This window comes from Osmerus mordax, chromosome 4 (genome assembly GCF_038355195.1).
Source record: "Osmerus mordax isolate fOsmMor3 chromosome 4, fOsmMor3.pri, whole genome shotgun sequence".
NCBI classification, from domain to species: domain Eukaryota; kingdom Metazoa; phylum Chordata; class Actinopteri; order Osmeriformes; family Osmeridae; genus Osmerus; species Osmerus mordax.
Genome location: NC_090053.1, coordinates 16,068,028 through 16,211,881, shown reverse-complemented (window position 1 = coordinate 16,211,881; position 143,854 = coordinate 16,068,028). Strand labels below are relative to the sequence as shown.

Sequence of the window (143,854 nt, the reverse complement as noted above, 5' to 3'; positions counted from 1 at the left end):
TCAGCAAATAGGTCTGAGAGCCATTTACATACTCTGTGTGCCACTCCTCTTCACCTGGGGGGTTGCAGGGAGAAAGGTACTTTCACATGTGACACCAAGTGGGATGGAGGTCATGCAAGGATGGTTCTCTCTTATTAGGAACTCAACTGAAATAAAAAGTGTCTGCTAAACGAATAAAATGTCATGTAAAATACTCTATCGTGAGGTAGAATCATACTGACAATTAAATGCAATGAATGAATTCTACAGTACTGTATATTAGACGCTATACTTTTTTGTTGTTGTTGAGATTTGTATGGTATGGTTATGGTAAATATGGTGTTGGGATTTAGATATTGTATGTCTCACTTAAAAAATTGTTATTTTACTAAAACCTACAATGATTCTGATTAGAGTGTGACGTGGCCTTCATAGCTAGCTACATTGGAACTGAAGGAATGATACATGCTCCTGTAGATACTTTCTATACTGTACATATAATGGGTTAAGTATAGGTGTGAGAGAATCATACTGATAAAGCAGAGTTAGGTTTTCATCCTCTGAATACAAAACATCTTTAAGGCCGGTTGATGTGACATTTCTCTATGTTTTTCTGCAGAGGCGTGTGCCAGCTGTTTGAAGGACAAAGCCAGTGTTCTGGCCAAAATATCCTGGATGCTAAATCATTATTCCAATTACTGCCAAATTGTGTTCATCACATCAGGCCCAAAGGCCGTAGCAAATCCCGTCCTCCCTATCATTGTTTCTGTGCACCTGCACCAGCCAATTACAGAGTAGGAGTCTCTTGCCACCCGTGCATGTGTTGGAACTCGTTGATATGGAGGAGTGCTTACTGTTCTTTACTAGGTACTCTACATAAACGTCTTTCTCCAGGCCCCAGTATTCCCAACTGATCAGAGCCCCGTCCTCTCCCAGCGAGGAGTTAACATTCCCAAACGCTGGAGCAGTCGGAAGCGCTGAGCACACAGGAGAGAAAACAGCGATCAAGCTCTAACTCGAGGTCAGATCAACACCAACAATTAGTCAAACCCTTCTTGTGATTCTCTAGAATGATTCCCCCGTTATAATAACATGTGATTCTCTACACCTTCCTAAGACTCTTCAACAAAATACAATCCCTAGGTAGCTATACCATTACAACTGGAATCAGGAAACCTGTATAACAGCAGGCTATATCAGCGTAGATTGCACAAGGAGTGTATTTTAACGTGTGTCTCTTTACATATCTAGACTGTCATCCCTAGATAACACCCAAATGATGGAGAACCATTAACTCCTGCAGACAGATTGAAACGGGTACACAAACAAGAGGAACGAACATGTAGCTAAGGACATCCTCGGGTTAGCTTCTACAAGACACTAATCACAAGAGGGACTAGAGCACCTGTTCCCTTGTGGTGGTGTGGGTGGCGTGGAGGATGCCGTGCTATGGGGTGTGAGGGCTCAATGATCCCTGCAACAACATGGAGAGGAATAAGGAACACCACAAAAACACACACACACACACACACGCATACTTAATACACAAACACAGCAGCATCAACCCAAGGTAGAGGCAGGGAGTGAGGTGGTTACAGAACATACAGTAGTTCCATGAGCATGCTTGTGGCGCAAACAAACAATGCTCTGCATGGGGAAAGCGCCGGAAAACAGACAACTGACAATCACAGCGGGGTGAGAGGGGGAACTGTCAAGGACTGCATAACACACACATAAACAAACTCTTGCTTTGAAGAGTTTTATGGCTGTAGGACGAAAACCGCAAGACTTGAAACATCTCATCACATCTCTACTGTATCTTGTCATAATGCTTTCAAGCTCCCAGGGTGGGGTCTTTGAAATACGTATGGTCCTACTGGGCAGGAGGGGTGGATGCAAGGGCTTGGCCTTTCAAAGGGAAGGGAGTGCTGCTCTTTGAAGCCAAGTCTATATGAGGGAGCATGCATAGATTGGAGGGCTACTGCAGATACCTGGGCCCACATCTACTGCAGGCTGGTGAATTAGAGCTTAGAGAGAAATAGGAGGGAACAGGGTCAATACGCCAGGCTGATCCACATCTTCACTACTATGCACTGTCCCAGTCAAGGTAAAAGAGGATCACATGCTAGCCTACATAGTAGTGGATATAAACTGGAATACATATAATCTTATAGAACTCCTACTGATTAAACTGGACCATGTCATGCTTAGGCCAGTGCTCATCATAAACATTGACCAATCACAGTCTAAGATTCTGTGTGTCCACAAACTGACATAAGCCAGAGGTCCACTAGCTGTTATTTGAACACAACATACAAACAGAGCACTATGCCTGACAAACATGTTCAAGACAAAAATACATCTACTTTTTATCAGCCACAAAACCACTGTTATACTTTAGACATAATATATTTCATTAGTAATGTATATGACATTACACATGTACACAAACATGCACACAAACACTGCATGCATACAATTTGCACACATACGTATACACAGAATACACACAACATCTTGTATGACCCTGAGATTGGATACCACAATGATGTGTGGTCTGTGGACAGAAAACTAGCTCCCCTTCACCCTAGCCGTATCTCCAGTTACCAAGCTAACAGATTGAAGAACACTGTAAGTACACTGCTTTGCTAAATGTATACTCAGCTACAGCAGTCAGTCAGTTGATGAACACTTACCTTCGTCCATGATAGTGATGGCCTCCTCTGTAATGGCGGGGCCTGCCCCCCTGTTTGTTTTGGCATTGAAATAGAACTTGTAGCGTGTGCTGTACTTGAGGTTGAGCAGAGTGACCGAGGTCTCGTTGGGGGGCAGGGCCAGCTCCACCACTGGGCCCAGCTCATTGGAGTTATTGACTAGAGAGGAGGGGGCAGGGCGGGTTGGAGGAGTATAGCGAGATGGGACAGTTGGAGGGGAGGGGAAAGGGGACGGAGGGGGGCGGAGGGTTGGGGGGGGGAGCAATAAGGTGGGGGTGAGTGGGTAAAAGGGAGAGGTGAGGAGGAAAGGGTGCAGGTAAGGGTAAAGCCAAATGTGGCGGGTGGAGGGAATGGAGAGATGGGGGATTGAAAGATGGAGTGACACCAAATGATCTATTAGTGACATATTAAAATGGCTCACAACCATAGCCAAATGGGTGGAGGACTGTGATGCCGCTATCAACAATCCCCCCTCCAATACCCCAGCTACGTTTTTGATCATTTCCAGTCTATAAAACTGAAGTGAACACCTAACTCATCAACTAAACATAGACAAACATGACAGACTTAATTGGAGAAAAAAAACGTTACCCTCGAAAGTGAACTGCACATGGTCAAAGACTGAGAAACTGATGAGCCATCGTAGTGTTTTTAAAACCCTGACGTTCACTAGCTCATGTTGAGCTTATTGAATTAGCTAGCACCCTTCTCCCCGGTGGCTCACCTGTCTGGTATCTGAGAGTGTAGCCAGTGAGGTGCCCGTTACGGTTGTGGGGAGGGCCCCAGCTCAGAGTCAGGGAGTCCAGGTTGGGGTTGGTGATTCTCAGAAAAGACGGATGCCCTGGAACTGCACCAACGCGAAACAAAACAACATGTGACAGCTGGAACACTGTGATTTCATAACTCTTTCAGGCTGCACGTACCATGGACTTGTTGCTAATGCTAATGGATAAACATAGCAATGAAATCACTATAGAAGGGGTTATGTATGGGATTCCGTTCAGATGTATAGAGCATGAGTGGCGATCCGTACCTCCCTCTGGAGTCTCAAACTGCTGGCTGGTGCAGGCAGGTCCCTCTCCCCTGCTGTTGTAGGCCCTCACGTTGAAGGTGTAGAGGCTGAAGGGCTCCAGGCCAGGCAGCATGCCATGGCTCTTGTTCCCGCTGAAGAGAAGGACGTGTTGCTCCACGTGGTGCGAGTTGTGTTTGTGGAGGCTCTGTTCCTTCCAGTAGAACAGCTGTGACACACACACGCGCGTGCACACACACGGGAAATCAGCGGACAATAAAACAGACCAGTCCTAGGTTTTAGCCCAATGGAAGACCAAACATAGGTCCAGAGGGTTTTCCTATTTTGGTCTCAAGGGTGGGTAAAAAGGCCCATGTCATCTTTGAGACCTTGTAAGGAGGAGTGAGAGCCTTGTCACGTCATGGTGTGATGGAGGTGATGCACTGTACCTTGTATCCCTTCAGGCGTCCCCGTACAGATTTGGGAGGGACGTGTTCCCAGTGGATCTCGACCAGGGTGCTGTTCAAGACTATGAACTGGACGTTGTCTGGAGGCGACTCCGGCACTGCAGCATAGCAACACAGAAGACTTCATGTAGACAGAAGGGTTCAATGCTGGTTCAGATAGGAAATGTGACACATTTTCCCTTTTCACAAGGGTTTAGGGTGATTATACATGGTGACATGTGGGCATCTGTGAACCCCTCTCTGACATTGCTGGTAAAAATGGCTGCACAAATCAAATTTGATCCGATTTCATTATGGAAATGTTAAGGTCAATAGTAAATCTTAAAGGTAGAGACAACGAGGTCAAAGTTGACAAGATGGCGGCCATACTCACGGTCCTCTCCCGAGTAGCCAATAATAGTTGGGGGTTCAGGTCCAGGCCCGTGCTCGTTCAGAGCTTGAACCTTCACTTCGTAGGGGACAAAGGTGGGCGTCCCGGAGACCACAAACTTGGAGACATTAGCCACGGTCACTGAGCTCCACTGATTGTCCACCTCCTTCTGTCTCCACATGACCTTATACTGCAGGCCACGGCCGTTGGACTGAAGACCCGGCAATGGCTGGAGGTGGGAGGCAGAACATGTACAAACTTTAGGAGAATAATTATTTTGGGTCCATTACATGAAAACCACATCTCAGTTATGATGAACAAAAACGTGTAGACAAACTGTGAGACAAGAGCCGTTGGTTTCATCCCTCACCTTCCATGAGATGACAAGGTTGTCAAGTTCGGTTCCATGACCTTCCACTCCTGACGGGTTCTCGTCAGGCGCTAGATGAGACGGAGGAAAAAAAACAACGACATATTATGGGATGGGCCACATGAATAAACAGAATGCATACTACAGTATATGAAAGCCAGCAAACAGGCTCACAGGAAATCAGCAGAAGTGTCTCATCCTTCGTTTATTGATCCTAGACCCAACAGTAGCACACACACCTGCTGGCCGGGTCTTGTACATCCTGGAGGGGTAGCTAGGCTGGCTCAGTCCCACAGCGTTGAGGGCCAGGACTCTGAAGGTGTAGTGGACGTAGGGGGAGAGCTTCAGGTGGGCCGTGGTCCTGGTGCCTGGGACCTCTGTCATGTTATGCCAGTGGCCATGATGGTGGAGGGAATCCTCGTACTGGATGAGGAATTCTGGGTAAGAGAGAGGTTGGTAAAGTAGATGGTGAAGGGATGAAGGATAGAAGTTCGTTCACAGGTAAAAATTCACAGTTATATATTGACAACACAAATTTCAGTTTTTTTTTTCAAATTTCAATTTCGATGTTCTTTATTTATTATTAATTACAATTAACAGAGAAAACCAGAATGATGGATCATCCAAATAAAACATACATATTTCCTGTACCCATACAATCAAATTTGTAAAAAATGGCATATGGAACTGGGGAGAGCAAACATCACTAGCAAATACTCTTAAGCAGTGTCGACATCGTTAGCTCCCTCATCGTGATTAACTAGATTTAATGGTGTTGGTGTTATAATAGCTAGATTATCTTCTCATAATGATAATGATATCATAAGCATGTTAGGGTACTAAACATTACACATTCACTCATTTCAGCACAACCACCCACACACACACACTCACACACACACACATACTCACTCTGGATGGGGCTGTTGTATTCATTCCCAGGGATCCAGGTGAGCTGGACACTCCTGTCTCTCTGGTCAGTCAGCTCCAGGTCGGTCGGAGGGTCCGGATATTCTGAAGAAGAAGAACCAAGTTCAGAACCACAAAACTGCATCCACTGCTGTTGCTACACCATGCCACAAACTGTAGGGAACCAGTTGAGATCCCTTTAGAACATGTCAGCAAATTATGGACAAGAATAAAAAATGGATTCAAAAGGCTGTGCTCTCTGAGGGCAATGCTGCTAATAGCTGATATTTGGATCTCATCAGAACCATGATTATTTTGACATGCAACATGTCAAGTTTTGAATGCACATCAAAAATGTCCAAACTGGAATGATGTGTAAACAGATACCCAAGTGATCCTGCATGACACAGAAGCTTAGCAAAGCAGACACATAACACTGATGATGTGGTAGGGGTGCTTAGCCCCAATGACAAAGCAGCATGTGTGCTGGGTGCAAAAACGCACATGACGGAAAGGGAGAACTTCAGAGGAGCCCTGCTGTGAGGCAGGGGAGAAGGCAGCTTAACAAACACTGTCTGGATTCCAAGGCAGTTGTAATTACAGCACAGTCTGGGCCCACTCTCCTGAATCGGTGATGTATGGACTTGACACATGCAAAACAACATGCAGCCTCTAAATGTGGAAGTGATGTGCATGTTTAAAAGGAAAAGAAGGGAGGGAAAGCCTGAAATGCAAAACAAGCCAGTGGAAGATGGTGATTCAATATCAACCATCGATGGTCTTTCTGTCTGTCAGGATGGGAAACTGATGATGACCAAAAATAAACTCCAATGAGCAGATCTGCACATGGTCACAGCATGCTTGAGTGTGCAGACGAGACAGATACATTCTACACACACACACACGGAAGCCTAGAGGTGTGCTTGTGTGTGTGTGTGTGTTGTTTACCGTAGGCGATAGCTGGAGTGGGTGTGGCCTCTGCCAGGTAGGAGGGCAGGAGTGAGGTAGGTGAAGGTTAGCAGTTAGTCACACAACATTATAAACATACTGTCTCTGTTTTGGCACAGGTGCATTATATATTCTGTTGACATTTCAGAAGATATTGGATCAATTTTTCCATTTCTAAGCCTGAGAGAGTTGCAAAAAGTAATTCCAAAGGTCTTCACACCGCTGTAATATTGAGTAACAACATCAATAAGAGAGGACGCTTGAAGTGATAGCAGTGATATCTCTAAGGACACTTCGATGTTGTTCAGATTCACATTGTCATCCCGAGATTTATGAGAAAATGAACGTACCAACTACAGTGAGCTTCGCACTGGCAGAGTCCTGGTCCAGACTGGTGTTCATGATGCAGGTGTAGACGCCCTCGTCGCTCTCTGTCACTTTTGTTATAGTCAGGCTGTCATTGTCCACCACGAACCTGGAAGCCCACAGACACACACAGTCAGCATACTACAGTAGTGTACAGTAGGTATGTTCGACGGCCTCTGTGCTGAGATGTGAGAGTCAATACGGACCTCTCGTCATCGGGCAGTTCTCCATTGTCCTTCAGCCAGGTGACAGTGGGCAGGAGGGAGGGGTCGTGCTTCACCTTACACTCAAACACCACACTGTTACTCCTCTTCACGACCTTGTACTCCGGCTGCTTCAAGATCCGTGTGGGCTCTGGGAGACGAGAAGAAGTGTGTATACAGGGAATCTAAACTAGGTCTCTGCATTCTTTATGGTCCAATTCCTGGATTTACAGGAATTTGACAGGATTTACAGGTGCCTGAGAGTTGTATTAGTGTCACAGACACTTCACACTCTCGAAAGGCCTTACAAAATCATTTCCAGGGGCAAAACAAACAGTGTACTGCTGATGGAGGAACATAGAGTTCTCTCATTTACATATACATTTTGTCATTTATCAGACGCTCTTATCCAGAGCGACTTACAGTAAGTACAGGGAGGTGAAGTGCCTTGCCCAAGGACACAATGTAATTTTGCACTCAAACCAGCAACCTTCTGATTAATAGCCCGCTTCATCTGACCCTCTCTCACCTTTGACCTGCAGGTAGACATGGTTCACGGAGATCCCCAGGAAGTTACGGGCCACGCAAATGTATTTGCCACTGTTCTGCGCCTGAGCAACATGGATCTCCAGGGTCCCGTTGTCATGCAGGATGTAAGGGTCTCCATCCAGGGTGCTGGAGCGGGTATCCTTAAACCTGGAAGACAGGGGGAGAGTATAGCTCAGTGGTTAGAGTACTTTTTAAGTTTAAGTTCTCTCCATCAGGAAACTGGAAGAGTAAAACATTTGTTTAAAGTTAATACTTTATAAAACATTAACAACACATTATAAAACGTACAATACATTATTAAATAATTCCTAAGCTTATTATTAAACACTTTGTTAATCATTAATAAACATTGTTAAAAAATGATTTATTTTATTACTAATACAATTGATAAGGTGTTTGATAACTGCATTGCCATAATTTATAGACAGCTTGTTAAATAATTGCAAACCAGTAGTAAATAAACTGTCAATGGCACATTTCATTCATGTCTTTTTTTGTTCCTGACAGAAATGTACCATGTGATGTTTGGGATCGGCGAGCCGAACACCGAGCAGTCCAGTAAGGCAGGGTTGTTTCTGATGACCTGGTAGACCGTGTCGGCCGGGGTCAGGACTCTGGGCGGCTCAGCTGCAGTGACCACACACAACAAATGTCTGACTCATGACTATCAGCGCTGTACCTTATAATCCACTGAAATGTTTGTGCCTGTGAGTGGGATTTCAGCACGTATGCGCTTACACAGGACATTGACAAAGGCATTGGCCAGCAGGTAGCCATATTCATTGGAGGCGTTACACTGGTAGACAGCACTGGATCCAATCTGAACCTGTGTGAATATGATGGTGTCATCCTCCACTGTCCTGCTGGGGTCTCTGGGCGAGTCTGCCAGAAGACAAAGGATCAAATATAATAAAGGTTACAAGAATTGCAGTTACTGCTTAGATATGCAGTAGAACCTGGCTTGTGGGTATGAATACGACATCACCATCTCATCAAAGGATTCCCTCAACAGTAGCTACTGTACAGCGAGGGGACTCACTCTCAATAGAAACACCATTCATGGTCCAGGTGATTGTGGGTTTGGGCAGGCCATTGGCCCGGCAGGTAAGGACTCCAGTCTCTCTGGGAGCCAGAACCAGGTTTTTAGGGTGAGTGATCCAGTATGGAGCGGCTTGAGAGAGGTAGGGAGAGAAAACAGAAGGCAGGACGGTTGATTACTGTGCACTCTCTGCACGGATGTCAAATATTTAGAAATCAAGGAGGAAAGACAGAAAGAGAGAGGGAGATTGGGGGAGAGACAGAGAGAAAGAGAGGGAGAGGGAGAGAGAAACACAGCTGGTGAGCAGATGGCGCTGGTGAGACGTGATTGTCTTCCACAGACCTTTGACGGTGACGCGGATGGTGTGGTGGATGATGCCCAGGCTGTTGCGGGCCTTGCAGCGGTAGTCTCCAGCGTCTGATGTGGACACGTTCACGATACGCAGGGTCTTCTGGAAGTGCGGGAAGGAGGTGCGCTCAGCAGGGAGCTCCCCACTCACCTTACTCCATGAGATCTCTGGGGTAGGCCTGGGACATTAGAGGAGGAGCGAGGGGAAGAGAGAGAGAGAGAGAGAGAGAGAGAGAGAGAGAGAGAGAGAGAGAGAGAGAGAGAGAGAGAGAGAGAGAGAGAGAGAGAGAGACATACAGTCAGAGATGAGCCATAACCTTGTTAAATATGACCAGCAGCCTCTACATCTCTATCATCCATTATCACACAGCACATTAGTGATAATGTGTTCATGTTTTCCTGCTTACAGTCCTTCAGCGATGCACTCCATCTCCAGGACCTGTCCTCTTAGAACCAGCTTGGAACTGGTGGGACCGGAAGGGATGAGGAATGAGGGCTTCCTCTCCTCCGCTGGGCTGTCTTGGGTCGCAGGGCAACAAATGTAGGGTTAGTAAACACTGGAACATCCTTGTGTGCCAGCCAGTGTTGCCATGGACATCAGAGCCAAATACAGTGATCAAGCTCTGGCTTTGTTGAAGGCAGGCATGTCTGTTCCAGTGCAGTTCTAAAACATATTTGCTTCAGTACAGTTGACACCAGTGAGGATAACAAGTAACATGTTGATGGTACGGATTCAGAGTTCAAGAAAATGGTGGCTGGAGTGAAGGCAGTGGTGATTCAAGTATAGAGAATGTGAGTCCATGCAAGCTGAGGGAGTGGGTACACTCTGGTTAGCTTCTGTGTGGAGTCTTCGGGAACCTGGACACCACTTCACTACATGACATTATGTTCAGAGTGCCAGACAGAGAAAGAAATGATGGACTCATGAACAAAGAGACGATGAACTGGAAGGAAACTAAGGGTGGCGGAGAAGGAAAGGTGGTTTGAAAAGAGGATTGAGAGGAGGTAATTAGGTGGACTCGGGATAAAGAATAACAGATTGCAGTTTTGGCTGGTTGAGTTTTTAACGTTTTAAGGTTTGTTTCTGTTCATAGAAGTTTACGTATCTGTCAAATTCTTGATGACAAAGGATTTAACACTACCAATCTCAACTGACTGAGAAATGTCCTTTGTCAGTTAAGTCCTGTATTGCACAGGATATATTCCAACTGGCTTAGAGAAAAACATACTGCTGTCAATATCTTTATCTTGAAAGTGTGTTAATCTTCAGTTTATGTAGAAAGGTATGCAGGCTAGTTGGTCACAACATGTTATTCACTGGTTAAGTTGGGATCAAAGGGAGGGTCGTACGGTAGGGGGTTTAAGGGTTAATGTTAGAGGTCTCTGGGGAGGTACAGGTAGTCCAGAGAAGGTGCAATCACTAGGGGGTGCCAAAACTCACCACTAAAAATATCTGTGCCATTGTAAAAATCTGCCATTGTCTCATTGATTGCATCCACTGTAATACAACAGAAAATCAAACATGCCAAGTTGAAATCATCGAGTGATACACAAATGAAAGCAAGATCAAAAGTGATACAGCAACAAAACATGAATGTTCAAAATCAAACTGTGAGAACATAACACTGGTATGATTCATAGATATGGATTAGATGGTTATCAGGTCTTGTCTGGTCCATCCAGCACAGTGGCGTCATGTCCATGGTCCAGGGCATGAAGAGACCCTTTGTTGTATAGAGACTGTACAGTCCATACAAGCAGAAGCCTTACAAAAACAATACACTGAGGGACCATATAAATGCAGATACACAAATGATGTCTGACAATGTGCCTTTTCAGCATGGCCACTGCTGGCGTCCCCAAGGTTGCGATCACAGATATGAAACGTTTTCCCCTCCTACACAGTCTGGACACGTGTTCGAGGAACACAAGAGCGCATATTCTGTACACACACAAACACTCTTACATCTCCTGTGAACACACACACACACACAAATACTCTTACATATTCTGTAACACACACACAAACACTCTTACATATTCTGTATACACATACACACACACACAAACACTCTTACATATTCTGTATACACATACACACAAACACAAACACTCTTACATATTCTGTACACACACAATCACTCTTACATATTCTGTACACATACACACACACACACTGGTACACGCACACTTACGGTTGAGGACTTTGACGGTGATGGGTTGTTTCTGCTGGATGGTCTGGGTGTGGGGGAAGCGAGCGTAGCAGATGTAGTCACTCCTCGAGTCCTCTTTCAGGATGTTGGAGAAGTACAGGTCTCCGTTTAACGCCTGGGACACCCTGCTGCTCTGTGGGAGCCTCTGGAAGTCTGAGAGAGACAGAGAGTGGGGGGGGGGGAGGAGCGGGAGTGTGTTTGTGTGTGAGAGAGATATATAAAGAGAAAGAAATAGAGAGAAAAATAGAGAGAACGAGAGAGATGGAGCAATTAGCAAGTATGCAATCCCATACTTGTGTGTAAATACTCTGTTCAGGGGGTTCAGACTGCAGCTAACTGACAAACTAAACGAACTGCATCAAATGCTACCACCCAGACACACAGCAAACATAGACTCACTGTTGTCCATCCAGAATATAATGGGTGGGGGCAACCCTGCAGGGGGCCTGCAATGGAGCACCAGGGACACACCCTCCCGCACGACAATTGGCTCGTTTCTCTCTTTCGACCACAAGGGGGACTCTGGAGGGGAGAAGCAGTGCGCACAAAAGGCACACAAGTCATGAAGAAAACATGACCAAAAAACACATTTGGATGGTGGTGACAGGTAACAAGAGAGAGGGAGAGGTGGAGGAATGAATAGTATGGAAACTACGTGGCTGTAGTAAGCTACAGAAATAGAGATAAAAATGGAAAGATAGGGAGAGAGAGAGAGAGAGCGAGAGAGCAAGAGAGCGAGAGCGAGAGAGAGAGAGAGACAGAGACAGAGAGCGAGAGAGAGAGAGAAAGAGAGAGAGAGAGAGAGAGAGAGAGAGAGAGAGAGAGAGAGAGAGAGAGAGAGAGAGAGAGAGAGAGAGAGAGAGAGAGAGAGAGAGAGAGAGAGAGAGAGAGAGAGACTACGGAAAGCTAAGGAGAATCCAGGAACATGTTGCATGCTGTTTTCCTGTTGTGCAAGCTTTACCTTCCAGGAAGAGAGCTTTCAGGACAGTTAAAGCAACTTATTTGTCAAAGGAGGAAAGAGAAAATAAGTAAATCCTCACAAATGGTGTGAATAACAAAAAGGAGGAGAGAAAAATGAGACTAGGACAATGGAGAAATGATTCGGATTATATGAGAAATACTTGAAATGATGAAACATAGTCTACTAATTCAAGACAGAAAGGCCTGTGCTTCTTACTGGACTGGCGGACAATAATGTTGTTGGACACAGCGGTCCCATGGTCATTTCTGGCCGTGCACTGGTACACCCCCTCGTAGGATTCAGCCTTCTCCCCGCTGATGTCCACCACCAGGGTGCCAGAGTGGGGTTTCATGGTCACCTTGGGGTCCATATCAATGTCAAAGTGGGTCCCATTCCTGGTCCAAAAGAAGCTGTGAGAGAATGGCTGTTAGTGATGGTCTGCTGAGGCATGGTAGAGAGATAGTTCTAGGGCCCTATTTTAACGATCTGAAACGCAAGTATCAAAACGCAAAGCGCAAGTAACTTTGTGGGCGGGACTCCGGCGCTGTTGCTATTATACCGGTGGGATAAATTACTTTGCACCTGGCGCAAATCTAAAATGGGTTGGTCTGATGTAGCTACATTACTAATGAGTGTGGTTTGGGCGTAGCGTGCAATAAACCAATCAGAGCGTCATCTCACATTCCCTTTAAGAGCAGCCGCGCTTGTTCCATGGCGGATTGCTATTATAACGGCGGATTTGCCAAGCGCATGCCAGGAGCGGTTCACAGCCGAGGAGACCGACGTTCTCGTCAGGGCCATAAAAGATAGAGAAGTGACATTGTATGGGAAAGGCAGAGCAGTTTTCTCATTGCACTAAGTTGCCCACTCGTACTGCTCATTCAAATTCTTAGTCTTATTTTTATATATATTTTATTTTTTTAATTGTTAGATTTTTTTATTGTTTAGTTCTTAGAATTAGTTTAACCATTGTACTTTTTTACTTAATTTAAGACCCGTATATGTTTATTGTTTGCACCTTCCTGCCACGGTAAATTCTGTGTTTGTGTAACATACATGGCGAATAAACCGAATACAGATTCTGATTCTGATTGGGATGGGAGAAGAAATCCATCCAAATTATCTTTGGTTAAACAGGTGTGGGAGCAAATTGCCACAATTGTTACAAATCAGGTTCACATACATGGGCCTACAGATTTCTCATTAAAATCTTTTTAATCATTGACATGAAAGAAATGTAACACAGCCATACAATAAATCAAAACTATGTAACGTAGCTTCGCAGGAAGAAGACCCTGGCCGCAGTGCGCACGGGTCAAGCTTGCGCCCTTAAAATAGCATCTGAATAATGCGCCGTTGACTTTAGACTAAGTTTTTCCTGGTCTGTGGCGGAATTGTTTTTCGGAAACTGCAAAATAGCACCAGGGAATGTTTGCGCCGCTGTTGTGCCGAAATCTCACTCCCTGACAGAATTCCACTCCCCTATGTGTGTACGCACGCATTGCCTTCCTAGCGTAGGCTATTGCTATGTGTAGATTGGCGAACCGAGGCGATTTTTACGAGTAAACTGTTAAACCTTGGTTCCCTCGTCTAGGCTTTGAGAAAACTGTCAGTAGGATATTTTATTCATGTTTCATGGAAATATAAGTGATGTTGCGCTGCACTTGAGAGCCTATACGATTTGTATGTCGTGCTACATGTAAATCTGAATGATTGTTTCACGAAAATAGACGTGATGTTGAGCTGCACCTGAGAAACGACGTTGATGTTGTGCTACACTTTTCTATCATCGGAATGAGGTAATATGTGAATTATGTTGTAGTAGGCAGTGCGCATGTTCACGCGTAGGGGAGTGGAATTCTGTCAGGGAGTGAGATTTCCGCACAGCACCGTAACACGCCTCCTTTTTTCACTAAACCGCCCCCGGGGGCGCACGGTCATTCCCTAATTTACCGACGTGCGTCTGTGGAGGGAAAAGTCAGCTTTGCGTCGAGTTCAAACTAGGAATAATACTTGCGTCGTTGACAAAGTCAATTGCGCTGGGTGCAAGATAGATATGCATGTGTCTAATGTGTGTGTTTGTGCGTGCATGCATCCCACCTGGGATATGGCTTCCCCTTGGCATCACAGAGGATAACGATGTTCTCCCTCGGGTCGATGATGTAATCCTTGGGGGACTCATGAGTTATGGTTGGTGGCTGCGGCACTGGGGGGCGGGGGGGGGGGGGGCAGAGTTAATCATTGGCTTTCTGCATAACTCAGCTCTTTCCTACTGGCTGCAGACCACACAACCAGTCACAACATGACATGCGAGTACTGCACTGATAATGCTCAGGGAAAACTGCTGATGACCTAGCTCTACCTGGAGTTAGAACGCACAGACGTGAAAAGCATGCGGGACAGAATTCTCGTTCGTAATGGTCATCTGTCAGCGGCAGATCGGGATATCAATAAACACTATTTTCTTTTTTTATGGATTTGAAGAATCATGCGGTCTAACAGTTTGCACATTGTTGGAATACCTGCCACTGTTTCTCAACAAAACAATACACAACACAAGTCACAAACTAAATAATAACAGCATTGCATGCAAATCTTGCAAACACTCAAATCCACACAGATAAGTGCAAAACAAAAGAAAATTAAGCAAAGCAAAAATAAATATTTTGGGGGAAACCACAACAAAACAACAATGTGCTTAAACACTGTTGTCACACTGCACGCAGTCAGGCAGCTAGGTTGAACTTACATCCTTCCAGAACTTTTTTCCCACCAAGAATCAGCATAACATTTGTGACATAATAAAGAGAACCAGATATTAGTGGTTAAAAACATCTCTCTCTGTAATTCCTCTTCAGAACAAGATTATGGCAGACCATGCTTTTGGAAGTTCCAGGCCTTGATACAGCAAGCTCTCTCTGTGAATAATTCTAACCAATGACTCCCACAACATAGCTCTATTACCACATTTTGACCTCTGAGTCTAGATCTACAATCAATTATTAAGACACACAAGTGTTTTTTGTCCACCAGTTACGAAGTGGCAAACATGCTGAACATGCTGTTTTCATAGCACAACCGAGGCAACGGTAGAATAATTGAAAGATGTAGGCCTAAATGTATCTGAAAACTTAAAATGTATCCATATATATGTATTCAAATAAGTACATCACTTTGGATGTGAATGTAATAATATTAATAATGTAATATACTAATTTAGCTTTATTCAAAGCGATGTACAGAATGGATCTCAACCTGTTGATCTGCAGTCAAATGCTCTTCCACTAAGCTATACCCATCCCTATCCCCATTACATATCCCATCCTTATCCCACCATGATTCTGAATGTGAACGTGGATGTTGTTCTTACGATCCAGCGGGACCTCCAGGGAGCTGGCGAGGTGTCCCAGGCAGAGCACCAGGAGCATCGCGCACTTCCTCGTCCTCTCCATCATTGGTGTGTGGCACGCCGGCCCAGACACAGCAAAGTCCTGCTTCTCTCCTCAATGTACGAATGTCACAGACCCGTGCACATTCACAACTGTAGACAGATTAAAGGAAAGAGAGAGAGAGAGAGAGAGAGAGAGAGAGAGAGAGAGAGAAAGAAAGAAAGAAAGAAAGAAAGAAAGAAAGAAAGAAAGAAAGAAAGAAAGAAAGAAAGAAAGAAAAAAAGAAAGAAAGAGTGAGCGTGCCAGAGAGAGAGGGAGAGAGACAGTGAAAGAGAGAACAAAATAAGAGGTTAGCAAAAACAAAAATGGAACTAATCACGGTGAAACCAATACTACTAAACCATTGAGTATCCACTGATCCATCAGTCAGTTGCGTGCAGTGCTCCAGACCAGTCATGTCAGCTGGAGACTGAGTGGCGTAGAGATGCACCTCACAAAGCACTGGGATGCACTGCCGTGGATGAATGCCAGTCGCCTTGCGGTGGGGGTTGTCCAGCCGTGCTATCGTTTTGATGCAGTGCTCTGAGATAGGGAGCGACGTGGCCCGCATGGGCTCATTTAGCCCAGCTAATCACTGCCATGGCGACAGCACCATTAGGCCCCTGCCATATCGATCACATCAGCCATGGATGACATGTCAGTGGACACTAGTCTCTCCTCTCTATATTGGCTAGCAATATCTCTCTCATCTCTCCCCCCCCCTCTCTCTCTCTCTCTCTCTCTCTCTCTCTCTCTCTCTCTCGATTGACCGGCCAGCTGACTGACGGACTGAAAGGAGGTCACACACCAACAACACTAGAATAACGTGTACAGTAAGGTGCTGGCAGCGTCTAGTCGTTGTGTAACAGTGAAGGTCAGGTGTTATTGGACAGCTACATTGGTTTGACACTGCAGCTTTAAAATCAACCAATGGATAACAGGGCAGTTAAATACTTTGGTGAAACCCACACATACTAAAGTCCACTGATTATGTTTTTATTTCAATGGCTACAGCTAGTTGACTGTTACAGTAATTATTAGTTATTATGCAAGGCCTTCTGATTCTTCTGCTCACTGGGCTGTTCAGCCAATGAACCAGTGTTCATTTAGCTGTGAGGATGAACAGTGAAGAATGAATCTGAAATGAAGTGTATTGAGATGAAGGGCTTTGGTCGTTGCCAGGCAGTTTAAAACTGTCATTATTGCATTATCCAACCCAGCAACAGAGTGACAGAGTGCGAGAGAGAGAGTGAGAGAGAGAGAGAGAGAGAGAGAGAGAGAGAGAGAGAGAGCGGAAAGCAAATGAAGGAGAGAAAGACAGAAGAAAACGTGAATCCTGCGATCGAAGCCTGACAGCCACAACCAGACGTGTCCAACAGAATCAATCTAGCAGCGTTGACAGAAAAGGACGACAAAAGTCCAGGGCTCCGAAACAAGAGAACAAGCTACAGGATCACGAATCACAAAATAGCAAGAAAAATCGGTACTGTGTGTATACATGAGCAAACAACTCAATTTTCAACAAGATCACTACCCAGCCCTCATAAAGGGTCTTTTTTTCTAGTGAGGAACTGAAGTACAGTAGACTGCTTTCATCATGCTCTCCTTTCCATGCTACCTGAGGCCTCCGATGGCCCACTAATGCTATTAAAATGTCACGGCTGTCGTCTGTGCTGAGCAGTTTCTCTGTTATCTCCAACTTAATGATAGGATTTGCTTTTTAATGTTTATTACCCAATTAGGGCCAAAAAAGTGTGCCATTAAGACTTCCCTATTTCACTATGTTACTCCTGGCTTGCCTGAAGGAAATGGTGGTTTGTTTGTGTGTTTGTATGTGGTGGAGGGGAGGGGAGGTTGCCAAGTTTGGACCTGGGATTTAGACTGGGCAGGCTGGGGTTAGGTCTCCTTAGGGAGCTGATGTATGTGTTATTGCTACAGTGAGCAACCCCCGAGAGCCCCAGCCCTGTGGCAGAATGGGGGAGAGGAGGACTGGAGGGCTAATATTTGCCACCCCTAGATTGAACTACAACTCTCCAGGGAGACCCTGTATTAGTCGCCCGGGGCAGCCAATCAGGGGCCTATGCACGTCTGCAGACAGCCCTGGCTGAGGACTTGACACAAAAAGATCCATGGGGGCAATTTCATCAAGAACATTTTCAGATGACAGCCAGCCTTCTGGAGACAGCTACCGAGGCTCTAAATCATCTTACAGGTCCTACATACATACATACATACATACATACATACATACATACATACATACATACATACATACATACATACATACATACATACATACATACATACATACATACATACATACATACATACATACATACATACATACATACATACATACATACATACATACATACATACATACATACAGGTATGTAAATTACTGAGGTAATTTCTACAGTGAAACACTAAAGATAGGATGGCTCTATTTCCTTTAAAACCATGAAACGTACTGTGAATTTACTGCAGGGAAAGACAAAGAAGGAGAGCAGACCATGACAGTCAGAGAATAAATGTGTTAATTATCCAATTTTATGAGATATCCCAAAGCCCCAGGATTCTTATCTGAAAGGGAGCTGGTTCTCCATCCAGAATTCATTTTCCCAACTTAATGAGGTGTAGCGACTCTGCTCCAGCTGGTCAGTGTGTGTGTGTGTGTGTGTGTGTGTGTGTGTGTGTGTGTGTAATAATCCCTGCAAAGTGTGCTGCAGTGTGACTGATCTCTGATTCCAGCCCCCCCCCACCCCCCCACCCACCAACATTCCCACTAGGGGACCACTGGGTCACTGGGGAGGAACCACCTTTCATTGCCTGGAGCAACTTAGGTTTCCCCCACCAAAGCCCAATCAATCCCAACAGGATCAACACACAACCCCAAAAAAACAGAAGTAACAGAAGTATTTCTTCTTTCTTTAACCTTTTTTTGTCACATTTACTGCAGCTCCTAAAGCTAAAAGCTGGACTTTGTCAGACAAGAAATCCGAATCCACCCTTCCTCACACCCAAAAACATTCTCCTTGTCAAACCCAACATTTAGGATTAGGTTGTCACCCAGTCATCTGCCACAATGCTGCTCTCTCACGCAGTTTTCTTCCATCTCAGAGCCAGGGACGCCAGAGTCAATAAAGCTCTAACCAAGTTTTGGTGCTGACTGCTGAGCCCAAGGTAGACACTGCATTGTCTGGAGCATGCTGCCCAAACTCCTGACAGGGAGCTAGTAGGAAACAGACTCCTTTTAACTCAACACCACAGGCTTCCCAGGTCGCTCCTCCAGCCACTGTTTCCAACCGTTCTTTAAGCATCAAGAAAAACTGAAGAATATAACCAAAGCACAGAATAATGGATAGATAAAGCTTCTCTATCTGGCTGATAATTCGAAAGGGGACTATTCCATTACCAACACTAGCTGATTAGCATGGAAGCTAGTGACACTACAGGCATTGAGTGCTGTTATCCCAGTGTAAATCATTAATGTCAGCAGTTTGAGAGGTTAACAGTAATTACTGTCCACCACCACATAAGCCTGCCTTGTCCTCCGCACTCTTTCTTTCTCTTTCTCTTCATCTTTCCAGGAGGGAAACACTTGGGCCTTGTGTGACGGTTCAATTGAGCTGCCTGGTCGTTCATTCAGTCGGCCTCTTCAATTAGCCCATTGTCATGTTCCCACGGTCAGCCACTTCACTGGGCCCACCACTAATTGGTTTGGTGCACATGTCAGAGGGTCCGGCACATGCAGTGTACACACTGCCAGGGGGATGTGAGGGGTCAGCCCGGGGCGTGCCAACATCCCCCGCCACATATGGTGCCCGCAGGGAGGAAACAGGCAGCAGGGCAATGCGGACGCAGACTGAACGCAACCCAGGAAAATGAACCACAGGAATGAAAAATTATTAACCTACAGTACATCAACCTAGACTTACTCCAATATGAAAACCACAAAACTGTACATGCATTAAGCAAGTGAAATCTTTTTGTATATGATATGCCACACAGCCACTGTGTTGTTAGCAGCGACCTGGCGGCAGCACTGTGTAGCCCACTGTACCCAGAGGGAAAGACAAAAGCAGTGCAGCCTAATTAACTTCCATAATCACTGCTATTGAAGGCTTGCGCAATCAACAGTTTGCGAGGCACAGCGCGGCTGTAATGAAACAGCAGGAATCCCCCCAGTCGTTGATTGAATGTGAGAGAGTAATGAAGAGAATGGCTCCACGGTCACAGAGAGTAATCAGTGTGGTGATAGGAGGAAGGATACGGTCCGGTGTTCCTCCTACAGGTTTGAGTTGGTCATCCTGCTCCTCACTCGGATGCTCATTGGTGACTCCATGTCATGAAAGGAGGGAGCCGGGCACCCATCTCTCTGTCTTATTATAGTGCAGCTGGGGGGGCCGGGAAGGAGGTGGTGGTGGGGGTGGGTGTGGGGCGGCGGAGGGGAGGAGGGGGAAGGAGTTGGGGGCTAAGGGAAGGCCTTGCCTTGTCTCGGTACACCAAGACTAGACAGAGGGACAAGCCAGGCTTGCAGAGATACTTTGATTTTGATTTCAGCAAAATTATACAAATGCACAAAAATACAGTTGCATTAAATTGACCCAGTGCCAAAAACACAAGCTTTTTGACCAAGTACAAGGAGACATGACAAATGAGCAGCTAGATCATCACACAGGCCAGCTGTCCTCAATTGCCTTGATTTTATGAGCCATTTCAAAGCCCCATATGGTTGAGAGACATTAGATGGATATGAAATAAAATTGTATATTTGATGTTTTATGTTGAATTTCCAGCCAGCCCAAAAATTGGGATTATATTAGCTTGATAGTTTCTGGTGGGCCTCTTATCTGTGACCAAGTGCGTCACAATGGAATTCCAGGGAGTGGTTTCAGCATACGTTTCCCATAAGCCTCTCATTAGGTTTTATAATTGGGGGGAGGTAGGCTATGCAAATAATTGGTGTGGTTAACATATGAATTGAGGTCCTGTTGTTCAGGGAAGGCCGGTCCTGAAAACAGTGCTGTCCCCTTTCATCAGCACTGTACAAGGCTAGACAATAGGAGCCATCTTTTATTAATTCACCAACAACAAACATGTTATTAGTATCCTTGTTTCTGTTGTTGATGAATTGTCACTAAACAAAAGCTTTCAAACCGATGACACCAACTATAACACAACAGCATCGCTCTTTTGTCACAGAAGAATTTAGCAGCTTGTCACTTGTCTATGGTCTTTTCTACCAATTATGCATCCCAGCTCTATGCTAACACACACCATGTTGCTGGGTGCCACACCGTCTATAGATTGCCATTAGCACCTTTAGCTCCCAGGCTAACAGACAGCTAATGTAAAGTGTCCCACATCGTGTCCGGTCCATCCCTCCATAGAAACCGCACATTGACATTCGCTAAGCTTCCTCCCTCTCTCTGCATTCACATACAAAAAGCACCATCTCTTATTCACAATTCTCTCCCTCCATCCCTCCCTCTCGCCACACAAATGCTAATCCGCAGTGCCACATTAGAGAGGGCCTCTTTAGCATTCAGATGGGAGATGTGCGTTGGCGGCTGTGTGAAGCTACACAGGGACAGCGCTGCCTGTTCAATCTGAAAAGAACATGATAGCATTAGCTGTCATCCTTGGATCATTCTGTCTTAGGACAGCTCAATAGTGCAACATCCACATGTCTATGTCCTCACATTAATGATTCGAGCCTTGAGAGTCAGTCGAGGACCTGGGTAAGCACTTTAAATGTTACACATTCTTTGGAGGTCAACAGCTGCAAAATGTAATGTCTTTAGGTCATTTAACTGAATACAAATCATGTTGTATTATGAATATGTTTGATAACTATTTTTAAAAAGGACAATGCGAGAGCAAACCGATGCTCTATGTGAGATAATAGAATAACGGCAAAGAGTAGAATATCCACACTGTGGCCTAAATGTTTCACTTGTCTAGCATTTGACTCATGCTGCATCTCATTACTGGAAGATTAAGTTGAGGTACTTAAAAAAGCAAGTCATTAAAATGAGATCAAGGCTGAGCAACTTACTGTGAATCTGAACCTGACCATTTCTGATAGCTGTCCACACACTGTAATTGCCATTGGTGAGAGAGGGAAGTCACTGAGAGCAGAATGTATGTGTACTGTAGATGTTGTTCAGAGACAATGTGAAGGATTTCTATCTGATGGTAAACCATGCGTGTGGATCCAGAGAGGCATTGCGATAGAGGCCTGAGAGTAGACGGCTGGACACATGAGGTTTGTTGCTGAAGCCATTCTTATGCTGAGCAGTGACAGGTCATTATCACAAGCAAACATGGAGGAGAGGGGGAGGAATGCTTGCGGGGCAGACCCAGAGGACGCTTCCTCAATATATAAGAACTTCTTTGCAGTCCACAACAACACTGCACTTGAACACATGGCACACTTCAGGTAGGAAGATGTAATAATGTGAATAAACCTTCAACAGGGGAAGAGCTTATTGCAACTGTTAAGACTTAAAAGCAGAGCTTTCTGTTACTAGGCCCAACTTTGTCAACTTCATCAGTAAGATGTAATGTCACAGCGTGAATTTTATTATTATTATATATTTTTTGTTTGTTAAATAAAGTAAAGAGTAAAGTGAAAATTATATCTAAATTTAGCATAGAAGTAAATCTAAATTTAAAGAGAAAGATTTAATAAATAAAGATGAAGAATGGAATTTTACTTTCAAAGGGCGCTCTGTATCCATGGCAATCCGTGACTATTCTCCAATCTCCATGCCGACAAAGATGTCAACCTACTCATCAAACACAGACGTGGAAAAAAAGTATTTCTGGGAGAAAAACACAGAGAAAGAAAAGACACATACCCATTTGTCTTCTGGAGGAGACATTGGAGGGAGAGAGACTGTACAACTTGACATCTGCTTTCCACCAATCAAATCTCAGCCCCGGCAGTGCACAACAAAAGAGCAGTGATTAAAATCTCAGTTAGCTGCCATGCCGGCCGGATGGCTTACTCTGTGAAGGGTTAGCTCAGGATGGAGCCAATATGAGGAGTTTACTTTAAGCTTAGGTTTATGGGAGTGGATGTGTGTGGTGTCTGTGTGTGAGCGTATAAGACAGAGAGAGAGAGAGAGAGAGAGAGAGAGAGAGAGAGAGAGAGAGAGAGAGAGAGAGAGAGAGAGAGACGAGAGAGAGAGAGAGAGAAGAGAGAGAGAGAGAGACGAGAGAGAGAGAGAGAGAGAGAGAAAGAAGAGAGAAAAAGAGAGAAAAAGAGAGAGAGTGTTTGAGAGTGGATGAAGAGCAGGTCTTACTCACACACAAAGTCAACCTCCTTTATGTTCTACATTTCCTGGAACCAGAAAGTACACAAGTTATAGCTTAGCTGTCAGTGGATGGCTATGTTGATATGAGCTCGTCAGCGGTCAACAAAAAACAGGACTAGCCTCTTCTGGTACAGTCCTACGTGAATGAACATTCTTTCACCAGGCTTTGCAATGTGCTGACGGCACAGGGTCACCCAGGTCAAACATGTGTATTGTGCCACTGTACATGATTTAGTCTAGAAAAGTCTGCCCTACAATCTGACAAAAATGCAGTGCCGGATCTACAAACAGCAAACAGACCGCAATTGAACAATCTACAAGATACCGGAAAATGGTATTATCCGTGAGAATCTATGGCTAGGGGAGGCAGGTGGGGGGAGACACAGCCCAGTGTTGTTGAGTAGGCCGGCCACCTCTACATTCACAGGCTCCACAATGGGCTCCCCCCGCCCCCCCCCCCCCCCCCCCCCCCCAGTCCAACTCCACATCTCCACCTGTGTCTGTGAAAGGTCAGGACAGAGGAGGTCTGCGCCCCCTCCTCGCCCTCATCCTTGCCCCCTCTTCATTCCCTGTTCGTCCCCTCCTTTCCCCCTCCTCGCCCCCTCCCCTGAACCCAGCTCCAGCTCCACAATCAGGCCCCAACACTGGTTCCCGGTGCCAGGAAACTCAATCAAAGGGGTCTTCAGAAGAGCTATGGGACCTCTGAAACACCCTCCATTGTGTGCGTATAGGCTTCCCTACCCGCACCGCCTAGTCAGGCAGCCCATATGTAAAAGTGTAAGAGGAGTTCCTCATTACGACCCTCTCCGATCTCACGTTGTCTTTGTAGCGCCTGACAGAAGAACCCAGTTGCAGGACTAGGCCAATAAAAGACAAAGCAGGGGATAAAAAAAGAGGAAAAGGATTCATTTTCAGGAGTGGGTTGATGAAAGGACACATGTTACAGTACATAGGCTGGCTCTGTAAGGATTCACCTCTGAGGTTAAATCTATGACACTCGCTTCTGCTTTGAACCCAGGAAACAGATTAATGTGTATGTCAATGATCACTTGTTGACTTGGTGCAGTTTAAAAAGTAGTCAATCTCCTGTGAATATGCTTAGAATTCCCTCTTAAATATTATGGTAAATGTAAGAGTATTGACAGACACAACACATCTAAATGCATGTGAATGTCAGAGTAATCCATTAGCACATAAAGCAGTCCAGCGCAGCCTTCACTGCTTCTCTGTCCTTCTGCCCCTCCTCGTCCCCATTCACATCCAGCAGGTGAATACAAATCATTTCCCCTTCGCTGCTCCCCAAAGCCACCCAACGTTCAATCTCAGACAGAGAAGACCACAAACAATGGCCCATTCAAAGTGTGAGAAAATCAAATCATGGTTTTGGTGGAGAGGAGAATCCAGAGTTATCCTCCCTAAACACAAAAGCAATCTCCGCAAAATCTGGCCAGCCAGCAAGGTCCTTTCTAAAATAGACTTGTATATGCAATTACAATTAAGTTTGGTTGATGGAAATACCATTGAGATTAAAATGACATCTTTTGTTCGTTTTAGCAAGCTCTCCAACTACGCATTTTACTTTGGGGGAAACAACTAAACCACTAAAGTGCATGTGTATTGATGTTGTTACGAATCCTGTACTTATGACAGAACACCATTTTACCAGACTGCTAGTAAATTCGAAATTCATCCCCATAGCAGTATCATCCAAGCCCCACAAGATACAAAAAGAACGGAATTGTGCACACAACACGAGGAAGTGTTTTGTAATGTGAAAATAATAGTGTGCCTGGTGCTGCCTAGTTCAAACACTTTCATTCAGGCTGGGATGAATGAGCTGTGATTGCACTGGCTTGAGCTACGGCCACTCTATACCCAAGCTCTCGTTTTCATATGCTAAGTTCGACAAACAGCGCCGGAGAAAGCCACAATCCATCAAAGATAGCCCTGGGTAAACTACATCTACTGTATTTGAATAAGAGAGCAGTTGTGTGTCCTGAATACTCAGTGCCTTATCTTCCAATGAACATCTGATGGAAATTGATCTAATTAACTTCTGAGGCCGCATAACTCATGATATTTTACAAAGAACAAAATAACTGGAGGACATAGCATCGGCCCTAAGCAGATTCAGTGTCCTTATTACTGTGCAGTGACCCCATTCCATAGGATACTTTGGAGAAATGAGAGATTGTGGGAGATTAAAGAGCGCCAACACTGATGTTGGCTGAGAGACACCAGGCCTCCGCCCGAGGTTTAGAGAACTAGCTCTCCCTCGTGTGTGTTTGACTGAACTGTTCACTAATAGGCACTAATCATCCTAATGAGCTGGCTCTACGCTTCACCGAGGAAGCTTTCCTGCACATTTAGGTGAATGAAGAAGTTCACCTGCTAACGTGCACTGTGTACAACCCAAGACCGAACCAGAGTCCTTCTAAATGTGCATATTCCTCTCATCTGCTGTTGCCAAATTGGTGGGTAATGAAAGTATGAAAATGCAACATCTAAGTGCTGCAGATGTACCGACTCCTGAGCCTGAAACCTTTGCTGACAGATGGTGCCATTAGCGTCCACTCTACAGTCATGACCGCGAGTGTTTAACTGTGTCTGGTGCCTCACCCAACTGTGGCCAGGCAGAGCCCAGTGTAAACACGCTCCCCTCCCTTTCCACTGTCTGGTCTGGGTCCACTCTGAAGTAGAAGTATGGTCAGCTTTGTTCTGTCAAAACATTACTCCCGGTGGTGGAAACATAGATTGTATTTATCACTAACAGCCTATTCCAGCTTCCGCTAGTCTGGGGCATGTCGATTTTTGATTGGGTGAGATCAGGCCAGGTCAGGCCCAGTACGCTGATTAATGCAGGAGGAGAGGGGGACCCTGCGGGGCGGGCTGAGTGGGGTCTAACCAGCCTGGCCTGGAGGGTGTCTGCTGCCTCTGGCTTCATGGCCTGGTATGCTCTCAAACCACTCTGCCATACAGCCTCCATAGAGACTTGAGCGAGTTGCAGCACTAGGGGGGTGACATACCCTGTTGTGCAGGGGCGAGCGGGGCAAGCACACGTCAAGGGCAGCAGGGGCTCAGTACCAGGCTAACAGGCACCATCCCAGTGAGCTAGTGAGAGGATGGGAGCTGCATGAATCATAGTGGCGAAGTCAACAGAACTCTCAAATCTATTGACGCACGATGGTTGAATGTATTTTAAGGTCACATAGCCTTTGCACTAGAGAAGCTACAGTGCCCTGATCGAACACTGGTGCTTCAAATCTCTGTATTCTCTGAAATTGCATATTTCTTGGGAGTCTCAGGTGAAGATTTCTTATTAGAGACTGGGATACCGGCGCTCAAGGGTTACATCGAAGTTCGGCCATTTGTATTCCGCTGCAACGCAGCAAGCATGTGTTTGATATTGATGAGCAGATAGACTTGGCCTTGGACCGTGACCTAGGCTTTACTGCCACATAAATCATTGGTATTTTTCTCAATTTAGCTTGCAAAACAGACAGATCTCACCAGCTACCACAGTGCGAGGGCCAATTCTCAGTCCACTATGTCAATAGGATTGAATTGCTGGACAGCTTTGGAATCAATCCACCATCTAATGCGATTTTGGGGTATTCTTAAAAGGATGCTGGGAAACTGAATGACTATCAAAATGCTTGCCAGGCATATGTACAGTATGGAAGGACTTACAGACATACTAAGACAGGCAGGCAGGTAGACAGGCAGCAAGGCAGACACACAGTAGACAGACAGACACCTAATGCAAGAGAGAAAAAGAAGGATGGATGAGTAGAAGGAGAAGGAAATGGAGAGGTGAAAATGGGGCAGGTAGTAAACAGACATTTCCTCTGATTGGTCTGACCATCTGCTCAGCAGTTGGGGAGGCTCAGCTGTGCGTGAATCTGTTCCCTCAAGACACTCCTTCTCCATCTCTCTGTCTCTCTGACTCTCTCTCTCTGACACTCAATCTGTACGTCATTACTTCCTTCCTCACTTCTCACTTCCTGACCCCTCCCTGCCTATGTCACTCTCTTCCTATTTTCTTCCCCTATCTCTGTGTCGGTTTCTCTTTCCAAAGCATGTCTCCCCCTGTCCCAACATGGTCCTGAATGGCAGATCTCAGGGAGATATCACACAGCTATCACAAGGTCTGCTGGGTGAAGTCTCCCCACTGGGAGCTGCGGAGAGACGTGTGTGTGTGTGTGTGTGTGTGTGAGAGTTACAGAAAGTGTGCAAGAGTGTGTGTGTGTTTAAACAAGTGTGTGTGTGTGTGTGAGAGAGAGAGAGAGAGAGAGAGAGAGAGAGAGAGAGAGAGAGAGAGAGAGAGAGAGAGAGAGAGAGAGAGAGAGAGAGAGAGAGAGAGAGAGAGAGAGTGTGTATGTCATGTGTGTACAGTGTGTGTGGTGTGAGGCCTCTTCACGATGGCTAGGCTGATCTCAGGCACGCATGCTGGTTAAGCTCATTGCTTTCTCACCTGGAGAGATCGCCCTGCTGCGTCACTCACACATGGCCTAATCCACTACTCAAGCACACCGCCACTAGATTAACTTAGTGACATGGGTCAGTGCTTTGTGCTGCAGTCTGCAGCTGGTAGGCCACGGAGACAGGTTGTGTTGTTAGCACTACAGTCGACAGGCAAAGTGCGTCTTGCAGAATCTCAGTACAGTAAGACCAAATTTAAACTTGAATATGAATAAATGTAAACTTGGGGAATTCCACTTTGACATTTCGATTGTGTCGCGCGACAACAGCCTCACAAAAATGTCTGCATGTTTATCGTAAAGGCACGAAAAGGTGGGAGACCCAGCCCCCAGCCCCCAGCCCCCACCCGCCCCCCACCCACCCAGCCCTCTTCCCATCGGCATCACAACACACAAACAACAACAGTGCTCTCCCTCCATCACGTGAGCCTGTGAAAGCGGGCTGGGCCGAGGTAAACAGAAACCTCTGCTCTGCCTCGGCCCTATTCATCCCCACGGCTCCTGAATGCTCCCTCGCACAAAGGCTGCTTCACGCCTCACTGTGTTGGAAACTGCCGATTCAGTCTGCAGCTCTGGCTCTGGTCATCTCTCTTTCTGCCTCTCTTTCCCTGCTGCTGTCCCCCACTTTGACTCCCTCTCTCAGTCTCTGCCTGCCTCTCCCTCTGTTGCCCCCTCTCTGACTTTCTCTCCATCTCTCCTCACTCTGGCTCTCTCTCTTTCTCTCTCCCTGACTCTCGCTCTCTGACACTCTCTCTTCTTCTTTAACCCCCCCCCCCCCCCCCTCTCTCTCTCTCTCTCTGTCTGTGGCCATTCAAATGTGTGGACTCTGTCCTGGAACACACAGTGGTAATGACCAGCGCATTCCCAACAACAGCAAACAGGAAGAGAAGGGGCGGGAGAGAGAGGGAGGAAGGAGGGAGGGAGGGAGGGTGGGAGAAATGGAGGGATACGTTGAATAGGGAGGGGAAAAGGAGGGAGTCTGAAATGGAGGCGGAAAGATGAGAGAAGGAAAGTGAGTGATAAAGGAATAGGCAGTGAAGAGGGATTGCTTGAGCTAGCGTGAGTTGTCTTCCACCAGAGGAAGGATGAGCTCTGAGCCGTCACTGCGCTTTAAGTCTCCTCTTCTGCGCTGCATCTAATGAATCCCTCTGCACGTCCCTCCTTGTGTCTGTGTGTGTGTGTGTGTGCATGTACGTGTGTGTTTGTGTGTGAGGGTGTGCATGCCTGCATGTGTGTGTGTGTGTGTGTTTGTGGGGGCGTGTGTGTGTGTGTGGTTGGCACGACCAAGGTGGGATCCCTGCTTCACACCTTACTGGGCAGCAGACACACATCATGTCACCTCCACTCACAGGCCTCGACCTCAACATGAGCTCCATCGTACACCGGTAAACCCAACAGGTGATGTGGCCGGGGCGAAAGCTAACCGAGGGTCACTGTAAAGCCAGCTTCAGTAAAGGGCAAACAAACGCTATCACGTCTAATGGGCTTTTTGGCACCTGCTAACTAACAGAGCCATTATAGGACAAATCTGCAAAAGTGTCATCTGTGGTGTTTGCTGTAAACGGCTCATGATGATACCTTCTGCTACGGTGAAAGAGACATTTCAGCTCTTGAAATGCCATTTTCAACAACCAACGCCCACTGTTCTAAATGTGGGAGGGGAGGAGCAACAGGCAAGTTACCTTGACAACCAATAAGGGCTTCGATGTACTCTAAACACACAGCTTGGACAGTCGATCGACACTGCGTGAAACAGACTGCCCGATCCCCTCTGCCAGAAGCATGAGGCGCTGCCAAACGTGCATTAATTTAAGGGGGACGTCGGGATAATGCCAGCGGGCGAATGCTGATCACACAGCCAGTGACCTTTCCCCTGTGGCATGGAGGACGGGCATGCCGAGGACGGCAGAGAATGTTAAAGAGGCACAGCCCTCCCCCCAGGCCAGGCCTGAGCAAGGCCTGTCATTGTCACAGAAGGGCCATGGATCAAACCAAGCTCTTAACTGGCGATGCATTCCATATAACGCTGTGAAGCAGACTTTTTATCACCGCAGAATCCTGCCAAGCTTGACAAACAGCCAGCCTCACGTTCATACACATACCATACAAAGAGGTACATGTTTATGAGGATGTGACATCATTACGTTAAATGGGTGCGTAAGTACAAAAGGGGAATTTTTGAGCGCAGAGTAATGGCGAGGTGACTGATGTTTGGTTGGGCATTTTGGTGTTACCGGTGTTATTAACTCACCAGAGAAGAGCCTGTTTGTTCCTCAGGGTGAACCCTGCTCTCTCTGTCTCTCGTTGCTGTCTATTTTCTACCTGAAACACGCAGAGGAAAAAGACTTGTTAGGATTCATCCAGCCCTGTCTTACCCTCCTCCTCTCCCACCCCCACCCCACTCTCCTGGCCAAAGCAAAAAAAACAACAGTCTATAATAGGTTTCACTGTGAAAGCGGTTATGCAGCCCGTCAGAGAGACACAGCCCTTCAATCGTGCGACACAGTGGGGTCACACCCCACGTCTCGTATGTCTATTATCTAGCAAATCCTTTCTCATATTGTCTGCCTCCCTCCCCGTCACAGTCCTGCAGAAGATTACCAACACCAGGATGTGCCTCCAGGAAATCTCCACATGATTCGGGGACGGAGAGAAGCCAAGAGGGCCTGGTCCTACGTGTTATCATCATCCATAAGCTACTGGCATTCCCCTGTGAGATGATCTCCGACTGGGCTAGGTGTGGAGGCGGACACTAAACACACATATCCATGTATGAACTGTCTGTGTGAACACAGATTTTCAGCGTATCAGGAATGAATCCAAACAGACAACTGGGACACACACAGCCCATGGCAAAGAACTGGAATAAGTGTGTGTGAGAGAGATGTGGAGAGACACAAACAGGCTCAATAGACAATGAGAAAGAGAGAGGCAGAAACAGAGACAGAGAAAGACAGACAGAGAGAGAGAGATAGAGAGAGAGAGAGAGAGAGAGAGAGAGAGAGAGAGAGAGAGAGAGAGAGAGAGAGAGAGAGAGAGAGAGAGAGAGAGAGAGTGAGAGAGAGTGAGAGTGAGAGAGAGAGTGAGAGAGAAAGTGAGAGAGAAAGTGAGAGAGAAAGTGAGAGAGAAAGTGAGAGAGAACGAGTGACAGTGACAGAGCAGTGTCCCTCCACTCTGTGACAGAGATTGGCATGCTGTCAGGGGGAGATGTGCTGCACAAATGAATAGGAGTTTATGACTCGAGGGCTCCTCTCAATAGAAGTGTGTCACAGTGAACACCGAGACAACCACTGCAATCCATATACAACATGATAGAAAGAGCCAATCCAATTTACTTTCTGAGAACCATATCGACTTGAGCAGGCTGCTCTAAATAAGACTGGGAGGAATGAGAACCATCTCCTCTTGGTCATACACACATTAGTCACCAGGAGAACACTCTGTTAAACCTCACAAGTTGAGTTTACAAAAATTGTTTGATGAAATGACCAGCCCAGAGCCATTTTAATTGAAGGATTGATCCTGTTCTTCAACTCAAACAGCCTGAGTAATTAATGTCATCATCTGCTAATTTTGCACACTACAAAGCTATGTTCAGCCTCTACCACCTTTTGTAAGATGTTATATATTGTACTTCTGTTTCTATTCATCCTATATGATCAAATGTATCCATCCTGTAGGTTCAAGACTGTATCAGATATCTGAACATTTCTGCTACAGCAGTGAACATTCTCTGGTGTCCACCATTCACAAATCCCTACCATAACTGTCAGTTCCATGTTCCACTGATGAATGAGCCTAATCCCAACTCTGCTGAACCTTGAGAGAGGATCCCACAGTACCATCTGATGGAAGCCGAGGCATCAGAGTAAAACTGGAACAGTGAACCTCACATCCTGGGTGCCAGGGGGCTCATTAATTCAATACTACGTACGTCAGCCTATATGTCTATCTTTCCCCATCGCTGTTCCAGTCAGCCAACCAGCCAGCCAGTCAACCAGCCAGCCAACCAGCCAGCCAGCCAGCCGGCCTGCCAACCAGCCAGCCAGCCAGCCAGCCAGCCAGCCTTGCCCCCCACCCCCACCCTCAGCTGACCTCAGCCCAGCTCTGCTGCCATGGCGATAAGAAGGATGGAGCAGTTGACTGAAATAGCTGTAGACGATCAAAGCAGGACCCTGGGAGGGAGGGAGGGAGGGAGGGAGGGAGGGAGGGAGGGAGGGAGGGAGGGAGGGAGGGAGGGAGGGAGGGAGGGAGGGAGGGAGGGAGGGAGGGAGGGAGGGAGGGAGGGAGGGAGGGAGGGAGGGAGGGAGGGAGGGAGGGAGGGAGGGAGGGAGGGAGGGAAATGCTGAAGAGCTAGAGGCATGCACGCACACCCAGATGCACACAAGCACACACGCACACACATACACATAAACACACGTAAACACCAACGTTTAATATCTCAGAGGATAAGACAGCTACGTGCCATAACTAGTCACACATCAAGTCCCTGTCTGTTCCAATATAAAGATAATCTTAAGAACTACATTAACATGCAGCCCTGTCTCCCACATAGGAAGGGAACTACGTCACTGGGAACTCATTCCACCAAGTTCTGTGAGCGACATTTTATAACCAGTCTCAAAAACAATATTAGCATAGAACCCATTAAGCCATCATGCAGACCACAAATGATCCATCCAACACGCCACTGGTGCCTCCTCATTCGCGTGGCTGACTGGTTGAAGCGAAGTAGGAGATACAGCCCGAGGACAGAAGGAGATACAGGTGAGGAGAGAAGGAGACACAGGCGAGGACAGAAGGAGATACAGGCGAGGTTGAATGACAGGGAGATGCAGGGCGGGACAGCCAAGGTGCAGCAGGGCCTACTAATGAGAGCCTGCTGTTACATTTTACATTACAATTTCATTAATTAAGCAGGCGCTTTTATCTAGAGCGACATATAACATGTGCATATAGAAAATAGAGCAAAGGATCATCTATGCATCGCTGTGCATAGATCTAACGGTATTTTGGTGGGCAGATTTGAGGAACTGCCTGTGTTTACTAGCCACATCACAAAAGAACCACATCTTAGCTACATCTTCAGCTTTTCCCTCCCCAGGGCTGGGTCTCTCCCCAGGGCTGGGTCCCTGCCCAGGATTGGGTCCCTGCCCAGGATTGGGTCCCTCCCCAGGGCTGGGTCCCTGCCCAGGAATGGGTCCCTGCCCAGGGCTGGGTCCCTCCCCAAGGCTGGGTCCCTCCCCAGGGCTGGGTCCCTGCCCAGGGCTGGGTCCCTGCCCAGGGCTGGGTGTCTCTCCAGGGCTGGGTGTCTCTCCAGGGCTGTGTCTCTCCCCAGGGCTGGGTCACTGCTCTCAGAGGCAGGGAAGAAGGTGGATAGCCTACTGTACAGGGCTGGCACACGCAGCACGGTAGCCTATGTGTATCATTTCCTCCTGGATAATTAGAGGCTGAGCGGATAGCTCGCACGATAAAGCTTTCTTACCGCCAGAGAGGAGAGGAAATAATTAGTGTGAACCGGCACGCATCCTCTCCCCATTAATGGATTTACATTAACAGACCTGAGAGTCTACTGTCAAAGTCAGGCGTCAGCAGCCAAACATGAAGAGGTGGGATGCCGCAGAAAATGCATTATAAGCTGATAGGTTTTCAGATGCAGAGTACCCAGATAGCCCAGGCAATAACTCTACAGGACAAGTTCCCATGTTAATACAAGAAGCTCCTATATGGTTTAGTAACTGCTTTGTGGGTCAAAAACCACCTAAGAGAGAGTCTTACCTTTCTCGAGTTTCCGTCGTAGCCTGCATGCACCAATCTCTTCCCGTGTGTGTTCATGTGCTGTAAATAGATCTATGTGTGTGTGAATAGTGTGTGAGAGAAATAAAGTTGAGTTCTCATATCCCCAGTGGACGTGTATTCCTCGGAATGTTTGGTGCAACTGAGTGACAGTGGGAGAGAGAGAGACTGTTTCACACACACTCAAACGCAAACCTCCCCTTCCCTCCTCCCCCCAGCCCTACCCTGACCCTCCCTCTCTCTACCAGGCCTCTCACAGTGGGATTAAAACAACCTTTTGTCTCTCTACAATGGGGGTTAAACATTTCCTGGTATCAAATGAGCGCAGAATCCACAGAGTTCCAGTCGGAGTTTGTATCGATTTTTCACAACCTTTTACGCCAATGGATCCCTGAACATTCCCCAACAAGCACCTGTCCTGTGGCACGTCACAAGTACATGCCAGACACTGTGCAACAATAACACGGCTTGATCTTCACGATTGATCAGGTTGTGCAAGCAAACAAGATTGGCATTTAAAGTGATACTCCATCAGCATTGTGAGAGATAGCTGATGGCTCCTAATGCAATTGAATGAATCCCTTTCCTGCAGTTATCAGAGGGTGGAGATTGGAAGGCACCTGGATAACAGATTAAAAGAAAAATGCCTTGGGGCAAAAACTAAGAACCTCCTTCCCTATCCTGAGAAAATTGTTTCCTACACTCAGCAGATGTCCATTGCAATCCAATCTAGCTGACTTGGAGCTGTGGACATTTGTTTATTGCCCACTCCTCAACACCGGTATTATTGCAGCCATTTAAAAGAATAGATTTGAAAAAGCCTTTTGACATCCGTTAGCTATGGTTGCAGCGGATAACAATGGCTAGTCCCTTTCCCTTTGAAAGAGTCACTATTCTCTGTCCCCAGCCCAGAATAATACTCCTCTTGCCACAAAAGCAGAGAAAACGTAACATAATCTCCCTCAAAGCACATTGTGAATCAGTCGGGACAATGATTAACCCTCCTCAGAACAACTAACGTGTAAAATACATTGTTTTTACTTGTTTTGGTTGTAGTTCTTCAGTTCAAATATATATTTTCTAACAAAACATAATCATCTAGTATCAATCAATATGACATCACCATGACTTCATCAATGACATGTTACATAGAATAAAATTTCATGGCAGTTCCCATGGAACCATTAGCCAACAGCACCACTTCACTGGTGGCCATGAGAAATGAAACCAAGGTTTGGGAATGTAAAGGTCTTCTACCATGTCAGTGAAGTAACCTTGTAGCAGTGTGGATGTGAGACTGGATGAATTACAGTTCACCCACTAGGCTCTCACAGCCACTCTCATCACCGCATGGAAGCCCATTAGTTAGAAATGTATCATAAATAAAAGCCTTCAGTCTTGTGGACGTCTTTCAGGAATATGATTGATAGTAGTGAGGTATGGATTATACTTGTATGGAATGAATCAAGAGGCCATATTTCATTGAGCAGGCAGCCTGATTGACCAAGTCTAATGGACATTATTTCTGCACACTGACTCTGTTGAGCAGAGACACTGGGCGATGTCGAGGGACCATTGGCTCCTCAGACTCACACTGAGCCAGGACGGGCACTCTCCCTGGGCTTTGTCACTCCCCGAGCAGAAGAACCATATTTCAATGGCAACTGCATACTTCAATGGCAACTTTTAACAGAACAAGCAAGCTAAGCCCCTAACTGAAATGGAACGCTCTGTGTGCCTTTCTGTGTGTTTGTGTGTGTGCGTGTCTGTCTGTCTGTGTGAGTGTGTATGTGTGTGTGCATGTCTGTCGGTCGGTGTGAGTGTGTGTACCCCTCTGTGTGTGTGTGTGTGTATCAAGAGGACTCCTTTGGGGTTGCCTATTCACACTGGTGAATAGGAGTGAAATATGATTGGCTGAGCCAGAGAATGAGGGGCTGGGTTCTCTAAAGGACACTGGAGGTGCAGGGGTGGGGGTACTTGTGAAATACTTCAGTGTTGTCAATGATGGGGTGAAAGACGAGTAAGGAATGATTGAAGGTCCTATGTTTACCCGCTGCAGATGGATTAGCATCTAAAACCAAACTTTTCTAAGGTTGTTTGGTTGTTTGTAATATCCACATAATGAGAAACGGCTGACCGAGTCATTCATCTCAGATTGGTGGTCTGAAGCGGTGTTTCTATTAACTAACAAACTGTGAACAATGAGGCTCTCTCAGAGCGCACACAATCTCAATATGTGTGTGTGTACGTGTGTTAGTCTGCATGTGTGTTTTTATGTGTGTGTGTATGTGTGTGTGTGTGTGCAGGTGTGTGTGTGTGTGTGTGTGTGCGTGTGTGTGTGTGTAGCCCAGAACTGCCCCTATTTCAGGTCTCTCCTAAACACCTCTATAAATCAAATTATTGTTAACTCCAGTTTAAGATCTGAGGAGCATAATATCAGAGAGGTTGGTGTGATGGCTAATTTCAGGAATGTCAGAAGCTACTATCAACACACAGCTAACTTACTAACAATTATTCCTGATCTTATCGGCTTTTACTAACAGTGTTTCCTGATCTTAGGAATGTCACATTGGAGAGCACTGACACAGGCCTCTGAGTCAGCCTTGGGACAATGGCAGAAACAATGGCACTGAGTTCTTAAGGGAATTTACATGAATTACAGCAAAAAGTCCATAGGGACGGTAGGGATGGCCACGACCCCTCCGCTTTTTAAATCTAAACAAGCCCTCGGTCCCGCCTCCACCACACACAGCCACACACACATAAAAACACACGTGGACACACACACACACACACATAAATTCATGCACACACATAGGCTACTGAATAATGGCCTGATTGGTTTCCATGGAGCTCTGAAGCTTGGTGACAGTGCTGGAGTGTTAACACGTTCAGAGACAAGAGAGAGGGATGGAGGGAAGGAGAGACAGAGGGAGCGAGGGGGGTGTGATAGAGAGAACGAGAGAAAAGAGAGAGAGGGCAGTTAAATACAAAGAACATGTAGAGCTTTTGAATGGGAGAGATTTACCACCCACAGCCTGCAGACCTTCACCGAGGTTAAGGGCCTGTTTTGTCCTGTATCGTATTTCTCTGTGACTCAAAGAAGCTAGTTAACAAGAACTCAATCAGGAACTGGAGATCTCCTAACCACGGGGCTTTGCAACACCTTACAATTCGTTTTTAATCTTTATTTCCATTTTCCACTCTCAGGACTGAGATAGCAGCTCATACATTTACATTTACATTTTACATTTATTCATTTAGCAGACGCTTTTATCCAAAGCGTCTTCCAAGAGAGAGCTTTACAAAGTGCATAGGTCACTGATAACAACAAGATAGCCCCAAAAACATTGCGGGTAGCCAAAACATGAAACACATATTGTGAACAACCAAAATAAGTGCCAAAGGGAAGAACCACAAGAGCATGTAGTTAAACAAGTTACAATTAAACAACATGAATCGCTATAAGTGCAAGTGTACCTGTAGAAAAGCAAGCAACAGTAAAAAATATTTCAACAATTTTTAATCAGTTACCACTAACCAACAAGATCAGCAAGGCTCTATGCAAGAGTCGTTGCGATCCTTGAGGAAACTAACATGGGGTCCAGCAAACCATTTCTAAGTACCGTTGTACTCCCGGAACAAGTGCGTCTTGAGCCTTTTCTTGAAGGTGGGGAGACAGTCTCTGATGTGTCTCTGATGGAGGTGGGGAGTTGGTTCCACCACTGGGGGGCCAGACAGGAGAAGAGCTTGTGTTGGGACCGGGCGGTCTTGAGTGGTGGGACCACCAGGCGGTTGTCTGAAGAAGACCGTAGGTGGCGGGTGGGGGTGTAAGGCTGCAGGAGAGACTTGATGTAGTCGGGTGCAGTCCCGTTCACTGCTCGGAAGGTCAGTACCAGGGTCTTGAAACTGATGCGGGCCGTGATGGGTAGCCAGTGAAGGGAGATGAGGAGCGGGGTAACATGGGAGCGTCTGGGTAGATTGTAGACCAGGCAGGCTGCCGTGTTCTGAATCCTCTGGAGAAGGCGGGTTGCGCATGCTGGGAGACCGGCGAGCAGCGAGTTGCAGCAGTCCAACTTGGAGAGGACAAGTGCTTGGACTAGCAGCTGGGAGGAATGCTCAGACAGGTATCTCTTGATCTTCCGGATGTTGTAGAGGGTGAATCTACACGACCGGGAGACCGCAGAAATGTGGGCTGTGAGGGAGAGCTCGTCATCCATGGTAACCCCAAGGTTCCTGGCAGAGGATGAAGGGGTCACCGTCGCAGATCCCAGGGGGTGATTGAAAGATCGTGGGAGATGGAGGGTTTGGCCGGGATGATGAGGAGTTCTGTTTTGGCGAGGTTCAGCTGGAGGTGGTGCTCGGTCATCCAGGTAGAGATGTCTGTGAAGCAGGCCTCAATCCTAGCTGAGATCCCCGGATCGGTCGGGGGGAACGACAGGTACAGCTGCGTGTCGTCAGCATAGCAGGGGTAGGAGAAGCCATGGGAGGTGATGATTGGTCCAAGTGAGGTGGTGTACAGAGAGAAGAGGAGGGGTCCAAGGACGATAAAATCTATATCACAGGAAAAACAACCTAATTGCTTTCTCGCTCATCCAAAACAGGGAACAAGCTATCTTGGTTAACAAACAATGCACAGCTGAATAACCATTTATGAGGTATTAAACAGTTCCTCCTCTCCAGAAATGAATGACTGGCCCACAATGCACCTACAGTACGTGGCCGTATGGCCACTATTCATATGATAATGAAATGAGGGGACAAATAACCCAGTCTATCTGGCCTGTGGATGGTATCTCTGGTTCACCTCACTTTCAGAGAGAAAGCAGCTGAAGACACACAGGGGATGTGGAAGAGTTCCAAGTGATTTCAGCGGTGCCACGCAGAGCAGAGATCTAGCTGAGCACGTCCCCCTATATACGCTCCACACTGTCACTGTAAGACCATCATCCACGGTCCGGTGAGCACAAGCACACCCACACACCACACACACATATGTGCAAACACACATGCTGAGCATGCACACACACAAAGAGGCATACACAAGTGCATCTGTGTGTGTGTGTGTGTGTGTGTGTGTGTGTGTGTGTGTTGTGTGTGTGCAGTGTACGAGAATGTGCTTCTTCCCAGGCTTCCCTGTAGAACCAATTTTCATTTACTAGCTTTGTGCAATCGATACAGCCAGGGAAGCATCACCCAGACTGTTAATTATCCCTGACAGGACAACACTCTACTGCTGCACTACAACATGAGCAACTAACACCAAAACCTATCACCTCACCTCCAACTACTACCAACACCTGTCACCTCACCTCCAACTACTACCAACACCTGTCACCTCACCTCCAACTACTACCAACACCTGTCACCTCACCTCCAACTACTACCAACACCTGTCACCTCACCTCCAACTACTACCAACACCTGTCACCTCACCTCCAACTACTACCAACACCTGTCACCTCACCTCCAACTACTACCAACACCTATAACTTCACCTCCAACACCTATCACCTCACCTCCAACTACTACCAACACCTGTCACCTCACCTCCAACTACTACCAACACCTGTCACCTCCAACTACTACCAACATCTATAACTTCACCTCCAACACCTATCACCTCACCTCCAACTACTACCAACACCCATCACTTCACCTCCAACTAACACTAACCACATTTACATTTACATTTAGTAATTTAGCAGATGCTCTGAACCAGAGCGACTTACAGTAAGTACAGGGACATTCCCCCCGAGGCAAGTAGGGTGAAGTGCTTTGCCCAAGGACACAACGTAATTTGGCACGGCCGGTAATCGAACAGGCAACCTTCAGATTACTAGCCCGATTCCCTAACCGCTCAGCCACCTGACTCACCTCCCAAACATGGTGGAAGGAGCCCCAGAGACACACGGGTTAGAGCCTCACACATAATAATGAACCAACAATGATTCTAATTCATATTTTACAGGCTAATTGGCTAAGCAGCTAATGAGCAGCCGCGCTAACAGCAGAAGGACAGCAAGGCGGCTCGGTGGGTGTTTTTAGATACAATCAGGTGGCCATCTTGAATTGTTTGTTTGTGACAGCAGGAGAGGAATGAGTTTTCTCCTCCTCCCTCCTTCTTCTTCACCCACGCTGGGAGTCCAGCTCTCTCACCACCTGTCTCCACACCGCACTCCCCAAGCCGTCAGGGGCACACACACACTTCACTCAGAAACTTCCACACACATACATTTCACTCAACAACACTCAATCACACGTTTCAAACACTCCCCTCTCTCACTGTGTGCAGAGTTTTACAAGAGGAACACATTCAAAGGGCAATACCTGAGTAACCTTGGCAACTGAGCATGGCTATTCATAACTGCATTGCTGGAATCCCCAGAAGGAGTTCTTCTGTGCTCTGATACAAAACCTGAAAAATGACCTAAAAACTTATTCAGTGTACTAATAAGCATGGCAAAGAGGGAACCTAGACAGGTCAAGTATTTTTATCCTGAGGCCTCAGCCAGATAATGAGTGAGTTCCAGTACTTACTCCAAAAAAGTCTCTTCAGACGCAAATGTACCATATTAACAGTTTCTCTGGTTCCCAAGCTCACATGAGACACATAGAGATAATAGTGTTTCATTACAGAGGTGCATATCAATATAATGATTCACTGTATAAGCTCAAAAACAAAAAGCATAAGAGCAGAGTGCAGTGAGCGATAAAGAGGGATAACGAGAGAGAGAAAATAGGGATAGCTAGATCTGTAAGAGAGGTGAGAGTGAAGGGAGATATGCCAACGGTGTGTGCAAATGAGACTGTAGTGTGGGTAAGGTGGAAAGCTGGGCTGGGATAGTGTATATATCTGTGTGTGTATGTGTGCGCGTGTATCTGTATGCTTGCTGTGTGAGCCCTGGGGAGATGAGGGGGTGTGTGTGTAAAGGTGGTCCGGCTCTCAGCCTCTCTCTGACCCAGTGGAGGGAGACCAGTCCGGAGCAGATGGGGGGTACAGACAGCCCTCTGAGGACCCTTCCAGACACCTCTCCTCTCCCCTCCGTTCTCCTCCCCTCCCCTCCTCTCCTCTCTGCTCTTCTCTCCTCTCATTCTTTCTCTCATCCATGCTCTGGGCTCCCTGATCCACGTGACAGCACAGGGAGAATAGGATGATATCATCCAGGGGGTTCCAGTAGAGTGTACCCCATCCAAAAGAACAGACACTAGACTAGAGAGAGAGAGAGAGCGTGTCATCCCAGCCTGGCACATAGGCTAAAGGATTCACTCCATAAAAGCTTGGCAGACCACAAAACTGTGGAGCATAGAGACAGAAAAAAAAAGAAACAAAGAAACAAAGAAAGGGAAAGAGAGAGAGTGTGTGTGTGTGTGTATTTTCATCCCATCCCAGACACAGCACATGCAGTATCTATTTGAGTAAAGGCAGTGCGTGTGGGTGGTAAAGCAGAACATGCTGTCATGCTGTCCCCATGACAAGCTCTGTGTCCAAGCTCTGTGTCCTTTAATTACAGCACCAGGGCCTTCCTTCTCCCAGAACTCCCCTCTCATGACACACAAGCACGCACATGCACGCACACACGCACGCACACACCCTGACACCTGTCCACAAGGCAGATTAGATGTACACTGCATCAATAATTTACACACACACACACACACACACACACACACACACACACACACACACACACACACACACTCCCCTAGATGGACAGGTTCTCTTTGAGTAACCAATAGCATTACACGATGTGGACTGTGGCTCCAGCCCATAGAAACACAGATATCTAGAGACCTGGCTGCACAGTGCAGGGAGACCTACATATTGAGGCTAATGTGTTTTTTGATGATGCCTCCTGTGTGCTCACAACACAAATAGCAAACGGCAGCTCCCTTACCGCAAGCCCGGTGTGATAACAATGGTGTGGTAGAGAATAGGTGTGTGTGTGGGGGGGGGGGGGGGGGGGGGCAATGAGTCAAAGAGCTGGACTATTTTTAGCAACACCTGAATAAAACAATGTCCCTGGGCCGTCGCTCGGCACTAACGCGAGGATCCATCATGGTTCCCGCTTCAGACGTCTCTACTAGCAGCACACGAGGCCTGTTTAGCGGGAGCTTTCATCTCTCTGCCTTTGTTGTAGATGAGACAGCATTTCAGCTGTCCTCATTTACAGCAGAAGAGTAAAACACGTACGTACGCGCACACACACACACACACACACACACACAAACACAAACACACTCGGAACAGAATGCAAATGCTTTGCGTTGTTATTTCCGAATCAGTCATTCATTACCATATTACGCCTGGATGATGAGATGTGCCTCAGCTGTCGAGAGAAAGCATTCTAGTTGTATTTCATTTTCATTCGACTGATTGAAAAAAACGTAACTCTAATGTAGTATACATCCAATCTCTATCGAGTGAGATGACTGGGATGCATTATCTAACCGAATAGGCTTATAGAGGGACAAGCTATGTCCCAATAAACTATAAATGGTCATTAAATTGAGCTCAGGGCTGTAGTGATTTTCGATGTTCACCCTAACCTTGTCAGCTAGCATTACCATATGTATTTTGCAGTGAAAAGCCATTGATATTGATCAAGCTCCGCAGTAGCACTTTAAGCTAATCCTTACCGGGAAATACTTGCAGTGGAATCCTTTAAAACACCAGAATGGCCCCTGTGTTGGTGTTGTTGTGTGTTAATGCACTCACACTGATACCAGCTACCATTAGCCTGGTATTTTCACACAGAACACAAAAAGAAACATCTCTACCGTGTGGTGGGAGCTTGAATATTGTACGTTGAATAATGAGTACATTTCAGCTATGTCAGACACAGGGGGGCTGGAATTTTGAGCAGTTTATAACAACAGAGCTTTTTTTCTCAAAATCTGCATAATTATTGAGGTTAATTCAACAAAAAACCCTTGCTTGCATGCCATTGTCTTTAACTACACCCTGCTTGGCGAATTAATTAATCACAAAGCAAGCAGACAGATGAGCAGTGAAGATGTCTTCACAGAGACCAGCCACTTGAAAAAAGGAGAGAGGAGAAAAATGAGGAGGAGAAGGAGGAGAAGGAAGAGGAGGAGGAGAGGAGGGAGGATAGTAATAAGGTGGAAGAAAAGGACATTGAACAAAAGAACAGAAGACAAACAGTATCTATTTGTATGCAGTCAGGCCTTGAGACCTCAGTGATACTATTTCCCTGGCATCTGTGCTACATGCTCACTGATCCAAAACCTGCAGGGAGCCGAGCAGCTTCACGTCTCCCTGACTGACCCTTCCCTTCATTAATAAAACCCGCAGCAATGCAGTCTGAGACCAGCCCTGCTAACCATGCTAACAATACACCACACACATTTTAACATTGTACTCATTTACCAGACGCTTTAATCAAAAGCGGTGTTCAAACAGTGCATAAAAAGTACAGCAGAAGAGGAAGTATCAGAAGTGCATGGTTCTAATAGTTTTTTGTTGGTCAGTGAAGAACTGCACCAGAACCTACCTAAGAACAACCTTCTCTTTACCCAGCAGTCTAAGCGAGATGTTGGCAGCTAGGAGGAATGTATTGTGTAAGATCCTCTGTTTGTGGTAATGACAAACAGCTGCAGGGATGGCCGTAATCACATTCTGCCACAGAGTATTGGTTTAAACACCTACAGTTATTGCATTGAGAGAATGAACCCAAACAGATGCTATTTCACTGCCGGCACACAAATACAATCAGATGAGTTAACATGTTTAAACATGGGCGTCCTTTGAGTACTAATGTTCAAAGCAGGACAAACATCTCCTGGTCCCTGGCATGACATATATGTGCCCTTGACATGATTAAGGCCTTGGATGTCATGTGAAGGGCAGGTGGTGGTGAAGTGGGAGGGTCTGGGCTGGACTCGGTGGTCCTCTTGTCCAGATGAATTAGCCGCCTGAGTGGGGACTGGAACCTGAGAGCCCCCCCCTGTCTCCAGCCTGTCCTTGGAGGCTCTTGTTGGGTCTGGAGAGGGGGTTATGGTGGTTACATTCTGCTCTGACCCAGACCAACTTGCCTGTCCAGGCTTAATACTAGCCTCTCAAGGTCCTCTCCACCTCTCTGCTTGAGTAGTCAATTAGGCTGTAAGAGCCCTGACAACAGACGCCAGGACTTTAGCCTGCCGGTAAGTCCAGGAGTGTTGTTGGTTGACTTGGTCACTTGATTTTTGAAGGGGGGGATTGGGAAGGAGCAACATAGCAAGCCCTTAAGGCAGACAAACCTCAAACAAGGAAGCCTGTTGAAGTCACACAATAAACACAAGAGAGAGCAGGTACTAGTCACACAAAGAAAAGTAATCATTTAACTGGAAGGTTTTTGTGCTGCTCTCTTAGTTGTTGTTTTCATGTCGTTTGAGCACTTTTCTGCCGTGGGTTTGTTGACTCTCGGAACCAGAGACGTTGTGTCTCCCGGGAGCACCTGCCATGTTTGGATCAAACTGGAGGAACCAAGGAGCAAACGATCATGAGAGAAAGATCCCCGCCTTACAAACTCTGCTTGTTTTAGATTTAATGTGCTCATTTGAGATGATAGGGAGTTTCACCTCAGCTAGCAGTATTTTTTTTTTAAGACAAAAAGCTGAAATCTGAAATTTCCTCCTACTTATCTGGTGCTCTTGTAAGTGCTGACAGGTCCATTCTCTGCCATGGTAATCTCTGTATTCTTCTAGAAAGAAATGCCCTGCCCTTATAAGAATGGCCTGGATCAGCACTTTACATTGCATTTCCTCTAACCATGAAGTAATCACAATACCAGTGTGAGCTGTCCGGCTCCTCTTTCAGCCAGTACACTCAATCTAGAGTGGCGAGAGTCAAAAAGCCCCACACAGTGCTCGGCATCCCGACCTGGTGTGCCTTTCACATGGTAAACAGTTTCAGATTGGGCCCTGTATTGTGCAGCTATAATACAGCATCTGCTTTATGGCATGGAAAAAATGCATTGTCCCCAGGGGCAGTGAAAGAGCTATTGAGGGACTGCCGGGGACTCCTCTGGAGCAGAGTGGCTTTGACCGTGACACAGGCAGGTGGGTGGTGGTCAAACAGCACAAGTGAAAGCCTGCGAGCTAACGCTTGGACTGGGGCTACCAGGCCAGACAATGATGGCAGGCTGGACAAATGGAGAAAGGCTATCTTTGAACTTCACCCTAGTGAGGGAATAGAAAAATTGTACTCATAGTCACAGGTGGATTAAGATATAAAGTTTTGTTTTGAAAGAGGTTTGCTCATCAGAAGCTGGGGGATAAAAGGTTTCCAGTCAGAGTAAGAGTAGAGTTTCGGAGTTGTGGAGTTTGTGTCAAATTGCTGCAGTGTGCTTTGGAGGAAGGCCAGGTAGGAAGGAGACACTTCTCTGCAGAAAAGAGAGAGAGCAATGGGAGAGAGGCAGTGAGAATGAGAGAGAGGGCAGGAAAGAGAGAGAGAGAGAGGGTGGGAAAAAGAGAGGGGATGGGAAAGAGAGAGAAAGGGGATGGGAAAGAGAGATACCAATCTTTCCAGATATCCCTCAGCCCTTTACCTCTCTATTAAACATTTAGAGCGACAGGCCTTGCACTCTGCGACAGTGGGGAGCAGAGAGGTTTCAGGGGTGTGTGTGTGTGTGTGTGTGTGTGTGTGTGTGTGTGTGTGTGTGTGTGTGTGTGTGTGTGTGTGTGTGTGTGTGTGTGTGTGTGTGTGTGTGTGTGAGAGAGAGAGAGAGACGGACAGAGAGAGGAAGGGGAAGTGACAGAGAGTCTGGGTGTTGAGCATAGGGTTCTGCAGTGGGCCTCAGGGGGGCTGAGAGCCTAGAGAACTCTGGGAGACAGAGGCTCATTACTGTGGGGACTGGAAGGTAACTTTTCAATGTCAGAGAAGCGGTTATATCACATGATGCTCTGATCTCACGGCACAAAACTTCCATACTCTACCCTCGGTGACTATCGCCCCCACTGCAGATGGACGGTTTGGAAGATTTCACCTGATTTCTAATTACTTTCAGTGGTTCTTTACATCTAGCCAGGGATAGGATAGAGCTGGTTAATGGGTAGGCTGAACGCTATCATGGTGGAAGCCACTTAAGCACGACTCTTGTTTACTCGCTAAGTCATCCTCTGAGTGATTATACTAATTATAGAGATCTGTTGGTCCTCATCAGTGGACAGATGGTAGTCAGAGCTTTTACTGTCTGCGTTCAGCCCTGACTCAGGATCTACAAGCCTGTTAAGGATTCATTTCTAAGACTAAAACTGGTATGGGAAAGTTGAAGTGCAAATAGACACTAGCCAATTGAATAGTTGCATTCTATTATCAAGCACCAACACTACCTTCACAAAGCGTCACAATAACAAAAACTGGTTTGGATTCAGAAAGGCACAACATGCGGGAGTGAGACTTGCTGTGGTGCACTGTTATGTAAAAGAGTCACTTTTTTGACAGTTGAGCCATGTCTGATGAGGAATAGTGAATGTCATGTCAATCAAAGTGAAGGGCTATGACCGGTTGTTGTCCAGGATGGTTAAGCTCTATGGACTAGACACTCTATTATGCTTCAAGACTCTAAACAATATGAGTCAAAGGCAGAGAAAGGGATTGTGCTATAGATATGGTGGGCTGGAAAGAATTTCCATCACATTGGTTGGTTAGATCGATTCAGGCCTTTATTTAGCCTCGCCTACTTCTTTCTTTTAGACCATCATTTGGAATGCGGTAATTCACTCTTGCTGTCTTGGACAAACTCCTGTGACTACTGCCAAAGCTCTGTCTCTAGCAGGAAATTCACATTCCGTTTAAAATGTCTTGTGACTAAACCATAAAGAAATGATAAGAAAACTCAGAGGTAGTTCTTAAAAAGAAGGACTGAGAAAAAACATCCTTATTTTCGCTGCGTTTGACACCATGGCATGAACAAAACAACTTGGGAACAAAAGCTATCCCCATGAGAAAACAAGAATGCGAGCAACCCACTGCAAATCTGTATTATGATATTGTAAGAACAGAAAGCCATTGTGTGAGTAAAAGTTACCCACACCAGTATAAAGGTAGTAGACTATGAGAGAACTGCTTTCCTAGCTATAGGTCGGGGGGAGGGGGGGGGGGCATGGAGACAGGGAAGGGAGGGGACATTTGGGTGGGAAAATTTGCCTGAGGCCTCCAACAGGTGCATTGTCTCCACCATCAAAGAAAGAGCCATGTTTCAGTCTAGATGATGCGCCCTGGTGAGAAGGACAGCAAGCTCCGGTCACTACCTCTTCGTTCTCTTTCTGACCCCCTCCCTGACCCTTGTCTCATCCATTTATGTCCAACCAAACCCAACCTTCTTTAAACGTCTTTAGACATGAGGCCTTTACCTGAGCAATAGAGCTTTCCTGATTGGGAGAATCCTATTTAGATGGACTCTAATGACCACAGTAAACAAGTACTTTCCTTCCGTGCACTTTAACACATTGAAGGGAAAAAGTCAATAATGTTTTACGGGCATGGCAGCCTCATAAACGTGTTAAGAAGGGGGAAGGACCACACGCTGGGTTTTATTTACACTCACTACCACATCTAAGGAAACTGGATTTGGAAGTGTGTAAACTCCTACAGAAACACTCTGCTATCTCCACTGGGTGTCTAAGCAACGCTTAAAACGTCCACATCAAAGTGTGTGGATGTTTCAGATACGGCAAACAGACTTGGGAAATGTAAGTAATTCAGTTTAGAATTATCTTTTACAAATGCTAATGCTGGTTTTATAAACAATCGTGAATTGTGTTGTATTATGATGTTATTGTTGTACTGCAGTTGAGATATTATTATTATATTGTTTACTGGGCCTGGGAGCTGTGATGTGGTTACTTTGCACTGTGCCAGATAAATATAGACCGTTCCTTACCTCTGACCACCAACACTGTAAGAACCATGCACTTCCAATCCTTGATTTTCTGCTGTACTTTCTGCTTTGCTTTGGATAAAGAAACATGAATAACCACCCCTGATAAAACAGAGACGAGAAGTTTACTTTCAGACTCACACCTGAGAAGGCCAGCAGCTCCATGTTGATGGGTAGGATCCGCCTGCTCCATGGCCCCCGGCCATGCTGTTTCTGGGGGTGAACAGCATAGGCCTGCGGGGTGGAGGAGTGGGAGTCGTGGTTGTTGTGTATCTGTCTGCACTGCCGTCAGATTAAAGGAGTGTAGTTATCGCTCTCTCCCAGTGCTGGGTTGGGGTAATCCAGAGGAGTCTGACTCGGGGTGCTGAACGCTTAATTCGATTTTTTTTTTTTACATTGGGGAATAGCATGGAAAATCCAATCAGCGTATACCCCATGTAGTTAGTAGCATCCTAGTTTGCCTGGTGACTAGAAATGGATGTATAACTCAAATGGAGGTATTATGTGAAAAGCTTCAACATAAATTTGAATTCATTAAAGTGTGAATCAGAGTAGCAGCAAGCGTGTGTGTCTACTTCCTTAGATAGGCCTTAGATCTAACAGCCACGGTTTGGAAGGTCTAATCCATGTACAGTATCACACCGTAGTGTCCATGTAACCACATCTGATACTTGAGAGCTCTGCGTCCCCAGAGCAGCTGATAAGATAAGCAGTGTTTCAGGTACAGAACAAAACACTATCTCCTGTGCCTACAGGAGGGTGTGTGCCCCATCCCTGTTATAGACAGAAGAAAAGAGGTCAGGCGCTCAGTAAGAAAACACAGTGGCTCTTCTCCATGGGACGGATCAAGGATGGCAAATATTGTCAGAACTGAGGCAGGGTGGGAAGTGGAGGTTTAACCGGAATGCTGTAGGGAAGATCAGTAATGAATATTGTGCTGCAGAGAGAGACACCGGAGGGCTATCATATGGCTCTCTGTCAGCTGCTCAAGACAGCGTCAACGTTCCTGGTGAAGATAAAAAGAAGCATCCCTTTAGTCTGCCAACCAGAGCAGTGAGAGAGTGAGAGAGTGAGAGTGAGAGAGTGAGAGTGAGAGTGAGAGAGAGAGAGAGAGAGAGAGAGAGAGAGAGAGAGAGAGAGAGAGAGAGAGAGAGAGAGAGAGAGAGAGAGAGAGAGAGAGAGAGAGAGAGAGAGAGAGAGAGAGGAGAGAGAAATGATAAAGTAATCTGCTAATCTGGTAAAACTCAGCTAAAAGCTCTAAAACTAACAGGTTTTCTAATTCTATAAGCACACAGCTATCATCCTCTGAAAAAATGGCATGGTAGATGAAAACCATAAAATCTACTAGTTTACATCTTTCCATTTTTGCCATAATACTTTAAATTAGAGTTTCCAATTAAGAGGAATTTGATCATTACTATTTTGAAAAAATTATTTGGATTTAATGTTTATTACTGGAAATGAGACAGTGTATACAGTAGATATGAGAGCTCCTGTGTCTATACAGTAAGCTACTCCAAAATCTACAACAATACCAGCTATTCTCCCTCAGCGGCCTGGCACATACTGTACTGTTGAATACATCATATATTGTTGAATATCTGAAGGATTCTCTGAAACTCAGATGTTCCCGATCCTCAACATAAAGCTAAATGTCATTCGCATCAGGCAGTCCACTTCAAAACCCAGCTATAGGAATTCCCACTCAGTGACCCCTTCACCAGCGGTTAGAATCTGAAAGTGTTCTATTTTCTCTCAGAGAACTGGGGTTCTGTGGAGGCGTGCTTTCTGTCACGCAGTAACCTCCTTTGAGTAACACGTCCTCCACGGTCGTGCCGGTCAATAGGACCTCTGGTCATGTGTCATTGTGGCGAGGGGCCAGGGTGGGCCCTGAGAGGCTTCAAACCAGCCAACCTTGAAAGCAGTTCCATTAGGTCTACTTTAAGCTGCACTCTATTCAACATCAGCCATGACTCTCAATCCTAGGGTCCAGTAGAGGGTATGGCCGCAATGGGAAAGCAAGACAATGCTCAAATCTGGCTCACATGCTAATGAGTGTCATTCTATGTGGGAATTTGTTTTGATGTGAAGCACTCACTTAATAACGTAGAAAGAACCAACTAGCACAGATAAGATAACAAGGTTATTTGGGAGTCAGGTGGCTAAACGGTTAGGGAATCGGGCTAGTAATCTGAAGGTTGCCAGTTCGATTCCCGGCCATGCCAAATGATGTTGTGTCCTTGGGCAAGGCACTTCACCCTACTTGCCTCGGGGGAATGTCCCTGTACTTACTGTAAGTCGCTCTGGATAAGAGCTGAGATGGAACTCAGGCACAGTATTTCATTGGGTTCCCAGTGCTAGCACTCTCTAAGAAGTCACAAGAGTAAGAATTCTTCCATCTTCCTCATGGCTAAGGCTTGCCAGTACAAGGAATTATCTTAGTGACAATGACATTCTTCCATCCACTGAAGATCCAGAGAGGCAGCTAGCCAGGGAAGAAGGAGGGAAGGACATGGAGATTACACTGATTACTATTCCACTATATGTTTGATCTTGAATTGCTCTGGTCAAGGGTCTGACGGTAGTCTACTTCCCATGGTCTGCTGTGTTCATTATTATATGCAATTTCTCTGTTTTTCTCACGAGGAGGCTTGATGAAAAGGATATCGTAAAAAAAAATCTACTGAATTGCTGGAGATTGTAGACCAAAGGTTAATGTGTTTATGAGCTACGCCAATGTAAATAATCATTATACAAATGAATCTCATTAAAGTCAATTCAAATGTATCTAAAAGTCTGAGAAGAAAGATTTTCCTTATTATGAACAGTGATATCTACGTGAAACACAGCACTCGTAAGCAGGGCTATCCTTTTTGGAGAAAAACAAAATTCCTGACGATGCGGCTGTCTCCCCTCTTTCCACAGCTAACTGGAGAACTCTGCACCCAGGAACACTCTGCCTGAACAAGAAGAATTTGCTATAGCTGACAGCATCAATTAGCCTCATGGCAAACATGTCTAATGTTCATTGTCCTGGCATTGGAAATCATTGGTCCTCTTAAACGTCCCTCAACATGTGACCTCAGGATCCCTCACCAATTGGTGCTTCTGAATAAAAGGGGACTGGTTTTACATCACTCAGTTTATGATTCTAATGGGTTTTTGACCTCAATCTTCTCTAATCATTTTGAAGCCTAGACAAAGATTATGCGGGTATAGATTATGCTTTTGAAAAACACAATCAGGAGAACAACAAAAAAATAATATCAGGCAAGTGTTTGTGTTTTTGTTTGAAATCTGAAAGGGGACATGAACATGTATCTTGAAATGAAAAGGAAAAATCACCCGATTCACACTGGGATTTGTTTACCATCCCATTTCTTTGTCTCCCCACCCAGAGAATTTTCCCAGGATTCCCGTGGGTTGTGTTTGGGAGGTTTAGGGGAGGGGGGGGGGGAGAAAAGCCCATTGGTCTCAGAGCCCCAGAAATGGGATAGAGAGCCAAGCTGTCATCCTTGTTGGATTAAGGACCCTTCAGTTGTGGCCGCTGGGCTGCTAACAGAGGTACCAACCTAGGGCCCAGGACCAGGGTGGAGGAAAGGAGCGAACAATAACGGACCTGCCCCCAAACAGGTTTGAGAGGTCAGTGGGCCTGCTGAACCATGGCAAAGCCACTGTGTACTTCTGTGTCACCTTAATCCACGGGCTAACACCTAAATGTGGCCTGTCTTCCCGTTTGATTCAATTGTGCACTCTCTCAGAGCCCAGGTCCCAGCTAGCTGATCCAAGCTCCCTCTCTGCCCAGTACAGAACTTCACACACTGCTGTGAAACATACTTTATATACAGTGGCAACATTCAGATGAGGTCTGCAGGGGAGCATGGGAGTGAGGAAGCTGGTGGGTTTTAATTTGCTCTTTCCTGACCGGCCCGCTCTTTAAATCACTGAAAGGAAAAAGCAGGATAAGAGCTGTGGTGGCATATTTGCTGAGCAATTAGACAACACAAGTGGGCAGAGCCGCAGTGCCAACAGTAAGGGGGGCGGGTAGGTCTCCTTAAGCCTATGCAAATGTGCAGGAAGGAAGCATGAGAACGGTCCAGGGAGTGTTCAAGTGCACGCTCTTCCCAAAACCCCAGCACAGACCCTGCTGGTGGGCCAGCGCCCCTGCTCCTGTTGTCTGGTCACTCTTGTCTCTAAATGGGCTTTGGAATGAAGGACCTCTTAAGCCACTCCACTGCACGCCTCCCCAGAGCAGCAGGCTCCCACACATCTGCAGCCCAGAGAGGACCAGGGCCTGGGCCCGCGCTCGGGTTGCTAGGGTCTGGAGCTCCCAAAGGCTGCCGGGGGCTGCCCATGGCCAGAGGTGCTTCACTTGCAGAAGGAGACTACGAAGTGTTCAAACAGAGCCTCGGCACCCAGGCTTCTATAGTGGCTCCCCTTGGCGCTGACCCTGCAGCACCCCCCTACTTCACAAGAAAGGGGCAAGAACAACGGCCCAGCCAGCATGGCCAGAGAAAACAGACCCTCTTTGTTCTCCCTGCCCCTTCTCAACGTCCCGTTGAAGTACATGATCCCCCCCCCCTAAAGCCGGCAGACCCTCCCTCTCTCTGTCTCTCTCTATTCCTGTTTTCCTTCTCCTCCACTGGGTGGTAAAATAGAAAAGCAACAAACTAACCCCACCCTTATGTTTATCATGCTCGTATCACAAGAGTACAGGAACTCATGTTTGGTATCATCCCCAGTTACAAGAGGCTCAAGAGACCTGTCAGGCACTCTGGGGCTGAGGAAAGTAAAAAAAACTAAAACATCACATTCCATTATCCTCACCACCCTCTTCAAACACTAGTTTTTTTGCAGTCAATCCCTCACAGTTCGTTCGAACAAAAAAAGAGCATCACTTTCGCTTTGTTCTCTCTAAGGGCTGTAACAAACTGACATGGGCAATAAATCTGTTGCCCAGGTAACCTTGAGTGATTTGGCCTGAACACCAGAATGGTGGTAACAAAATAGGTAATAATGACTGAGTACTGGCCACTCCTGGCTGGCCATCTGTCCAAGCAACCACACCAGGTCTACCTTACCCCACCTCAAACTGACCAGCCGGTTATTCAAGAAAGTTGTTTGTATCCGAATGAAATTGTGATCAGAATAAGGGCTTGTTAAATTTCCACTTTCTATCATTACCAGCCAAATATGGGCCAATTATTGTAGCAAAAATATATCCTTCGTTTATCCAGGATGAGCTCTAGCAAACATAATACATCCGACTGTATTTGTATCACCTAATTATGTCTGGGTCCTGCAGGCAGCCACATAGGGATCACTCCATTTTCTTATTTTTCTAAGTCATCGGTCTTCATCCAGTCATGATAATTTAATACAGGTCTTTGATGTAAACAACAACAGTTCCAGCTGCATGGAAGGGCTCAGAGGAACGTGTCAATCCCCATTAGTGCCTGAGCCTAACCGAGTGTGAAACTCTAATTGCACTCACCAGCTTGCCACCACTCAGGACACACCAAGAGGTGTATGTTTGTTCACGTATGTGTGTGTGTGTGTGTGTGTGTGTGTCCGTGTGTGTGTGTGTGTGCGAAGATGTGTGTGTTGGGGGAGGGGGTGAGGGGATGGGGATGTGTGTGTATACAGTAAGTGTATGTGTGTGTGTGTGTGTGTGTGGTCACACACCATGGGAACCAATGGCCCACCCAGGTACTGTGCACGCAGCCATGAAGAGGACCGGGACACGGTCCCCACTGCAGTCTCCTAAAAAGCCATTCATCAGTCCCACAGTGAGGCAGAGACAAGGCCGCACCAGAGATGCCAGTGCTGTCACGGTGCGGGGTCTCCAGGCCCTGTGGGAACACACACCCCCAGACTGGGGTGACACTAATGGATGTACATGGGCCTCCATTGGTCCCTGGAGACCACTCACATATCACAGCAGAGAAGAATCCCACCTTCATTCACATTGTTTTCGAATCATTTCTATTCAAGGTAAGGAGTCACTTCTGTAAACCAGGACTAACCACTGATGACACGTCTCTAAATCATGCTTATCTTGTGATTTGCTATCATACAGCAGTGCTCATACAGTAACACCATAATATAGTACTGCTATCATACAGTAATACCTACGAGTGGAGCAGTGGTAATGACAACCTCGGCGAGGTTGGAATCAACAATGTGTGGAACAGAACAGCATTGGTTTTCACCTAACCCTGCACTGGAACAGCAGGCATACGATCAGAGGGACTACTATTTAAACAACCAATCTTCTATACTGGACTTCAGTCGTGTTTCTTATGTCTCTCGCTCTTGTTTCTCATTCATTGTAGACAAAATTATAAAACCAGTTCTAGATCAAACACCAGTGAGTCATATGTTCAAATCAGTTCCTGGAAGTGGACGGTTATGACATCAGCATGACAGGACCTAGTTCAGGGGGCATGGATGTATGAGCCTCATTGTCCCGCCGTCGGGGGAGTCCACAAATGCCTGGAAGACGGCGCAAGAGAACGAATCACTTCTCAGTGAATAGTCTGCATGCTTCTTCAACCCACAGAGTAAAATAAGTAGCATTTTCCTTCCACCACCCCGGCGTTTCCCATGGTCAACCACCGTCTGCCACCAGCCGCCCGCCATTGGTTTTAGGTCACCAGGATGACTGGAACTCCCACAATAAAACCAGCCAACGTGTGTCATGATAATCCCTTAGTTATGCAAATCCATGGCTAGTGTCATTTAGCGGTGAAATGTAGCACTATTTAGGTCACTGTCTTGACCCATTTTCAGCCCTGGTCAAGTGAGAGTGAATTGTCCAGTCGACAGAAGTATTAGGGTCGGTAGTAAGAGTGGGTCTCTCAGTAATGTGAATGTTACAGCACTGGAATGGTATCAACTGAACTCTGAAGTGGATGAGCGTATGTCCATAGCTGGGTCAGCACACAGACAATAGAGTATAAATAATAAGCAAGAAGGCAGTTTCACACATTTGGCGCTCTTTCTGAATTTATGCAAATATGCCATACGGAAGGTCAGAAGAATATTGTTATCTGATTCGGGAGATTAACCATAGTCTGTTTAGACTGCATAAATATCACAGGAAAGTGTGTCAGGCCTTTTATACACAAACTAGATGACCGGCATTAGTCATTAGCATTGTATTAGTTGGTGTATCTGACTGAAAAGAGAAAGTGTGCTTGTTTGGGTGAATGTCTGTTGTGGAGGGATCAGGGTGGGGAGGGGGGGATGTACTATGAATGAAGCTATAAGAGGGGGAGGGGGATTGGGTGGGAATGTTTTTGCAGTAATGCAAGTGTTTGTCTTGACAGAAATAAATGACATCAGATTTGATGCATAAACCTCCTGGGACTATTATATAAACATTTGATCTTGAGACAAAATAGGATGGACATTTAGCGATAAATAAATACATATATATTTAGGATAACAGCCATGTGGTAACATAACCTTCCATTAAAAAATTACGTAAAACACAAACACAATCCCAAAAGATTAATCTAATTGAAAATGGTGGGTAGGATGTTTACGCAACGGTATGACACAGGCTATGGACAACTAGTCACGAAACGCAATCGTAAAGATAAGGTGTTCAAAAGCCTGCCGTCAAACTAGAGACATTATCTGTCATGGATGCATAATATCTATCACATTGTGGATGACTTGTTATGAGAAGGCTATCTGAATCTTTTCATTCAGCATCTTCCGCTTATTCCAGGGTCACTCAAATGTTGACAGCTGAGCACACCACTAGACAAGCCGTAGATATGGGCTTGTACACCTGTTTTGAGTAAATAAAATTATACAAACTCTAGAAATCCAAAGTCTATCATAATTTGTAAAAAATTCCATTATAGTGCGCAGGGTTAGGCTACTCAATAAATGAAAACAGTCAGGGGGTTTTCTCATTCAAACAACACCCACCTTTCGCAAAGAAAAACTACTCAAGTGACTCAATTGCCACAGACCTATACTGCGCGACTTGTCCTGCAACAGTCTACTTTTTAAATACTGATGCTTACCTTTCGATGTCGCGGTGATGCGCAATGCGATGGATTCTGTGTATCTATAGGGTTCCTGCGACAGACTGATATCTCTCCTGTGTGTATTTACGACAGTGCCCCGTTCAGTTCACTTGCCTCCTCTTCAACCACTGGTCCTCTCTGCTCCCACCAGTTCACTAGACGGGCTCCAGCAGCTGCGTTCTCTGCGCACGCTTCAAGCGCGCTCTGCAGCGCCCCGCTACAGATAAATGGTGGCCTCGAGGCACTAAACCATTTCGGCAAAATATAAATAGTCCTGGTAATATTACCCTTGCTCTACTGAAAACATCACAGATGGACAATCTGTGATATCTTCTAATCTACAGCATTGGTTTGAGGGATCATGCAAGCTAAAATAAAGTCACATGCTGTGTGGTAAATGTATACTAATGTAGTCCTCTGACAGTGAGAGTGGTGAATGAGAAGCTTTTGCCACTAGATTTTGAAAGACAACTTTGCTAGATTCAGGCAACTAAACAAGCAATTAATATCTTAAACAAAGAATAAAAGTGTGTTCATGTTTACTTGTGAAATGTAATGCAAAGCACAATAGTGTTGTGTGCTTTCTGCAGCGTATCTACATTCTTTTCAAATGGGCTCCACTTGAATAAGTAATCAACCTCAATAAAACATGTAGCCTACTGCACTTCTAACTGTAACATTACCATCATCACATGAAGACAAAGAACCACTTTCCAGCTGTGAAGCAAGACCTTCTAATGGCTTAATTTGCATGCCCTGGTGCACTCTCGTCTTTTGCCAAGAAACCAGCATCGCACCAACAATCATCACGTAGCTTGTGGGGTGAGCTACTGTATGCTCTGGTGCTCATGGTGCTCTAGAAAGCACGTTTCCATTCAGTTCCATCAGACGGCATCCTCCAGCCAGGCATGGTGTCTTAGTGCATGTTGCACACATGAATTAGCTCCAGTTTAGCATGTGAAGCCATCTGCAGCATCCATAGAACCAAGCACTCCACTGGGAGAGAAAGCAAGTTACTCCGTTATTACTTACAGATTAGCCTAGTTTGGCAGAAAGTCAAGTATTTCCTTCATTTTGAATGCAACTGCCAAACCCAAGCTTTCCTTCTGTCAGAACAGCCCTGGTATCTGTCACGCTGATCTGCAATAGTGAAGGAAACCACAATATGTAAGAACATTTCCTTTCTGCAAGCCATCGTTTTGAACCAAACATTTGACAAGAAACAGGTATGAAATGGGAAAACACCACAACAAAATAATCCAGAGATGTAAATACAGTAAAAATTCAAAAAAGGTTTCAGTTTCAATTGATACCTCAGTCAACCGTCACACCCTGTCCTGCAATAGCATGTCTCTTCAGTCCTTTCTCTCCTGTGCCCTGAAGCAACCACTCATTATCAACAGCAAGGGACTATGGGACTCTTGCCCATATCCGCCCAACCCCACGTTAGGAAATACTGTAATTGCCCCGTCTCTCATCCCAGACTGCCTAAAGATATGTCTGTAATTTTCGAATCCAATTAAAATATTCACTTTTTGCATGCATATTATCTTGGAAACACTGTACTCTAAAAAGCTTTTCTATGAGTTCAAGTGGAGACAGATGCAGGGTCCCCTCATAGAGAACACAAAGAACAGACACCCTTGTTAGTTCCTTACAACACTGTTGAGGGAGAATGAACGGTATGAGATTAATGTTACCTGAGAAACAGGCTTTATTTTCCTAAATGACTCAGTTTGTTTCTTTGCCTAACCACGCCACACATGGAACAACAGCGAGATGCACACAGAACAGCCAAGCCGACCATGAAATAGCCCGCTAGTCTGGTGAATGAGATCCTATGTGAAATGAGGATGATTACCAAACAGAATCAAAAACCACTGGGGTGAACTGGAGACAAGAAACACATCAACAACACAGACAAAATGACGGTGCTAAGACACCACATACTGTAAGTACTCATGGGAGTTAGCATGGCAGCTCTGACACCAACCTGAACGAGGAGCAGTATATAGACCCTGGAGAGAGGAACTCAACCCTGTCATGTTCACGCCATGAACAAACACGGTCTGAGGCAGGAATATCTACAGAGTGAGTCTCATTGCCCCATGCACCGCTCACTGCAAAACCAATTAGGATCTAATGAGAAGGGACATTCACTACAGCTGAATGAGAATCATAATTGAGTACCAGACACCCCAAGCGTAAACAGCGTTACGCAATCACTCAGATCCCAGAGCATGTGGTGTCTATCAACATCCACTTGATTCCCTGAAGCAGGCTGGAAAGTTGGGTTTAAGTTTGAGAGGCATATTGATATGTGAGAACCAGAGGCTAGGCCAAAGGTGCAAGAAATCAAGTCCCTAATGGGATTATTTTAGTGGAACAAGTCCATGAGTTGATTCTGTTTACATTAGGGGAGAATGCATCAGTCTATAATTTCATTATACCATCCCTACGTTGAGTGAAAACAGCCTCTGCAGTCTGTCTAACTGTGTTAACACAGGAGGGGGGGGGGGAGAGAGAGATGTTGGGCATACAACACGAACAACACAAATCATTACTGTACCTACACTTTTGAAGCTAATGTGGAGAACACCTCTATGATTGATGTGTGAAAATAATATGCAAATGAGTCCACTTTGCGGTAAAACCAATTACTTTTGGAAGACAGTTAACGTTCCCATAGTGACTGTAGCAGAGCTGCAATGTCATTGGAGAGGACATGTGGTAGAATACCCAAAGCGCATCCCGTGTCATTACTGTGGAGTACCTTGTACTGCTGCTGTTGTTTGTGTTGTTGTGTTTCCTTTGACTCGTGTGGGTCCATTGCTGCGTGTTTGTGTGTGAAAGCAGGTGGTGCAGAGCTGTGTCAGTGGCCTGTGTTTATGCTGGAGGGAATGTGGTTCATCACTGGCCAGCTCTGTTACCCAGGTGTCTGAGCAAAGCCTTGCACAGTCATCTCATCACCTTCTCATGCTCGCCTACAGGCCTGCCAACTGCCCCCGCGCCTTTACACACAAACATTCTCACACTCACACACACACGCTTGCTCACACACACACAAATGCTCGCTCGCTCACACTCAGTGAGAACAGCTGGTGGATTCAAATGTGTCTTCACAGGTCTTCATCCAGGTGTGGATATGAAATGCTGCATCTGCCCAGTGTCACACCTGTGAATAGGACAGACCATATCCGGTTTCTTCACAATATATACTACCTTGCTGCAACTTTGGAATCTTATCTCCACTGCAATGCAACAAGGCTGAATACTACCCTGTATGCTTATATATCTATCTATCTATCGTATCTGCCCTGGAAAAGCATGGATATCTACTAAAAGAACTGGGATGGCCTTAAGACATTCTGTTTTAATCTATTCTTGAAACTGTACATGTCCTCTGGTCTGACCCTCCATGAAAGGTTGTCGCTTCCTCCTGGCTGGGCCATGGGGACTCCATCCCCTCTCACACTGTGTCTATGCACAATGGCACATCCTTCCACAACACTTAACCCCCTTTCATTACAAAACAGAATACATTGGTTTTTAAATTTTATTTGAACAGCCAAGGTGAGTTTATGCAGTCAGTCAGGTTCAAGGGTGCTTTGGAAAGACAAGCTTTACCAACTGTACTTTAAAACATTACAAAAAGGACTTCCTGTTGGTGTTCATGACAATGAAGCAATTACTATTAAAATACACAGGTGCTCCAAAGATAACCATCATCTAATCCCCATAAGAAAACATCTATATAGTCAGGGTGGTTCAGAGATGGATTTTAATTACATCCACACACGCTCCTTACTTGGGGATCAATAGGAGAATGCAGGATTAAACATATCTGGTCAATGTCAGTGCCTATTTACCTTGTTCCCCTCCGGAGTGATAAAGACATAATTATCACAGAAGCTGCATAGGAATCAACCTAAATTGACAGTTGAAACTGGCCTCTGTGTTTTTTAAAGCTAAGACATGATTGGCTAAACCACTACAGTAACAGCCACTAAGGAGCATTAGCAGTAAGCAGTGTTGTACATACAAGTCCTTCTGCCGAACCTGCATAATTCATACAACACATACTGTAGCAGGACTTCGATAACAGCACTGCCAGGTACAGTAGGACTGGAGAAGAGGTATTCAATATAAGAATTTGGCATCCACAACACCTTGGAGATTGACTGCAATGTGCTAATGACTTGCAGTTTATCAATTAAATCACTCGTGCAAAGAAGCAATTAACATCAAAAAACATAAATAGAATATCCGCTTGAACTATATTCCACTACTACAGCATCGCAATCATTTTTGTTGTCATTCAAGAGTGTCTTCAGTGTCTTTGCACTACGTATCTACTCTATTTGAATCTACGCATAATTAAATATTTAATCTAAAGCAGTCATAAAACAGTGAATCAGCTTTCTCAATGTTGTGCATGAAGCAGCTATGTGCATGAGATGGTCAGTGGCTACACTTCCTCTTAATACCATTTATACATAATAATCTATACAGTATATTCAAAATACGACACCCTCGCATACCTATAAGAGCATCATTAATGCAACCACAGAAGTAAAAGATCCCTATCTGCATCGGTGTAAATAGTGCAAGTTCTAGAAATGTCAAATGACCAGTCTGTCCGAATTTGAGCCATGTTGCATTTTTCTGAAACACACATGCACGTACGTACGTCTGACAAGCTATATACTTGACAAGCTAGTGACCTTCCACTGTTACAGTATTTTGGTTGGTGCCAACTTGGACTCGAGTGAAGGTGAGATGATTTCTACAGTATATTGAATCAGAAGTATGATTGAGAGAAAAATATTCACACTAGATACCATCACTTATTGTTTAAGGAAAATAAAAAGATTAAAAGTGATTATTTGGCAAACCCCACATTCCAAAGATGTCCAAAATCACTGTACGTCAGCTACTATAGGTTTTGTTACATTATCTACTCTGGTTTAGAGTATAATAAGCTTCTGTTGGGTATAGTTAACTTTACCTGGAATATGCATCCTTCGAATGGAGAATTCTCCCCTTAGTGCTGACAGAAAAGCATTTTAGCACAGCCATTAAAAAGTCCTAACATTTTAACAATATTAACCTTCGCGTCAAAGTCGTTAAGCTGAGTGAATCAGAGGTCAGGGATGTGAGGTGAGCTTTAACTGTCCACTCCTAAACGTCTAACTAAAACTTCGCACTCCAGGGGTGTATTTTATTTCCATGTACTTTCGAAAGGTATTACCACAAGTTGGAGGTACTGTGCAGCATGAGAGCTTGAGTTGTGTTCAGAGCTTAGAGGAGGAGAAAGAGGACATTCCATCGTACATGTCTGCCTTGAGCTTGAGCCACTCTGACAGCCTCTGGGCAGGGCTCTTCTCCTGGGTGAGGATACGGGCTGCCTTCTGCAGCTTCTCCTCGTTCCTTTCCAGGTAGCGCATGCCCTCGGCCTGCAGCAGGTTGAACTTCTCATGACGGCTCTCGTCCAGGGCGATCTCCTCGTTCATGTAGGGGTTGAAGCGGTAGTAGGTGTTGGGAGGGAGAAGGGCGTCCAGCATGGTGTGAACCTCTGTGACAGGAGAGGAAAGTGTCAAATGTCATTGAATGTATTCTCTTAGTAGTCAGGGGGGATTTGAACCTGTGACCTTTTGGTCTGCAGGCAAATGCTATACCACTGAACTGAAGCCCACCTTCCAGAGGTTATGAATCGGAACACACACAGAGACCAACAAACACATAGGGTCTTTACACATGGTGCAGACATGGGTAAGTAGTCTGAATAAATAAGGGAGAAAGTCACGAGGGGACGCTTAGTCAAAACATTTCTGTCAGCACATTGACAGGATTGCATGTTTTCAGAAGGCTAACATTTGGGGGTGAGGATGTGTGATTGCCAAAAGGAGGGTTATACAGAGTGCAGGAGTTTGGCTGTTGTTCCAGTTATCCAGTCATGGACGTGTTATAGGAGCGTGTCTGGAGAGGTGAAAAACACATGAAAACACACTCAGGCTGATGATAATAAGACTGATACGCCTGGAGGAAGCTGTTAGACAACAGCAGATGTTGGCGTCAGTGTTCCCACAGAAAACCCAGAGAGGTGAGTCTTAGTTCAGGAGCTAAAACATGGACTCCATTATAAGCACCCACCCGGCTGAACAAAGCTCTCTGCTAAGCAACGTATCTGGAGTCAGAAAGTCTACACTTTCACCTTCTACTGGCTAGCTAATCATCAAATCAACTTTCACAACACTACAGCTAACAATCGGTTTGGAACAATTTGTTTGAGGGAAATGAGATGAGTCTTCCACACAGCCCTGAATGACTTCAAAGTTCATTGTAAATCAACCGTGTAGTTCAAACAAACACACATAATCTCCCTTATCTCTCTTCGCACCAGTACAGACAGAGCTCCACTGAAACACGCACGCACGCGCACACAAACTGAGGGGGTGATAATGCAAATGGATGCAGGGGCGGAAGGCATTAAGAAAGGAGGAATCTGGGCTGTGAGAGTGTTAATCTGCCGTGTATAAATAGCGGATCCCGATTGGATAGCGGGGGAGTTTAATCCCAAACTCTGGAGAACCTGACTGGGAACAGCACCACACATCTGGGTCATGGCTACAGGGAGGGATGGGGATAAATTTAGGACATGCACAGGTCCCCAACCGTGACCTGTGTGCTTGTGCAGATAAGGAACCGGCAGAGGCTACAGTACTGCAGGATCACACAGTGATTCATGCTTGTACCACCGAGGAAACATGCAGCATAATCTCTAGACCGATAAATACACAGTGATAAGAATGTTGCCCTTCAACATTAATATCAAAGAACATCGGTCGTGCAAGCGTCTCAGTGGCATGTAGAAGGAGGTGGCGCGTGTGAGAGGACGTTCATGGCGGCGGTCTCTCACCCTCCGTGTCTGTGGCACTGCTGATGACGTTGGAGATCTTGGTTTTGAGGCTGGTGCTGGTGGCGCTGTTCTTGCTCGCGGTCTCGTAGCGGCCTGTGCCCAGGGACACCACACACTGCACTGGCGTGTTGGGCCACAGGCACTTACATTCATGAATGGCCAACGCTGTGGGGTTGTTGATGAGCAGACCACCGTCCTGTAGACAGACACAGAGAGAGAGAGAGAGAGAGAGAGAGAGAGACAGAGAGAGAGAAGTAGAGAGAGACAGACACAGAGACAGAGAGAGAGACGGTTATTTGGTAAATAGAGAAGGCACATTGGCAACACCGAGTAATTAAAAAAAGAAGCACATGGCAAGAACCACGTGAGCAGATCAATGTAAAGTTGTCGCACAGCGTCTCTCACTAATGCGAAGAACACAGCTACGTTGTTGTTTTCCTCACGCTCCTGTCTTGACTGGCTTTGATATCGAGCAACCACCCAAGAGCAATTTGGTGTGTATCCATAGCCAACGCAGGAGAGAGTGGAGAGGCTGGAGGGTGGGGTGTTGAATAGACATAAGGCTAGGGGGGGCCATGGGCCGGGGGGGCTGGCTAGCTTGCTGCAGGATCAAACACACAGGGGCCAGTGCTCATTAGAAGGCCAGGTTGGGGGGTGGAAACTGAGGGGCCTCGGGTGTCTGGGGAAAGCGTGTAGGTGCGTGTGTGTCTGTGTGTACGTGTGTGTCTATACATGCAAGACCGTCTGTAGTTGTGTGTGCTGGAGAGTAGGAGTGGCAATAGGGCCTTCAGGGGGGCTCGTTCCTATCCTCCCATCCCAATCCAGTAGCAGAGTGGCATAATGAGAAAGCCCCCTGTACAAATCAATGTCACACACAATCACGGGGAACGCACAGAGAGCGCCTATAGGACGCACGACTGTTAATCATCCAGGGAGCTGGACTGAGAAATTGTGTCAGCGCCTCAAGCTCCAAAAAAAGAAAAAAGAAAAAGAGGGAATTGGATATGGGAGCATGATTGAGGCCACAGCACGTAGCACTAGCCCTGTGGAGGAAGACACATTGACACTGGGCACAGAACGAGCAGGGGGATCTTTGCCCGAGTCCTCCAAAAGGAAAGTCTGAACAGCATTGAGACACTGCAGAAAATGCAACACAGCCGGACTATCCCAGAGAAAATGAAGGTGGCCTGAGCCAACAGATCTAAGTGAGAGAGGAGGGAACTTTTAATTCGAAATTGTCATGCGCAAACATTCCAAAATCCCTTTTGAGTCACAGTTTTATAGAGGGCATTCACATGATTAGAAACAAGAGGCCCCTGATGATAACGTGAATCTTTTAGAAGCTGAGATATTGCTCAAGACAAGCGTCTGTTTTTCATGACTGAGTGCCCTTGTTTGAGACTGACGAATGGTTTAAAGGAGGAGGAAAGCGCCTGGACTCGACCCCAAATGCAGAAATGTGAGAGAGGAAATAAAGCTTCAGCCAGCGGCCCCCAGCTGGAAACAACACAGATCAGCGCTTTCCTCCACCCTCCCTCCACTGTGGCTCCATTATCCAAACTCTGTGGCAATTATGGCAACAGTTTAAGATCCAGTTGTGTCTTCGTTCCTCTGGATAACCGGGAGCCAGTTTTGAGGAATGAATAGCCTGTCCAAAACACAGTCTCAGATGGAGACAAGGCTCGAACTTGTCTCAATGTCAGTGCACCTGCCAGGTCTGCAGAGCTAATGACACTCCCAGAGTCGTGAAGCCTTGTCTGTTTGAAGACACTGAAGGGACTTCATGGTGCTTTTGGAAGGCTAGTGGGGTTTTGTGCACTGTAGTCTTTCTTGGCAAAATCAATTATTCAGGAGCTCATTTGCATCCATCATCTGTGTCAACTGCTGTCTAGAACAAACGTGCTTCCATGAGGAACCGGGTCACAGCTCCGCCATTCGGAGACACGCTGGCAAAGTACGACCACGCTGATGCCATCGCTGGGCCGGGGGTCTTAAAGGCCACTTTTCATCTGAGATCCATACTTGGAGGGCTGCCACACTCTCACAAGCGTGTCTTCAGGCTAGGGGGGAGGTTAAAGTTAGAAACAATGATCTTCTTAGGGGCAAACTGTGCAAGTGAGCTCTGCACACAAAAAGCCCTGAGTCAAGCTGTCCATCAAACACTCAGCATGACAGGGGTCAGAGTTCACTTCCCTTCATGGGGATTAAGAGCTGTAATGTTGCTCTCTCTTAGCGCCTGGGTCCCATGGCCAGAAAGTAGAGTCTCCCAGAGGTCGAAAAGTTCTCGGAAGGGTGCAACTCTCTTTTGAGATGGTTTGACACCGGTTTAACCCCAGTGCCTTTTGGGAGATCCAAAAGTTGTGGGATTGTATATCCCAAACATATCCTAAGTGATGGTAGCGTTAGCAGGGCCGCTCTGCTAAATGCTCTTGTATTCTGGTCTTGACTTTCACACTGCTACCTCAGGGGTTTCTTGTTCTTGTGATGTTGGCTCTCTCCTCCAGGCAGTAATGGTTGTTTCACCAATATGGCCTGACTGAACCAGATTCCCACTAATTAGGCTTCAAGTTAAACCTATGGGACCATGTTTCACTGCTTAACAAGCCCAGGAAATTAAACAGAATTATGTATCCCCCCGTAATTCGTTCCTGCTATACGTTCCAGAAAATAACTTCTAACTACTGTACAATAACATGACGAACAGCTGAAATTAAGATGAGCGCAATTTAAGGGAAGCTTAGTTGCTCCTTTAAAATGATTCAGCTGTTGTTAAGTTTCAATCTATTGTTCCACTTTAAGCCTTCTTAGGGGGGGGGGGGGGCTGCGATTGAAATGGGGAAGGGGTGCTATCATTGAGATCAGGGAAAAAGCCATTTCACGGCTCAGCGTATGTCAGCTCTTATTAACATGACAGAAACGTCCTCCTCACCATGGGCGGCTCTCCCTATGCCATGCTTCCTCACTGACTGCCTTGGGTGAAGGCTGCAAAGACTGGCTACAAAATTGAGAACACGGACAGGGTTCACGATAATCCAAAGTGGGGAAGACAACGTTGGTATGACAGGGTATTGACGCACACACAGACACATGATTTCGCTGTATGGTCAATGGGGGAAGGAAAACTCTCTCTGACAAAGCTCTCCTTCCGAGCCAAGTGCCATGATTAAACACAAGCCCACGGCCACGAGGTATGTCTGTGAACATTGCTTCTTTGGGGAAGAGGTTACATAAGTCACCGGCCATCTAATGATAAACAGCCTGTCACAATAGCAGCTCTGTTTTTCTGAGACCATCATTCAAAGCAGCATACAGGGGGAGATTCGAATCTGTGACCTCTTAGTCTGAAGCTCTGCCCATCATTCAGCAGCCAGTCATATCAGGCTGACTGTAAGGGCACACCATCATGTCTACAAAACCATGTTTACCATATGTTTACCAATTCAATAAAGGGTGTTTACAGACACATATAACCTTACTCGCTACACCATTCCTTGTGTGATCTGGTATCTTAATCGGTCCATTTAATAAATCGATTGTCCAGATTGAGTGCAATCCAGGGAATGGTTCCTCCATGATTCCCACCATGGAAGAGCCAGACAGTGTCTTAGTGTGATAAGAAGCCACAACTAGGAGTGGCCAGGTCAGAGGTCTCCATGCCATATTATCTAAATTTGCCAACGGCCTCTCCCCTGTGACCTTTGACCCTGCGAGCCTGGAGAGGTCGTAACAAGGTTCAAGTTGTCTTCACAGGCTCAAATAGAGGAGGTCCCAGCTGTGAACGACAAAAAAAAGAGATTGGCATCTATGCCCTCAGGCCGGAAAAAGCAATTGAGGTCTATTGCTCGCCACCAACATCTCTAGACACACACACACACACGGAATCATCTTTGCCGGCTGTGACCCATGAGATTGGGGTGTCTGACGGCGCTTGAGAAGATACAAATGGGTGTGGCTTCCTCCTACTATCTTTGTTGACTGAAACCTGTCCAGGCATTAACACGTTTATTTGACTACCCAGTTTAAGAAAAGTATGTCTCCAGTGTGCATAAGGCAAATGTAACCCTTATTGACAATAAGTTACAAGTATGTGTGGTGTATTTAGGACTAGATCGACAGAAGACCAAATTCGGCTATGGAGTCTAGCATACACAATAATACCCGGAATCACAACACACAAATACTTTCCTTTTTGGGAATCACAATCCCTTTAATTACATTAAAGATGGAAATAAAATAAAAATCAGAATATACTCTTTTTGGCCCAATTATTGATTATCAGTTTCTTATTAACTGTTTAGTTTTATGCATTAACTATTAACCTATTTGTTATTATCCATTTACTATTTATTAATATTATTAGTTACTATTTATCTAACTTTCTTATTATTAATATTATGTACTAACGGCTATTCATTATCTCTTAATTTCTAATTTTATTTATATATTAACGCAACTTATTTATTCAATAATATTACTCTTTCCGATATCTTTGAAATGTTACCTTTTCAAACAATCCCCTTTCAAATATTACCTTATAAATAATTCCCCTTTTAAATGTTACCCGGGTAACCAAAGAAAAGAAAATACATTAATATCAATGGTCTAAATAACAATGTAGCTAACACAAATCTTTGATGCCTAGGACCGGTATGCACACCCTACCACACTGCAGAGTGGACTGGTGTGTGTAGGACAAAGTCTCTAAATCTTCTGCATGCAATTCTTTGAAGTTCTTCTCCGTTGGGTTGTAGCTCGCCATCAAATGTGGAATCCAATCCAGGATCAACTCAAACTCAAACTCCTCAAAAAAACCTGACCTATGTGGGCAAGGTCAGAACTTATGTTCAAGCTCTTATTTACAACGAATAATTATAAACAAAACAAGAATCTATTCTAAATCTGATATATACACTTATTACCAACTGGCCACATCAATACCAAATATATATGACCTCGTGCTCTGCCTCGTGCGACAGTAGCTATGTAGCATAGCTATGGCGACCTAGCCACCTGCGCTACCACTTAACAAAACAGTTCCCAAATTCAAATGAAACATCTCACAAATATAATACATATCTTAACATCTCACAAATATAATACATATCTTAGCAAAACATTGTTCGAGTGACATACATAGCATAGCCAAGTTATCACTTACAATACTAGCAACGGCATTTCTTACCAATGTCAGACCGGTACAAATTCTCAACTGCAGAATCTCCACAATGTGTGCAATCTTCAACTCGGTATACAGCAACTCAATGTGAAACGTATCCATTAACTTATTTAAATCTTCGCTCCAGTGGAAAATCAACTCAATGTAAACTTATTATTTAACTTGTTTGAATGTTTGTTTCAATTAATTGATCTGTTCGCTGGCATGGCTGCTCTCATCCTCGTCTTGGTATTGAATAGAAAGAAGAACGAGCACACGCAAGTTTTATTAGGCACCTGTCTCTGATTGGTTATTGAATTGGGGGTTTCTGATTAGTTGTGCCAACTTAATAAGTATTTTTATTTATTTTCTTTTTAAAACAAAATCAAACCATCACTCCACTTCAGGCTAACATCAAAACAAACAGTGTAAAACAATCCATGAATATCATATTTTAACCTGGGTTACACAAACAGACGGGAAAGCTGTTGTTTCCCAGTTGAGCTTAGCAGAAGAGGATGATCACACAAACAAATGGATGAACTGAAGTATGCAACTGAGGGCTTTTCTTTAAAGCTGTCTGTTTCGTGTGGGGGTCCGTGTTAGGAAATCTTCTAGTGGGTTACTGCAGTGACGAGCCCTTTTAGGTGCAGTGAGTTGTGCTCGGGTAGGCAGCACTCTGAAGGGGGGATTCCAATAGAGGGGGGGGGGGGGGGGGGGGGTCAGGCAAGCTTTTACACCGCAGTATGTTAGTCAATGTAATCAGTGGACTGGCCTAATCCCTAAAGAAGTATGCCAGCGCAATCAAGTGTGTGTGTTTATGTGCGTAAGAAAGAATAGTGATGGGAAGGAGCAAAAGGACTAAAGTGTGTGTGTGTGTGTAAATCTGTGTGGATAATTGTGCGCGTGTACCACACCAGGGGGAAAGTTATAGCCTGGGTCTGTATGGGAAAGGAGGGGATAGCTGGAGCAGGACTGAAAAGACTTCTCTTTCTGCAGGCTCAGCTCTAACAGCTTAACACAGGAGGAGCTGGCCACGGTGAGGAAGCAGGTTGAGCTGAACCAACAGCCCTCCTTAGTTCCCTCCTACCTGCTTCATCAGGGCAGCACCGCATTAACACGTCAAAGTGCGCCCCCTGTTTTCAAAGAGAAACACAAAACATGAAGGTTCTCAAAGTCGGCTAAATTAGTTAAAGTTCAAGTCTTTGCACAGACCAGCACAGGGTCAGACTGGGCACTGAAATTCTTAGGATAAGACAACGCAGAGCAACCTGGCATAACATGACATTTAAGTATTCAGTAGGGCTGTCCCCAACTAAGATCTTCTTTGGTCGACCAAGACTCAACTGAACACTTCTGAAAATCGACTAATCTAAATTTGAAAGTTAGGGTTAGGGTTTTGTTGCTAGAAATGTCACAATGTTTTTCATCAAACCATATTTGGGTGTGCTCAAGCCTTCGGCGAGAGCACAACCTTTGTTCTCTCACATATATATTTATTTATTTATTATTATTTATTTTCGCCCCCCTAAGGATCAGTCAATATTTGGACTACATACACAACGGCGGTGTCAAAAGGTTCGCCTTGGTAGCGATTGCGTTGGTTGTATTTTTATTTACGTTCCGTTGCATGGTTTAAGTAGAAATTGCGTTTTTGTGGTGAAAAGTGAAGCTAACGGTGGCTAATTTGCTAGCCACAGTCACTGACGTTAATAAAGTCACTACGTCACTAACGTCACGAAAACACGCGTGACTACCTGTAGCAGAACATTCGTTTCACATCTGTTAACTTGGGGGATAGCTAGGCTAACTATAGCTTTACTGCAAGGCAGCTGCAGAAACGCCACAAGCAAAGAGGCCAGGGTGATAACTATTTACTCATTTTACTTTGTGATGTGAAACACAATTATGAAATGTAATGTACAATATTAGCTGATATTATTAAGGAAGTAGGCCCACATCTACTTTTGGAAACGGTAGTCTACTATTTCACTGAAGCATTAGCATCATGACATTAGCCTCTGTTGCCCGGGCAACACATACTACAGTGGTCTATGATGCATCTGTTTTCAATCTTTAAAATAAACATTCCTCACAAATACATTTTCGTTGTAGGATTTATTATGACATTACATTACAAGTAAACGATTTGTGGGTGAAATTATCATTACCTGTGGTTTCAAACCAGTGTTGCTCACTGCAATGCTGTAGCCTACGCGAGACACTACAAAAACATCTACACAGCTGTAGGAAGTCAAACGGCGACAGAACATGTTCGGCACTCCCCTTACTTAATCAAAAGTCTATCTAACTACTAACCTGAACTTCATTGCCACAGCCTAAACGTTGCCAATCTGTTCATGAAAATAATTAATTTCAGCCTAAACCGTACAACGGAACGTTAAATCCAATTCAACCAACGCAATCGCTACCAAGACGAACACAGCAGTAGTCTACTAGTACTGTACCGTAGTAGTACAATTTACCGGGGCAGCTTCTCCACACAGGGCTCAATCGCATTTTGCGTTGTTACTGACAATGATCGCTACCAGTGAGCTTTTTATGAATGAGCGATTTTCCACTAAATAAATGTCAAGCTTATTTACGTTTTGGGGGGCATATTTTCAGTTAGCAGATGGGACTGTCTGAATCGCGATTCCATCTTCTACTGCCGGGTAACGTCGTAGAATAATCTTCAAAGGGGGTTCTTTATTAATGAATGAATGCAATGAGTAGGCTACATGCCTGAAAATATCATGAGAAGGGAAAAACTTAAAATGACGTTTAAGTCATAGAGATTAGGTCCATTTTTACACCGGTCTGCCAAATGTATTCGTTTTGATTCAACGATGAGGCTGCCTCTTGCAGGGGAAATGAGAAGACATCTATTTCATTCTACACTTCACTCGTATTTTCAGTTGTAAATGAGCAGTGCCTTCAACACAATCCAACCCCACCTTATGGTAAAAAAAATTGGTTCACCTTGGGGTTAACCCAAGACTAGTTTTGTGGATTTTTGACTTTTTGACGAACCGTAGCCAACAAGTCAAATTTAACTCATGTGTCTCATCGTTAAAAGCCATAGACACAGGGGCACCACAAGGGTGTGTTCTGTCCCCTATTCTATACACCTTATACACTAACAACTGCCAAGCAACCATCTTAAACCACACCTTTTTTAAATATGCTGATGATACAGCATTAGTGGGTTTTGTAGTCCAATACTGCATCAATAGAGGGCTTCGAGAGGGAGGTGCAGGGTTGTATTAATTGGTGTTCAGATAATTTCCTTGTGGTTAATGCGAAGAAAACAAAGGAGTTGATCATAAATTTTAGTAAAAAGGGAATTATAGTTCCACCCTCAAATATAAATGGTGTAGTGGTAGAGCGGGTCACAACATACACATATTTGGGTGTTGAAATAGATAATAAACTGACTTTTAATGAATGTGCACAAAATAAGTCCAAAAAGTTGCAGAAGAGGATGTTTATTCTGAGGAAACTTAACCATTTTAGAATAGACAGCTGTATTCTTCAGATGTTTTACAAAGGTCTCTTGCAGAGTGTCTTATCTTTTGGTCTTATTTGTGCCTTTGGTAACATGTATATTAAGGATCAGAATAAATTGCAACGAATAGTCAAAAAAGCCAGTAAGATCATTGGAGTTGATCAGGTATCTGTAGCAGGTCAAGTGGCAGACTACTGCAAAGGAAAATTAGGACCACAAGGTACAGCAATTCTTTTGTGCCTATAGCAATTATACTGTACAACAATCAGCTAGTTGTTTGTTTTTTTTCTCATATATTACATATGTTACAATGTTAACAGTTTTTATATTTAATGCTTTTGTATTTATGTATTTGTTTTTATTTGTATGCAGCAGGCTATCTAACAATGGAGCATGTAATAGTGACCACATGAATTTCCTACTTGTGGATAATAAAGTTTACCTTGACCTTGACAAGTAGGGGAGAGTGGGGTGATTTATGCCAGCGGGGAATTTGTGCCACCCCCTGTTTCTAGGGAACCATAGAAGAAATTGGTCAACTGACCACACATTTTTGAAGAGTCAGCCATTTTACTCATCCTGCAAAGAAGAGAGCCTCATTGCATGAGAGGTAACCACATTTAAGTTCCAAAAACTGTTTTTTGCCTTCCAAAGTAAATTTTCTATGATCAAGGTTGTTTGATTGTTGTGTCTGAACAGTTATAGACAAGTTTGAAAACATTTCACACATGTTTTAGTGCTTTGGTAAGCTACACAATGAGTGTATATAGCTAGCATGATTTTACCTCAAACTTCTGGATGATGCATTTTTTTCCAAAAACGTGGGATTGGGGTGATTTGTGCCAAAGGGCCTGGGGTGAGTTGTGCCGCTTATGAATATTTTAAACATATTATTTCATTGTAATTGTACATTGTATTCTTACATTTTATCACTAAAACTATGTGACATTCTTATTTTTAGACAGAAAATATAAATAGACCATCATGCCATGGAGTTATAAGAGGAAGACAGGCAGGGCTTCCACTCCTCTAGACATGGACAAAGCAGTGGAAGAGGTGGAGAAGGGGAAGTCCATTCGTCAGGTGGCGAGGCAGATGAACATATGCAGGATGTCATTAAAACAATACAGGGAGAAGAAAATGATAGATGGAAAAGAAATAAGGCAAGTATATAAAAGAACTGGACTTGCCAATCAAGTCTTTAATGTGCTTATGTGGCGTAATAGGCTTGTAGAAAATCGGCCTTTGATGTTGTAAAATAACTTTAAATAAACGTTAAATGAGTAATTTTGTATTCAATTTGTCTAGCTTTTATATAGCATCACAGTTTCTGACATGAAAATATACTGTTTTACTTAAATAATCAATGGCACAAATTACCCCAATGTATTCTCTCTAAAGGCACAACTTACCCCGCACCGGGGGCAAGTTGTGCCACAAGACTTTTTTCTCACGTTTCTTAAATACTATATTTCAGATCCAAAGTAATTGTTCCCAGGGTTGCACCACATCCTGAAATATATGTATATATTTTAGTTGGAAGCATTACTGTCATGGCCCCGCTTTAAAGTCACTTTAGGTAAAAACTGGCACAACTCACCCCACTCTCCCCTACCGTATTTTTCGGAAATAAAACCGCAGTTTATGACCTATAACTAAAGCTAGCTAGCTACTGTTTCGGAAAAATAACTTACGCTATGGGGACCGTCGGAAATATTTACAACTCACGCGTCTAAAAGGTAAATATTAGTTAATTCCTGGGCAATAGAAAACATACCATTACGCACTTTCGTTTTCGAAGTGTCCCTTACAAAAAAGAAGTATATTAAAGTATACTATAAGTATACTAAAATATGGATAGTACACTTTTAGTTCACTTTTGATATACTTTTAAGAAGTATGCTTTGAAAATAGTTCACTTTTGATATACTTTTAAGTATGCTTTGAAAATAGTTCACTTTTGATATACTTTTAAGTATGCTTTGAAAATAGTTCACTTTTGATATACTTTTAAGAAGTATACTTAGATAATATTTCACTTTTGATGTACTTTTAAGTATGCTTTGAAAATAGTTCACTTTTGATAAACTTTTAAGAAGTATACTTAGATAATAGTTCACTTTTGATGTACTTTTAAGTATGCTTTCAAAATAGTTCACTTTTGATATACTTTTAAGAAGTATGCTTCGAAACATAAAATTGTATACATTTCTTCTGGAGTAGGATGTACATTTTCTATTATTATACAGCAAAAACAGTCAAAATAATTTTTAAGTACATTACAGGTTAAATTCTTTAGATCCATCTCATTCTAATTATTCATGTCTAGGAAAATCTATTATGCATTGCACATTGAATCTTTTTTCGTACTGAAGCTGTAACCTTAATTATAATTTTTTTTTGAAGCCCTCTACTCTTATACTAATAATTATCAATTGGAGTATTAATGGAAAAAACGAGAAAGCTACGTGAGAAAGAAGCAGACAGAAGGGTTGCATTGTCCATTTGAAGGTTATACTGTCAAACTGACTGAAGAACGAAATAATGACGTGAAAAAATGAAGATGGCGTGGCTCATTGGCTGGTCAATTCCCATGATGCAAGGCGGTAACTTCATGAATGTAGTTTTTTTAATGTGTCTGCTTAGAATGTAGTGTTTTGATGCGTGGTAATTGTCATTGATGTGCCGGTTTACCATTGTAACCATGAATTAAATGTGTTACGTTTCATAAGAGGAGCTGGATTATTTCATCTTTAGTGTATACACAATAATTAGCTTCTTTCAGCTAAGGATATGTGGTGTTACTTGGCGACGCAAGATCAGTGGCGTGTGAATTTACATTAATTAAAAATGCACTTGAAAGTATTGCAAAGTATACTTTGAGGTACTTTAGGAAGTATACTTCATGAACTGAAAGTGCACTACACAGGTTACTTTAGAGTATTCCAAAGTATACTTTGAAGTACTTAAGGAAATATACTTTATGAACTGAAAGTGCACTACACAGGCTACTTTACAGTATTCAAAAGTAAACCTCAAATACACTATAAGTGTACTTTAAAGTGTACTAAATGACCTAAAATTAAATTTAATTTAATTTTTGTTCTCGCTGTGATATATTGTTTTATTACTGTTGCTTGCTTTTTTCCACAGGTACACTTGCACTTATAGCTGTTCATGTTGTTTAATTGTAACTTGTTTAACTACATGCTCTTATGGTTCTTCCCTTTGGCACTTACTTTGGTTGTTCACAATGTGTGCTTCATGTTTTGGCTACTCGCGATGTTTTTCTTGTTGTTATGATCAGTGACCTATGCACTTTGTAAAGCTCTCTCTTGGAAGTCGCTTTGGATAAAAGCGTCTGCTAAATGAATAAATGTAAATGTAAAAAGTGGGCCAATTCAGTTTACTTAGTACAAAAATAGTATATAAATAAGTACACTTTTAGTACACTGCTAGTATACTCTTAAGTACCATGATAATAGTATACTTTCTATACTAAGTATACTAACAAAATAAACTTGAAGTATACTTCTTTTTTGTAAGGGGTGTTACACAACAGCATCCTGTACTGCCTAGCCTATACTCGTGTCGTGCATTGCTTTGTATCATTGTTCCCGTATCAAGTGCGGCATATATTCCAGTGCGGTTTATATTCGAGTTACTAACACAAAGCTCCCATCCTGGTGGGGTGCGGTTTATAGAAAATGTGGATTATTTTCCCAAAAATACGGTAGTAGCCTTTAGTTTACCCCTAGCCCTTGTGTCACGAGGGGTAAGGGCTACATAGCCCTATGAAATGAGACACCACTTGGTTACTGTTACGTATATCGATGTCTCCAAAGCAGCTAGTGCACTGAAATTAAACGAAATTCGTTTGAAATTCGCTGGTAATGGAGTTAAATTAAAACTCTAGACAAGCATGGAGTCCATTCAAGGCTAATTAGAGAAATGCGGGACTGTTGTGCAAATCAGCAATGTAACATTAGCGGAGCAAACTAGCAATTTTTTTTAACTTTTCTTTATCAATTATTTATGCCGAAGATATTTATGGGACTCTGGGTGATCTGTCCGCCATTGTTGCAGGTAGCGGAGTATTCACATACCCCTTGGTTTCAAGTAAGCTCCCGAACTCACTTGGTTTGTATACCCCTTCGTCCTAGCCCTTGATCAAAAAGAGTATTTTTGAAAGATCTCGTCAGTCCCCCTAACACTACCTGTTAGGGGGACTGACGAGATCTACAGCAGACTTGTCTCTCTTAACCGCTGGTTGGCTCGCTTCTGTTCAGAACAGGGTTTAGGATTTGTAGACAATTGGTCTCGTTTCTGGGCCAAACCTGGCTTGTTGAAAAGTGACGGGCTCCATCCGAGCTGGAGAGGTGCTTTCCTATTGTCTAGGAATATTGAAGCTATTTTAGAGCAGGCCTGACACTCACTAGAACAAGCCGGGCCACAATCTCTTAGAGAGTCTGATAGGTATGCTGTGAGCTGTTGGGGGCCCGATAGCCTAGCTTGTAGTGTAGTCAGTGAGGTTGCTGATGTCGTTTCTCCCATTGAGACGGTGTCGGTCCCCCGCCCTTTCTCTAAATTTCGGCCTTCAAGTATTAGGAATTATACCAATTTAATATGTATTCAGCCTTGCTCCCCCAGTTTTCTGATGACAGTGCCACCTTCTCAGAAGAATTATCTACGTCTAAATCTGCCAAAAACCCATACTGGAATGTTGGGCTCCTAAACATCAGATCTCTATCCACAAAGGCCGTTTTGATTAATGATCTAATGTCTGAATACAGCCTGGACTTGATTGGACTCACCGAAACCTGGTTAAAACCTGATGAATATTCCCCCCTGAATGAAGCATCGCCTCCGGATTTTGCGTACTCACACATCCCTCGTGTATCAAAGAAAGGTGGTGGTGTTGCTATGATATATAAAGCTAGCTTCAACCTCAGCCTAAAATCTGTAAATACCTTTAAATCATTTGAAATAATTTGCATGAAACCACCAACTATTTAAAAAAGGAATAATGCTACTACTCCTGGCCCCCCTCCCTCATTTTGTATAGTTACTCTATACCGGCCCCCCGGCCCGTATTCCCTCTTCCTGGAGGAATTTGCAGATTTTAGTGCTGATCTTGTGACATATACTGATAACGTCTTGATTATGGGTGATTTTAACATTCATGTGGATGACCCAAAAGATCCTTTAAGTAAGGCCTTTACTGCTCTAATGTATTCCACAGGTCTCACTCAGGTGGTCTCCATGGTATTCAGAGGAAACCCGCACTCTTAAGAGGTCCACTAGAAAACTAGAACATAAGTGGCGTACCACTAAATTGGAGGTTTTCCGCCTGGAAGGACAGCCTAATGGAGTACAAGCATGTCCTCATCAGGTCCAGATCAGATTATTTCTCTAGGTTGATTAGTAAGAACAAACACAACACTAAGTTCCTATTTAATACTGTTGCAAGTCTCACTAAGAAAAGTACACTCTGTGTTAGTTCAGATTTCTCTCCCAATGATTTCTTAGATTTCTTTGACCAAAAAATCTATGCAGTAAGGGACAAACTACAGACTTGTCCTGGAGGAGTGGCCATCAACACTGAACTTTCCCCTATACCAAGCATGCTGCATGTTGAGGCTCTCACTCACTTTAACCCTATTTCTATGGAAGCATTCATCGAGCTGATAGACTCCTCGAAACCCACTAGCTGCCTTCTCGGTCCCCTCCCTGCTAAACTCTGTAGGGAACTTCTCCCTATTATTGGACCACCCATGCTTAGTATTATTAATGAATCTATTGTAATTGGCCCAGTCCCCATCGATTTCAAACAATTTTTAATTATTATTAAGCCCCTTCTTAAAAAAACAAACCTGGATCCAGGTTGTCTTAGCAACTACAGGCCAATTTCAAATTTGCCATTTCTCTCCAAAATTTTTGAGAAGGCTGTGGCACAACAGCTCACTGAGCACCTCTCCTCAAATCAGCTTTATGAACCTCTCCAGTCTGGATTTCGTCTCCACCACAGCACTGAAACTGCATTAGCCAGGGTAGTCAATGATCTACTGTTAGCCTCTGACGCGGGTTCTATCTCTGTCCTGGTTCTTTTAGACCTAAGTGCAGCTTTTGACACGGTGGATCATGAGATTCTCTTGGAACGTATGGAGAACTATGTTGGGATTTCTGGTACGTCACTTCAGTGGTTTAGATCGTATCTATCTGATAGATCACAATATGTCCACTATGATGGCTGCTCATCCAGGAGCTCCACTGTAAAATACGGAGTACCACAGGGTTCAGTTCTAGGCCCTCTGTTATTTTCTCTCTATATGCTGCCTTTAGGAAACATAATTAGAAGCTCTGGGGTAAATTTTACTGTTATGCAGATGATACTCAGCTATATATGTCTATAAAGTCTGGAGAATATCCACATGCTATTGAAAAATGTGTTTCTAGGTTGAGAGCTTGGATGACTGCAAATTTACTTCTTCTAAATTCGGATAAAACCGAGGTTCAAATTTTCGGTCCTAAAAAATATAGAAATATTTTTCCCAATCTGACCTTAGACCTAGACGGCGTCAAAGTCTCTCAAAGCCAGCTAGTAAAAAATTTAGGAGTCACAATGGACCCAGACCTTTCGTTTGAGTACCATATTAAGCAAATTACCAGAACTGCATTTTTCCATCTACGTAATATTGCCAAAATACGAAAATTTCTCTCAAAGGATGATGCCGAAAAACTAATACATGCATTTGTTACGTCCCGATTGGACTATTGCAATGTGTTGTTCTCTGGCCTCCCAATTACCCACCTAAAAAATTTACAGCGGGTGCAAAATGCTGCTGCTAGACTATTGACCAGATCAAGAAAGTTTGATCACATAACATCTACTCTTGTCTCTCTACACTGGCTCCCTATCCAAGCCAGAGCTGACTTCAAAGTTCTACTACTAACATAGAAATCTCTGCATGGATTGGCACCACTGTACCTCTCCGGTCTCCTTGCACCCTATTGCCCCGCAAGGACACTTAGATCTCAAGATGCCGGCTATCTGGTGGTTCCCAAAGTTAAGAAAAATACAGCTGGAGGTAGGGCGTTCTCATATAGAGCACCTCTTCTCTGGAACAAATTACCCGTCTCAATTAAGGAGTTTACTGTTAGGTTAAAAACGTTATTGTTTAGTCAATTCTACGACTGTTAAAGGTAAGTATGTTACTAGTTGGAGGCAACGGGGGACGGGTTGCTTCCATCCTTATTCTATAAGTATAACTTATTTTAGAGTTCTCTTCCCCTGGAACAGATTTCATGTTCCAAATGGGGGGGGGGGGCTGTCGCTGTCTTGGTGTGTGGGGTTGCATCAAATTCCCCTTTTTTGCTCTGTTAAATTGCTGCACCAGTCCACACTTGACCGGTGGGGATCTCATTCTATTATGACTGTAACTGTTAGCTGCTCCTGGCATTCTCTAATCCCTGCTCTCCTCTCTCTGTCCCCCCCCACACACATCCCTTGTGGTGTGGGGGGTTTGAGTTGTCAGCACCTGCCTGGTCGTCGGTCAGCCAACGCTGGACCTGGTCGCGAGTCTCCCGGTCCTGTCCTACATCTATAAAGTTGAACAACGGATTTTGGTGTTTTAAAAACCCACCGACACTGTATGACTATGTTTAGCCTGTGTTCTGCCCCTCTCTCTCACCAACCGTCTCTGGAGGAGGGGATCCCTCTCTGAATTGCTCCTCCCAAGGTTTCTTCAATTTTTTCTCCTGTTGAGAGTTTTTTGGGAGTTTTTCCTTGTCTTCCTTGAGGGTTTAGGTTGGTTGAGGGGCAGTTCTATGGGCATATGTGAAGCCCTCTGTGACATGCTTGCGTGTAAAAAGGGCTATACAAATAAATTTGATTTGATTTGATTATTGGGACACCACTTACTCTCACGGGAATGCGTAAAATAAGGGCTAGGGGTAGGGGTATGACATTCGGATTCGGCCATCGTCTCCGCTAATGTTAAAGAATGGATATTGTCTTCCATGTCTCTATGTCTTCAGCAAAGGAAATTGATGAACATATGTCTCAATCCTTGGGCTGAGAGTTCTTCAAATCAGCATTTGCCTTCCTTGTGGTATAACTGAGTGACAGTGTTTGGAGTTAGTAGGTGACGGGGTGACAACCTCCGTTCTGCTAGCCATCAAGAGGTCTTTCTTTAGGAAGGCGCCATGTTGGGGTACTGCGAGCCCTCGTTGGGAGGTGAGACAGGATCTCAGGCCTCTGTCAGAGAGAAGAGGAGGTTGGCACACAAAACATGCCCCATTCCTCCCAGGCGCCAAGGGTGACACCATGACAACCGTGCAGCGAGAATCTTGGCCCTGACATCTTTTGTCAACCTCTGGGTCTTCTGTGGTGTTGAGGAGCAGAGATAACTGAGGCATTAATGTAAGACGCGCTCCTCCTCCTTTCTTTCACTCTAACATATTTCCTCTCGCTTTCTTCTTCCCTCTTTCTCAGAGGCATATTCTTCCATGGCTACGGAGACGAGTGTTGAGCTGTGATAATGTCTTGCCTGCTCCGGCTGCAGTGCTTCAAAAGGTCTTGGTCCTAGTCACACACAATGTCATGTTCACCACGGTTTGAATTTAAATCCTGTCGAAAATCCTGGATAGACATTTAAGGACAATCAAAACCTTCTTCAAAACGCTGTTTATGAATTCTGGCATTTGTTCAGCACATGGCAGGGCCGTTTTATTACACTTAGGACACAAAAGAGGATTGTGTTGCACTGGGAATATCTGTGCTGTGCAATACTCTGTAGGCGCCAGTGGAAAAGGGCGAAATGACTCCCTCACTGGAGAATTCGGACATCAAACAGCCACATTATGCTCCACTGGCATCGGATGGCTAGCCCTTTGAGCTGAGCACTGGGCCAAGCAACCAATCGGGCATCTGGCGAGTGGGTTAGTCAGTGTGTTGACCTGACCTACTGTACGACAATCAATTTGGGAAAAGCACCTCCCACACAGCTGTCCGTTGAAATGGTTAGTGACTCTGTCCACCTGATTTATAAGTCATAGGCCAGTAGTTTCCACAACCCGAACTTTAAACTCTTTGAGGCCTACTGGTCCCACACGAAGCAAAGGCTAATTAAACTCAGAGACAGAGCATCACAATACACATTCTACCATTCTATTTTGGTAGATCATTCTATACAGTAAGGAAGTAGGGGCTACCATGACACTCACAGTTGTCCTGGTATACAAACCTATATAAAGACCTTTATGTAATCAAGAATTTCATGAATTCGTTTTTATCTGACCTTACGTTGTCGTGAAAAAAGGAATAATGAATTCCTGTTATTGTATGAAGCCTGACTGAAGTGCTTTTGAATAATTTCCCTCTTACAGGCTTTCTGACAGCAGTAAGCTAAAGACTGAAGACCTTGCAATTGAGGCTTCAAAGTCAACACGCGTAACTTCCTGCGGTGTCCCAAATTCCCGAACAGGCGGTTTCCCAGCTATTAGGTTAGCTAGCAGAGTCTCGACAAACAGCTCGGTAATGAGCTTGTCTGCTCGCCCCTTCCAACGAGTCTGATGTTGCAGTCAGACTGTGTGAGATGAGGAGAGCCGGGAACTGGACTAATATATGCATCGCCGGGAGTAGTAGGAGGGGGCGGGCCGGGGGTGAAACCTGGAAGACGGCAGGCTGGGAACACTTCCAGCACAGCTGTGTTTTCATCAGCTATTCCCTTTCATTCCAGATTGTTCTCTGCTCAACTACTACTGGAGCACATGTACACCGCTTCCAATTAACAGTGTGGAGGCGCACCAGCACAGGACTCAGCCTTTGATACCGACACACACACACGCACACACAAACCAACTTCATCCACATGGGCGGATCATACGGCTGTGTTTCCATCTCCAACCAGAGTGTATATTGACCTGTAGAGGGCAAACTGGTGCTAGGTAAATGAATATTGCTACAGTTTAATAAGATGATTTGATCCTTCGAGCGCTTTCAACAAAGTGCTTGCTCACGACCGCTCAAGCCCGGCCCTCTGAGGACTGCAGAGAGGCATAGCGTCTGAATCGATCAGTCAAAAGTCTGAGAGGGGGTGGGTGGTAGGGCGTGCTGTGTGTACAATGTTGTGCTCCTGGACTAATGCACGTCTGTTTAGACAGACACAGCTAAGTGTCTCTGACTCTCAATAATTCCATTACTCATCCTTCTGTCAAAACAGACCTGCCTGGAAACGTTGAGCTGATGGGGTGGAAATGGACCTCCACCTTTTTACTGGACTGATGACTTTCACATTATCCCCCAAACTCCTCCAGTGCATTATGCAGAGAATGTAGGTATCAAACGGAAGCACTGACTGAGTGAAGATCAGTGGAGAAGCAAGACAGGAGGCCATATACTCACTAGGGTCTTAACACACGGGGGGATTCTGCCTCCAGATATATGATCATATAGTCTGAGAAGAGCTGAGGTCTGTGCTGGTGCCAGCCCCTATGGGTGACCTTGGGTCTAACTCAGTGGATTACGGCTCAGTGGTTAAGAGCACTGGACTGGAAATAGAGGTCAATGGTTCATTTTCCCCTCGGTACATCACTTTGGTTAAAAGCATTAGCTAATTGAACACTTATTTAGTTCTAACCTGGTGGAGGTCGTTGCCCAGGGGAAACTCCTGGAAGTATCCAGGGGCAGCGGAGGAGGCTCGGATGGCCTGCCACAGCTTGTGCTGGCACCCCCCCAGGTAGTGGGATCTCACCCCAGGCTGCAGATTGTAGTTCCTGAACACGAATGCCTTTAGAGAGCCTCGGTTCACAATGGTGCTCACTGCTGCCACCTGCAGGCCATGAAGGAAACGTGATGGTTTTCCATTTGGTTTGATAAGACAAGTCGGCGTGCAAAGTTTATTAAGTTAATTTATTTATGTATTTTACAGAAAGCTGTCGCATAGAATACAAATGATACACTGTTGCATTGACCTAATTCCGTGTAATATAACATCTTAGCTGTATATACGAGTCAAAATAAATGCTAAACTTCCAGTTCACTCTAACAAATAAAACTCAGCTATAAGATTCATTACAGCTTAAAGCATAACCCTAGCTAACACCAGAAAAGTCACAGTAGAGCCACACACAATATCTGAACGGGACAACTAATGATGTCCCTGTCATACCAGAGCCTTGCACGGCATTAATGGGAATTCTGTCAGCCCCCCGAGAGCAGCAGTGGAGGCACATTAGAGAAATGTGTTGATAGTGGAAGGCTGTTCTGGCCAGTGAGACAGCAGCCAGAGGCTTGATGCTGGGACCTCGTTATGGAAGACCGGAGGGGTTGGCTGGGAGGCCGACACTGCAGGAGCGAGTCACGATATCAAGCTCACCTTTGGGCAGTTGGGGTTTCTTGATGTCTCCACCATGAGATGTGAGCCCATTTTCTCTCTGCGGCAAATTAAATAAGCTCTGTTACATACTGTTTTATATGAATCTGAAGTTAGATTCATGTTGTTGCTGTGGCATATTATTCCCAAGTTCTGATATTCTGGTATTCTAAGTCCAAATTCAACTTCTTCAAAGTTCAACAACAACACAGAAATCGTAGCAAGTTTTGATGCAAATAGGAGTTTAATTTTGCAAGGATTATTTCATTGGCCCCAAAACAATGGCATGATATAAGGTCATAGTTCTCCAATTGGTCTATCTGATGTTTTTCTGTCTCAGGAAAACTAAGGTGATTTTTTTTGTGCCAAGTTCCTGTATTCGGCCTAACTACAGGAGTTGTTCTAGCCCAGTTACAGTGAGTTCAAAAGTGTAGCAGCTCAGAGCTGAATTCAGTTCAGAAATGTTGTGTGCTCAGAGCTGAACTCAAAGGGGCTCCATGATCGGACCACACAGATACAGACACACACACACACACACACACACACACACACACACAGGGATGTAGCCTACCTCCTACACTGAAACTACATGATGCATGTAAAATAAAGTAACTACAACTTAATCCTTCTATGTTGCGTGGGGTTCAGTGTCATGCTCAAGGACACTACGACACATGGACGGGAGGAGTCAGGGGTCGAACCACCAACCTGCCATAGTATGATCCTTGTTTGTGCAAACTTACTTGGTGAATAAATATGTTTCTGATTAGTGTTTGACCCTCTCTACCCCCTGAGCCTGGACATGATTCCATCCAGTATAATATTTGATTTATCAAAGATGCTGAAGACATACAGAAGAGATTTGTGGAGGATACAGAGGCAGGCAGACAGACTCACTTGAGGATGTTCTCCCAGGTCTCGCTGTCGTAAAATGCGTGATTCCAGCCCATCTTCATCGTGCCCACAAAAACGTTCTGCTTGAAAACATCAGAACCTAGCTTCCTGTAGAGGTCATCACACTCATCCAGAGGGATCTGGAACACACCCAGCATGAAGCCCAGGATGGCACCTGTGGACACACATGCACACGCGCACACATACACTCACACGTAAGTGAATGAGAATGTCAACAAGGAATCAAGAGTTGCAAACAAAAGACCCAACATAAACCTCATTCTTCCACTCCACTCTGGGCTAGCATGGGTGCAGAGCTTTCAGCGAGACTGGATGTGAGGCTAATTGCCTGATGGATAATCCGTTATGGGCATCATTACCCTGGGATGATCCATCCACTGCCACTAGATAGGATTAAAATGGCCACCATGGGCAAAAAACTGCTGCGGTGTGTGTGTGGCTAACTTGCTAGCCTTTTACTACCATCTTCTGACCAGGGCCCGGTTTTTCAAAAGGTTCAATCCGGATAAAATTTGTCCGGATTTAGTAATCCTTTTTTTTGCGATCCGTGATCACGTAATCCATCTAACTTTTGAGACAGTTTTTCAAAGCAACATCGGATTGGATCAATCTGATCCGGATAAGAACTTTTCAGGATCACCAAATCTGGATAACCAGTGCTCAAACAGGATAGGAAATCACAATGTAGAACTATAGATATGTAAAGAGCAACATGTAGAATAGCTAGTGTGGGGTCAATATAAGTTTATTTTTATTTGAAATGAAAACACACACATAAAAAAAAAAAACTAAAAACAAGAAAAACCCCACCCCATCCTCTTCCAGCAGTCCGCTCATCTGACACCTACAACACAAACACTGTACATTGAGGATATTTATAACAAGTTTCAAATATAGATGTATTGAATAAAAATAAAAAAGACAAGTCAAATACGCCACAATAATTTCAGACTTCCTCATGGAGAGACCAGCTTGTCTGAGCGTAGCCTTTAGGAGGCGGATCTCAAGTCTGGCCTTGGTTTGCTGCAGTTTGGTCAGAGTCAGTTGTTCCTCTGCCAGACGAAGCTGTGCTTCTGCCCTTTCAGTCTCTTTTTGCAGAAGTGCCTTTTAATCATCATCATCTTTGTTTGATGAAGGGCGCTTCAAGCCTTTCCTCTGAGATCCTGTGGCAACTACCACTGGCTCAACCAATGAAGATCCAGCTTCTTCCTCAGGAACAGAGCTGAGATCCAATATAAATACGCTCTCTGGATCAGCCTTAGGAGGAACTGGCAGATTCTCCTCCTCCTCAATCCAAGGCTCGCCATCCCCCACAACACCTTGAATACCATGGAGAGCTTGCGACTTCTCACCTCCAATGATGTCGAGGACCACATCTGTGTAATCTCCCCTGGCTTGTTGCCTGTTTGTGGGTTTTTGGCTTTAGCATGGTCCTTTGTTGCCCTGGCCTTAAGATTCTTCCACCGCAATTTGATTTGGTCTGTGGTCCTCCTCTGGCCAGACCCTATGGCATTCACATTTTCTGTGATTAAAATCCAAACATCATTTTTCTTTTTGTTGGTATCCTTAGCAGAATTAAAACTTCCCACTATTGTTCCATAATGGCACCGAACACCCTCTAGTAGTGCATTGGTTTCAGCAGCAGTGAAGTTACAGCTTCTTGAGTCCATGGTTCCGTTGCTTTACTATAGTGAACATTGTTCATCAATTATAGGCCTTGGGTCCAATTGCCTCAATTGAACACAAGCCAAAACCAATCAGTTGTAATAGGTGTGTTTGAAAAGACCAACTACACAGCCATATAAATCAGCCTTTCTCAGAGGATTCACAGAGAGACAGTGAAATGGCAGGTGTTGTCCACCGCCACCACCACTTTGCCAGGAGAGGATACATGTTGAACGTACCAAGCCACTGGAGCAATACACCACTGAGGAGCTGTATGTCCGGTTTCGCTTTGGGAAGGCTGATATAGAGTACCTTGTGAACCTTCTCAGGCCTAAACTTCAACACAGAACCCAAAGGAGTCACGGTCTGTCTGTGGAAGACCAGATCCTCATTGCTCTCTGATTTTATGCATGTGGGACTTTCTATCAAGTTGTTGGTGACTATATGGGAGTGGTGAAATCAGCTGTGTGTGATGTGGTGAGAGATGTGTCAATCGCACTGGCCAGCCTGGTCAATGAATTTGTTTCTTTTCCAAAGGACAACCAGATTGCCCAGGCCAAGCGCAGCTTTTTTCTTTTGGGGAATATGCCCAATACTATTGGAGCAATCGACTGCACACATGTGCATATACAAGCACCTCATGAGAATGAATGGGAGTTTATAAACAGAAAGGGGAGGCACAGCATCAATGTCCAACCTGTGTGTGATGCTGACCTCATCATCACCAACTGCGTTGTCAAGTGGCCTGGATCCTGAGGGAGAGCGCTCTATATAGAGACCTCCAAACCAACCGACCGGATGGCATAATATTAGGACAGTGCCTACCCACTCCTACCATGGCTGATGACTCCTTTTCTAACAGCAAATACACCGGCGCAGGCGGCGCCGGAGAGTCATTCACCATTTAGCCTAGTAGCCCATGACACGCATGCTTACCTGTCAGTGTGGCTGTAACCAAACCAGACTCTTCATCCACTGCAGCTCAAACATTTTCTCATGACCCCCTTCATATCCTTCCAGTCTAATGCATAATAGCAGCTCTTTCTTAACCTGACCCAAACCAACAGGGATTTCCTAAATCAATGTGTCCTTAATTTGTCCTCGAGGGCCGAATCCTCTAAGAAGTCTGTGGGTAAAGAAAAGCTCCCCCCCCACCCACACAATAAACACCCCCTCCACACACACACTACTGGGTGTAGGACAGCAGGAAGGACTGTCGCCATGAGTCCAGAGACCCCATCCCCAAAGCTGGCATGGCAGGCTGAGATTATGGGCAGGGCCTGAGGCCAGTCTGGCCTGCAGGACAGTCTCTCCCATATGTTTCCCAGATGTGTTCTTAGTGTGGGCACTTTATCTGGTATTTATTCATTTACGCCTTTATCTAAAGTGGCATACAGAGGGTGAATCGAACCTCTTGACCTGCAGTCAAATACTCTCCCACTGAGCTATACCTATACTGGAACACACTGAGAGAACACACACTGGCTGGAACACACAGTAGCGGAACACGCTGGATGTCTGAGAAGGAAGAGCTAGGCTGGCTACCTCAGAGTGGAGAGGATTAGTGTGAATGAAAGGGGGAGAGAGACAGGAGGGGGAGTGGCCAGGACTGATACGGAGTTCTGTAGGCAGCTGCTCTGTGGTGTGTTCTAAAGAGGGAATGTATTCCTTTTCTATCTGCTGTGCTGGGAGAAAATAGGCACATAGCCATGCCAGGAACTTAGTGTGAATTACAAAATAAAACATGGTAAACAGCACCCCCTTGTGGTAACTGAACATACTTAACATGCACTTAATAATAATACAATTAAATGAATTAATAAATAAAAGTGACAAAACAATACAATATACATACAGTGTATAACATTTATGATACCATACTTCATATCACAGGCATGTACTTTCCACAACTGCGATTTAAAATGTACCCAACTAAGCTTCTTGTGGCGTCATTATTAATTAATAATCTATTTGATGATAACATACAATAGACAGTATGATAACCCGTATTATACATAACTAAAATAACAAAAAGAAAAAAGGATGAGGAGTAAATATTGAACAGAGATCTGCTCTGCATGTCTACAAATGGCCTGGTGTGCATACAGGGTTCAAATTAGAGTGGCAATCAGGTCAGGCAAGACCAGAGCCGAAAATAGGTCAATGGGAAATTGGTTCATCCCTGTCCAAGCCATAGTGTTTCACTCTGTTTGCGTTAATCCACACTCCCTACCTACATGACATCTACACGGACACAAACTCACGCACACAGCAGAAGTAGGGCAGGACTCAGGACAACATACCTGTGCTGACACCACAGATGTAATCAAACAGCTGGTAAATGGGTTTGCCTGTCAGGGCTTCCAGTTTGTGCAGAGTCTGAAGAGCAACCAGACCTCTGAAAGTCAGAAAACAGGAAAGAACACACAGACACACACACAGGGTTTAATGAGACCGTAACCAATCAGAGAAAACTCCAACTGAATGTTTGAATAGACACACATGCACGCAGTACCTAGTTCCCCCTCCATCTATGGACAGGATGCGTATGCCGCGGCCATTGACAGGGTTGTTATAGCCCACCAGAGTGAGGGCCTGGGAGACTGCTGCCTTCAGAGCCGGGTCACTGGCCTGCCTCAGACGCAGCAGGCACTGGACTACCTTCTCCTATAGGGGAACACAGACTCAGAAGATTAGCAACTCCCATCAAGTATCATCTGATCTGACCATTGTATTTCTTAGGCTATGCGCCCTACTAAAACTCAGTAGATTCATTGGCCGCCCTGATATCCCCAGAGCCATGCGGCAGAGGAGTTTAAAATAGGTTGGGGGGGGGAGGGGGGGGATTCTCAAGGCATTGCAGATAAGCATGTTTGTAATGTCAATGTAAACAACGGAACATGAAACAGACAGCGTGACAGTATGAAGGGAAACGAAATGACCGTCACAACAAAGCAAATGTCTCCCTCAGAGGTAGTTTCAGAAGGAATGTTTATCTGTTTCGACAAGCTAACCTCTAATCCTCATGCATGACTCACTGCAGAAGCAGATTTGTAGCAAAGAGAGAGAGAAAAGAGAGAAAGAAAGAAGGAAAATGAAGACAAAGAAAGCAGGAATATGGATTGGTGTACCTTAACAGCTACACCTCGTGTCTCAGGGAACTCCAGGAGATGATAGCTAAGGTCCTCAACCCTGTTGATGTAGATCCTTACATCTGAGGCTCTGTGTAGAGCATGGACCAAGGCCCGTGTTCTGTTGTCAACACTCACCCTAGCGATGATCTGGGAACAGCCCAAACAAACAGACTAGGATGTTAGAATATCATTTGCTTGCAGATTCTGATGCCTAGTAAAACTACGTATTTCAACTGAAGCCTTAGCCCTCTGCTGACGGCTAACATGCATCGGGTTACAGACAACTATAAACATGTTTATGTAATTGACCAACATTTAGGCTATGCATAACTATAAGTGAGGGCCAAGAGTGAAGCCTTTACATTGACCGTTAACCACTGTAATCATAAGTTGTGTCATTCTGTCTTTCCCCCGATGTACAGTTAGGTCCATAAGTATTTGGACATTGACACAATTTTCATCATTTTGGCTCTGTATACCATCACAATGGATTTGAAATGAAACAATCAAGATGTGCTTTAAGTGCAGACTTTCAGCTTTAATTTCAGGGTATTTACATCCAAATCAGGTGAACGGTGTAGGAATTACAATACATTTTATATGTGGGCCCCCCCCTTTATAAGGGACCAAAAGTAATTGGACAATTGGCTGCTCAGCTGTTCCATGGCCAGGTGTATGTTATTCCCTCATAAAGGGAGTTCGTTATTTCATTGACAAGGAGCAGATAAAAGGTCTAGAGTTCATTTCAAGTATGGTATTTGTGTTTGGAATCTGTTGCTGTCAACTCTCAATATGAAGTCCTAAGAGCTGTCACCATCAGTGAAGCAAGCCATCGTTAGGCTGAAAAATCAAAACAAACCTATCAGAGAGATGGCAAAAACATTAGGTGTGGCCAAATCAACTGTTTGGTACATTCTTAAAAAGAAAGAACGCACTGGTGAACTCAGCAACACCAAAAGACCCGGAAGACCACGGAAAACAACTGTGGTGGATGACAGAAGAATTCTTTCCCTGGTGAAGAAAAACCCCTTCACAACAGTTGGCCAGATCAAGACGTATCTGTGTCAAAGTCAACAATTAAGAGAAGACTTCACCAGAGTAAATACAGAGGGTTCACCACAAGATGTAAACCATTGGTGAGTCTCAAAAACAGGAAGACCAGATTAGAGTTTGCCAAATAACATCTAAAAGAGCCTGTACAGTTCTGGAACAACATCCTATGGACAGATGAGACCAAGATCAACTTGTACCAGAATGATGGGAAAAGAAGAGTATGGAGAAGGGAAGGAACTGCTCATGATCCAAAGCATACCACCTCATCAGTGAAGCATGATGGAGGTAGTGTTATGGCGTGGGCATGTATGGCTGCCAATGGAACTGGTTCCCTTGTATTTATCTATGATGTGACTGCTGACAAAAGCAGTAGGATGAATTCTGAAGTGTTTCGGGCAATATTATCTGCTCAGATTCAGCCAAATGCTTCAGAACTCATAGGACGGCGCTTCACAGTGCAGATGGACAATGACCCGAAGCATACTGCGAAAGCAACCAAAGAGTTTTTTAAGGCAAAGAAGTGGAATGTTCTGCAATGGCCAAGTCAATCACCTGACCTAAATCCAATTGAGCATGCATTTCACTTGCTAAAGACAAAACTGAAGGGAAAATGCCCCAAGAACAAGCAGGAACTGAAGACAGTTGCAGTAGAGGCCTGGCAGAGAATCACCAGGGACGAAACCCAGCGTCTGGTGATGTCTATGGGTTCCAGACTTCAGGCTGTCATTGACTGCAAAGGATTTGCAACCAAGTATTAAAAGTGACAATTAGATTTATGATTGTTAGTTTGTCCAATTATTTTTGGTCCCTTAAAAAGGGGGGGGCCACATATAAAATGTGTTGTAATTCCTACACCGTTCACCTGATTTGGATGTAAATACTCTGAAATTAAAGCTGAAAGTCTGCACTTAAAGCACATCTTGATTGTTTCATTTCAAATCCATTGTGGTGGTATACAGAGCCAAAATGATGAAAATTGTGTCAATGTCCAAATACTTATGGACCTAACTGTATAGGCTACAACATGTAGGTTTGTCAAAGTCCACATATTATCTAGCTCCCTGATTCCAGATGGGTGAAATAGCAGTTATTTGGGACGAGTGATTCAAGGAACACTCCAACTGGAATGCCAGCAAATATCACACACAGTGGTAGGACATATCAGATGTGGCACACTCCCATTACATACATCAGAGACACAATAGTGCTTCCAACTTTAAAAAGTTAGGAGCACCAGCAAAAATGTAGGAGTACCACAACTAAAATGTTTGTTATAGATGTATTTTGAGTGCAACACCTTGTATTTCTCATTCGTCGTCCTGCTATGTCCCGCTATATTAGTGATTAGCGAACGTTTTGTAAATGAATTAAAACCGGTCGCACCATAACGATTATTTGCACAAATATGCTCCCAACTATATTTTGAGGTCACACAGACACAATTTCGGGAGCATAATATGCAACTAAAATGGTCACAATTTCAAGCCCTGATACGGCTACTAAAACAATATCAGAAAAGACAGAAAGACTACCCAGTTCAAGTTTTAGATTAGGTTAACACTGGCACACTTGTGTAGGGGTCAGAGTTTACCTTCTCTCTCTGAAGTAGCAGTCTCTTAGCTTTCTCCTCAGACGCCTTCTGTTCCTTATTCACCAGGACCTCCTCTTGTTTTGCCGGAACCTTTGCTGGCAAAAGCTTCTCCTTTTCCACAGCTGCACTCTTGGCCTCAGTCCGAAATTTAGGCACCAGGGGAGCAATATAATTCCCTACAAACGCCTGGACAGTTGGGCCTGAGTACGACAGGTAGTGCCCTATTCCCTTTTTTGGAGAAGTTGCAGCACTTGGACCAGGAGCTTCTGACACAGGCAAGAGTTCACTGGGTTGATTGGAAGGATAAGACTTGGCACCACTGTGTTCACTGTCTGCTTTCTTCTCATCATCTTTTGTGCTGCTCCCAAAGTAGGCATTGACGTGGTGAGCAAGGTAATTGTAGGTCTCGTCCAGGTTTACAGAGAGGGAGCTGGGGTGGAAGAGTGGCGCTGTCTGTTTGGAGACAATGGTGCTCTTGGACACATTCTCTGGTGGTTTTGCCTGAGCCACCTTTGTGGCCTCAGTGGCTTTGACCGTGGTCGTAACGCGTCTGAGTCTCTTGTCCCTGAACTCACCCCCACTGGTGCCTGTGGCACTGGCCGGGCCAACGTTAGAGGTATGTGTGGAGGTAGGAATAACATTGATGGGCGTAGGGGCAGGTGTAGCTTGAGGAGACGTGGCAGATGCAAGAGTAGCACTAGGCCCGACGGCTGTACCAGTTGGGTCAGAAGCTTCCTCTGGGATGGTTGAACTCACCTGGCTTACCCGAGCCTGGGGAGCTACCTCAGGGCTATTCTCAACATCTGTCCCTGCCTTAACGGCATTAGGTTTGAGTCTAGCTATTTTGGAGATGAGGTCAGAGTGCGTCCCGCTCACTGCTTTGGAGACAGAGTCCAGAGTGCTCCTGATGCGCGACATGTGTTGGCTCAGAGCAGACCAGCGGGATGCTGAGCTGTTCAAACAGTAGGCATTGGTGTGGAGGGCAAGCCTTTGCCTCAACTGGCTAGCTCTGCACAGCCATCCCTTTTGTCCTCTGCTCTTTTTGGTTTGGACATGCTTCCAGCTGAGGTTGCCAACCTTGGGACTAAAAGGTTGTCTTACGTGGAGCCTGCAATGAGGTGTTCGCAAAGGAGACGATGGAAAATATGCTGGTCTTTGAACTTGTGTATGCCACAAGTTAACAGCTCGGCTGAGCTTAAGAACACAGGTATCTGGAGCCCATCTAAGTGTCATTCCTTACAGTCTTTGTGTTCAGGTTTCATGAGGCCATTCCAAAGAAACAATATATTCTTTCCTCAAGCTGATGGACAAGAAAACCATGCATGAATAAAATAAACCAAAATAAAAATGAAAGACGGAATAGTTATACAGTTATAGTTGATGGAAATTACTAGCAAAATAGAATGGGGGAGTCCAACGTGTTTGTAACTAGTATGAAAATAAACAATCCCATACTCGCTATGTAACAAAAAATGTAATTCATGTGACTCGTTAGAAAAATGAACAACATTTTGGAAGATAGAAGCTCTACTCTAACTGACATTAGCTACAGTACTGTACATACAGTAGGTTGCTAAAACATATATATCTACCACTTGTGTGTACATATGGCTAGTTAACTAATGTGCAGCAATAATAACGGACGTTAACCGTCATTTCGAACCAAGGAAAGGTACCCAAGGACATTCAACGGTTACCATTAGCAAGCTCTAAATTAGTCTTGACGTTACTGTAGCTGAAAATACAAGCCACTGCTGTACTAGTAGTTTCATTCGCGTGAGCCATAAATACAGACTTCCAAATACAACATGACGAAAGTGAGCAAATAGGTCAAATAACATACCAGTATCCTATTGACGGCTTCAAAAACTGCAGTTCTCCGTCTGTCAATTCCTACATGAACAAGTTGGTGCTAAAAACACGAGCTAACGGTATGCTAACTTGCAGAGTTGATGGGGTCATTCGTTATGATCTCTTGACATCAGAAAGAAAATAAATGGTCATGTGGTTTCTGATCTATCCCGCCATTGGTTGTTCAAAGACATGACCCCTGGTAAATGCGTGTTGATTGGTTAGAAGGGCGACGGCAAATATGACGAAGGCAATACTTCAGGGTAGGATGTTTACTTTTATGTATAGGCCTACTGTATGTTAAGCTGTGAAATAATGACTTATCTGAATACTGTTTTGTGCATTAAATACCGTTTTCGGTTCAAATGTGCTGCAATAAATACCCTGACGGTTTCGGATGCTTTTTTGTTGGAGGCCAAGAAGTTGAGGAAAAATATCTGCAAAACCTCTGGCTTTGCATCTGCCTACAGTTATGAAGCGGCAAAAAAAAGAAACGAAAATATGAACAATATTAGGCTATTGGAGAAAAGTGGGTCGTGTACCTTGTGGCCATTGGTTTTTCTATTTTGCAGCCCGTGTTGACAAACGCAAAATAGGGCCGTAATATCGTTTCGTAACTTTAGGAACTCAAACCCACATTTAAGTGTAATGACTTGTTTGTTGTTGTTTATTATTTATTTTTTTTTGGGGGGGGGGGGGGGGGGTAATATGGAATATACCTTGATCATTTCATATCCTTTATGCTGGTATCTGCAAAAACTGAAAAATAGGGTCGTATATCGTTTTGTCCATTTCGGATGTCAGAACCAGATAATGCGAAAATTCTTGGTTTCCGTTATTTTGTTTTATTTTGGAATAATGGAATAACCATATAACACAAATCTTATGAAGAGCCATTTACTCGTTTGTTTGATCATACATATTATGAATGCTGGCACAGGTGAAAAAGAGAGAGAGGGGGAGAGACGTGTAATGAATGATTGGAGGTGTTAATACTTCCGAAGTTCAAGTATTCTATTGTCAGATGCACAGAACAACACAGGGTCAGACTGGGCACTGACATTCTTAGGACAAGACAACGCAAAGCAGCCTGGCATAACATATAAGTACACAGAACATTACATCTATGATAAGCTAAAATATAGTACACCTCCTAATATACAATATTCAATACATCATACTAAACCTCTAAATAAACATAATACACATAATAACCTATACTAACCTTATAAACCTATACTAACCTAAGACAAGTGAAGTACAACAGTGCAGTATTGCTGATAGTGCAACCAGAAGCTGAAAGTGACAGTGTGTAAGTGACTAGTGAGAAGTGTATCAGTGTCCATATCAATGTCCATTCAGAAGCCTGATGGCCCTTGGAAAGAAACTGTTGTAAAGCTTCCTGCCGATGATGAACTCAGCAGACCGGACCACACTACGTAGGGCCTTGCGGCCCCTGTCTGTGCAGCTCCCATACCACACTGTAATGCAACCAGTCAGTATGCTCTCTATAGTGCATCTGTAAAAGTTAGTGAGGATGACTGAGTCCATGCCAAACTTCTTCAGTCTCCTCAAGAAGAAGAGGCGTTTCCGGGCCGCTTTGACCACCTTGTCCGTGTGAGATCATTGCTGATGTTCACCCCGAGGAATCTGAAGCAGCTGACCTTCTCCACTTCGGATCCGTTGAATTGTAGGGGTGCATGCTCCTCCTCCTGCCGCCTCCTATAGTCCACAATCATCTCCTTGGTCTTGCTGACGTTGAGAGAGAGGTTATTGTCCTGACACCATGATGTCAGGGTATCAACCTCCTCTCTGTAGGCCGACTCGTCAAATTTTTACAATTGTTTTGCCATTTTTGTACATCTTAAAAGAAACAGAAAACAAAAGATATGTTTTTAAGCAAAGAAACTAGGAAAATGTTTTAAAGTGTCTTGTTAACGTGAATTTTCAACAGTTACGTAACAATAAAAGTATCAAAAGAAAAAAAAATCTGTTTCTTATCAGTTTAATATCTGATACGTCCCCTACCCGGGGACCATATATTTAATAGATTTTGGAACAGAGAGATGGAATAGGGGCTTGCTCCGTCCACTCCACGCATCGACCTGGTATTGCAGTACCTCGAACGGTGCACTTCCCCATCCATCCATCATCTGCCGCGGGTTGGTTCGCGGGGGCAGCAACCTAAGCAGGGAGGCCCAGACTTCCCTCTCCCCGGCCACTTCCACCAGCTCTTCATGGGACCCCGAGGCGTTCCCAGGCCAGCCGAGAGACATAGTCCCTCCAGCGTGTCCTGGGTCTTCCCCGGGGCCTCTTCCCAGTGGGACGTGCCCAGAACACCTCACCAGGGAGGCGTCCAGGAGGCATCCTTATCTGCCCGATCCACCTCAACTGGCCCCTCTCGACGCGGAGGAGCAGCGGTTCTACTCTGAGCCCCTCCCGGATGACCGATCTTCTCACCCTATCTCTAAGGGAGAGCCCGGACACCCTGCGGAGAAAACTCATTTCGGCCACTTGTATTCAAAATCTCGTTCTTTCGGTCACTACCCAAAGTTTGTGACCATAGGTGAGGGTAGGAACGTAGATCGACTGGTAAATAGAGAGCTTCGCCTTTCGACTCAGCTCCTTCTTCACCACAACGGACCGATGCAGAGCCCGCATCACTGCGGACGCCGCACCGATCCGCCTGTCGATCTCGTGCTCCATTCTTCCCTCACTCGTGAACAAGACCCCGAAATACTTGAACTCCTCCACTAGGGTCAAGATCTCCTCCCTGACCCGGAGATTGCACTCCACCCTTTTCCGGTCAATAACCATGGCCTCAGATTTGGAGGTGCTGATTCCCATCCCAGCCGCTTCGCATTCGGTTGCGAACCGCTCCAGTGAGAGCTGAAGGTCACGCCCGATGAAGCCATCAGGACCACATCATCTGCAAAAAGCAGCGACCTGATCCTGAGGTCACCAAACCAGAACCCCTCAACGCCCTGGCTGCGCCTAGAAATTCTGTCCATATAAGTTATGAACAGAATCGGTTACAAAGGGCAGCCCTGGCGGAGTCCAACCCTCACTGGGAACAAGTTCGACTTACTGCCGGCAATGCAGACCAAACTCTGGCACCGGTCGTACAGGGGACAGCCCCGATCAGGGAATCCGGTACCCCATACTCCCGGAGCACCCCCCACATGAGCCCCCGAGGGACACGGTCGAACGCCTTTTCAAAATCCACAAAACATGTGTAGACTGGTTGGGCGAACTCCCATGCACCCTCCAGGACCCTGCCGAGGGTGTAGAGCTGGTCCACAGTTCCACGGCCAGGACGAAATCCACATTGCTCCTCCTGAATCCGAGCTTCAAAAATCCGAGGGATCCTCACTGGGGAAAACAAAGTGTCTAAAACAAATGCTCACATACTGCGGTGGGTAAGGTAATGTTGGTGTGTGTAGATCACACTTAGTACTGACTGTGGGAGTCAGATGGCTAAGCGGTGAGGGAATCGGGCTAGTAATCCGAAGGTTGCCAGTTCGATTCCCGGTCATGCCAACTGACGTTGTGTCCTTGGGCAAGGCACTTCACCCTACTTGCCTCTGGGGAATGTCCCTGTACTTACTGTAAGTCGCTCTGGATAAGAGCGTCTGCTAAATGACTAAATGTAAATGTAAATGTACTACGTATTTCACATAAGGCAGTCATGCCAAACTATCTCTGATTTGCTCCCACTACAAACCTAGAGCCATAAAGAGAAATGCCTGTTCTGAAATGGGTTTTCCCTGAACCACTGCTTTGTGGTCCTCTCATCTCCATTTGGGTTTCTGTTCAGGCTTTGACTGGATATTTCATGTGACTGGTGTGTTGGTACTGCAAGCTCTCTCTACCACAGCCAAGAGAACACGGACTGAGCTGGCTCCTCAAGTCAACCTGGCAGAAATACTAAAGGTTTCTGCTGTCATTTTAACCACAGCTAATGAAACATGGATCCATAAACACTGACTGGAGTCAAGCTGAGATGTTTAGCTCTGCAGTGATGCTGTTGTTTCAGCCTTCCATAAGCAGACAAAGTTCAGAATATGACACTTCCTTACATTACCGTTAGGGCCAATACAAACAACTATTTCACAAACTCCGGACCACAGACACCACCAGAGAACATTTACAGTACTTACATCCTGTATTTACTGTACTGTGCAAAAGTCTTAAGCCTCCAAGATTTTTTACATTCATTTTGAGGTGAGGCAGTGCTTCAAAAACATCAACCCTCGCAAGGCACCTGGCCTAGACGGCATATCAGGTAGGGCCCTCAGGGGCTGCGCTGACCAGCTGGCAGGGGTCTTCAGTGACATCTTCAACCTCTCCCTCAGTCTGTCTGTACTCCCCACCTGCTTCAAGAAGACCACCATTATCCCTGTGCCCAAGAACACCAAGGTCACATGTATGAACGACTATCGCCCGATAGCACTGACCTCTGTCATCATGAAGCGCTTCGAGCGGCTAGTCAAATCATTCATCTGCTCCTCGCTGCCGCCCACCCTGGACCCTATGCAGTTTGCATACCGGTCCAACACGTCTACAGACGATGCCATCGCTCTGACTATGCACACCACTCTCTACCACCTGGACAAAGGGAATACGTATGTGAGGATGCTGTTCATTGACTACAGCTCAGCATTCAACACCATCATCCCCTCCAGACTTGTCTCTAAGCTTGTGGACCTGGGACTAATCACCTCCCTCTGCAAGTGGATCTTCCACTTCCTGACGTGGAGGCCATAGGTGGTGAGAATCGGTGACCGCACCTCATCCACACTGATCACCAACACAGGCACCCCCCAGGGCTGTGTGCTCAGCCCTCTCCTGTTCTCCTTGTTCACTCACGACTGTGCGGCAACGCACAGCTCCAACCTCCTTGTTAAGTTTGCTGACGACACAACCATCGTGGGCCTCATCTCTAATAGTGACGAGTCAGCCTACAGAGAGGAGGTTGATACCCTGACATCATGGTGTCAGGACAATAAACTCTCTCTCAACGTCAGCAAGACCAAGGAGATGATTGTGGACTATAGGAGGCGGCAGGAGGAGGAGCATGCACCCCATACACATCAACGGATCCGAAGTGGAGAAGGTCAGCTGCTTCAGATTCCTCGGGGTGAACATCAGCAATGATCTCACACGGACAAGGTGGTCAAAGCAGCCCGGAAACGCCTCTTCTTCTTGAGGAGACTGAAGAAGTTTGGCATGGACTCAGTCATCCTCACTAACTTTTACAGATGCACTATAGAGAGCATACTGACTGGTTGCATTACAGTGTGGTATGGGAGCTGCACAGACAGGGGCCGCAAGGCCCTACGTAGTGTGGTCCGGTCTGCTGAGTTCATCATCGGCAGGAAGCTCCCAGCCCTACAGGACACCTACCACACACGATGCCTCAAGAAAGCTCGCAGGATTCTAGGAGACTGTTACCACCCATCATTCAGTCTTTTTACCCTGTTGCCTTCTGGCAGGCGATACCGAAGCATTCGGTCTGGCACATGCAGACTGGACAACAGTTTCTTTCCAAGGGCCATCAGGCTTCTGAATGGACATTGATATGGACACTGATACACTTCTCACTAGTCACTTACACACTGTCACTTTCAGCTTCTGGTTGCACTATCAGCAATACTGCACTGTTGTACTTCACTTGTCTTAGGTTAGTATAGGTTTATAAGGTTAGTATAGGTTATTTCAGCTACCGGTTGCACTATCAGCAATACTGCACTATTGTACTTCACTTGTCTTAGGTTAGTATAGGTTTATAAGGTTAGTATAGGTTATTATGTGTATTAGCCTATGTGTATTTAGAGGTTTAGTAAAATGTATTGAATATTGTATATTAGGAGGTTTATAATATTTTAGTTTATCATAGATGTAATCTATGTTCTGTGTACTTACATGTTATGTTATGCTAGGTTGCTTTGTTTTGTCTTTTCCTAAGAATTTCAGTGCCCAGTCTGACCCTGTGTTGTTCTGTGCATCTGACTATAAAATACTTGAACTTCGGAAGTAATAACACGTCCAATCATTCATTACACGTCTCTCCCCCTCTCTCTCTTTTTCACCTGTGCCAGCATGCATAATATGGACGATCAAACAAACGAGTAAATGGCTCGTCATACCATTTGTGTTATATGGTTACTCCATGATTCCAAAATAAAACAAAATAACGGAAACCAAGAATTTTCCCATTATCTGGTTCTGACATCCGAAATCCCCCCCCCCCTCTCTCCCTCCCGCTCCAATTTGCGTTTGTCAACACGGGTTGCAAAATAGAAAAACGAATGGCCATCAGGTAGCCTACACGGACCGTTGACCCACAGATTATTAATACGACTAATGACGACTAATGTTTGAAGTTATATATTTTGCCATTGTATTCTCTGTGAAGTAATTTGACTCCTTACACTCCAAACGATAGATGGCAGTAACGCAGCAGTTTCGTTTTAAAGGACACATTCACTTCAAAGGAGAAAAAAAGGAAGCCGATCTACAACTTCGGCTGGGGTGAATTTGCGCGTGCACAGCATTGCAAACAACTGTCAAGGGACAAGGAAGTTGACAGCTGGCTACAACTCGAAAGCGGTGAGTTTGCCATTCTTTTTAGAATTTACAGCTTGGTGCTTTGTAACTACATTGTCTAAAAGTTAATTATGTCTCGGATGGTCATGTAGATTAACACACTCAGCCGGCTAATTTGAAACACTTAGACAAGGAGGCAACGTTGAGCGTATCTGAATGCGGGAACGCGTGCCAGGGAACCTACGATTGTAACAGACACCTCAAATGACAGATTCCAAGTTATTTGATTGATAACTGGAGTAAAATATCATAATAAGATGGAGGTGGTATCTTAGCATTAATATCCAGGTATTAGGTTAGCTTCGTAAAATGTCAGCTGCAGTGTCATTTAGTCACCTGAATGTGTCCAGGTCCTCCCCTTTTAAGAGCCTTCACTAGACATTGATGACAATCTAAGATTCGAAAACGAAAGATTACATTTTCCAAAGTAGGTCATTCAAGTAGGAATAATTTAACTTGGCACATTAGTCAGACGTGTCAAAGTTAAGAATAAAGAGTTACTCTTACTGGGGAAACATTTCAGTGTGACAACACCCTCTGCCTTAGGCTAAGACTGCAGTATAGTTTGACACACCCTTCACATCTGTTATTGGTCTTTGTTTACAATCACATTATTGCACATTCGTGCTCAGTTGAAAGTAACAGACAGTATTAGTATGTATATTGAGCTGTCTGAGTGAACCCCATCCAATGAAGAGTGACCCAGAGCTGCCTGGCTGGCTGGCTGGCTGGCTGGCTGGCTGGCAGGCAGGCAGGCAGACACACAGACAGGGGGCTCTGACCCTTTTGTGATGGGGATGACCAGGTCGACTTTCAGTCAGATTTATCAACCACAACTATACAGTAATCTTGAAAGTCCTATTTAAGTTCCCGAAACCTTCCTCACTATCAAAGGTAAACATCAGCAGGTAATCTGTTGATGTATAAATGTGACAAGCCTCTTCTGATGGATTCTGTACTGAAGTGTCTTCTTCTAGAATAACTTCTGTGCTGGTTTGGCCAGACTAATTGGCAGGAAAATATGAGTTTTGTAGAACCCTTTGTTGTTCAGTCTTTGCTCAGACCTACTGTTGTGAAATAACATTAGAGGTGCGTCTTATCTTTTCCGAGGTTATTCTGTGCTCCTGGGGCCCAGCTTAAGTGCATATCTACGTTCATACATTTATGTTATTGTCCTTGGGCTTCTTAGATATAATCATTAACCGTTTTGTTAATGATTTGGCATCGGAGGTACCTCAGTCAACGACCTGCTTGTCTGTTCCGTCTCAGTATTTATGAATGGCAGGGATGATAACACAATGATTCTTCAATCACAGCTCCTCTTCCAAAACACCTGTAGGTCTGCAGTCACTATCAACCAGTAAGTGATTGAATGCTGCCTTTTTTTCCTTCTGTTGTCGACCTCTTTCACTCCCCTCATAAACCTTCGAGTTATGATACAGCTTCTCTGTTTGCACAGCCTATCATCACAGTTTTTTGTGTCATTTGTTGGTCTTATCATTGCTAGCTAAAAGTGAAGCGAGTGTCTTTGTGTGAGCTAATGACCTTCTTTCCGTTCATTTATGGAGATGGAAGGGAACCAACTGTAAACTGTCTCAAAGGTTAAAAGCCTTTATTGGGGTTGGACAGTCGGTCTGAGGGGGTGACTCACAGGCGGTCGATGGCAGAGGGAGACGGTGGCACTGTTTTTAATCTGCTTCCCGTTTTATTTATAGGAGTCAAAGGAAGTGACTGCATGAAGGGATGGAAAGAATGAAATCTGAAGGCTGACATTGAGAAAATGATGTGATTTGGTAGAATGGAAGTCTGGGAAGAGGGGTGATTGAAGCTTGCTGTTGAATGACCCAACCCAAGATTGTTTTAGATTATTCAAGAAACAGAACGCTATAGATAGTTTAACGGGTTAGCATTCTATCTTAGCGTATGTGTTGCCACCTCCCATGTGACCATAAACTGTAAAAGAAACGAGTGACAGTTATTGGGTTAGAAACCTTGCTATTATCCAGTACCAATAGTACAGCGGCCCATAATAGTTCTATTGACACCTCTTAGCCGACTTCCTCTTCAAACCTACTTCAGTTCCTTGCAGCACTGCGATGAGTGTCCCTACACTTTTGTAGCTATTTATTTACGAGTTTGTTCCTCTCTCTTAGTGTTCCCTGACCTGAGGTCAGTGAGATGGGCTTCCTCTTGGTTTAGTGCCGCCTGTCAACGCCCCAGAGGCGAATGATGATGAGTTATCTTTTGAGGAGCTTGGGGGTTTTTGGCACCCGACACCCAATCATCTCAACCCCCTCTTACAAGCCCTCTACCCTCCTCTCCCTGGCTCATTTCCCTCTATGACCACATACGAGGGCAAAAGCTATTCTGGGGGTCTGGGTTACACTTGGGCACACACAAGGTCAAGATAAGAAATGCTTTGGCAGAAGTGTACTACAAAAAGTAAGCTGCTCAAACAGTTACATTTCCTCTCCAGGTTTCTGGTAGCCTATTTCAATGTTTCTTTTGATGCGTTCTGACAATAAGAAGTAATCTTGGCCTTCAGGCGGTAGCTTGTTGAATTGTTGGCTTCTTGTTTGAGGTGGCATGGTGTAGCTATTCTTTTTTAGGAGACCGTTATCCCTCAAGTTAGCTGTTTTAGTGAGCATGTAAATACTAGAAGACTGAGGGTGTGTGAGAAATTGAGATAGTTGCCAGCTTAATTGCTTGGTTTTATGTTGTTATATTGTTTTTTAATAGTCTATCACTGTATTGATTCACGTCAAGTCTTATATTCAGACCTGCAAACTTGTCGCTTTTCGGCGACAATCGCCGTTTTCTTGGTCAATTGGATCATTTACGTGAATCGTGTAGAACCAGAGGAAGGGCAGCCTATATGTGCTAGGCTGGATTGAACTAGCACTATATGGGATAGACTGTTGCACAGTACTAGCTAGTTACTAGTACTAGTAGATAGTACTTAAGGTACTAGTAGTAGCTTAAGTACTATATATCGTGCCGTGGTGTACTGGCAGCATCATACATTTAAGCAATTCAAGACTTGCATGTGCAGTAAGTAATGTCACATTAAATAATGTAGATATTTAAACTCAAGCTTGTGTGGGGCGTCGCTGTCTTCAATGCCACAGGCTAAACTAGGTTATGTCAAAAGAAACGTTTTTCAATTCCGGCACATTCAGTGAAGTTTGGCTAGCAACATAAGCCAGGCTAGCTGGCTCGTAGCTTCTTCATGCAGCTTCTCCATTCAGGGCTCTAGACTGAGACCAAATGGTCGGCTTTTTTTTTTACTGACAATGATCGCATCCAGCAAACTTCTTTTGAATTAGCCATTTCCCCCTAAATAAATATCAAGCTTATTTACGTGTTTGGGGGCATATTTTCAGTTAGCAGATGGTACTGTTTGAATCGCGATTCCATGTGAAAAACACTGTGACAACGTTGTAGGCCGTAAGGTGAACCCTGTTATCGTTTCAACCCGCTCCACAGTCTGGCATCTACACAATCTTTAGCTCATAAAAAAAATGCTGCTAAGCTACCAAAAAAAAGTTCGTAGCTGAAATTCCAGTCGATTGTCGATGCGTCTATGTTTTATGCAGAACCAGTTTCTTCAGAGCGTAATGGGATTTTGGTGGCACGGTTCGACACGTGATCCTTCTACACCAATAAGGTAGCTGCTTTTTGTCAACATGGATGGATATGGTTGTCAAATAGAGGATGGGACTTTGCACGTCACAGTGTTTCCTTTATGTTTATTTTGCCGTGGCGGCCCGCCAAGACAAAATTTCTGCCGCCATGGTATCAGAAATAGGGCTGTACAAAATTTTAGGACGTCTATGTGATTGTTAGAGTGCATGTCGGAGAATAGCATGGATACGCGCTTCACACCGCAGTTGAGATTGTGCGTCTTTGAGAAGTCGTATAACTAGCTAACTTGTCAGTTAATTTAAGCCTGTTATTGTATTCTATATTCTTGCTAATTTAAATTAAGTTAAATGGTGATCTTTGTTGTTTGTATTATTCCCCTGCTAGCTAAATTGCACATGTCTGTTGTAGCGATTGCTGCCTTTGCTTAAGTTTGTATTTTCGGTGCATTACTATGCAGAAGTAGTTTTAATTAATAAATAGTGGGTTTATTGTTATTATTTGCTACAGAATGCTTAGCCTATCAAGCTCAAATGAAGCAGACAGTGTACATGCTTTCCAGTACCTTAATCGATAGGCTATCGTTGGTCAGTAGCCTATACGTCAATTATTAATATGTCAATTATTAATATGTCAATTAATAATTGGCAGCATTTATGCCATTTAGAACATACTTTATGAGTGGAAGGTCTCTAAGTAGCCTAACCTTATTGCTTTAGGGGAAATAGTACGAAAATATGTGCAATATTACATTAGTTATTAAACTAGGCTATTACATTAACCTGGGGGGGGGGGGGAGACTTATGTCCTTGTTGTAACATTCATTCATTCATTCTTCCACAAATGAAAACACTGATCAACCATAAAAACAATCGTAATGAAAAATATGATATATAAAACTGTACAAAACAGAATAAGGTATAACAGATTAAGGACACTCAGTCCTCACTGTCAGTGTCAGGACAGTTATCTTCCAGTTCCTCAGTTTCTTTTGTGTTGGCACAATTACAACAACGACATAAGTCTGTGCAACACAGTCCTGCAGAAAAACATGAACATCTGCCTGTCTCACACGCACTTTTGCAGCCGCAGTGTATCACATGCAAAACACTGTCAGGGGACGAATTTCTGTCACGTGCAAGGTCCCATCCTCTATTTGCCAAACATATCCATCCATGTTGACAAAAAGCAGCTACCTTATTGGTGTAGAACGATGACGTGTTACCGTTCCACCAAAATCCTATTACGCTCTGAAGAAACTAGTTCTGCATAAAACAGACGCAACGATAATCGACTGGAATTTCAGCGACGAACTTTTTTTTGGTAGCTTAGCACGAATCGTTCTTTTTTATGAGCTAAAGATTGTGTAGATGCCAGACTGTGGAGCGGGAATCATTTTCTAAAATACTTTTCGTGGTTCACCTTGCAGCCTATTGTTAGAATAGCTAGTTTCAAAGGGGGTTCGGCTTGCTTCATAACAAACGGACCCATCTGCAACCGACGCACGCCCTACAATTTCCCCCAGAAATTGTACCATCTCTAGTTCCTCTTTCAAGTAATAAGCCCATGTGTTCAAGTGTTGAGCATTAAATTAGCTGCATGGTCTGTAGAGATCTTGGGACAAAGCTGCAATAGCGTACATAACAGAAAGTGTTTCATTCTGGAGAAATTGTGTAAATGTTTTATGTAGTTAGATGGTCCGAGGAGAATGAGTGGAGTTGGTGAAGCGCCCTGGTGAGTTGCAGTCATTCGCCATAGTTCTAGTACTAATCTGAGGCTAGACTCCATAGATATCTATAGACAAGTTTATGAGCCGTTTCCGCTCTACTTCCTAAACTCCTCCCTTCGATGCAATTCACTTCCGTTCTGGCGGGCTGGGTTTGTTTTGCTAGCTAGCTCCGTTGTGCCGACAAAGCACTGATATCGCAGTGACAAAGAGGATATACAATTTACAACATGAAGAAAAGTGGTTCGGGAACGACGTGTGCGGTAGTTGGTTGCAAACACTCGAGAAAGCACCTGAACGAGTGGTTAGATAGAGTGCTACGACCACCAGTTTTAAAACCTAGAATCGCCTCTAGCCTGTTACAGTTATACTACAGTAGTATGCTTATTGTTTGTAGGCTATTCACATTTTGTTGGTGTTCCTTTGTCCTATTGTTGCAGTGGATTTAATAATTATACATTGATATGTGGATATAATAATTCAAACCTTTCAAAGTGCCAATACACACATCTGTAAAAGCCCGGCATGAGGTGTGTAGCCAACCGGTGCTTGTTTAAAGCAGTCATAACCGGGTTCATAGGAAGAATAGATAAATAAGTAGGCACTTCAGGCAGTGACAATCCACTTAAATAAGGATATCTAACAGTGTACTGCCTGTCTTGTCCTGTCCTTCTGAAGTTGTTAAATTAAATAGGCTGAACATCAACATGTAACATCAATAGCCTAGAAATTCCAAACGAATTAGCTTTCAATGTTATGTATACCTAGGCTACTTGGACCGTGTCCTGGCAATAAATAAAGAACATTATGCTACATGTTTTGCCAGGATAACTGGCAAGACCATTGAATGTTCATGATGTTCCTGTGTGTTTATTCCTTTGACTGGGTACAACAACGCGATCAGTCAACCGACTATAAATGTTTTTAATGTCGGGCTACGAATTTATAGAACAACTTCTGTCTGATACGTGTGGCATCCTTTAGCCAAATAATTAGCCTACATTTTGCTGAGAGATTGAAGAGCTAGACAACAAATGTTCTAATGAATCACCGACTAAAGTCATCTTCTGACATTGCCTTTGCTCCATGTTAAAAGCTACAAAATAATGGATTGGCAAAAGCTTTATAACTATAAATCTACTCTAAAATGTACTTAAAAGTATGGCGACGACGTTGGCAACTTATCCAGTAGTAAATGTCAAACGACAAGTATGTCAAAGTAGTAGAACCGTGATCCCAAGCTAGCATCAACATCGCTGTGTTTACACCGGCAGACGCTTTGCAAACCACTTCCGTCGGAAATGAAATGCATTTGTGTAGAGTTATGGCGGCCCCCTGGGATTTGGCGCGTAAACTTGTCTATATTATGTCTATGGATATCTATGCCTAGTCTCCCCAACGTGACGTCATCACCAAATTGCGCTAATATGCTAATGCTAACACCAAAAACGACAAAAACTGGTCTTTAACGCCATTTAGAGACAAAACTTGGAGATTTTTTAAATTATATACATATCTTGAGTGCTTCATGTACCCATTTATCATCAGTGATGTTTAACCTGCAACATGGCCTTTAAGTCACACTCAGAAATGTTTCATTTGCATATTAAAATCACAAAAAATCGAGCCGGGGCACGCCCCACCCCCCGCGACACTGTCACCTTTTTTTACTCTGAGGAGTTTGCAGGTCTGTATATTGTGGTCTTGTGGGAATGTCACCTTGTAACAGTGTTCACCATTTCGTGAGTGGACCAGGAAGGAAGCAGGCCAGACCATATGACACAAACAGGCCTTTTGAAATCCTCTGGTTGCTTTTTCTGTGAACCAGCTTTGTGTTGTGTTTTGTGTTCACAATAAAAAAATACCTCACAGAGAGACATTGAGCAGATTAGGCTAAATCCATGTAATTGTCTGGTGTCAGTTGACTCACTACTATATACATCCAAAAGCCTCAATTAATGGCACACTGTTGGTGGAGGGAAAAACCTTCCACAAGGGACAAGTTTTGGCAGGCTTGGGTTATGGATGCGTAATGCTGTTCTCATTTAGTTTTTATTTCATACACCACTTTCTTTGCTGGTATGCAGGTTGAAATATATTGGCCAAGTGCTGCTTGTGTAAGTGTTACCAAACAATGTTTTTAGTTTCTGTTTGGCTCCTTCCTATGCAAATCAAAGCTTTAGGACCAGTTATTGTTGGACTGAACTATAAATGTCTGTTCAGTAGATAAAAATGATATTGACTGCCCTTTCACTACACTAAAACCTTGAACATTTTGAGATGGGGTGATTTGCGCTGTAAGTCAAGGCAATCGATTTTAAGGAGCACTTATCACTCTCAACTTAGTGTAAGATGACACTACATCTTCCTGGAAGCACAAAAGGAAGACAGTGTTGCTCCTCAGGCTACAGTATGTAGCCATGGCAACCCCTAACAGTGGCCTGGCACTTAGGCCAGTTGAATTAAGCTGAATCAGTGGGTGCATGGAGAGACAGTGTCATTAGGCTGCCTGCAGACTTTCACACAGGAACCAGGCCAAGAGGGAACTGTTCATGAGGCTTTGGATTTTGTTGTTGTCCTCGACTCCTATCACAAGGTCTGTGTTTCAAGCCGGGGGAATATTTCTCGAAGCAGGGTAGACATGAATGTGCTTTGAAAAATGTATTTTGTTGTCAAAGAATGAAAGATGGAAAAATGACCCCCCCCACCCTCTCTCTCGTTGTTTCTGTTTCAATAGGTTGGGACTAGAGCAAGGATCGTGAGAGTCCATCGAAGACTTTGTTTTGACTCGGGGGCCAGATCAGTACGGCTCTGGAGAATGAGACTTTGTTCTTGATGTTGGGGGTGCTCTCCTTCACCCTCAGTTTACACCCATCATCTACCCCAAACGTTCTCTATCTCACCCCTGTGAAGACAACACTCCCGTCTACCTGCTAGAAAATTACGCCACCTTATCCCTCGTATAAACTACTTCTACCTCATCTGTCACCCCACCCTTCCTCCCCCCTTGCGCTACGCTTCACTCCATATCAGTCTTCATTGTCCTCGCAAGTGTCTGCCCTGCCTCGAGTCTGAGACAGTGAGGTTGTATATAGATCCTTCATCACTGTCCTCCTCTTACCCACAACCCCCTGCTGTGGGCACCAACTGGCCTGGACTGCCATGAGGAGCTACCGGAGCCTCCCTGACATCCTGTCTCTGTGATGTCAGAGGCTTTCAACCAGGGCCAGGCAGACGGATTTCCCAGGTTTGTGATTGGTAGTGAGGATGAGGACCACACAGGTCCCAAGGACAGACGCATGAAGAACGAGGGAGACTTGTTCAGGGGAGTGGAGGAAGAGGAGCTGGAGGAGGAAGAGGAGGATGATTCGGTGAGTAAGGAATTATAAGCTGCAAAGACAACTACTACTGACTGTATGTAGTTGAACCCTTCAGGGAGTGATTACGTTGCACTGATGTAAATGAAAGTGTTTTGGAGGGATGAGAGATGAAAGGATTAAATGGTCAGAAGGAAGACTGGAGAGCTAAAGGTATTATCACTACAGAGGGGATGGATGCAAGGAATAAAGGAGTAATATTGTTTGGTGGACTGGTGAGAATAGAAAAGGGAGAAGAGCAGAAAAATGTATTTGTAAAGGAAGGAAGTGAGGGATGTAGTAAGTAAACAGTATAGAAAGACATTGTTTTGTTTGTGCTGATGTGGCTATAAAAGGCAGCCATTGTTTAATTTCCTCTCTCTCTCTCTCTCTCTCTCTCTCTCTCTCTCTCTCTCTCTCTCTCTCTCTCTCTCTCTCTCTCTCTCTCTCTCTCTCTCTCTCTCTCTCTCTCTCTCTCTCTCTCTCTCTCTCTCTCTCTCTCTCTCTCTCTCTCTCCCCCCCCCCCTCCCGCCCTCCCATTACCTATATATATATTTTTTTATTCTGACATGTAACAATTCAAACATCTCTCTCTCCCTTCCCCTCCCCGCTCAGCCATCAGAGAGGCAGATTGTGGTGGGCATCTGCTCCATGATGAAGAAGTCCAACTCCAAGCCCATGACCCAGATCCTGGAGAGGCTGTGCAAGTTTGAGTACATCACGGTGGTCATCTTCCCAGAAGAGGTCATTCTCAACGAGCCCGTGGACAACTGGCCCCTATGCGACTGCCTCATATCGTTCCACTCCAAAGGTACACACGAACGTACGTATGGGCACCCAGACATACATTCATGTGGACACACACAGTGTAGTGTAAAAGAAAAGCCACAGAGAATGCACACACAGCCATTCACGCACAGTAATGCTTAGTCATGTAACATGATTTTTTGTGTACATGGTGTTTCATGTGTGACAATCTGTTATCAAAAATATACAGGTAAATGTACAGGAACATGGACATTTGTATGTACAGTGGTATGGGATTTTTCTGAATGTGGTTTTTCCCCCCATGTGTGTATGAATGTGTATATGGGGGTCGTTTTATAGGTTTCCCATTGGACAAGGCTGTGGAGTATGCCAAACTCAGAAATCCACTACTCATCAATGATCTCAACATGCAATACTTCATTCAGGATAGGTAGGAGTATTGAAGTTTCTTTCTCTCTCTTTCTTTCTCTTTCTCTCAGACTTTCTAATTCTCTTTATCACTTCCATTTCCACACACACACCTGAAAATCTCATTGTTTCTTCCCCAGGAGGGAGGTATACAGGATCTTGCAGGAGGAAGGCATTGACCTTCCTCGGTACGCTGTATTGAACCGTGACCCAGACAGACCAGAAGGTGAGGCTCCTTTCCTGTACAGTAACTAACCAGAGTTTCTTCTGAGAAACCCCATCCCATAGTCCCTATTTTGTCTGTAATGGGCCGTACCATGTGTCTTTCTGGCAGAGTGTAGCTTGGTAGAAGGGGAGGACCATGTGGAAGTGAATGGGGAGGTGTTTCCCAAGCCGTTTGTGGAAAAACCTGTTTGTGCCGAAGACCACAACGTCTACATCTACTACCCCACCTCCGCTGGAGGAGGAAGCCAGAGGCTCTTCAGAAAGGTATAGAAGGGCTTCACGAAGGATGCGGGCACAACTGTCATTTTGGGGATAGATCTGTGATAGAGCATTTGACTGCAGTTGAAGAGGTCTCAGGTTCGCTGAGACTTTTTGATAAGTGTCTGCTAAATAAAGTCATCATTATTATGATGTAGCAATGTAATTTTTTATTATTGGGCTTAATGGATGCAGGCTCTACTGTCACATGTATTAGAACAAGGCCTATTTATTCTCCCACCCAGTAGATGGATAGACTAATGGAGTTTATCTGGTTCCTGGCCTTCTCTTCTCCAGATAGGGAGTCGTAGCAGTGTGTACTCCCCAGAGAGCAGTGTACGAAAGACTGGCTCCTACATCTACGAGGAGTTCATGCCCACGGATGGAACGGATGTCAAGGTACCTGCTTTTAACAATTGTGTGTGTGTGTGTGTGTGTGTGTGTGTGTGTGTGTGTGTGTGTGTGTGTGTGTGTGTGTATGAACCGTCTTACACTACTGTATGCAGTCTCTGTCGTTTTGTTCTGGTGAAAGGTAAGTGTTGTATATACAACATGTTCACTCTGGAAGTTTTCATGGAACTACTGCATGTGGGTGCACTGCACTGTATTCGGTGTGTCTACCACTCCATGGAGGATTGCTTGTTTGTTTGCATGGTACAAGGTAAAACACTGAACTAATTTGGCCCAAATATACTTACATTTGAATAGCTTGACTTTGTACAGTAGGTAATGTTGCTGTTGCCTGACTGTGTGCATGGCTGCAGGTGTACACCGTGGGACCAGACTACGCCCACGCTGAGGCCCGGAAGTCCCCCGCCTTGGACGGGAAGGTGGAGAGGGACAGCGAGGGGAAGGAGATCCGCTACCCGGTCATGCTCACGGCCATGGAGAAACTGGTGGCCCGCAAAGTCTGCCTGGCCTTTAAGGTGAGACTTGCCCACTGGGTCTAATTTAGAAAGGGTAGGTTAGAACACTTGTTTGCATATCATATTTTTATATCAATCAGGTCGCAGTCGGTTGGAGGATCACCTCTGTACTGTATGTTGTTTTAGATAAAAGCACCTGCCAAATGAATAGTTTATTCATTATTATATACCTGACACCCAATTAAAGTGAGGTATACTCATGTAGGTCCTTGGAGTGTGCCTGTTTCAATACTCCCAACTGGGTTACAAGTTTGTTTCTCTTTCTTCCCCCATGCCTTTGTGAAAGAACTGAGCGTGGGGGGATTTTTCTCACGATGCACCCCATTTCCTCAGCTGAAAAGTGCCTTGACTGATATTCAATTGCCTTTTGTTGTATATATAATTTTGTTGTAAGTTTTGTACCCATTTTCTCCCTCCAGCAAACTGTGTGCGGTTTCGACCTTCTGAGAGCGAATGGCCATTCCTTTGTCTGTGACGTCAATGGCTTCAGCTTTGTAAAGAACTCCATGAAGTACTATGACGACTGTGCCAAGGTTTTGGGGTAGGAGAAGCCATGAGCTAATGCACTCTTTATATTATATTTACTTTGTAGATTAGCATTTTTACAAGATTTGCCTGTGCTAAATTGACCATGTTGATACATGTTCAGTTAGCCTGTAAATGTTTCTTGTAAATTGCTAATTTTATTTGACCTAACACAACACTTAATTTAACTTTGGACCGACTTTGTATCTGTATAATTTTATTCTGCAAGGCAAATTTTGAATCTTGCATGTTTGATTTGATGTATTAATCATTTGTCAGCCTCCAAAGGAGTGGTAGTAATTCCCTCCAACCTGGGGTGACCAGTTATGTCAGGGTTACATTTCACTTAGCCTCTCATTTACAGTTCTAGTGTCTAGGCAGGGTAACCAAAACCTTGTGTTGACTAAAATGCTCTCATAAATAACACAAGTGGAAACTACAATTCCAAGCTGGCCCAGTGGCAGCACGGATTCGTAACACTAGTCTCCCCAACAGGAACATGGTGATGAGGGAGCTTGCTCCGCAGTTCCACATCCCCTGGTCCATCCCCATGGAGGCTGAGGACATCCCCATCGTCCCCACCACCTCAGGAACCATGTAAGGACCTGTACTGGAGACTGAAATGACATGTTATTCATCAGAGCTCTTACAGTATGTTAACTGCCCTCTGATCATTCATGAAGTTCCCTTTAATGATGAGTGTAAGTCATCTGGGTGAACCTTCAAGCCAGCTGGCCCTTATCATGTGATGAAGTGAGAGGATGTTGATCAAGGATCGGGTGTCTGCCTGGACTCACCCCTCATAATTTTTCTTGCAGGATGGAGCTGCGCTGTGTCATCGCTATCATCCGCCACGGGGACCGCACCCCCAAACAGAAGATGAAGATGGAAGTCAGACACCCACTGTTAGTATTGTTGTACTGTAATTAAGTACCGGTATTTGAGACGTTCTTGCTTCACTGTAGTATTGTTCTTTTGGGCTCAAGCCTTCGGCGAGTACAACCATTGTTCTCTCCCATATATATTTATTATTACTATTTTCCCACCCCTAAGGATCCCTCAATATTTGTACTACATAGACAACGTCGGTGTCAAAATGTTCGTCTTGGTCCCGATTGCATTGCTTGTGTAGGGATTTACACGGTTTAGGCAAAAATTAAGTTTTTCGGGCGAAAAGTGCCTTGTGTGGCAGAAGGAACGTTAGTGCTAGCCTAACGTCACAACGTCAGCACACGTTAGCAACGACGCATTGATGCGCCGTTCCAGTAAGACAGACAGCTACATCAGCGTCATGGAGCCGACCAGCTAAATACTTATTTACCACTAGCGTTGTTACCTGCATATAAGCTACATGGTCTGCAATGGTCTTTCCCCGACTTCCGCTCTGCTCTGCTCTGCTCCGCGCTCAACTAAACTTAATTTTTTTTAATACTCAAACATCTCCGCGACTTATTGAGTAGCGTAATAGTCGCGCGACACAACGAATCGAAATTAGTTGCCAACTCTTTTAATAATCAAATTTGATCAATTCGTTGTTGCAGCAGTTAGAACTATGCACTTCTGATCCCTAATCTTCTGCTATACTTTATACATGTACTAATTGTGTGTTGTGTTGGATAAAAGCATTGCTAAATGAATAAGATGTAATTGTGGTCTCTTTAGCCTTCTCCTCACACACTAGTCTTCCTTCACCTAAATATTCTCTGACCCCATTACACACACACCCCTGACCTGCAGTATTGAAGTGACAGGTTTGTTGTGTCTGTAGGTTTTTTGATTTGTTTGAGAAGTACGGAGGCTACAAGTCTGGGAAACTCAAGCTGAAGAAGCCCAAACAGCTGCAGGTCAGTCAACTACTATAGGCATATTGTAGCCATACTGGATCATATCAGTATGAGTGTTTTTCTTTATTGTGGGTAAACTGTATCGTGTGTGTCTATAGGAAGTGCTGGACATAGCCCGTCTGCTGTTAGCCGAGCTAGGCCAGCATACTGACTGTGAGATCGAGGAGAAGAAATCCAAACTGGAACAACTCAAGACCGTCCTAGAAATGTGAGTGATCTGTTTACGACCTTATTCTGGCCGGCCGTGCACAAAAATGATCACCATCCCAGAAAGGTCTTTGCAAACTCATGTCATACACGTCAGTGCATCCACATTTACATGCTTGAAAGTGCATGCACAAAGGTACAGACGCACATTTACATGCCGGTGTCACATGGAGAAAGCACATAGCTGACACGCTCTTTTCGAACACTCCATTTTGTTGTTCTTCATCTCACCCATTCATATCTAGTCATCTGCTCTGTCTCCAGTGCTTGTAGAGGAGATGCTCTAGCTGCGATGTCAATGCTGTCTTTTGCTTGATATCCTACACACGGCAATCAATGTTCTAGACTCACTAAACAAGACTCATAACTTTAGTTCCTTTTTTCACTTTTGGAACATTCCCTCCCTCCTGTAGTCTCTAACTCTTTTCTCCCTTATCTTTCCTTTCCCCCTGTTTCTCTCTTCCCCTCTTCCTTCTCTCCAAAGGGAATCCAGCTTGAATGACACTCAGTACGCACCCCTTTACATCCTCCGTCTCTTTAAAGGGCGAGGTTCCTCCTTGTTCCACCTTTTAACCTCCATTCACAATCACACAACTGACTGTACTGACCGCCTAGCCACAGTTTTAACAAAGAACCATTACGTGCAATCGTCACTACAAGTCTGGTGTGTGTGTGTGTTAGTATGTTTAATGTTATGCTGCCATGGGACTTGCATGTCACCCTTTAAATGCCCCTCCCCACCTGTCTTTGACATCCTACCTTCTGTTCTTTCCTTATCTCCCCCCTCCCCCCCAGCCTCTCTATGTACCCCAAGCTCAACAGACCACATTCACTATCATATTATCCACAGGTATCAGGTGGATATTGATGGAATTGGATCATTATTAACCATGTGCGATTCAGCAACCATAACCACGGTTAATAACATGGTTACCCGCACATCTGACACCTAGTTGGTGTGTGTTGGACATGGTCCAGCAGCCTTCTCCATATACATTTGATCTATTTTTAATTGGCAGCACATGAAAAGTCTATAAGGGATCAGTGGTGAAAACACTGATCGTATATCTTGCATCAAACCCTTTCATTTCAGTGCCATCAACATACCCGCTCCAGCTGGTGTCCGACTAAATGTCTGTTTCAGGGACGCTTAATCTTAATCTGAAACTATGATGCCATTAGCTGTGGGATGCGCTACATTTATTACAGGTTTAAGCCAAGTGCGTAGGGCAGCTGTAGCCTTAACGGACATCCTATTGTGAGCACGGTATTTAGCTAACTGGAGGCCATTGAACCTACAGTGGTGGGGTCCAGAGTCTGACGGTGTCAACTTTCAGACCGCACTGACTCTAAGAGCAGCCAAAAGCCTGTCAGATGCCAAAGGACAGGCTCTGGTATGGCACATAGAGGATTAGCACACAGTGGGTCTGACTGAGAACATGCATGCAAACACATTTAGAAAAACATGGGAGCTCACGTGGCATAGCGACTCACTGATAGACTGAGCACCTGCTCACATTTTAGCTGGTTGGTTGATATGGAGTCAGAGGTGTGTCATGTCCAACAGCAATGGGGTCGTTTCTGTTTCATTTCAGTCAATGACAACTCAAAGTCATTTCAACAGTTGGAAAGTGTTACTTTTGCTTTTGACTGACTTGATATTAAATTGACCCCAACTGGCTCAACAAAATGTCAATGTATAGCACTGTATGGGTTTGGCTAAATTATTAGACCTTTGCCCTATCTATCTTCTCCCCATTGTGTGTGTGTGTGTGTGTGTGTGTGTGTGTGTGTGTGTGTGTGTGTGTGTGTGTGTGTGTGTGTGTGTGTGTGTGTGTGTGTGTGTGTGTGTGTGTGTGTGTGTGTGTGTGTGTGTGTGTGTGTGTGTGTGTGTGTGTGTGTGTGTGTGTGTGTGTGTGTGTGTGTGTGTGTGTGTGTGTGTGTGTGTGTGTGTGTGTGTGTGTGTGTGTGTGTGTGTGTGTGTGTGTGTGTGTGTGTGTGTGTGTGTGTGTGTGTGTGTGTGTGTGTGTGTGGTATGCATACGCCAGGTATGGCCATTTCTCAGGTATTAACAGGAAGGTGCAGCTAACACACCTGCCTAATGGACAGCCTAAAGCCTCCAGTGAGGAAGAAGGTAGGAATACTGAGCCACGGTGGTGTTTGTGTGTATGCGCATATTTTGCATTTGACGACGTAAAATGGATGAAGGACCACAAATAGAAGAAAATGACCCTGTTAACAATAAAAACTGGGATTGCAAATAATATACGTTTTTGTTGTATGGGCTGAGACAGACAATACCCCAACACTGGTTGTACCTTTTGAACTTGTGTGCACACCAGACTCTCAGAGAGATGGTCCGTCTCTGCTGCTGGTACTGAAGTGGGGTGGTGAGCTCACCCCTGCAGGCCGCGTCCAGGCTGAGGAGCTGGGAAGGGCCTTCCGCTGCATGTACCCTGGAGGACAAGGTAGTCTACACACACAACACACACACTCACATTATCTCTCACTCTCTTCACACAATAGCATAGTAGTGCTCTTATGAGAAGCACACTGTACATTTATAACATACCATACATGTATTACAATGCATGTACAAAACATGCATTTTCCACAAAATGGAAAGCAGACCAAACTGCAAACTTGTGTTTTATTTTCTTTGTCAGATGGGTCTGGTCACCCACCTATTCAAACCGATTCCCACCCGGCCTGGAGTGCCATTGAGGCCTCTTCGATGTCGCTCTAATTCGTTTTTATCTATCCAATTGCGTCCAGAGACATTTTGGCCTGCCCCTGATAACGTCCACTGGAAATGTAAAATGAATTGAGAGGTTCCAGACCAATACGTATGAGAATTGGTCTTGCAATGGCAGGCTATAGTCTACTATGTCCAAGTTACCATGACTGAAAGAAACGTTAGTCATCAGTTTGGTGTTGACATAGTGAACACTCATGGAGGGCACGCCTGCTATTGTTTATGGGGTTTTCACCCAGTGATTCCGTCTGCTGTACCAACTGAATGTCGGTCACATTGACAGCATTCTCAACATGCAACCCGCAGACTGTTTTGTTTCAGGGTTAGCTGAAGAGACAGATTTTCAAGCTCTCAATCTACTATTCATCCAAATCTTTGATTAGTTACTTGAAAGGGTTGACACTCTTGACATTGATGTATACTGTACACACTGCACTGTAAAGATTATCATTGATCCTAATCTATAGTGTAGCTAACAACATTGACTGCATTGTGCTTTTCTGCTGCATGGGTGTAAATGTGGGCATAAACATGGCATACTGGGAGTTTATGCAGAAGATGTATTTGTTGGAGCACACAGCTTTCACTGGAATATATCTCTACGTATATTCATGTTTATGACTGCTCTCTAAATCACCCTCTGTTCTATTCAACTATCTAGTCCTGCAAATACATGAAGCTATCCTTCAAGCCCAGAAAAGAGAAAGCAAAACTTAATATTTAGTACAGCCAAACAGATAAGAAAACATGCCACTGTTCCTCTCCCTTTTGCCACGTAATTTACAGGAGTTTCACAGTACGATACCCAAAGTAAGAGGTCTTCTGTTAACTGATGTTCTCTTCTCACCTCTGGCACTGTAAACTCCTAGCTGGTGGCCGCAGGTCCCTTGGCTGCGAGTCCCCAATTGGTAAGAGAAGGGCTTGGACTGTGCACTCTTCGTACTGCCGCCTTCCGCCATCTTCTGCCAAGTTTTCACCCTTCATTTCATCAACTAACCTTCTTCTTTCCATCTCCTTTCATCTGGCGAGCGGTCCGGCATCCTCTGTGGTGGAGTTGTTGTGTAAGCCGTGTGGTGGCCGCCTGGCCCTCTGAGGTGACTCAGCGATTTTGAAGCTGTTAATTTGATGCAGATCATCTCTCACTAACTCTACTGGCAAAATCCTTTGACTGTGCGTCCTCTGACCTTACGTCCGACTACTAGTGTTGAATGCACGAGTAAGGTTAAGGTTTTTGTAGTTCATGGCCTTGTTTTTACTCCAAAGACTGACATAATTCTTATGAACCACATTCCGTTTTTCTCCCCAGTATTACACGTGACATACCCGTTTTTTTTTGCAGGTGAACTGACTTCCAGTAATATTTTCAAGTTTTTCCACTCCTCTCATTTGAAAACCTAGAAATCCTTTCTCATTCTTGATACACTATATTGCCAAAAGTATTCGCTCGTCTGCCTTCACACAGATATGAACGTGAGTGACATCCCATTCTTAAACCATAGGATTTAATATGATGTCGGCCCACCCTTTGCAGCTATAACAGCTTCAACTCTTCTAGGAAGGCTTTCCACAAGGTTTAGGAGTGTGTTTATGGGAATTTTGGACCATTCTTCCAGAAGTGCATTTGTGAGGTTGGACAGATGTGGGACGAGAAGGCTTGGCTGGCAGTCTCCGCTCTAATTCATCCCAAAGGTGTTCTATTGGGTTGAGGTCAGGACTCTGTGCAGGCCAGTTAAGTTCTTCCACACCAAACTCGCTCATCCATGTCTTTATGGCCCTTGCTTTGTGCACCTGAATTCAATGATTTGGATAGATGAGTGAATACTTTTGGCAATATAGTGTATGTGCTTCATTGAGCTTGGCTTGTTCATTGGAACTTATTGTTGTTCTAAAATATTTAAAAAATCTCACAATCTCAAGCCAACACTCAAAGTATTTGAAATGTATTTTAACCCAGCTTGAGTGTAAATTCTGTGTCCTTGTGCTTTGGGCCTCAGAAAGTGTTTTGGTCAAGAAGCCATGTCTGTAGGTCACAGGAAAGTATCGTTGAGGATGGATATGGATTGATGGTAGAGCATTTGGCTGCAGGACAAGAAGTTCAAATCCCCCCATGTATATTGCTTTAGATAAGTGTCTGCTAATTAAATACAGAATGGTATCATCATGAGGCTAACCTGTGTAACCCTTGCTTCTCCCCTGCTCGTCTCCTGTTGTCTCTGGACTGACTTGTCTGTGTTCTGTTTCTCTGCATGTAGGAGACTACGCCGGGTTTCCTGGCTGTGGCCTGCTGCGCTTACACAGCACCTACCGCCACGACCTCAAGATCTACGCTTCCGACGAGGGCCGCGTACAGATGACCGCGGCTGCATTTGCCAAGGTTTCTCTCTCCTCTCTGTCTCTGTCTCTCTCTCTGTCTGCATCATGTCTATACTGTACCAATGTGTGCTTGCATGCAGGGTCTGTTGGCCCTAGAAGGGGAGCTGACGCCAATCCTGGTGCAGATGGTGAAGAGTGCCAACATGAACGGTCTGCTGGACAGTGATAGTGACTCCCTGACGGACTGTCAACAGAGGGTCAAAGCCCATCTGCATGAGATAATGCAGAAAGACCAGGATTTCTCCCAGGCAGACTATGAAAAGGTGCATTAGAGTGTTGATCTTGTCAGGTTTTTTGTATATTAAGCCTAAACTGTCAACAACTGACATAATCGAATACATTATAAAGTACCAGCACATCAACACTTGAACAGTACTATAGGGACTACAACACCTGTTACACGCTACCTAGTCCACTAGTCCTGCTCAAAGTGTGACTGTGCTGTTCCAGCTGGCCCCTACAGGCAGTCCATCGCTGGTCAACTCTATGAAGATCATAGAAAACCCAGTAAAGACATGCGACAAGGTGTACGCCCTCATCCAGAGCCTCACCTCCCAGATCCGCAAAAGACTTGAAGACCCCAAGTCCGCAGGTTTGGCCTGTGCACTGCCTGACATAAAAGAACTGTAAATGTATTCACAAAAATGCCGACTTGCCTTTGATCATTCTGACAATGGTGGCTTGTAACCAGATATTTCCCTAAACCTGCATGCTCTTGTAATGAGCATCTTTGGCACCTCATAGCATAAAGTGCTCATCATCAGTAGCTCCAACTCACACTGGATCTCACCTTCACAAAGCCCTTTAGCTAATATTAATATTGAATAAAACCCATGATTAGAAAGGGGATATCTAATTGGATTATATGGGACAAGGCATCAAGTCTGTCACAGGCAATCTTTAACACTTATATATCCAGACTAATTTTTGATTGTCTTGTAATTCCAAACATAGCCTTAAGCTTATTTTTCTAGACTAACTTCTCCGTCCTCACCATCCACCAATGTGTGCCCTTACCCCCCTGCCCTCCCCTCCAGATCTGCAGCTGTACCACAGCGAAACCCTGGAGCTGATGCTGCAGCGCTGGTCCAAGCTGGAGAGGGACTTCCGCATGAAGAGTGGCCGCTACGACATCAGCAAGATCCCGGACATCTATGACTGTGTGAAGTACGACACGCAGCACAACTCCTCCCTGGGGCTAGAGGACACGCTGGAGCTGTTCAGACTGTCCCGCGCCCTCGCAGACATAGTCATACCACAGGTGGGAGGAGGAGACACATGCATACATACACACACACATTGCATAAAGTACACACACACAAGCATACACGTCAATACACACACACACACACACTAACACACAGGAGTGAGGAATGAGGACCTGGTGGACCTCTTTGACTGTCTCTTTTTCCCGCTCTGTCTACGTCTTACTGGTTTGTATTTGTATGATTTCACGCACAGAGCAAATACAGCAAACCACCTGAAGATCCCATCTAACTTTCCCCCCTCCACACTTTCCTGCAGCTGTGGTTTTGTGTTGAGCTTGTTTTGGTGGCCTTCTCTGTAGGAGTATGGCATCAACAAGCCTGAGAAGCTGGACATAGCCCAGGCCTACTGTGTGCCCTTGATGAAGAAGATCCAGCTGGACCTTCAGAGGACACACGAGGACGAGGCCGTCAACAAGCTACACCCACTGTAAGTTACATTACCACTGTACTGTACCGTGGTCACGCAACCGTCCTATCACTGTCTCTCCGCTGTCTGAGTGACTTCCAATGGTACTATTGAAAAGATTTTATACAAATTAAAAGATATTATACAATAGTATAATGTACTATAATGTTATGTTACGTAAATAAGATTTATGTGTAATGGCCGTGTGTCCGTTGGACTCCAGTGAGTGATCACCCTTTGTCTTTTACTCCTCCTGGTGGTTCAGGTACTCCCGAGGGGTCATGTCTCCGGGTCGCCACGTGCGGACCCGCCTCTACTTCACCAGCGAGAGCCATGTCCACTCCCTGCTCAGCATCTTCCGCTATGGAGGCCTTCTGGACGTACGTCTACAGGACATTAACATTTAATTCATTTGGCAGACGCTTTTATCCAAAGTGATAGTACCACACTGCTGCAGTTATGTGCTGGGCCTGCTTCAGAGCTTGAGAACTTGTTAAAGGTTAGTTCAGTGGTTAGAGCACTTGGCTGCAGATCAAGAGGTCGCAGGTTCAAAATCACCCCCGTTCTGCACTTTGCATTGGATAAAAGCACCCGCTAAGTGAAGGCATTGTGAATTTTTAGGTATATTGACCATTATGAAAAATTGACCATGTCTGGATTTCTCCTGACTATCTGTTTCAGTGAGGGATTTGGTCTTGTTGTTTGTTTCTATTGAACATTTATACATCCCTACAAAGAAAATAACTTTTAAATCTGTCATGCCAGTTATGTTGTTTTATTTCCATGGGTTGTCCTAGACATGTGAATGTGTGTTTTGGAGTGGGCTATAAACAGGCTAAGAATCTGTGGCATCCCGCCTAGTTGTCTGTGGGATGCTGTGAAGCTAAAAAGAGTGTGTGTGTGTGTGTGTGTGTGTGTGTGTGTGTGTGTGTGTGTGTGTGTGTGTGTGTGTGTGTGTGTGTGTGTGTGTGACAGGAGGTGAAGGACCAGCAGTGGAAGCAGGCCTTGGACTACCTGGGTGCTGTCTCTGAGCTCAACTACATGACCCAGATAGTCATCATGCTGTATGAAGACAACAATAAGGTGTGTTCAAATGAAATTTGATTTGGATAGCCAATTTGTCACAGAGGGCTTCACAGATCAGCACCTCTAATCAAATTAAACCCTCAGGTTACTAGTTATGCTTGTATAGCTGTGCTTTATGACTGTTCTGTCAGGAGAGTTTTAACTCTGTCTGGTGCTTACACTCTGACGTTGTCTCTCTTTCTCATACGTGTGTGTTGGATCAAGGCCATAATCATAATATATATTGGGGGGGGGGGACACATCCCAATATTCAAATATATTAGTGCTGTCAGTTAAACGCGTTATTAACGGCGTTAACGCAAACCCATTTTAACCCATTTTATTTTTTCGTAATCGTGAGATTAACATTCTTTTTGGCCTAGCAAACTTTGTAGTTTTTTTCACATGCTGTTGCAACAACTACTGACGTTTAGAAAAACTACAACACCACACTGGATCTAGCTAGACTGTAAACAAAACAACAGGCATGCCACACACACTTGTTTGGGCTTGCGAGCCGGCTTAAGAGTAGTAGGCTAACGTTACGTTTTTAGTGGAAGGCGTGTGCGAGACGCCGAAATGGATGCCAATATTGATTCTGAATGGAAAGTTTACGTAAAAAAAGTTGCCAAATGGTTCCATTGACAAGACCAAAGAGATCTGTGTGTTTTGTCGTTGTGAACTGAGCTATCATCGCAGCACGTCCAGTCTGAAATACCACTTGATGGCCAAGCACACAGCTGATTCGAATTTTCCGCCCCTCGTCAAAGCCAGACGATTGCAATCTTGTTTTCAATAAATTTGCACTAAGCAATCTGATCAACTTTTCCATGTTGATAAGAGCATTAAAATTAGAAAAAAATATGTTACAGGAAGAAATCAAGGGACATTTAGAATAGATAAAAACGTGCGATTAATCGCGAGTTAACTATGACATTAATCCGATTAATCGCGATTAAATATTTTAATCGTTTGACAGCACTAATAAAAATCAAAATATTAATGTGCTACGCTACGACAGGCAACCAACCACGCACGCTGTCCGAAATGATCATAGACATTTTTTATTCGTCCCCCCCAATGTTGACTCCATGGCTACGGCCTTGTGTTGGATTGTCCCTCTCTCTCTGGCGTGTGATAACTAGGACCCTTCATCCGAGGAGCGCTTCCATGTTGAGCTTCACTTCAGCCCCGGGGTGAAGGGCTGCGAGGACGAGGAGAATGTTCCCCTGGGCTTTGGCTTCCGCCCAGCATCCGCTGAGGTACGTGTGTGTGTGTGTTTGTGCGTGTGTGTGTGTGTGTGTGGGGGGGGGGATGTATCTGGACCTATTTTTGTAAACGTGTGTTGACTTTGTGTTTGAACACAAAACCCTTTCTGCGTTCTTCAGAACCAGGAGAAGCAGACCAATCAGGGAAGCCTGGAGGACCTATCACAGGACGAGCCTGACAGGGCTCTGCCCCTCAGCGAGCCTATCAACATGCAGAAGAGATCGCCCATGCTGCGGAACCGCAAGGCTGGCTCCATGGAGGTAGCTTACCCAACTGAGATCCCCTGGATCATTTCACGAGTAACTGAAAAAACGATTTAGTGTTTGCATCAAGCCCCAATAGATTCTTATTTTACATAGTACAATGTCTTGTATAAAGTTCCTTCATACAAAACATTCTAGTAAAGAGACTCTCATAAAGTTAAGCTCTGTAGCCCCGGCCGATAGTAACTATTGTAACGAAATTGATGGTGTCAACGCCGCTGACCACTAAGTAGAGATATCAACATTTCCACTAGCAAATTGTGAATTTACTACCTGTCTGTGTCAACTGTCTGTCTCTTGTCTCACCCTGACCAGGTCCTGTCTGAGACCTCCCCCAACCATTCGTCTAAAGGCACCTCCTACCGTCTCTTCCCCTCTTGCTCACGTCAGTCCCCAGAGGTCAAACAGACAGGCCCAGGTGGGTGTCCTGTTTCTGCCTTTCTGCTCCCTGTACCAACCACCTGCCTGTGCCAACCCCTCTCTCTATTTTTCACTCCCTCCATATTTCTCTCCCCTCCTTATTTTCTGTCCCCCCCCTTCCAACATGCCTCATCCCTCTTTCCAATTGCTGCATAGCTCCCATGACTGCATTACAGTACAGCAGCCAAGGCTCTAGAATATTCAGGCTAGAGTTCAGTGGGTAAAATGTGTACACTCAAAAACAAGTGCCTGGTTATTATAAAAGAAACCAGTTTTACAGAGTAGTCAGTATATCGTTATGGGAGATCCCACTGCCTAACTAAGGGGGCTTGAACCCCAGGGTACTATTCCTGTCTGCCTCCGCTCACATCCATCTGTCAACAGGAGCTAGGATACAATCACCACGGACACAACCAGCCCTCCCCCCCTTCCCACTGCAACCTGCTAACGCAGTGATATTAACAGTGTTTACAGGGACCAGCTGGAAACAGACGCGGAGTGGAGATTATTATAAAACTATGAAAGTCAGTACGATTGCTCACCTAGCTGGAATGGCCTTGTGCTAGTGACTGTGTAACGTTTGCTCTGTGTGTCTGCATGCATTGTCTTTAATTCAATTGTTTCTGATCCACTCTACTGGCGCTATTCACCACTCATCTGTATAGGGTTTGAACTTGAATGAGCTTAGACTCAGACTTTAGATTTAAGTGTAATAATAGGTGATTTACAGTCTTTTAAAGCTATGCCAAGTTGAAGCACTTACATATTTTTTTTTGTTGATATTCTATAAGTAAGTAATTCACTGAAAGTTCCCCGAACTAAGATGGAACATTTCTATCTCACGGTCTATGACCTACAGTATCACACTTGTCTGTCCTAGCAGGAGAACATTGTATTTACACCTTATCAAATCCCTCATATCTTAAGCCCTTGGCTTCCTCTCAGTCCAGCCCCTCCAGCTGATTATGAAGTGAGAAATTAGTGTAAAGTCCCAGTGAAGAGCGGCTCTCTCTTTGATCAGAAAGAAGAGACAGTTCTTAACCCTTGTGCTGCCTTCGGGTCACATGACCCAAAGTTTCACCCAATACAAAAACTAATAAAAATTATTTTATTTTAACCTTCGCAATGTGGGGGGTCTGAGACAGCCCAACGGTTAAAAGAAAATGCTTTACTTTGTTTTTGTATGCGGTAAAGTTGTTGCAATACGACGGTGGGTCACAACGACTGATGGGTCAGAATGACCCGAAGATAACACAAGGGTTAAGAGTGACCTACATTGTCTGCCTCTCTTGTCATAAAGTCATACACACATGTTCAGATACAGCCTTAGCAACAGTCTAGAGAAAGGCTCTTATTAATAACTGCATGGTGAGTAAAGAGATCTAATATTCCCCCTCCTTCCTCCACTCTTCCCTCCATCCCACCAGTTTTTCCACACACAGGCTCCCTGTGCTCGGGCCTTTTCAGTGCCTCCGTCCTGGGGGTGTCCTCTAGCGCCCCCAACCTGCGGGAATACGTCCTCACGCACCACCGCAAAAACCTCTCCCCCGGCAGTGTGCTTGGTCGAGATGGTATGTTCCACTCCTCCAAGCCCGATCGCAACCTGTCTAGATCTCTATCTCTCCCTGTTCACCTCCTCACCTGGGCACTGAAGCAACCTTGCTGTCAAACCCTAAATACTCTTTTGATGGGAATTTCAATGGACCCCAGCACATGTCTCTCCCATGTCTCCTTCTGGTTGCTCTTCCAAATTGATTCATTTATTCCTTTGATAGATTTCAGGCAGATAGATTCATAGACCAGTAGGCCTCCCATCCATATTTTCCACAATAGGAGTGATTTTCCTTCATCCCTCTGAATGATGCTTTGCATGGGTGTTTTTTTCTTCAGCATGATCCACATCAGAATTGACGCAGTATTGACATGCAGTGCAAACAAACCACCAATGATCAATACTGTTGCATCATAATCAAGGAAGCATGCCTGCTAACATCACTGAATGTGTGAAATTAGGTTGGTTTAAAAAATAATGTCTTTGTGCATGTTTTACTGACCTTGGGAAAGGTTTTGGGGGATTTGTTCTATCATTTTCCTGTTTGACGGTCCTATTACTTACTGCATATTGGGCAGCCAAGCCTGTTGTGTCGAACAATCTCTATTTAAGCTGTCTGGTAGAAGAATCTCTGTGTTGTCCGATTTCCTTGTTATTTGTCTATGTACTGAACAAATGTATGCACCTGTGTGCAATTCTATTCATCTTCATGCTCAGCATGAGGAAGCATTGCATTTTCATTGTAAAATACTTTTTAATAAGCTCCTGATTCCATCTGACAGCTCACCTATTATTATGCATCTCCCTTTTTTTATCTTTATTCACAGTTTAAGAATAAGAACTCCATGCAAATCTACAGGAGGTTAATTCCAACACTAGAGAATTATGTTTCATTGGTCAAATATATAGAATATGAACAAACTAGTGACTGACGGTTAGTTTTCACAGCGACTCGCATGCTTGTGTCCCCTTTAGCCTATAATATGTCAGGACACTGAAAAATCTATGAATCGACTTTTAAGGTATGCTGAAGGGCAAACCCCCTCCCATGTCCTGGCTCTTGTTATACTTGCACAGTGAGTCAGCGACTTTCATAACCACCAGGGGGCCTCATATGAGCTTGATTATTCTAAACGCTCAGCCAGGACATGAGTGATATGGCGTAGAATGTGCATCTACATAGGTTTGCTTAATTTGATCTCAAGTTGACTCCCCCTCTGTCAAGTCAGGGCTGTCGTCACCCCCTCAGGAAGCGCACACTAAGGATTTTCAGAGACATATAACCTGCAAGCTGTCGTTTCTCTTTTTTTTTTCACTGCGGGTTGAACTGAACTGACTTTCTTGTCCACTCGGTGGCACTGTGTCTTTACTACTTGACTAATCTCAACATAATGGTCAAACAAAAAGATTCTCTTTATAACACTATTACGTCATATTTTTCTCTCTGTTGCTGATACACGGTTATTCTTTATATTTATCAAGCTGTTTTAGTAGGTTTTATATATTATTATGTTTTTTAACCTATGATGAGATCTAAAGACACCAGAAACTGTTGCACCATTGGAAAATGTTTTTCAAGTGACTGCACTAACCATACCTATCTTTGACTTTCATTGTTCATCATTGTTTTCCCCCTCAGTTATGATTTGATCCAAAGAGGCATATCTACAATATAGATGACTGAAACAAATAATATAGTTTTATATTATCTGAGAAGACTGTCTCAGAAACCCTGTCAATCTTCTTAAATACTCCCAGACTAAAACTCTGTCATTCATCATCTTCTTATCCATGTCAGCTAGGCATGACAGTGACGAACAACCACTAGACCCTCAGTAACACGTAACACTTGACAGAGGGGTCAGGCAGACAGCAACAGGCTGAGAGAAACACAGGAAGCAGAGCCAGGTAGACTGCTGCCCAGTAACGCCAGTTACCTTTCTTATCTCCTCAGAGCTGTTCTCTATGCCGGCAGTAAAGAGATTTTCTGTGTCGTTTGCCAGGCATCCGACTAATGGTATGTCTGCTTTTTTCAAGTTTATCTCGCCACTCCCAACATTCCCTCTTATCTTGCATGCCCTTTTTTGGGAAGGAGGGGGACATTTCTGTGTTCTATTTGGATTTGACAATGGCTGCATAATTACATGATATCAAGATCTCAATTTCTCCAAATTCCAATTTCACAAGACATCTCCGTGCTTCCACTTGTGTGAATTTGAACCCTCACCTGTTAATGTCACATACTTTCCTTTCAAATGTATCTTTTGATCCACTTTCTTCACAGTAGAAATATATGTATATGTGATATATCTGATACAGGATATATCTATGTGTGGAGTAGTATACATATCATTTCTCCTTGTGCTGTTATTTGTTATTCAACGCACTTTACTTTATAAACAGTTAACCCCTCCACCATTCTATCAACAGTACTGTCTGGTTTTAATTTCACCATTGCTAAATAATTGTCTAAAGACAATCAACTTTCATGGAAAGGGTTAACAAAAAAATTACAGCATTAAATTAATGCTGGCTGATATTCAAGCATGGCAGAAACAATGTAGTACCACAGAATTAATTAATCCTAATATACACACTTACACACACTAAAGCATAAATTAATATTCTATATGAAATTTTCCTTACAGGAGTTTGGGTAGAATAGGCTCCGTTTAGTAGTCTAGTAGTCTGCTAGTATGCTTGTACTGTAGCATATTATTATTCCATAAAATATATTCTTCTTTTCAAGCTGTGTTGTACCATCTAGCAGCTGAATGGGTTTGTCTTGCATGTATGAGCCCAACAACAACAGTAATGTGTCCCTGATAAGTGAAGCTGATCATTGATTGCTCAACACTTTTTGTGCTCAAAATCCTTTGCACTTGACCTCATACAAAGAATGACAGGTTTAGTACTTCCGTTAAAACTCTTTCCAAATGTTCGAAGACTGTGGGAAGTACAGATCAGCTGCTACCTGTCGGGGGAGGAGGGGTTTGACTGTCTCTTGCAGATTAGACAGGTTTGATATTGAATTCACTTTAAGTAGCGGTACATCTCATCCAAGTCCCTGTATTGTTTTACCTTTGGGACCACAAAGACAGGCTGTATCTGTGTGGATGTAGATCTTCAATGGTTTTTGTGTTGACCGTTTTGGCTGACAGTTTTGATGACGGTCGTGATCTGGGGTATTATTTTGGAGTCCATTGGTTCAGTGCTGACCGTGAAACAGAGAGAATGTGTGGAGGTTGTGTTTGTGGACCTTAATGGAGACGGGTGTGTTATAAAACCATCGGAATGAGACTACAGTCCTGTCCTCCAGTCGTGAATCAGGTTAAACAGACTAAATGGCTCCATTCATACAGTTCATCAAAATCATTTTTCATGCATTTATACCCATGTCTTTATTTCCACATTGTTGTCCACCTGGGCTGCACTGTTAGTTGCTGTTTGGAATTAGCACCCACTATCACAGTCTCATGTCTGGCATTGACCTGTTATGAAATCTCACCAGTTATGCTCACACTGGAGGCAAGTTGTCTCTGGCATAATTGTGTGTTTCCTTTTAATCAGTGGTTGTGGGTACATGGATAAATGCTTGTCAGCTTTAGTCGACCTCTGGATAACTTTGGATGAACAACTTGAAATGGGACACATACTTGTTTTTTGTTACTTCGGTCCCACTAAGCTCATGAAGAGCAAAAGGTTTTTATGCGAACATGCACTGCCTGCACCTGTAGCTGAGCCAGTTCAGAAAAACAAAAAATACCATATGCTGCACATCCCTGGCACAACCACATCCCTTCCGCTCCTCCACTGTGTTCTCTTCTTCCTCGCTCTGCCTCTTCTTCCTCAGAGCCCCTAGAGGAGCACCATGTCACCCAGCTGCTGAGGGGGCTGTCCAACGACCTGACCCTCCCAGGGGGTGCTCCTCTGGCCCTGGACAGGGCCATGGCCCAACACCTGCACCAGTGTCCCTACCACCTTCGCCTCCTCAGGAACTGGCTGTTGTCTGGCCAAGACCCCCCAGAGTGCCTCTACGGTCAGCCCTTGAGAGACTCCCGTTACCCCCCCCCCCCCCCCCCCCATGCAGTGCTGGGCCAGGGGGAGCTGCTGTTGCTGACACAGCCTCAGCATTGCTAGTTTTGCTTTTTACTTTTTCTCTTGCTGTCTGTTTCTCTCTGTCGCTGTCCTTTTTTTCTTTGTGTTGAGGCCTGTGTCATCAGTTCCTGTCCACCACCACTTACTCTGTGTCTTCTAACTCGGTACCCATATTCATCCTTGTCTCTGGACTCGTCTCATTCTGTCTCTGCATGCTTGCCAGAGAATGCAGTAATTGCTTCTCCAAATGGAAGGTTTCTACATTCCTCTGTACCCTAACTACGGTCATCAGTAGTCCAAATCCAGTTGGCATTTTGTGGAGATCTGTTGTCATGCTTTCTCTCTTATGAGTTGGGTTTGAAAGAAAAAGTAAATCTTGAGCACATGTTTCTTTTTCTTGACAGTGACCTGCTATGAATGGACATTCGAAAAGCTTCTATTTTTTCAATATAAACTGCACTAAACGGAGCCCAGTCTCTGCATGCTTATATGGGGACATGGCTTTAAACACTGAATGACCTTAGGGACAAACCTTTTCTCTTTGAAGGGTTTCAGGCTTGCATGAAGTGTCTCACATGCATGTTACTGCTCGGTACCGGGTAACACTCCAAAGAAGTGGACATGAGATGAGACCTGCTGGCTCTGGCTGTTAATAGAGATCTTAGAAACAAGGACTTCTCCCAGACTGAGAGGGGCATTGCTCTGTGGGAGGTCCTGATGGGGAACAGTACTTTTGCGGATCCCTCAACACCCATGAAAGATGTTTTCGGTTTCCGTGCCAGATTGCTGATGTTCCATGCGGCATATCTAGGTCGTCCCATATTTTAATTGACTTATTAAGATTTCCATGCAGATTTCAAGAGCGATTTAGGAGCCAATATTGTCACTTTGTAAAGCCACACAGGGAGACATTGCAAAATGTCAGCAAAGACTTTTGGGAAGGACTTATCTTTCTATTCCATTAGAAGATTTAGAATTGAGAATAGATCAATGCGTTGATATCCAGTTACACATTTCCAGTGACGTGGCCTTAATGAGTTGGCGGAGAGGTAAAGACACAGCAAATTCACCTCTTCACTTTTTCATAGTCTCATACGGCTATGTGTCTGTCTTTCTCCGCTACTCTGTCAAGTAAATTAATACACAGATATTGCCGTGTCGCATGGGTGTTTTCTGCTCCCTCTGCATCTGGCGTGTGGGCTCAATTTGATACCCAGATGGAGAAAAAGGCTGCAACAGCAAGATGGAGAGAAACAGGCAGTCACGCTGTCCATTTAAAGAGAGGATTGTTCCATCCCTCCATGCAGTCCTTGTCATGTACAGTACGTTTGTCATCAGAGACCTTGGAAAAGGAACCTTCTCATGTTGTACACTGACTTCGGCTGACTCTGATTAATGGTGCTACAGTACAACTTCCCCCAGTGATACTCTTACAGTTTCAGCAGGAGCTCTCCACAGCTACTCTCCCTTGTAGATATTGAATTGCAAAGACTGCCTGAAGATATTGGGGGGGGGGGGGGGGGGGGGGGGGTTTAATATTCAGGGAAATAAAAATCCATCAACCTTGTTTTCATACTGGAGTTTAGGCAGGTAATTGGGAATTAATGAATCCGTCAAGGCCTCTCTTCATAGGTATTGCTTCATTGTGTTGCTTCTGTAGCAGGTGTCTGAGAAGGCTGTAGTGATAAGCGCTGGAACTACACAATAGGAGTTGAGAAAGCAAGCCCAATGGCATGTCAAACTGGAGATGGATGAGTGGATACGTCCCCTCACCCAATCCAAAAAATCTTGTTTGTTGTGGTATCACTTCATCCAGTTGTTCTTTTTCTGGCTGCACTGTATGTTGTGGAGTGTATGCTAAACAGGCTCATTGGTGTGTGTCAAAAGGCTGTCCTCCTCACACAAGACCCATGCACAGTACTCGTGTACTGAGTTTACGATGTATTTTTGTAATCCCTCACTGTTCAACATCTTTTTGGATCTTTGTGTGAGAATGATTCTGCTTGATTTTGGCATGTTCTTATGCAGCAGTACACCTGAAGGGTCAACCTTAACTATACAATATTCCACAAGGAAACGTCACATTGATGTCATTGAGTTTAATTACTAGCGAATGGGAAGGGGCCTAGATACAGTTCCACCACCACATCTCCTCCTCCCAGCTCAGATGGAGGGGTGGTGCGAGTCTGTCTCTCTGTGTATCTTCTACTGCAGGCTTTGAAGGCTGCTCCATGGTGCCCTCTATCTACCCCCTCGAGACACTGCACAACTCGCTCTCCCTCAAGCAGGTGGATGAGTTCCTTTCCGCCGTGTGCGAGAGCAGCAGTGAGGCCCATGCCAAGACCATGAAAGGTAGGCACGAACCATAGCTCTCATTCACATACTCTACCCAGATACAATGTCATTCTACAAAAAACGTCTGGATTAATCTGCCATAGACAGTTGTTTATTCATCAGCGTATTGCTGTGGCGGTTCACTACAGTAAACTAGTATATACATGTATCTGTTGTGTAAGTGTATATCTCAATGTGTTGTTTCCACATCTTCTGCGTCCAGCTCTGTCCGCCCTTTTTGACTCTCAGAGCCAGGCTTCCATGGACACCTACACCCCTCCCTCCACAGAAACGACAGTCCCGTGCCCCCCTCCCAAACATTGTGAGTATAAACTCACTATAGATACTTCCATTTGCTGTAATAATCCTAACCTTTTTATTGTACATTTTTGGGTTTTAATCAGCGACTGTTTGACAATGTTGATTTTCATTTTGGGGCGGGTAGATAGAATTGGAGGAGGAAGCACCTTTTGAGGATTGAGACCCTCATACAGGAGGTTAATTCCTGATATCAACAGTCTTAACCACAGCCCTCCCCTGTTTGTCATGGACATACAAACCCCACATTCACGCAGCCCTTGATCTGTCATGCGAGCTAAAATAAACTTCCTATGGTTTTGCAGCGCACCAGCTACATAGACACACTAACAATTAAGACTTTGGTGAAGTAGGGCTTGGGATAATAACACTCCCTGTGCCACATCTCCTCTCTGTTGTCATGAGCTTCCAGCCCCTCCCTTCTGCCCTCAGATGCCTCGTCCGGTCTCCTGTGGACCACGCAATGATTCATTTGGCCTTTCAATTGTTTTAAAGGGGATTGGCGAAACAGCTGCTCGAAGCTGCGTACCACCTCTTTCCATATCTCTTGCTGTCTCTCCCTCCTTCTCCTCCTACCCTGAACCTTTCAAAACTATCTAGGTTGCTGGAACCACTGTTTTAATTTGTCTCCTCATAACCCATTTATTGTTTTGACAGCATGTGGTGAGGGCTAGGAAACATGCTGGAGGTTATGAGTGTCCCACAGATGAATAGGAGCTCTGTTTTAGGTCACGGTGCCATGACGTAGTTTGTTCTCCCATTAGACTGTATTTAGTAAAAACAGACCACTGTTTTAGGGCATCTTTAATAAGGATGTGTGTCTTTAGAGAAGCAAAATAACCACTTACAGTTTAGCTCTCTGCCTGACAATACTGTATAGTGTGAGTTTTTCTACTTTTGCAATCAAAAACTGAAAAAGATCCTCTTTGTGCATGGCTACTAGGGCTGGGCGATATATATAAAAAATTGATATCTCAATATTGTCAAAAAATGTATGATATTTGATATATATCTCGATATGTTTGCATTTAAATAAATAAAAAAACATGATTTTCTTTTGCCCCCATTAGAAAGCCACAAAAACAATTTAGATAGAACAGCTATTGTTACAACGTACAAAATGTGTATTGCAAATTTAAACAGTTGCCATAACATGGTACTTGCAACTTCACAAAATTGACCTCACATGGAACAATTCATGCAGAGGTCCTTATGTGACAGGACAAAAAGAGAGCAAAAGAGAGTGTCTGTGCACGTGCAATTTTGTGTGTGTGTGTGGAGTCAGACGGTGTTCTTAAAATACAAGTAACACAAGGACCAGCAAAAAATATATATATATATATTTCATAATCACGATATTTTAGAATTTTACATCGTCGTCAAACTTATTTGTAAATCTATTTTTTTATTTCTGTGTGTGTGTGTATGTGTTTGTGGGTGCTTGTGAGAAGACAGAAGTGGTCCATCCATTACAGTGTCAAGTGCAGGTCCCTCCTCTCCCAACACAGTGATCAACCCAGCCGTGCAGTTCAGCTTCAGTGATTAGAGACTTACCTGTTCCACTTCTTTTAGAGGAACCTATGGATTCACCAGGACTACATAAGATCCATCCATACAGTGTGCCTTTCTACACCATAGTGAGTGCCTTATCCACTACAATCAGCTTTTGCACTGGATCTGGAAGGCCATGTCATTGGACAAATACGACCTAAAGCAACAGCACCCTCACCTCATTGTATTGGCTGTCCAATCAACATGCAATCCATGTTGATTGACTGTTAGGGGAGCACATCTTCTCAGGACTGGATGACACAGCCTTGTTGTTCTTTATTCAGACTGTGAATGGTGAAAAGGAAGGGAGACAAGAGTGCTTCTCATGCCTCAGCCAAAATCCTGTTGGATGGAACCGTACACACAATAGGCTACTGTTTATGTAAAATGAAATACAATGATTAGTGAAATACTTGAGCCAGCTGATCAATCACATTGTATTAATATTGCGATAAACTATTATTTTGACAGTGCTGGCCTTGAATAACCTTATTTGATGTGATTTGGAGGAGAAGGAGCTTGGAAGTGCATTACAATGACATTAGATTTGGTAACCCAAGAAAGTTGCACAAAGGGGATCAGGTACAATGTATCATTTATATCATGTTTGGTCTCCAAAGCATTTTATCTGCAGTTTGTTAATACAACCGAGAAGCATCTGTGTGTTTTTATATGATGTGTGTCACACTCATAATGTATTTCATAAAACTGCCAAATATCCAAGCAAAGGAGGTGCCTCAACAGTCAGTGCTGGTATGTATTTTCACAATTTAAAGGGAAAACCACCACTCCAAGACTGCATTTTTGTGCTACCTCAGTTAACTCTGAGTCCTCTAACTTGTGTAAAATGTCTATTATCTGCTGTCATGTAAAAGTTTGGATGTGATTTTAACGTGCAATATGATAATAGACATATAATGATGATGACATGATAATATATCAAAGGTTTAAGAAATATGGCATGTCCTTGGTGAAATATGACTGTAATAAACCTTTTTATTTGGTTGAGGAGTTTGTTTGGGGAGATTGCAGTGTATTTCTTTTACACAATTCTCCAAATTATTCAAAATCGAAATGCTTTTATTTCCCTTTTGTTTTTACTTTGTCAGAGACTTCTCCACTGTATGTACTGTATGGGTTGCTGTTGAACAAACCCTTTGTTTTTTCTTTTCAATTCATAGATATTGTTAATTTAATACTTTTATTTTTAGATGTATGTAATAAGTTGAGGGTTGTATTTATGTAATTTAAGGTGGTATTAAATGTCAACAAAAGATTTGACTTGAGTAGTGTTGTCTTTGTAGCCTCTGCTGCTAAAGATAAACACCAAGGTTGTTTTGTTCTTTTTAAAAGGAAAATTGCTTCCTTGGTGATAGTAGGATACATTAAGCTCAAGCAATATACTGCCGCAAAATGTAAAAATCAATTTGAAGTAGCCTATGGTAACAATTGTGTGTGTGTGTGTGTGTGTGTGTACAAGGTGTCCTGCTCCATGTCAGGTCTAGACAGGTCGGATTTGTGTTAATGGTCCATATCGAGGTGAAGTCTAGACAGAGGTTGTGTTAGCTCTATAAACACACAGGGTCTCGTCTGACAGCTGAACACCTCAGTCACTGCTCTGGCTGGAACGACTCTGTCTCCACCCCTCACTCCCTCTCTCACCCCCCCCCCACTCATTCCCTCTCTCTCTCCCCCTCTCACTCCCTCCCCCACTCCCTCTCTCACCCCCTCTCATTCCCTTTCACTCTCCTCTCTCTACATTTACATCCTCTCTACCTTGTTTCCCTCCCACTCTCCTTCTCCCCCTCCTTCCCCTCTCCCCCATCTCTCTCTCCTCTCTACCTCTCTTCATGCCCCTAGAACAATAATGATGACTCATGCATCCTCTCCTGCTTCAACATGTTGTCATGGTTACAGTCTCCCCTCTGTCCGTAATTGACTTTTCCTTGCAGACGGTGGCTGAATGGAATTTAGCTTTGCCTTACAAAGAACAAGAACGGTGAATCTGCCAACTCATAGGGTGCCAAACGCTGACGTCACTCTGCCCCATTGTTGGTTACACACAGACACACACATACACATTCACACATACCCTTTTCTCTCACTACTTCACATATGAGATGCTCTCTCTGTCTCATGCTTACTGAGACACCACACACATACAATAAAATCCTTGGTTTGTGCCTTCACTTACTCAGTAGCTCACAGCTAGAGGGACTGCAACTTATGCCAGCTCTCCAAAGCTGTTCCCCACACAAATGCCAGACATTATTTCTCTTCAGTATCTCTGTACTGAAAATAACCATGATGTTGGATGCCTCAAGGCTCTTTAATATGTATATATACTACTGTATGCAACCAGAACTCAATAAATTGTTAAAGATACAGCTTAAGAGATGCAACTCGTGATCAGAGCATAATTTTACTTCTTTGTATATTTATCAAAGGAAGCACCCACTGATTAAAAAAAATCCTGTTTATGATCATCCAGTAAATGATATCCATACTGTACGTTTGCTGGATGCCTGTTATTTTAGTCCCCTAAGGTAGCTTGAGTGGCTTGTACTGTAGTAACTATCAGCACAGGCTGAGATGGATGCATGTCTCTATGATCCACTGACTGATAGTTCAGTGATTTGGGCTTCAGACGAGCAGCCATCAGTGTCCAATCAGAAATTTTTAGCCACCTCCGCACCCCAATCTCTTCCTTTTTTAAATGAGTCTCCATGGCAACCCTTGTTGTGTGAAAGGCGGGGGTGAGGTGGAGCATTTGAAGGCTTTTTCTTCGTAGGTTTGTGATATGTGGGTCCGGTCATCCAACTGCAGAGAGAGGGAGGGCATGATGGTACTCCAGTGCATGCAAAGGTGCTGAGACTGCTACTGGATCAGGATCATATACTGTGTCTCTCCATTTCTGCATGTTGTTGTGTGTGTGTGTGTGTGTGTGTGTGTGTGTGTGTGTGTGTGTGCGTGCGTGCGTGCGTGCGTGCGTGCGTGCGTGCGTGCGTGCGTGCGTGTGTGAGAGAGAGAGAGAGAGACAGAGAGAGAACATAGAATGTGGGGGGATAGTAGAAACCTAAATCTCTTTGCATCCATTTATCATGACAGAATTCAAACTATGCAAGTCAATCAGCAACTCCTATGCCAACTACATGCAAACACACACTTGTAATTCACCAAGACAGTCAAAAGATTTACAGGACCAAGTTCTGATTTTAATAAATGTACTTTTTATTGTTGATCACCAGGCTGTTTCCCTTTACAATAAATCTGCAGTATTTCTAGTTTTGCATGATTAGATTTAAAGACAAAGAGAGAGTAAGAGACTGAATATTGCACTGAAGAATAACAACCAAGAGTAATACAGCAGAAAAGAAACAAACTACAGCAGTAAAGCATCTTCTTAACATACCATAGGGCAAACAGTGAAGCACAGCCCAAAACGTATATATGCCATCTCAGTACCATTAGACAATTAGCTTTTTTCAAATCTAAATGTACCTTTTTAAAATAGCAATTAGTTTATATTTTTTGTATTTCTTAAGTTAAACAATTACATTCAGGATTATAACTAAATAACTAATCACATGCAGAGGAGATTAGATGGATTGGTAATGATTTATGTATAAATTATCTCATCCTTTAATGGCAAGTGACAGGAGAATGGAACTGAAAGATGATTTATATTCATCTGTATATAGTCATCATTGTCATTGTAGTTCTCTTTATTCAAGGCTTTGGGCTTCATAGTTGATAATCTGATCAAATGAAAAATGTATCACAAGAATCATCATAATCATATTTTCTATTTAGATTTGTTTGTTTTGTTAAGGTGTATTTACATATTTGTGTACAGTACATCAATGTACATGTACATTTCTTAGATTTTAGATGTCTGTGTTTCAAGTCATATTCAGGAAAAGAAAAAGTTCCAGCTGCAGTTAGTACTTTTTCTGTGTTACTGTTTGTTTGTATTGGACTCCCAACTCTGAAAGTTGGAAAGTCGCAGTTTGTTCCATCTCATTACAGAACTGTGCATAAACCTACTACAACTGCAGTCAAGATTTACTGTACTGCAACTCCACCAAAATGCCATACTATCCTTCTCCATGGGTTACATAAATAACCTCTCTGCCATAGTTATAGTACATTTGTGTAAATGGATGTTTGGAAGTCCCAGCAGCATCTATAGTACCAACTCTACATTCAAAAACGATAATTATCTCATTAGTGCATTCTGCCTTTTTTTTTTTTTTTTTTAAGTCATAGATTTTGTATTGAGCGTTCACAGCGATCTACCAAGGCCCCAGAGTGTTTGCTCCTAAGGCCAGGTAATGGGAGTCAAGCCACCAATATGCCCCTCAACTCTAAACATACTTCCTGAAAGGACTACCGTATACATCAAATAACCCATTCAGAAAACCCATATATTGATGATACAAGAGCCTCCATATTGATTATGTGAAAGGTTATAGGACGTTGTTCGATATAAGCAGTTTTTTAACCCATTGTTATTGAAATTAGTATTTTGAAGCTCTGTTTTCCAACCCTCTTAGCCCTATGTGGAAAGTCCTTAGTGGGACTTTGGACCGTACACCCTCAACTGGGGTAAACTTGTGCGTACCTAGCTATTTAATACACAGCTTGCATCTGAAGTTCCCAGTGAATGAACTCCCACCTGTGCAAAAGCTATCCTAGCCTTCCTATGCCTGCCTGTGCAGTATTAAACATGACATGCATATTAAGGTTTACACAGTGCATAACAATTTAAAAGTAAGAGATATTGGCTATTCTGTTACTGAAAGAAAAACATTCAATCCATTGAATCCAAGCTGTGTCAGTTGTTCGTATATCTTAGTTGCTTATGTAGTCTTAAAGTAGATAGGACTATGAGTGGACCTGGGGCTCTGTTGCAGCTTACAATATTTCAGCATTTTGTCTAGTTCATTGTCTGTTTTGTTCTAGTTCAACAAAAGGACAAATTGGCACTAGTTTTTAGCTTGTACAAGAGGACCGTAGTGTTATGTTTCAGCCTACAAGGGTTTTCTTAAATATGGATTGAGGACTCTCGGGTCTTCTGTTTGTCTGTCTGTCCACAGAGCCTGTATGTGTCAGACACGTCCAAATATCCCTGTCTGCCCAATCCAGCCCACTCTGGCCAAATTAACACCCAAACACTCAATGTTAATAACATATGCAAACCACAAGACTAAAAACATAGTTAAATGGTTTTCAAAGACATAATTGATCACTTTCTTTTTCAGGAGGGACACAAAACGGAAAAATGTAAACACAAAACAATCATGTTGGGTTGGTTCTATATCTAACAAAAAATAATCAAACATCGAATTCTGGTATGGTACACACTGTTAACAGAAATTTAGTTGTAAATAAATATTAACTATATAATTCTGCAAACCACTCTGGAAAGTCAATATTGAGTCAAAATCCATTTCAAACACAATGCACAGTGCAGTGCAACAAATCAGAAAGACACTTTTTCAAGAAAATTAACAAAAATATAATGATCACACGCTAACAAAGCATTCAAACCTAATTGTGGTGTTCTTTCAACACGTCTTTTTAACGCAATCACAAATACATCTAACGTTCCACAACTACGCGTAATACCACTTCCAGAATTCTTGTTCATTTCAGAAATATAGCATTGAAATACATTTTTAAATGTATTTAGTGCATTCTCTAGCTACCATCTCTGAATTTAAATATTTAAATAATACCATAATAAATTATTTATCATTATTAATAAAGAATATTACCAATACTGTCCCACTCTCACTTGAAACCCTGTCCCATCCCTGAGCCTCTCCTCTTCATCCACTTAATAGTGCATTCCTGCTTGGTAAAATACCTTGCTTGATAATGTTATTGACGGAACTGCTAGAGTAGGGGATGGATACTAACATGCAGATGATCAACAACTACATCTACACATTAGCTACTCATCCATAATTTTCCAATTCTGTGCGTTCGGGTTCATGGATGTAAGGCTAACAAGACAAATGTATTTGTCCACTATTCTAAAGCAGTTTATTATTCATCGATAAATTCACTTTGTTTTTCATACCACATCTAAAAGGCACATGAGAACAACACACCTCCTTCAAGTTTCTGGAGAAATAACCTAAACTCCCATTTCATCTGCACAAAACCAAATCTCACAAGCAAAGCCACTATTGCTACAGCTGTCTTTTTTCCATCAATCATTCATTGATTTTAAAGACAGAGTTAGGTAATTGGAAAAACTAATTCTTGCATCCATTTATTTCAAATGCATCATCTATGTACTCACAAACTGCATTCACTTCATCATTTTTCAATTTCTTTCTTTTTTCTAATCTGTTTTTCATTTCTAACACAACATCCATATAAACACATATTCATTTGTGTAATTGTTTTTACCCCAATACATACACTCACAAAGACCCGATTTATTTATTTTTTAATCTGTTTGATCAAAAAGATCAAAAAGATCTTTACACCCAGCCAAAATGTGATAGTATGGTAAATATCTTCCCTTCCCCTGGCTTCTAATAACATTTACTGAAGCATCGCAACCAGACTGTGTCTGAACATCTATACTCCCCACTGGCAGACTGCAAGCACTAAAGCTATGTATCTACACACACCATCAACACTCTAGTTCCTTAAGGATCTTAGCTGTTACGTAGCGTCATGCTGCAGACGAGCTGCCAAGGGAAAGATTTCAGAAATGCTAGATCTTCAAGAAACTCCAGGCATCTTCTAAAACTTCAAAACCCGCTACATGGATTTTTTTTGTACTGGAACAGAAGTATGGTATGTTAGAGTACCCCTCCAGCAAAACATCATAGTATAAGACTTGTATCTTGCATGAGCAAATCAATAAAGTGAAACAATTTCATGTTTGAGTTTTTTTTTTTTTTTTTTTTAAGCCTCAAGGAAACAAAGACAAATGCTATCCATCATACATTGACATTGTGCGTACAATCAAGAGATCAATAATCAAGTAATCTCCTAATTTTTTTTTAAATTGTAGATGGTTAGCACTGGTACCTTAGTAGAGTTTTGGCACTTGTTTTGGCCCTTTGGATTAGCAATTTGGAGATTTTTCATTCCACTTGTAGGATTTTATATCTGTTGTGTTTAAGACATACAAATGTTTGTTATTTTGGTGGTTGTGATTTGGTTGTGAGCTGTTGATTGGCACACACCCAAGCACAGCTATAAAGACTTAGGCATTGTCAAAGATGGCACTTTTTAGATTGACTGGATGTCCATTTAGGATTAGGTTTCAGCATGGAATCAAAACTGTTGAATAAATGTGTTGTTTGAACTGAAGGCTGCTCTGATCAATAGGTGTATTTTTTCATGCAAATTATTCTTCATCATTAAACAATATTTGAGCAGCAAGCCTCATGAATTCCCTCTATAATAAACACAGATACGGTATTATCTAAACCCTAAATCAATGTATCTTTCTGACATTGGAGTTGAATCCAGTGAGCAAAAACACGATTACAGCTAATGCAATGGTCTGACAATGAGACAGCAAAATGTTCTTGAGCAGAGAAGGTTTTGAGCGGACACAGAGAATAACAGAACAACTCTTTACCTCCAGCGATGCACAGATGAGAATGGAGGAGGAAAAACAGAATTTAGAACTCAATCTTGCAGGCAGGGAATGACTCATCCTGCATGACGACAGTGCTGCTGGATGCCAGGACCATGATGTTAAGGTCCTGCTGTTTTTCGTGGGTCTGTTGGTACCAGTCCCGTGTCACCTCAGTATCATGTGTAGGAATCAGCGTCACCTCAGGGAGACAAGGGGATGATGGGAATGTGAGTCCACTTCAACAATACTGTGCAACAGTAGCTTGATTGAGCAATCAGTTTTGCAATCACCATGGAATTTAGTTCATCGTGATGGTTCAGTTATAATGACATATTCACAAAGGCCCATGTTAGATCCAATACATGCCTAAAAACACAGCGGCCAAAGAAAATGTATTTGTTTCTGCAACATTTAACTCTGACCAAGGTTGTACAAGAAACCTAATCAAGCAGTGTCACTTGTAAAGTACCTTTACAAGTGATTTGTATCAGTGTTTAGGAAATGTTACATATTGTACAGAATATAACCACAATGAACATACTCAGGGGTGAGAAAAATGGAAAGTACCTGTAAATTGGAGCCCCACTGGGCCTTGCCCTCGAGGAGGGCATCCAGGACCCCACGGCTGGGCTCTCCACTGCCCGGGTCGTTCCCGCTCACCACGTAGTAGGCTGCACGAACTCGCTTGAAGAACTCCTGGTCCACATTCTTGGCACTGCAATGGTTGGGCACATAGGCCAGGTCCACATAGATAGGTGGCCCAGGGGGGGTGGCAGAACTCGTTTTCTGGGAGTTAGAACCTGTGAGAGAACAGAGATGTAAAATAGTAGAACTCTATATGAAAAAGTCTAATGACATAAATTAAATCAATTTGAGCTTTCTGAAGTCTCATACACTCTGATGATCATGTCTTTACTTTAGATATCGATTTTCATTGTCTGTGCTTACCTAAACTGCCTTTGACTCCATTGACCAGTCCTTTCCCTGGGTTGAATATATCTCCCCTGGATCCCTGGCCTTCAGACATCTTGGATAACCTGGAGCTTCTATCTGTGTCCCTCCTCCTCAGAGAGGCTGATCGGGGTGAGGATTCCTTGGAGGTCTGCTTCACTGGAGTGGAGGACCTCTTACGGGCTGGGGAGACCGACTTGGGCTTGCCTAGGCCCTTTTTTAAGCCCTTGGTGGTCTTATGCTCTTTCTTCATCAGTTTTTCTGTGCTGCTCTGTTCATTGGGAAGAGCCTCTGGGTCTACCATACACACGTCCGGGTGTGGAGGATGAGGGAGGGGGTCTTTCATTTGTGCTGGAGGGGGGTCGTGGGCTTTTTGAACAGATCTTGGAGAGGGGGGATGGTGACCCACTCCTGTTCCAGAGGCAGATAGTTTGTCCACTGGCAGGTGCTCAGCATCCTCATCTGAATCCAGGTTTCCCTCAGGTGTGATGGATGGACATTCCTCTGTCTCTGGCGGCACATCGGAGTCGTCCGACTGCGAGGGCAGTGATTCACTGGCTGAAGTAGGCGGTGTCTCCTCCCCAGCTAGTGTTACCCCTAGTCCTATTGATGTAGTGCCAGGAGGCTGGCGTAACCCGTCGCTGGCATCTCCTGGATGGCTTTGAACGTGATGGCGCCTGTGCTTGTGGGACCTCCTCTTGACCGAGTGTTGTTCGCGGTCGTCTTCTTCTCCCTCCTGAGAGTGATCACTCTCTCTCTCTTCAGCTCCATCATCACTAGAGAGCTGATGAGGACTTGGGTTGATGAAGGATGGAGAGAGTTCTCCTTTGCGGTGCTTATATTCACAAGAGGAGTACCCAGGTGGGGAAAAGGTGGCCTCCATCTGCAGATCTGTGGGGCGGCTGGATACTTCATCTGATCTTCCAGATGCACCTGTAGAATGGCCATGTTCATCTGAAGATGGATGTGTAGAATGGGCATGTTCATCTGAAGTTAGATGTGTAGAATGGGCATGTTCATCTGAAGATTGATGTGTAGAATGGGCAGGGGGTACCCACTGTCCTGCACCATGTTCTTCATCTTCATACCCTGGAGGTGGTGTGTTTGGACAACCATCTGGCCTCTGTAGTAGTTCCCAATCTGATATGCTACTCTTCCGCCTCTGCTGGATTTTCTCCTCTTGTTTGTCAACCATTTTCTCATCTGCTTTCTCTTTCCCTTCCTCCTTCTCATCTCTGTTTTTTTCACTGTCTTTGGAAGTCTGTTCTTTTTTCTCCTCCACTTTTACATCTTTGTCTTTGTTTTCTCCCAACATCTCTTTCTCCTCAACCTTCTCTTTATTTTCTGTATTTTTCTCTTCTTCATTTTCTCTCTGTTCTGGCCCCCTGCTGTCCTCCTTCAAGGCATCAACGTCTTTCTTCCCTGGCTTTTCTGTATCCTTTTTTATGAACTCAGTTTGAGGCATGTCTATTGAGGAACACAAGGCCGTGTTAGGTCCACTAAGGGAACTCATGCGGACCTCAATAGATGATCCTTCAGTTGACTGTTTTGATGGTGCCCCAACATCAGACTTAGATATTGTTGTGGAGGTGGAGGTGACTGTGACAACCTTTGAATCAGCAATAGTCATACTTTCAATGATGTATGACATTGACGAAACACCCTGTTGTTGCACTGTCACTGTCGATTTTTGACATCCAATACGGCATGGATGAGAGCCTCCCTCTATTTCACATGAGTCAGATTGTTCTTTGCTGCCAGCTGACCCCTGAGATTCTTTGTCAGATGAGTCAGCTCTTGTTAATGGAGACACATCAAAGAGTTCCCCTGAAGTGGGTAAGATCTCTGTAGGTTTTATCAGCGGGGAACTCAATGACAATGTTTCTCCCACAGAAGTTGAAATGTTAGTTTCCACAGTCATTTCTAGCTTATGAAACGTTTCTGAGGTGTGATCTTTGTCCAGTTTTGGGCTTGACACTTTGATTTCTTGTTCAGTACTATCTTTAGCTGGGGTAGACAGCACTGGTGAGAATGGTTTGGTCTCTTCGGACGGACTGAGTGGAGAGTATTTAGTGAGACTTGATGCAGTAGTTGCAGGTGTAAGTCTCTCAGATATCTCCATGTAGTCATCTTTTGACATCCCCCCAGAGCTTGATAGGGTTGTGTCCATAGCAGACGAGTGTTCATCTTTAAATGAGGAATACTCAAAGGAGGCTCCCTCAGATTCCATCTTAGAGGGAACACTAGACATTGTGATGGAGCTTCCCCCCTCCTCTCCAAACTGATGGCTGGTAGAAAAAGAGGCTGAGGCAGATGAAGAGAAACTGTAAGATGATGAAGAGGAGTGTGATGTTGAAGGTGTAGTAGTGTATACATAAACTGAGGAGGCAGTTTCCTCCATTTTCCTACTTGCAAAATCTGGGGCTGCCTGCCTTTCAGCTCCAATGTCTCCCTGACTGTAACACTTGCCTTCTTTGGCATCTGAAGGCTCTGGGCTGTCTTTCCTCTCCTCTTTTGACACAGACTGACTTTCCTCGCCATAGAAATGTTTAG

The 143,854-nt window shown here is 44.3% G+C and overlaps 4 protein-coding genes and 1 non-coding gene across 14 annotated transcripts in view; 2 read left to right on the top strand and 3 right to left on the bottom strand.

Annotated features, from left to right (window-relative positions):
* LOC136942542 (neuronal cell adhesion molecule-like) overlaps positions 1-55,469 on the bottom strand; it is a 61,583-nt gene extending 6,114 nt beyond the window's left edge. The window contains exons 1-29 of one of the 6 annotated variants that reach the window (XM_067235486.1): positions 55,401-55,448; positions 29,931-30,001; positions 15,816-15,986; positions 14,546-14,651; positions 12,662-12,855; positions 11,884-12,006; positions 11,467-11,637; positions 10,713-10,769; positions 9,679-9,790; positions 9,266-9,450; positions 8,924-9,055; positions 8,623-8,766; positions 8,400-8,511; positions 7,865-8,031; positions 7,339-7,486; positions 7,117-7,241; positions 6,767-6,796; positions 5,822-5,923; positions 5,149-5,346; positions 4,910-4,980; positions 4,543-4,768; positions 4,152-4,267; positions 3,727-3,931; positions 3,418-3,540; positions 2,676-2,852; positions 1,971-2,006; positions 1,385-1,453; positions 834-956; positions 1-54 (exon numbers count right to left, since the gene is read on the bottom strand). The exon at positions 1-54 is cut by the window's left edge and continues 102 nt beyond it. In XM_067235486.1, the coding sequence (XP_067091587.1) occupies positions 1-54; positions 834-956; positions 1,385-1,453; positions 1,971-2,006; positions 2,676-2,852; positions 3,418-3,540; positions 3,727-3,931; positions 4,152-4,267; positions 4,543-4,768; positions 4,910-4,980; positions 5,149-5,346; positions 5,822-5,923; positions 6,767-6,796; positions 7,117-7,241; positions 7,339-7,486; positions 7,865-8,031; positions 8,400-8,511; positions 8,623-8,766; positions 8,924-9,055; positions 9,266-9,450; positions 9,679-9,790; positions 10,713-10,769; positions 11,467-11,637; positions 11,884-12,006; positions 12,662-12,855; positions 14,546-14,651; positions 15,816-15,900 (3,391 nt within the window). In that variant the 5' untranslated portion in view covers positions 15,901-15,986; positions 29,931-30,001; positions 55,401-55,448. Of the gene's footprint in view, positions 55-833; positions 957-1,384; positions 1,454-1,970; positions 2,007-2,675; positions 2,853-3,417; positions 3,541-3,726; positions 3,932-4,151; positions 4,268-4,542; positions 4,769-4,909; positions 4,981-5,148; positions 5,347-5,821; positions 5,924-6,766; positions 6,797-7,116; positions 7,242-7,338; positions 7,487-7,864; positions 8,032-8,399; positions 8,512-8,622; positions 8,767-8,923; positions 9,056-9,265; positions 9,451-9,678; positions 9,791-10,712; positions 10,770-11,466; positions 11,638-11,883; positions 12,007-12,661; positions 12,856-14,545; positions 14,652-15,194; positions 15,199-15,815; positions 15,987-16,235; positions 16,347-29,930; positions 30,002-55,400 lie in introns of those variants that run through there. The other 5 variants (XM_067235487.1, XM_067235490.1, XM_067235489.1 and 2 more) reach the window with 5 other exon arrangements.
* Positions 55,470-58,955: 3,486 nt separating this feature from the next.
* Positions 58,956-92,585, bottom strand: LOC136942518 (calcium-independent phospholipase A2-gamma-like). 2 transcript variants are annotated; one of them, XM_067235438.1, is made up of 10 exons: positions 92,562-92,585; positions 90,719-92,018; positions 88,072-88,221; positions 87,456-87,607; positions 87,244-87,338; positions 83,258-83,429; positions 82,364-82,421; positions 81,626-81,817; positions 62,323-62,518; positions 58,956-60,978 (listed from the first exon to the last, which is right to left on the bottom strand). In XM_067235438.1, exons 2-10 carry the CDS (start codon positions 91,949-91,951, stop codon positions 60,698-60,700), a joined length of 2,529 nt encoding a protein of 842 aa, XP_067091539.1. In that variant the 5' UTR covers positions 91,952-92,018; positions 92,562-92,585; the 3' UTR covers positions 58,956-60,697. The 2 variants fall into 2 exon arrangements, with proteins under 2 accessions (XP_067091539.1, XP_067091540.1); XM_067235439.1 differs by lacking the exon at positions 92,562-92,585 and having other exon boundaries at positions 90,719-92,021.
* A 1,933-nt stretch (positions 92,586-94,518) lies between these two features.
* Positions 94,519-94,708, top strand: LOC136942638 (U2 spliceosomal RNA). The gene has a single exon (XR_010876632.1). It is a non-coding gene; the product is annotated as a U2 spliceosomal RNA (small nuclear RNA).
* A 4,402-nt stretch (positions 94,709-99,110) lies between these two features.
* ppip5k1b (diphosphoinositol pentakisphosphate kinase 1b) lies at positions 99,111-134,011 on the top strand. Of its 4 annotated transcripts, none has more exons than XM_067235526.1 (30): positions 99,111-99,181; positions 107,284-107,917; positions 108,518-108,713; positions 109,010-109,100; positions 109,219-109,304; positions 109,413-109,567; positions 109,859-109,960; positions 110,326-110,487; positions 110,907-111,028; positions 111,508-111,609; positions 111,831-111,917; positions 112,781-112,856; positions 112,955-113,064; positions 115,112-115,197; positions 115,406-115,531; positions 118,071-118,192; positions 118,272-118,454; positions 118,642-118,783; positions 119,229-119,452; positions 119,759-119,886; positions 120,131-120,245; positions 120,841-120,948; positions 122,076-122,192; positions 122,319-122,459; positions 122,778-122,880; positions 124,310-124,453; positions 126,389-126,451; positions 130,747-130,884; positions 131,090-131,188; positions 132,636-134,011. In XM_067235526.1, exons 2-30 carry the CDS (start codon positions 107,750-107,752, stop codon positions 132,728-132,730), a joined length of 3,591 nt encoding a protein of 1,196 aa, XP_067091627.1. In that variant the 5' UTR covers positions 99,111-99,181; positions 107,284-107,749; the 3' UTR covers positions 132,731-134,011. The 4 variants fall into 4 exon arrangements, with proteins under 4 accessions (XP_067091627.1, XP_067091626.1, XP_067091629.1 ...); XM_067235525.1 differs by having other exon boundaries at positions 108,518-108,725; XM_067235528.1 differs by lacking the exon at positions 126,389-126,451.
* A 4,793-nt stretch (positions 134,012-138,804) lies between these two features.
* Positions 138,805-143,854, bottom strand: part of map1ab (microtubule-associated protein 1Ab) — a 12,500-nt gene continuing 7,450 nt past the window's right edge. Inside the window, exons 2-4 of the mRNA XM_067234316.1 lie at positions 141,299-143,854; positions 140,918-141,150; positions 138,805-140,549 (exon numbers count right to left, since the gene is read on the bottom strand). The exon at positions 141,299-143,854 is cut by the window's right edge and continues 7,195 nt beyond it. Coding sequence (XP_067090417.1) covers positions 140,394-140,549; positions 140,918-141,150; positions 141,299-143,854 — 2,945 coding nt within the window. The 3' untranslated portion in view covers positions 138,805-140,393. The remainder of the gene's footprint in view (positions 140,550-140,917; positions 141,151-141,298) is intronic.

Bases quoted from the DNA above. Each gene is read 5' to 3' on its own strand.
- ppip5k1b (XM_067235525.1), top strand. From the start codon at position 107,750: ATGTCAGAGGCTTTCAACCAGGGCCAGGCAGACGGATTTCCCAGGTTT. The intron at 111,029-111,507 runs GTAGGAGAAGCC...TCTCCCCAACAG, and splicing joins GACTGTGCCAAGGTTTTGGG to GAACATGGTGATGAGGGAGC. The intron at 122,460-122,777 runs GTAGCTTACCCA...CACCCTGACCAG, and splicing joins GCAAGGCTGGCTCCATGGAG to GTCCTGTCTGAGACCTCCCC.
- LOC136942518 (XM_067235438.1), bottom strand. From the start codon at position 91,951: ATGACACTTAGATGGGCTCCAGATACCTGTGTTCTTAAGCTCAGCCGA. The intron at 88,222-90,718 runs GTAAACTCTGAC...GGCTGTTCCCAG, and splicing joins TGCTACTTCAGAGAGAGAAG to ATCATCGCTAGGGTGAGTGT. The intron at 87,608-88,071 runs GTACACCAATCC...GTTCCCCTATAG, and splicing joins CACGAGGTGTAGCTGTTAAG to GAGAAGGTAGTCCAGTGCCT.